A 144179-nucleotide genomic window follows, 5' to 3' on the forward strand; every position below is an offset into this window, starting at 1 on the left:
AAGCTGTTTCTCGAACTTATGGTTGCCAGGGGGAAGGGATAGTTAGGGAGTTTGGGATGGTCGTGTACACACTACTATCTTTAAAACAGATAACCAATTGAATAGTATATGGAATTCTACTCAATGTTAAGTGCCAGCCAGGATGGGAGGGGAATTTGGGGGAAGATGGATACATGTATATCTATGGCTGAGTCTCTTCCCTGATCCCCTAAAGGAGATCAGTCCTGGGTGTTCATTGGAGGGACTGATGTTGAAGCTGAAAATCCAATACTTTGGCCACCTGATGCAGAGAACTGACTCATTTGAAAAGACCATGATGCTGGGAAAGATTGAGGGCAGGAGAAGGGGACGACAGAGGGTGAGATGGTTGGATGGCATCACTGACACAATGGACATGGGTTTGGGTAGATTCCGGGAGTTGGTGATGAACAGGGAGGCCTGGCATGCTGCGGTTCATGGGGTCACAAAGAGTTGGACACAACTGAGTGACTGAACTGAACTAAACTGAACTTCCCTGTTCACCTGAAACTATCACAACATTGTTAATTGGCTATACCCAATACAAAATTAAAAGTTTAAAGTTTGAAAAAAAAGGATTTAAAAATAAACTCCATAGGGTTGTGTAAGAATTAAATGAGATAAAACATGAAAAAATATTGTAGAAAATTAAATCATGTTTAGTGTCTTCTCAAAAGCAAAAAAAGTTAATTTCTGCTAGGGAGGTTAAAAAAAGCTGTTTCCACCTGGTCAGACTTTGTATTTGCCCTGCTGGAGCAAGTTTAAAATCATATTTTAGCTTTTTTCTCAACAGGGTTGCTACCAGAACACAGGTGTCATGAAAACCACTGCTAAATCTCAGCCACAATTGGAAAAAAGACTCATATCAATGTCATTCTGTTGTTTGGACCTGTGGATGTGGCAAGTCTACCACTACTGGCCATCTGATCTTCAAATGTAGTGGGATTGAACAAAGAACCACTGAAAACCACAAAGAACCTCCTTTGAGAAGGAGGCAGCTAAAATGGGAAAGGGCTCCTTCAAGTATGCCTGGCTCTTGGACACACTGAAAGCTGAGCATGAGTGTGGTGTCACCATTGATATCTCCCTGTAAAGAAAGGGACCAGCAAGTACTATATGACCATAATTGACACCCCAGGACACAGAGACTTTACCAAAAACACAATTATAGGCATATATCAAGCTGGTTATGCTGTTCTGATTGTTGTCACTGGTGTTGGTGAATTTGAAACAGGTATCTCCAAGAAAGGGTGATCAAAGAGTAAGCTAACTAGCGACTAACGGTTAGCATTAACAGAATGGATTCCACTGAGCCACTCTACAGCCAGAAAATCTATGAAGGGATTAAGGAAGTCAACACTTATGTTAAGAAAGTTGAATCCAACCCTGACATAGTAGCATTGGTGCCAATTTCTGGATGGAATGGTGGCAACATGCTGCAGCCAAGCTCTAACCTGCCTTGGTTCAAGGGATGGAAAGTCACCCATAAAGATGGCAATGCCAGTGGAACCATGCTGCTTGAAGCTCTGAATTACATCCTGGCCACCAGTTATCCAACTGACAAGCCCTTGCATCCATCGCTCCAGGAAGTTCATTTCAGTTCAGTTGCTCAGTCGTGTCCGATTCTTTGCAACCCCATGGACTGCAGCACGCCAAGCCTCCCTGTCCATCACCAACTCCCAGAGTTTACTCAAATTCATGTCCACTGAGTCAGTAATGTTATCCAACCATCTCATTCTCTATTGTCCCCTTCTCCTCCTGCCTTCAATCTTTCCCAGCATCAGGGTCTTTTCAAATGAGTCAGCTCTTCACATCAGGTGGCCAAAGTATTGGAGTTTCAGCTTCAGCATCAGTCCTTCCAATGAACACCCAGAACTGATCTCCTTTAGGATGAACTGGTTGGATCTCCTTGCAGTCCAAGGGACTCTCAAGAGTCTTCTCCAACACCATGGTTCAAAAGCATCAATTCTTCAGCGTTCAGCTTTCTTTATAGTCCAACTCTCACATCCATACATGACTACTGGAAAAACTACAGCTTTGACTAGATGGATCTTTGTTGGCAAAGTAATGTCTCTGCTTTTTAGTATGCTATCTAGGTTGGTCATAGCTTTTCTTCCAAGGAGCAAGCATCTTTTAATTTCATGACTGCAGTCACCATCTGCAGTGATTTTGGAGCCCAAAAATATAAAGTCTCTCTCTGTTTCCACTTTTTCCCCATATAATTGCCATGAAGTGGTGGGACTAGATGCCATGATCTTAATGTTATGAATGTTGAGTTTTAAGCCAACTTTTTCACTCTCCCCTTTCACTTTCATCAAGAGGCTCTTTAGTTCCTCTTCACTTTCTGACATAAGGGTGGTGTCATGTGCATATCTGAGGTTATTGATATTTTTCCCGGCAATCTTGATTCCAGCTTGTGCTTCATCCAGCCCTGGGTTTCTCATGATGTACTCTATATATAAGTTAAATAAGCAGGGTGACAATATACAGCCTTGACGTACTCCTTTTCTTATTTGGAACCAGTCTATTGTTCCATGCCCAGTTCTAACTGTTGCTTCCTGACCGGCATACAGATTTCTCAAGAGGCAGGTCAGGTGGTCTGGTATTCCCATCTCTTTCAGAATTTCCCACAGTTTATTATGATCCACAGAGTCAAAGGCTTTGGCATAGTCAATAAAGCAGAAATAGATGTTTTTCTGGAACTCTTTTGCTTTTCTGATGATCCAGCAGATGTTGGCAATTTGATTTCTGATTCCTCTGCCTTTTCTAAAACCAGCTTGAACATCTGGAAGTTCACAGTTCATGTACTGTTGAAGCCTGGCTTGGAGAAATTTGAGCCTCCAGAAAGGATGTCTACAAAATCGGTGATGTTGGTACCACCTCTGTGGGTCGAGTGGAGACTGGTGTCAAGCCTGGTATGGTGGTCACCTTTGCTCCAGAGTTACAACTGAAGTGAAATCTGTTGAAATGCACCATGAGGTTTTGAGTAAAGCCCTCCTTGGGATCAATATGAGTTTCCTTATCAAGAACTTGCCTCCCTGGAGAAGGAAATGGCGACCCACTCCAGTACTCTTGCCTTGAAAATCCCATGGACGGAGGAGCTTGGTGCAAGCTACTATTCATGGGGTCGCAAAGAGTCGGGCACGACTGAGAAACTTCACTTTCTCACTTTTACAGTTCTCTATATGTCATTTTTTAGTAGCAAAACCAGATCTGAACTGACATGAAATTTAAAGTCTTTATCCCACTTAGTAGTAGTATGAATATTCTCCTGCAGATATATTAATATATTTGACTACAGAATGCTGACCCAGGGCTATACTTAGATAATATTACTTTCTAAATTCTAAAAAACTAGAAACACGTTTGGCTCCAAAGATGTCAGATAAAGGACTGGGTTTTTGTTCATTCACAGTTGAAGTACTAGGCAGCCATAAAAAAGAATGAATATACATGTGCTGCTACAGGATATTCTCTAAGACACATTGTTAAGTAAAAAGAAAAATCCAGAGCAATGTATTACATGCTATCATCATGTTAAAAGGCAGGGGGTGGAGGTAAGGGCAGAGAGGATAGATAGAATATTTCTGGAAGGACAGAAATTGATTACAATGGTTGTCTCTTGGGAGGGCAACTGGGGGGCTAATGTCAAGAGCATTGTACCCCTCAATGTATTTAGTGGTTTTTTAAAAAAATTTCACTTATTTATTTTATTTTTGCCTGTTCTGGGTCTTCATTGCTATGCTATGGTTTTCTCTAATTGTGGCGATCGGGTGCTAGACCCTAATTGAGGTGCATGGGCTTCTGATTGCTGTGGCTATTCCTGCTGTGAAGCTGGGGCTCTAGGGCACACAGGTGTCAGTAGCTGGGGCACGTTGGGGCTCAGTTGCCCTGTGGCATGTGAGATCTTCCCAACCAGGGATCGAACCCTGGTCCACTGCATTGACGGGCAGATTCTTAACCACCGGACCACCAGGGGAGTCCCTGCTGCTTAGTAGTGATTAGGCAGGTTGATCAGACTCTCTCTGGCCTCTGAGCCAGGAGAAGAAATAACTGGAAGAGAGGAGTATGAAGACAGCACCAGGTCCAGGGCCCAGAGGGGAGTGAAGGCGTGTTCATGATGGCACACAGAGAAGCTGTCCAGAGAGCCTGGTCCCTGGAGGCACCCTGAATCCTCACCTCCCTGCTTTGCTGGGTCCCCCTGAGATCCCAGTCTCCTCCTCTGCTTGGCGAACATGAAAGGCGTCTCTAGTCCTTGTACCACAAGGCTCTGTTAACAGCAGGAAGTGCTTGTGTGTGCGCATGTGTGCGTGTGCACACTTACATGTGCATGCAAAGGGAAGGCTTAACATTTTCTAGGCGCTTGAGTTAAATGACTTCTGCAGTCCTTTACAAAGTGAGCTCAGCAGAGGAGTGTGCTGTCAGGGGCATTTTGCAGAATCTCCCATCAGCTCCAGAGGAGGCAGTCCATTATCACAGAAGGTTCTCAGAGTGGTTTACAGTGGGGGCCCCAGAGCTGCCTGCCTGGGGCACACAGCCAGGAACCCGGAAACCTGGAATCAGCCTACAGTCTGCCTGGAGCAAGGAAGACCCCTTCAGACCTGAGAGCAATTGTGCTGTCTTTTCCATCCAAGGCCGTGGCTGTCTCTGTTAAATTCTAGACACGCTAAGGAATGATCACAATTATGTAGCAACTAACATTTACAGAATATTTACTATGCACAGTGCTAGGCACTTTATCACTGCCTTGACTCTGTATACCAAGTCTCCAAGGTGGGAATTATCAAATGAGGTGAGAAGGATCAAGAGACTAGGCTAAAGGTCACATGACAAGCATTTGAGCAGAAGCACATTGCGGGCTCTGTTCACAGAGTGGCCTGGGGCCTCCGTGGCTCTGTGTAAGAGCAGGGCGTGTCCTCAACACTGTGCTCTCAAGCCCCACAGTGTTTCTGTTGCCATCAGTGTGGGCCCTGGTCAGTAAGGGATTGATGAATAAATATGTCTTCCTCCTCAAAAAAAAACCAAAAAACTTGCCTGTCAAAGATGTTTGCTGTGGTCATGTGACTGATGACAGCAAAAAGACCCATGGATGGAAGCAGCTGGCTTCACAGCTCAGGTGATTATCTCAAACCAGCCAGGCCAAATCAATGCTGGATATGCCCCTGTGCTGGACTGTCAGCTCACATTCTTGCAGGTTTGCTAAGCTGAAAGAGGTAATTGATCATCATTCTGAGAAAAATCTGGCAAGTGGCCCCGAATTCTGGAAATCTGGTGATACTGCTGTCACTGATATAGTTCCTTGCAAAACCCATGTGTATTGAGAGCTTCTCTGACTATCCTCTTCTGGGTCATGTTGCTGTTTGTGACATGAGACAGACAGTTCCTGTGGCTGTCACCAGAGTAGCAGACAAGAAGGTAGCTAGAGCTGGCAAGGTTACCAAGTCTGCCCAGAAAGTTCAGAATATTACCCCCAATACCTGCCACCCTCATCTTAATCAATAGTGGAAGATAAGTCTCAGAACTCTTTGTCTCAATTGGCCATTTAATAGCAAAAGACTGGTTAATGGTAACAATATAAAGTATAGCCATCTCTGCTCTCTTTTGGTTTTCAGTTGGGTGGAATATCTTTTCCCATCCCTTCACTTTGAGCCCATATCTGTCCTTAAAGCTGGGTTTCCCAGGTTCTTCAGTGGTAAGGAATCTGCCTGGTGATGCAGGAGATGCAGGAGAAGCAAGTTTGATCCCTGGGTTGGGAATATCCCCTGGAGTAGGAAATGGCCACCCCCTGAAGTATTCTTGCCTAGGAAAATCCCACAAACAGAGGAGACTGGTGGGCTGCAGTCCATGGGGTTGCAAAGAGTCAGACATGACTGAGCACGCACACACATCCTTTAGGTGGTATGAGTCTCTTGTAGGCAGCATATGTGTGGGTCTTGGATTGTTTTCATCTATCCAGCCACTCTATGCATTTTGATGGAGAATTTAATCCATTTTATTGATAGATGAGGACTTACTCATCTTATTAATTGACATCTAATTAAATGTCATCTTGGGACTCCCTGGTGAGTGGCTGAGATTCTGCACTCCTAAAGCAAGCGGCCCCAGTTTGATCCCTAGTCAGGGGACTAGATCCCACATGCTGAAACTAAGAGTTCGCATGTAGCAGCAAAGATGGAAGGTCCCAGGTGCCACTATATATATATATATATATATATATATATATATATTCTCTCTTCCCCCAGTGTTTCACACTGGCAGTCTTTGCTGGCAGGGTCAACTTTTTTAAAACATCAGTTTCATCACATTTTGTCCTATGCTTAAAAAGCACAAAATAAAATCCAAATTCCTTGATTTATTGTGAATAACTCTTTACAGTTGAAAAATTACATTTTTGGCCTCACCTTCTGCCACTTTCTAGAATATAAGTATGCTCTGCTATGAAAGCTTCAAATGCTTTTCAAACTTTCATTGCCTAGCGTGTAATGTTCCTTCTGCCTCAGATACTCTTTCCCCCCTCCTTTACACAGACAAAAAGTCTTATTAGTCACTTAAAATCCAGCTTGGAAATCTGGTTTTCTGTGAAAGCGTCTCTGACCTCCCTGGATAAATTAATTGCCTCTGTGTTCCTTAACACTGTGTATATGCCTCTACTTTTGTCCTTACAGATGGTACTGCATCAGTTTATCCCATTTTCTCTCACTAAACTAGGAATCCTTCAAAAGCAGGTCTTACCCATCTTTTTAAAAAAATGTTTATGTTTTTATTTGGCTAGGCCTGGTCTTAGTTGTGACATGTGAAATCTTTAGATGTGGCGTCTGGAATCTAGTTCCCTGATCAGGGGTCAATCCAGGTCCCCTGCATTGGGAGCACCAGAGTCTTAGCCACTGGACCACCAGGGAAGTCCTTTATCCATCTTTTTAAGCCCAATGTCTGCCTGCATATAGAAAGTCCCCAGTAAAAGTTTATTGAGTTGAATTTATCTGGGTGCATCTAAACAAAACCAATTTGAAAAGAAATGGGAAGAAGTTTTCTAGCAGGAGATGGACACTGTAAACAAAGCAGCCTGTGAGAATGCACTATTGGAACCTAGCAAAGAAATCGATTTTATCTTGTTTATTATTTATGAATTGCTTCAAAAAACTTTGAGGCAGCTATTTTTAAGTGTTCGACACTGTTGCCTCCAAAGGCAGTACAATGGATTTATTTGAGCAGAACATATTTTGCTAGCACATTATACACGTGTGCTAAGTCACTTCAGTCATGTCTGACTCTGCGACCCTGTGGACTATAGCCCTCCGGCTCCTCTTTCCATGGGATTCTCCAGGCAAGAATATGGGAGTGGGTTGCCATGCTCTCCTCCAGAGGATGTTCCCAACCCAGGGGAAGCTGCATCTCTTATATCTCCTGCACTGGCAGATGAGTTCTTTACCACTAGCAACCCACTCCAGTGTTCTTGCCTGGAGAATCCCAGGGACTGGGGAGCCTGGTGGGCTGCCGTCTATGGGGTCGCACAGAGTCGAACACGACTGAAGCGACTTAGCAGCAGCACCACCACCACCTTTGTAGCCCCTGAAAATGAAAGTGAAGTCGCTCAGTTGTGTGCGACTCTTTTCGACCCCAGGGACTATACTCTATCAGGCTCCTCGGTCCGTGGGATTTTCTATGCAATAGTACTGGAGTGGGTTGCCATTTCCTTCTCCAGGGGATCTTCCTGACCCAGGGATCGAACCCAGGTCTCCCTCATTGTAGACAGACGCTTTACTGTCTGAGTAGCCTCTAGCACATTATAAATAAACCATTTCACATAAAAAAGGTCCGTGGATTGTAACTTTCCTAGAGGCAGAAGCCATGTGTATAAAATTTACTTTTTATGTAGCACCTAGCTACACAAACTCTTAAATGATTTTTGGCACAACAGTGATTTTGATCATCTGTGACTGAATCTGTAGTCATTTGCAATGAAGAAGGTGAGGTGGCAATTATCCATTTTTATTGCTTAGTATGAATAAATAAACCAGATAAATCATATTCCTCTCAGAACTCCCCCCTCCAAAAATACATTTTAGCAAGGTTATTATTCTAATGTCTGTCTTTTTCACACAAATTAGGTTGCCAAAAGAGTTTCACTTCATTTCACTTTGTAATTTCAAAAATTAATGAGGATGATGATAATGTTTTAAAAATTCAATTGCATTATTACTGCTGGTTTGTTTGTTTGTTTCTAACCCTAGTGATGATGACTACTGTGGTATTCTCCTGTTTCCCTTAACACTGCTGCTGCTACTGCTAAGTCACTTCAGTTGTGTCTGACTCTGTGCAACCCCATAGACGGCAGCCCACCAGGCTCCCCTGGGATTCCCCCTTAACACTAGCCTAGTACTAATCTAGCTTTGGTCAGTAACAACAGTAATAACGGTAACACAGTTTGAGAAGTTTACTGGTTGAGAACTTATAACCATTCAATAGAATGGTGGGATGAGGTGGGGGTGGGGGCAGATTTTGATCTTTCAGAGCATTTTTGGTTGTTTGTTAATGTTTTCTTTCCCTCTTTTTGAAATTAATACTAGTCTGGTAATACTTTTTCTTACCATTTCATGATACCTTTTTGTGCTCCAGATGAGTGAGTCAGCACCTCAAGAGGAACCTGCTCAGGTATCTGGTCTGCATAGTTTCTAACCATTTAACCATGAGAGGATTTGAGATTCAATTTGGGAAGTTGAGATGAAATGTCGTATACTGTCATTGAATTATTTCTCTTTTTAATTGAAGTGTTCTCTGTTAAGTTTTGACAAAAATGGGGTCAACTAATAGTTGAGTCACAGTGGCCTGCTTCCAGTTGCTTGGTATTCTTGATATATAACAGGACTGTTACTGTTTGAATTTTTTAATACAGCTACTCTATGTGATTTTATTTGGTATGATGTTTACTCATGTGAATTTTTTACATAAAAAAGCTTGCTATGCTAAGCTAGGTCACTTCAGTCATGTCTGACTCTGTGTGACCCCATAGACAGCAGCCCACGAGGCTTCCCCGTCCCTGGGATTCTCCAGCCAAGAAGACTGGAGTGGGTTGCCATTTCCTTCTCCAATGCAGGAAAGTGAAAGTGAAGATGCTCAGTAGTGTCCAACTCTTCGTGACCCCATGGACTGCAGCCTACCAGGCTCATCCGTCTATGGGATTTTCCAGGCAAGAGTACTGGAGTGGGTTGCCATTACCATCTCCAAAAGCTTGCTATGCTAGAGTATAAAACATTAGTTTTATTTCCAGCCCCTACTGGATACCATTTACTAAAACTATGTCCATTTCAGGGAAATGAAAAAGAAGACAAAGAAAGGAACCAGGGAGGAAGTGAAGCAGAAGAGCTCATTCAGGTAGAGTTTTCATGATGTTAATGCTGGAGAGTAACTGGAGAATTTAATTTTCCTAGGTGAAAAAAAAAAGGTGTGGGTATTCAAAAAGATAAAATGGCAAATGGGAAAAACCAAACCCATGTTGATCATTAAGCTGACTCATCTGAGTCAGTTTCAGGAAACTTCCACAGAGAGGTAAATTATTTGTGAAGAGCTATTATGACTTTATAGAAATAGTATGGACCTAACAGAAGCCAAAGATATTAAGAAGAGGTGGCAAGAATACACAGAAAAACTGTACAAAAAAGATCTTCACAACCTAGATAATCACGATGGTGTGATCACTCACCTAGAGCCAGACATCCTGGAATGTGAAGTCAAGTGGGCCTTAGAAAGCATCACTACGAACAAAGCTAGTGGAGGTGATGGAATTCCAGTTGAGCTATTTCAAATCCTGAAAGATGATGCTGTGAAAGTGCTGCACTCAATATGCCAGCAAATATGGAAAACTCAGCAGTGGCCACAGGACTGGAAAATGTCCGTTTTCATTCCAGTTCCAAAGAAAGGCAATGCCAAAGAATGCTCAAACTACTACACAATTGTACTCATCTCACACACTAGTAAAGTAATGCTCAAAATTCTCCAAGCCAAGCTTCAACAGTACGTGAACTGTGAACTTCCTGATGTTCAAACTGGTTTTAGAAAAGGCAGAGGAATCAGAGATCAAATTGCCAATATCCACTGGATATTGCAAGACAGTTGCAGAAAAACATCTATTTCTGCTTTATTGACTATGCCAAAGCCTTTGACTGTGTGGATCACAATAAACTGTGGAAAATTCTTCAAGAGATGGGAGTACCAGACCACCTGACCTGCCTCTTGAGAAATCTGTATGCCAGTCAGGAAGCAACAGTTAGAACTGGACATGGAACAACAGACTGGTTCCAAATAAGAAAAGGAGTATGTCAAGGCTGTATATTGTCACCCTGCTTATTTTACTTCTATGCAGAGTACATCATGAGAAACGCTGGGCTGGAAGAAGCACAAGCTGGAATCAAGATTGCCGGGAGAAATATCAATAACCTCAGATATACAGATGACACCACCCTTATCGCAGAAGTGAAGAACTAAAGAGCCTCTTGATGAAAGTGAAAGAGGAGAGTGAAAAAGTTGGCTTAAAACTCAACATTCATAACACTAAGATCATGGCATCCGGTCCCATGACTTTATGGCAAGTAGATGGGGAAACAGTGGAAACAGAGAGAGACTTTATCTTTTTGGACTCCAAAATCACTGCAGATGATGACTGCAGCCATGAAATTAAAAGCTTGCTCCTTGGAAGAAAAGCTATGACCAACCTAGATAGCATACTAAAAAGCAGAGACATTACTTTGCCAACAAAGGTCCGTCTAGTCAAGGCTACGGTTTTTCCAGTAGTCATGTATGCGTGTGAGAGTTGGACTATAAAGAAAGCTGAGTGGCGAAGAATTGATGCTTTTGAACTGTGGTGTTGGAGAAGACTCTTGAGAGTCCCTTGGACTGCCAGGAGATCCAACCAGTCCATCCTAAAAGAGATCTATCGTGAGTGTTCATTGGAAGGATTGATGTTGAAGCTGAAACTCCAATATTTTGGCCACCTGATGTGAAGAGCTGACTCATTTGAAAAGACCCTGATGCTGGGAAAGATTGAAGGAGGAAGGAAAAGGGGATGACAGAGGATGAGATGGTTGGATGCCATCACCGACTCAATGGAGATGAACTTGGGTAAACTCCGAGAGTTGGTGATGGACAGGAAGGCCTGGCGTGCTGCAGTCCATGGGGTTGCAAAGAGTTGGAGATGACTGAGTGACTGAACTGAACTGATTATGACTTTGTAAATAAAGTTTGCTTTCTATAATCAGCACTGTTATCCTGCATATGACAGTCACCAGTTAATAGGGGAACTTCACTATCATTCTGAAAATGTAATTTCCAAGTTAATCATTTAAGTAACTTTGTGTTTAAATAGATAGAAGGATTCTATGAGGAAAAATATTTTAGAGAAAAGGGGAGGCAAGTGAAAATAGTTATATGGATTCAGCATGAAGTTGACTAATTTGAGTCTTAAGATATTCTATTACCACCCTTTTAAAAGTATATCAGGGAGTTCCCTGGTGGTCCAGTGATTAAGAATCTGCATTGCAATGCAGGGGACTCGGGTTTGATCCCTGTTTGGAAATCTAAGATCCTTGGTTGCCTCGGAGCAACCAAGCCCAAGTGCCATAACTAGAGCACCCACATGCTGCAACTACTGAGCCCATGTGCCACAACTGCAGGGTCCATGTGCCCATAAAGCAAGATTGCATATGACACAATAAAGATTCCACGTGCTTTGACTAAGACCAGCATAAATAAATATTCTAAATTAACTTTTACAAAAGTATATCAGCATGAGTACAAAAAGCTATTTTACCACCATTTATTCATAAAGCTAAAGTTTACTTTCCTTAATGAAGATGAAAATGTTTTTCTCTCCACCACAAACTTGGAAAGTGATTCTAATAGTCAAAGAAAACAGCAGCATTTTCAAAGGTTCAGTGGTTCGATTTCACTCCGTTGTGGTCTCAAATTATGTTTTTAGAAACATAATTTCTAATTAACCCTTGTATAATTCAAGGATTAATGTACATCTGGAATAATATTCTTAGCCTATTTCTTTGTTAGCCATAGGAAGATATGATGGCGTGGTGACCCAATGTATGAAGCCAATAGACTGTGATTACTGCTTTGCTTCTAATACACAGCATTAAATCCTAGAAAAATCAAGGAGGAATGTTTGGTAATTTTTACAAAGAATTTATCTGCATTCTTTCACTGGGAGAGCTGATGCAACTTTGATGAAAAGCAATTTATTTTTTAACTGGTGTTTCTTTTCTCCTTTCAGTCTTCACAGAGTATATCAGACAGTTCGGCGTTAGGCACCTGCAACAATGTGACGGGAGCAGCAGTAAACAAAAAATCCCCAGGTAGAGAACTAGCTTTTCTCCTACACACCAGAATGTAAAACCATTACGAAGTTTTCATTGGGGATGGATTCTTCAAGATTTTGCCTTTCAAAAATATAACACCAGGAACGAATATACACACACATGCTTTTGTTATTGTTCAGTTGCTCAGTTGTGCCCGACTCTTTGCAACCCCATGGACTGCAGCACGCCAGGGTTCTCTGTCCTTTACCATCTACCAGAGCTGGCTCAAACTCATATCCATTGAGTCAGTGATGCTGTCCAACTATGTCATCCTCTGTTGTCCCCTTCTCCTCCTGCCTTCAATCTTTCCCAGCATCAGGGTCTTTATTCTAAAGAGTCAGCTCTTCACATCAGGTGGCCAAAAGTACTGGAGCTTCAGTTTCAGGTCAGTCCTTCTAATGAATATTCAGGGTTGATTTCCTTTAGGATTGACTGGTTTGATCTCCTTGCAGTCCAAGGGACTCTCAAGAGTCTTCTCCAACACCACAGTTCAAAAGCATCAATTCTTCAGCATTTTGCCTTCTTTATGGTCCAACTCTCACATCCATACATGACTACTGGAAAAATTGTAGCTTTGACTATATGGACCTTTGTCAGCAAAGTAATGTCTCTGCATTTTAATATGCTGTCTAGATTTGTCATAGCTTTTCTTCCAAGGCGCAAGTGTCTTTTACATACATACATATATATGTGTATTTTTTTTTTTTTAACTATGGCATGCGACATATGGAATCTTAGTTCCCTGACCAAGGGTAAAACCCAAGCCCCCTGCAGTGGAAACACCGAGTCTTAACCACTGGATCACCAGGGAAGTTCACCCAGGGATATTTTAAACGCAATTTGGGAAATAGTCAATGCGGGAGACCTGGGTTCAATCCCTGGGTTGGGAAGATACCTTGGCAAAGGGAACAGCTACCCACTCCAGTATTTTGGCCTGGATACTGTATGTCCATGGGGTCGCAAAGAGTCAGACACAGCTGAGTGACTTTCACTTTCGCTTTGAAATATATTCCCTTCAGACCTACTGTACAGCACGTGGCACTTACAGCACATGGAACTCTACTCAATGTTATGTGGCAGTCTGGACGGGAAGGCAGTTTGGGGGAGGATGGATACATGTATATATTTGGCTGAGTCTCATTACTGCCCACCTGAAACTATCACAAGGTTGTTAATTGGCTATACCCCAATACAAAATAAAAAGTTTAAAGAAAAAAATATATTCCCTTTACTTTCTATTGATACTTTTGAAGCAACTTTATTAATCTTGTACTTAAAGAGAAAATTTACCTAAGAGTGGACTGACACATAGCAGACAACCCATAAATACAAAAATCTAGTGATTCAACCTGCCTGTTGTTTTTCTTTCTTCTTTGTACCTTTGTACTTGACAACACATTTGTTCTGCTTGACTTTTAGCCCAATCCTTAATCCAAATGCTACATGATTATGCAGGTTGAAAATTTATGTGATCGAAAGGTAACAACTAAATAGGCAAGATAGTCATCCCTTTTACTACTGTTCTTCTAATTTTAGATACTTAGTGAAATCCTATACTACATAAATTTTTCACAATATTTAAAATTTAACAATTTATATTTTAGTTACTTGAAATTCTTTCGAATTTAGTTTACAGCTGTCAAGTGTTTAATATGTGCTAGCACAGAGTCGGACACGACTGAAGTGACTTAGCAGCAGCAGCAGCAGGCTGAACTATATATAATAATAATTTTAAAGCATTTTCTAAACTATAATTTGCTATGTAGATGCTAGCTATAACTTCTAGATGCTTACTCTTCTCAAAGTATTTTTCTGTGTTTTAAACCAATTAAAAGAATTATTTACATTTCTTCTTATTAGTTCATATTATAGTACATACATATGAAAAATCAAACTATTCAGCATTTATTTTGCCTTTATTATAAACTTTCACAGTTCACTAACTTTTAAAAAGTTTCTTGGCAAGTCCTTCCCTTCCTGCCCCCTACCACCAGTTTCCTGATTTTGCTTCCTCCTCACTCCCTCCCTCCACCACCACTACCCCATAAATCCCTTTGCCTTTACCATACTCACATGGACCAGGTTTATAAATAAACTCTTTCATTTTAAACTTGCTAAACAAAATTGTGATCTAGGTAATTTCCTATAAATTTAATTAGGTGTTCACTTTAATTAGTTTATAGCCAAGTCTGTACCTGCAAATCACATGTGTATTCCATTCTTTAATTTATTGCCTCTCTAGAAAACATATCAAGAGTTTATGGTCTTTCTTGTTCTCATACTTTGAATTTGTTACTGCTTTATAATGTACGATAGAGGGAAATGTATTGTTTGAGTAAGTCTGTTCATCCCAGTATATGATATACATTGAAAATACTGCAGTTGCTTGTTGCAGTATCAAATGCAATGCAATGTATTTATTTATTCAGTGATCAGTCACTATCAATTTTAATATTCTAATTCTCCCTTTGTAAATATGTATGTGTTTGTGTATGTGTATGTGTGTGTGTAATAAGTGGGAAGAGGAACTGTTATTCCAATTTCAACACATCAAAAGAAGTGTCTTTATCTTTGTTATATGCTGTGTTGTGCTTAGCTGCTTCAGTCGTGTCTGACTCTTTGTGACCCTGTGGACTGTAGCCCTCCAGGCTCCTCTGTCCATGGCATTCTCCAGGCAAGAATACTGGAGTGGGTTGCCATGCTCTCCTCCAGGGGATCTTCCCAACCCAGGGATCAAACCTGTGTTTCCTGCGTCTTTGCATTGCAGGCATATTCTTTACCCCTGAGCCACCAGGGAAACCCATCCTTGTTATATACTTGTCAAAATTAAAATGATGTTATTTTGCCAGGAAGCTCCCAGAATACACTCAAATACTTATCTTTGCATAGAAAATATTGTGTCTAAATGTATCATGTGAATTCCTCATTTCTTTCCCTGGTTATTACATTTTTCAGGCTATGAGCTCAACTTGTATTTTGAGAAATTTTGTTTCTTTTTTTATTTATTTCCTCAGCTTTCTTATTACACAGCCCTAAGTTTTAAAAAATTCTGCAGGAAAATACCTTTTCCTATAGCTATTGAATTTTCATGCCCATAGTTTTAATAGTGCTTCTTTTCCTCCTCTCACAGTAGTTTTTCTATATTATGTACAAATGTTAAGAAATCCTGACAAGATCAAGCCTGCTGAGCTTCAGACAGGACCTGTGTTTTAAGAGAACATAGCACATATGTTGAGTAGCCCTGCTGGGTCAGTTTTCACCAGTTCAATCAGCAGCCAGTCCCTCTAATGTTGTATGCCTTCTGTGAAGAAAGAGTCTGCTAGAGCTTATTATAATGCGAATTATAATTAATTCCTATTTGTGTCCTTAAATAGAGTTGTGCTGAGGCCATGCCCAGCAGTGGTCCAGGTACTGAGTGCAGAAAATGATGAAAGTCATTTATAAATGTCATTGGACCTTTCAGAATATGAATAAGGAATTTTTTTGTGTTTCTACTTCTTTAATTGAAAGCATTTGTGCCCATAGTACCTGAATAGGATTTTGTATGTTAGAAGGTGGGTGAATACAGAGTGAAGATGTGCATGTTGGGTAAGTATTTGAAAAGCTCTTAATTCCATAGAAGTTTAGAAAGTCCTGAAAAAGAATTTCAGTGGTTAGCATAGTGCCTGGCACTATGACATCAATAATTACTTATTGAGTGAATATGTAACTGAATCAATCTATCTGTAAAAGATTTAGGACTATATAAGCATAGGCTAAAAAACCCAGTATTTGCTTGAAACTGTATTCAATTAAACTCTTTAATTAATTTTCCACTGGAGCAGTGCTGTAATTTATGAATTCAGAGATCACCCAATCAAAGGACTGCTACTGATAGGCTTATTCAGAATCCTGATTTACTGACCCTGCTAATGATGTGGTTTTTTGTGTGACCCTTTTATTTTGTTGGTTTTGTGGCTCTAAGAGAGTAGTGTTTGACCAGAGTTGTAACCAAACATACGTCTACTTCCATTCTGCATGTTGGTGGGGAGAGAGCAAGCACTAGGATTATTGCTTAGCAACCTGTAATACCAAGCACCCTAGAGGAGCACTAGCAGTCTGCAGCAAAGATAAGAGAATGCCCTAGTTCATTTGTAAGTTTACTAATGAGCCATGCTGATGCCTAGATATTAAGTTGCTATACGTCTGGAGGAGGGATATCTGTCTTGGGTTATGCTGAAGAGGTTAAAAAGAAAGAGAGACTGCATTTTTAAAATTTAAGTTATGTGAGATAGATTTCTACTGTTCAAATTGAAATTTTAATAATACATCCTTCTTTAAACTTTTCTTCTTGTAGTTTCTGTGATTCTAATGTATCCTGTTTTCCTCCCACCTCCCTAGTCACTCTCAGACTCCCATGTAAATGTACTTTATCTGCCTATTCTAACATGTTGCACAAAATTCCTTTATGGTCCTCTTCTCACTCTAGACACTCTGAGTGAGCTCATCCAATAATAATAATAGTAATAATGACTATAAATGCTTCAGGATATATGTGTTATATATATAATTTCATATATGTCTATGTATAATTTTCTCATCATGATTATCCTACAAAGTATAATTATATTCCCATCTGATAGAAGTAGAGTCTAAGTTTATTAGCTTATTCTATAAGAAACTACTATATGTTAGAGCTGAAATTTGAACCCTGATACTTCTTATTCCAATGCCTATAATTTTTTTTAACACAGTGTTTATTCATTCATCAAATACTTGAGTGCTTACTATGTTTCTGACACTGTTCTAACCACTGCTAACTAAGAATTCAGTAGTAACCAACATGGACAACATATCTTCATTAATGAGTCTTAATTTCAAAAGATGGGTTAAAAAAAGATTATTCTTCCTAAAAGATCTATGGGTTTAGCCAGTGTCATAAGGCAAATAAGGAATATAAAAATTATAAAAGTTATCAAGGAAAAAATAGAAATATCTTTTCTTTTTAACAGATGAACAAAACAATCAGTGTAAGTTTATCAAGGTTTCTGGATACAAAGTCAATATACAAAAACAATTGTATTTCTATTATATATTAGCCACAAATAGACAATGAAAATTTTAAGATCCAATTTTAATGTCTTACAACCCCCTAAATATCTCAAAGTAAGTCTAACCAAAAATGAACAAAACCTCTACACTGAAACTATAAAGCATAATTAAAAGAAATTAAAGATGACATAAATAAATGAAAATATATACCTTATTCATGAATTAGAAGGCTTAATGTTGTTAAGATAGTGGTGCTTTCTCAACTGACCTCTAGCTTCACTGTATTTCTAATAAAAATTTATGCAGGGTTCTATATGTGTGTCTGTGTGTTTATAAAATGACAATTTGATTCTAAAATTTATGTAGAGGTACAAAAGACCCAGAAAAGCCAAGGAAATCTTGAAAAACACAGCTAGAAGATTTATATTTCTAAATATCAAGATTTATAGTTAAGTAACAAAAATTAGGACAGTGTGACATTGGCATAAAAATAGATAAGCCAATGGAACAGAGTCCAGTTGAAAATCTTGTATTGAAAACAAGAATGATGCCAAAATGGAAAATATGTATTTTTGAGTCCTACCTCACCCCACATATGAAGACAAATTCTGCATGTATTATAGATGTAAATGTGAATGATAAAACAGTAAATAATTTTAGAAGAACACAGGAGAATATTACCGCAGTTTGGGGGTAGACAAAGATTGCTTAAACAAAACACAAAAGATGCTGACTATAAAATAAATAAATGAGGAATGGACACATTAAAATTAAGAATTTTATTTTTGTTCATTAGAAAACACCATTAAGAGAGTGAAAAGCCAAGCAAAATATGAGAAAAGATACTTACAATACCTGTGTTCACAAAGTTGATTCACAAATCATCACCATCCCTACTCAAGACTCTTTCATCATCCCTAACGAAAACTCTGTACCCATTAAACAGTATTTCCCCCTTCCCCTATTCCCTCACCCCATTGTGATTTCTATTCTACCTTCTGTCTATGAATTTAGCTACCTCATATAAGTGGAACCATATAATATTTGTCCTTCTGTGTCTGGCATATTTCACTAAACATAATGTTTTCAAAGTCCATCCATGTTGTTCAGTTCAGTTCAGTTCCTCACTTGTGTCCAACTATTTGATACCCCATGAATTGCAGCACGCCAGGCCTCCCTGTCCATCACCAACTCCCGGAGTCAACCCAAACCCATGTCCATTGAGTTGGTGATGCCATCCAACCATCTCATCCTCTGTCATCCCCTTCTCCTCCTGCCCTCAATCATTCCCAGCATCAGGGTCTTTTCTAATGACTCAGCTCTTCGCATGAGGTGGCCACGTTACATATATCAAAATTTCATTTTTCTATGGATGAATTTCTGTTTTTAAAATAACCATCAATCCTCCATTCTGTTATTTACTTTGTTCTTTTTATCCACCTTGACTTTATCTTGCAGCTAGCTGATTGATTGTTTTCTGATGTTCAAGCCAATATATTGAAGATTTATTGGCAACAACAATCCTTTTTCATTTTCAAGTAATCTCTCTTGCTTTATTGGTTTGTTTAATTTATCTTTTTTAAATAAGCTTTTATTTTTAGACTACTTGTTAAGTTTACCAAAACAAAAATTATGAAGGTAATACAGAGAATTCCTCTCTACTCCATAGCCAGTGTTACCTATTATTAATATCTTATGTTAGCATGGCATATTTGTCACTATCAAGGAGCCAGTATTGATACATTATAACTAACTAAGATCCATACGTTATTCAGATTTCCTTAGTTTTACCTAGTGTTCTTTTGCTGCTCCAGGAAACCTCTCTTGGATACCAAATTTAGTTGTCATGCCCTTTTAGACTTTTCTTTGCTCTAACAGTTTATCAGATGTCCTTGTTTTTTATGACCTTGACAGTGTTAGAGAGTACTATCAGGTATTTTTGCAGAGTGGCCCTAATTGGGATTTGTCTGATTTTTTAAAAAATTCATAATGTGACTGAGATTATTGGTTTTTAGAGAGAGGTTACAGAGAAAAATTGCTACTGCCATTTCATCCTATCAAGCGTATCATATATGCCACCAGCACAGCTCATTTGTCACAATTAATGAGCCAGTGTTGACTTTTCATTGTTGATATTAGCCTTGATCATCTACTGAGATAGTAGTTGTCATGTTTCTCCACTGTAAAGTTATTCTTTTTCCTCTGTTTCTTTATTTCCCCTATTTCTAATTGTACTCTGAGAAGTCACTATGCACACCCCACACTTAAAGAGAAGAGAATTACACTCTAGTGCCTTGAGGGCAGAGTACATAAGTTATTTGGAATACTTCTGTACAGGAGATTTTTCTATTTCCCCCATTTATTTATTTATTGAAGTATTTGTTTATATCAGTATCAGTTCAGTTCAGCTCAGTTCAGTCGCTCAGTTGTGTCCAACTCTTTGCGACCCCATGAATTGCAGCACGCCAGGCCTCTGTGTCCATCACCAAACTCCCAGAGTTTACTCAAACTCATGACCATCGAGTCAGTGATGCCATCCAGCCATCTCATCCTCTGTCGTCCCCTTCTCCAATCCCTCATCCCAGCATCAGTCTTTTCCAGTGAGTCAACTCTTTGCATCAGGTGGCCAAAGTACTGGAGCTTCAGCTTTAGCATCGGTCCTTCCAAAGAACACCCAGGACTGATCTCCTTTAGAATGGACTGTTTGGATCTCCTTGCAGTCCAAGGGACTCTCAAGAGTCTTCTCCAACACCACAGTTCAAAAGCATCAATTCTTCAGCGCTCAGCTTTCTTCACAGTCCAACTCTTGCATCCATACATGACCATTGGAAAGACCATAGCCTTGACTAGATGGGCCTTTGTTGGCAAAGTAATGTCTCTGCTTTTGAATATGCTATCTAGGTTGATCATAGCTTTCCTTCCAAGGAGTAAGGGTCTTTTAATTTCATGGCTCCAGTCACCATCTGCAGTGATTTTGGAGCCCCCCAAAATAAAGTCTGACACTGTTTCCACTGTTTCCCCATCTATTTCCCATGAAGTGATGGGACCAGATGCCATGATCTTAGTTTTCTGAATAGACATGGATATTTATTTTATACTGGGGTTATAATCCAATATTACTTCGTTGCTCAAATTGTTCCATTTTTGGCCTTTGAGAGAGCTTTCAGTTGGCTACTGATTCTCTACAGCATGTCCTAATCAATGCAGAGGTTGTTTTTAGCTCTTTACTTTCTGGCACTAGAAGATACTCCAGGCTCTTCTTAAATATTTCTTGCCCCAGTCCTAGAATCAGCCATTTCTTCAATAAGTCATGATTTATTTATTTTCTTTTCCTTTTTTCACTGTGGACCACATGACATGTGGGATCTTAGTTCCCCATCAGGGATGAAACCTGTGCCCCCTGCAGTGGAACCTCAGAGTTTTAACCACTGGACTGTCAGGAAAGTCCCATTTTTTAGTTGGAGAATGATAATAGAAACAAAAGTCTGACCACTAGGTTTCTAAGTTCTCTTAATTTTCAAAAATGATAAAAAGTATTTTTATTTCCTCTATATCTCTGTTCTGAGGATATCCATTTAATTACAATTCTTTTAGAACTCCTTAGGGCTTCCCTGGTGGCTCAGAGGTTAAACGTCTGCCTGCAATGCAGGAGACCTGGGTTTGATCCCTGGGTTGGGAAGATCCCTGGAGAAAGAAATGGCAACCCACTCCAGTATTCTTGCCTGGAGAATCCCATGGAGAGACGAGCCTGGTAGGCTACAGTCCATGGGGTCACAAAGAGATGGACACAACTGAGTGACTTCACTTTCATATTTGTTTTATTAATGGTGCTTCCTGGGATAGTATTAACCATTGCATTTGTTCAGTCATGGAGATAGTTTTCTTTAAATATTTAGTGATTCTTATGTGTGTGCTTATATTTGCATTTGGGAATCCCTGTTTGCTTTTCTGTGGATGACATTTCTGTTTTCGGTAGCCTGCTGCCTGAAATTTTGGAGGAGGGGTGAGATATGCAGAGAGTGAAATCTGTTGGAAATTCATTTTCTATGGGTATGGAGGCATTGTCCTGCCTCTCTCACCCAGACCCACGTGTCTCAGCTCAAGGGTGAATGCCTCTGGTGCCTAATGATTAGCTTCAATGGGGATGAAGATACACAAAAAGATCAATCACTCCCCTGTTACCCATACATACATTCTTTAAGCTTAGGGTGCCTCATCAGTTCAGTTCATTTCTGTCACTCAGTCGTGTCCGACTCTTCACAACCCCATGAATTGCAGCACGCCAAGCCTCCCTGTCCATCACCAACTCCCGGAGTTCACCCAAACTCATGTGCGTCGAGTTAGTGATGCCATCCAGCCATCTCATTCTCTGTTGTCCCCTTCTCCTCCTGCCCCCAATCCCTTCCAGCATCAGTGTCTTTTCCAATGAGTCAACTCTTTGCATGGAAGGAAAGTTATGACCAACCTAGATAGCATATTAAAAAGCAGAGATATTACTTTGCTAACAAAAGTCCGTCTAGTCAAAGCAATTGCTTTTCCAGTAGTCGTGTATGTATGTGAGAGTTGGACCATAAAGAAAACTGAGCACTAAAGGATTGATGCTTTTGAACTGTAGTGTTGGAGAAGACTCTTGAGAGTCCCTTGGACTGCAAGGAGATCAAACCGGTCAATCCTAAAGAAAATCAACCCTGAATATTCATTGGAAGGATTGATGCTGAAACTCCAATACTTTGGCCACCTGATGTGAACAACTGACTCCTTGGAAAAGGCCCTGATGCTGGGAAAGATTGAAGGCAGGAGGAGAAGGCGACGACAGAGGATGAGATGGTTGGATGGCATCACCGGCTTAATGGACATGAGTTTGAGCAAACTCCGGGAGTTGGTGAACCCTGCTGTGCTGCAGTCACAAAGAGTCAAACACGACTGAGCAACTGGACTGAACTGAATGCCATTTACCTTACATTTTTCAGAGACCTTCAAAATTTCTGACTACTGAAGGCCCTCTTTATTATTCTTAGCATTCTTATGTTCATATTAAAACACATGCACACAGGGACTTCTCTGGTGGTCCAGTGATTAAGAATTCACCTTGCAGTTCAGGGGAGAGGGGTTTGACCCCTGGTTGGGGAACTAAGATCCGACACGCCCCCGAGGGGCAACTAAGCCCACGGGCCACAACTAGGGAGTCCATGTGCTGCAAGGAAAGATCCCCCATGCTGCAACTAAGACCCCACGCAGCCAAACAAATGAATATTTAAACCTCCCCACCACCACACACACACCCTATCATTTCTATCATTTCTAGAGATTTTGGTAGGAAGGGAATGCCTCTTCTTAGTGAACTATCTTGGTGTAAAATCTCCAACCTGAAAGAAGTTGTAAGCATGAGAGTGGGAAGAAATGTATTTACATATACAAGTGTGGCAGACTCTCTCCATCGCTAACTCAGCAGACATTTTCCCACCTTTCTGTCTGCCAACTGAACCTTAATTTTGTAGCAGATAGAAATCACTTGCTATCAGAGAATTATATCTAAATCCTGAAACAAAGGAATAAATTATGGTTGATCAAAACTATTCCCAATTAACCCCTTTTCCCTTTACCAGCTGTTGGCTTAGGGTGGGCATGTAACCTAATTAGGGCCAATGAAATGTAAAGGAAAGTCTTGGAGTGAAGAGTTTGGGATCTTCCCTTCTTGGGTAACAAAACAGAACCTCCAGAGGAGAAAGCCCTTTGTTCTCAGTCCTTTTCTACTATAACAAAGTGATGCACTGGGGACCTCCCTGGCGATCCAGTGGTTAAGATTTTACCTCCCAGTACAGGGAGTGCAGGCTCAATCCCTAGTCAGGGAGCTAAAATCCCACATGCCTTGTGGCCAAAAAGCCAAAACATGAAACAGAAGTAATCCTGTGACAAATTCAATAAAGACAAAAAAAGAAGAGATGCCTGGAGCTGCAATAGCTATCTTGTGATCTTGAGGTATAAGCACAAAAAATAAAGAGCAATAAAAACAGGATAGGTACTTAATGAATGCACTGAGCTGTTGAATGACTGTTGATTAAGAAAATAATAAATGTCCTGATGGTTAAAGTCACTGCTGTCTGATTTTCTGTTACTTTTCCTTCTGTTTGAATACACCATGTAAATTTTTTCTGATAATATTCTAGAGTAACATAGATTAAAATTTACTTCTAATGTTTCTTACATTTCACTTTTGTTCCCTCAGATTTAAGCCTGGAGAACCAGCCAAAAATCTCAGCTTGTTCAATAAAGGAGTCTAAAACTAGAGTCTCAAAGAATATCATCTTTAGAAAACCTGCAAAAGTGATTTTCAATTTAGATCAAACTCCACAGGATTCAAACTGGGAACAACCATGGAAGAAAAATCTTTTAGAAAGAGTGCAGGCAAGAGCCCAAGCAATGCATCAGAAAATCATAGATAAGGAAAATCTGAAGAAGGAACTAGAGAAAAAGGCTGAAGAGAAACTCCCCAGGGATAATTTGGCCAAAGAGTGGTTTAATACTGAAAACATGACACTGAGCACTCGTGCGTATTTGCTCGACAAACTTTTACCCACCTTAGTCCCTGGAATGGAAAGAATGTTAATGCAAGTGGAAAAGAAGAAGCTTTTGGCAGATGTTGATATTCCCACCAAGTTTGACCCAATTAACCATTTGGGAGAATACTTAATGAGAAACAACCCTAATTATATCAAAGATCCAGGACTGTCTGGTTATCAGAGGGTGATGAGAGATATTTCGGAAGACCTGAAGATACATGTTCCGAACACTACTTACAACAGGTACAGTTTGTTGGTGTTTTCAGTTGATGATCTAGTTCTCCTTATGTTAAAAAGCAAGTAGAAAAAGAATATAGTAATACAAACAGGATTTTAAGTAATTTTATAGTTCTTCAGAAAGGACTTATGAGCTACTACTATGTGTTTCACTATTTATGAGACACTATAAAGACTAAGAGAAGGCAATGGAACCCCACTCCAGTACTCTTGCCTGGAAAATCCCAAGGACGGAGGAGCCTGGGAGGCTACAGTCCATGGGGTCGCTAAGAGTTGGACACGACTGAGCGAATTCACTTTCACTTTTCACTTCCATGCATTGGAGAAGGAAATGGCAACCCACTCCAGTGTTCTTGCCTGGAGAATCCCAGGGATGGGGAGCCTGGTGGGCTGCCATCTATGGGGTCGCACAGAGTCGGACACGACTGAAGCGACTTAGCAGCATGAAGACTAATGAGGTTTGTTAAGCTCCATGTATTCATGAATTTAGTTATCTCACTAGGATCCCAAGTGTATATTTATCTGTTTCTTCTCTGTCTCCTTGTACTGAAAAGTAAGCTATATGAGAGGAAACACTTTCTGGAATTTAACTTTCCAGATAGGTAATATGTTTATCTGGTTCAAAAGCTGAAATGTATAAAGTGGAAAATATTTTTAACTCATTCACATACTTTGGATAAAAGAAGAAAATTAAGAATGCATATTTGCATTCGCTTATGTGTTTCACTAGGGCTTCCCAGGGTGGCGCAAGTGGTAAAGAACCCGCCTGCCAATGCAGAGACATAGAGATGCGGGTTCAATCCCTGGGTTGGGAAGACCCCCTGGTGGAGAAAATGGGAACTCACTCCAGTATTCTTGCCTGGAGAATCCCATGGACAGAGGAGCCTGGTGGGCTACAGTTCGTGGGATCGCAAAGAGTTGAACATGACTGAAGCGGCTTAGCACACATGCATGAGTACACTAAGAAACTTCCCAGGTGGCGCAGTGGTAAAGAATCTGCCTACCAATACAGGAGATGCAGGAGGGTTCCATCCCTAGGTCAGGGATATTCCCCTGAAGAAGGAAATGGCAACCCACTCCAGTATTCTTACCTGGAAAATTCCATGGACAGAGGAGCCTGGTGGGCCATAGTCCATGGGGTCCTAAAGAGTCAGACATGACTGAGCAACTGAGCACACATAAAATGTTAGACACCAGAAACTTTCTTTCCCATTCTTTTTTTAAAATTATTTATTTATTTGCTGCATTGGGTCTTGGTTGCATCATATGAGCTCTTTCATTGTGGTGCATGGACTCTCTCTAGATGCCCACTGGCTCAGTAGCTCCCCAACATTTGGGATCTTAGTTTCCCAGACCAGGGATCAAACTCGCATCCACTGCATTGGAAGGCAGATTCTTAACCACTGGACCACCAGGGAAGTCCCTCTCTCCCATTCTTATACTCCATCTACCCAGTGCTCCCCCTCAGCTATAAATAACTATTGTTCTTAATTTTCAGTACATCTTTCCAAGTTTCTTAGTGTACTCATCATGCATGTGTGCTAAGTCGCTTCAGTTGTGTTTGACTCTTTGCGACCCCATGGACTGTACCCTGCCAGGCTCCTCTGTCCATGGGGATTCTCCAGGCAAGAATACTGGAGTGGGTTCCCATTCCCTCCACCAGGGGGTCTTCCCAACCCAGGGATTGAACCCGCATCTCTCATGTCTCTGCATTGGCAGGTGGGGGTTCTTTACCACTTGCGCCACCTGGGAAGCCCTAGTGCAACACATAAGCGAACGCAAAATATGCATTCTTAATTCTTTTCCTTTTATCCAAAGCATGTGAATGAGTTAAAAATATTTTCCTCAGTTTTTCACCTGCCATTTTTTTGTGTCATGCAGAGGATCTTTTGTTTCTATGTGGTCAATTTACTTTTACTTTTATTTTACAGCTTCTGGGCTTTGAGTCATTGTTACATTTCATTTCAAGAAGTTAAAAGAATTATCCTTTGTTTTCTTCTGGAATGACCATCGTTTTGATTTTCTTTTTAAATATTGATCCATTTAGAATGTATCCTAGTGTAAGATTTAAGATATGAATCTAGCTTTCTCCTTTTCCAAATGGCTACATAGTGAACCCAATAACATAACATAGAATAGTCTATATTTGTTCTTCTTTTCTAATCACTGCATTCTGTTACTGTGTGGTTAGTTTTCAATATGAATTTTAGGATTGATTCATCTACCTGAAAAAAGCGGGGAAAGAGAACACCAAAACAAATATTATAGGAATTTTTATTGAAGTCAGATTAAATTTATTAACTTAGGGAAAATCAACATCTTTAATAAATGACATGTGTATCTATCTGGGAATGTGCATCTTTCCATTTGCTTGTCTTATTCTGTATCAGTCTGAGTGTTGTCTTCAATTTTTAGGAATATCATGAAAGCGTTAAAGTATTTAAAGATGCTTTCTTTGCCTGGATTATCAGAATTAGGGTTTTATTTTCCCTGGACAAAACCCCAAAATCCATATGTCAACATATGACAGTGTCAGGCATTTGTAGAATATTCAGAAATCCTAGGGATGTTTAACAACAGCACAACATCTATTGACTTAAAGTTTGAATACCCAGAAATCTTAGCAAAACCAGTCCTGCTTTTAAATCCTCTGAACTGTATCATTGTTTGCATTGTTCTCAAGCCATTAGAGAGCTTTGGAGAAGCCCATTAATTTCAGGAATGAGAGTTCTCCTTATTTATGCTCAAGAAAGAGGACAAATAAGATTTTTGTTTGGTTTGTCAAGACTTAATCTAATGATAATGTTAAAGTGTTGATTTGACTCAACCTGATGCAAAAAATTTTCATCTGCCTACTTCTCTTGAACAAAAAGGGATTCATCTTTTTCAGGGTCTAACTACAACAGATAGAGAAGACACTCCTTACTGATTTGGAGTGGTTTATATAGTGATAACCACTTATCTAAAAAATAAAATATCACTGCTATTTGTAAGTTTTATATATGCAGTATATTTTATTGCTTTTCCTCAGGGTTCCTGAAAGACAAGTATAGAATTGGAGTGGACTATAATTCTTACATGTAAATTTGCAAACCTGATCAGGAGGTTAGGTTTGTGTCATTTTGCGTTTCTTTTCACATCTTTTAGTATCTTTTCCTTATGATTCTGGATCCCTGCAACTCTTGGGAATGCATATTCTATGTCACTACTGCCTTATTGTGAATTAATAATGAAAAATATTTGCTCTAAAAGCAAGATTGCAAACTTTCAATAGCCTGATTATGATGATGGTTACACATATTTATGGGGCTTCCCAGGTGGTGCTAGCAGTAAAGAACCTGCCTGCCAGTGCAGGAGACCCAGCTTCAATCCCTGGGTTGGGAAGATCCCAAGATCCCCTGGAACAACCCCATGGCAACCCACTCCTGTGTTCTTGCATGGAGAATTCCATGGACAGAGGAGCCTGATGGGCTACAGTTCGTGCGGTCACAAAGAGTCAGACACGACTGAGCGACTAACACTTTCATTTTCACACATATTTATACATGTGTTGAAATTTGTATAACTATGCACCAAAAAGGGTTAATTTTACAGTATGATTTTTTAAAAATAAAAAATAAGCATTAAAAAAAGAATTACAGAGACATTATTAATGTTAGAATTTCACAGTCTTGCAGAGAAGCAGGACCTATAATACTATAGATGTCCTCGTCTTCTCCACCAGTCCTGATCCTAATTCTTAATGTTAAAAGAACAGAGGTAGAGTTCCTGAGTCCAGTTCACTCCAGCTAGGGCTGGATATCTGGCACAATACCTGACAAGATGTGGTAGTTATGGAATATTAATACCTAAGACTATTCAAGATGTCCAGTTCTAACTCGACATGGAACAACAGACTGGTTGAGAAATAGAAAAAGGAGCACATCAAGGCTGTATATTGTCACCCTGCTTATTTAACTTCTATGCAAAGTACATCATGAGAAATGCTGGGCTGGATGAAGCACAAGCTGGAATCAAGATTGCTGGGAGAAATATCAATAACCTCAGATATGCAGATGACACCACCCTTATGGCAGAAAGTGAAGAAGAACTAAAGAGTCTCTTGATGAAAGTGAAAGGGGAGAGTGAAAAAGTTGGCTCAAAGGTCAACATTAAGAAAAGTAAGATCACGGCATCCAGTCCCATCACTTCATGGCAAATAGATGGGGAAACAATGGAAACAGTGGCAGACTTTATCTTTTGGGGCTCCAAAATCACTGCAGATGGTGACTGCAGCCATGAAATAAAAAGACGCTTACTCCTTGGAAGAAAAGTTATGGCCAACCAACCTAGACAGCATGTTGAAAAGCAGAGACATTACTTTGCCAACAAAAGTCTGTCTAGTCAAGGCTATGGTTTTTCCAGTAGTCATGTATGGATGTGAGAGTTGGACTATAAAGAAAGCTGAGCGGTGAAAAATTGATGCTTTTGAACTGTGGTGTTGAAGAAGATTCTTAGAGTCCCTGGGACTGCAAGGAGATCCAACCAATCCATCCTAAAGGAAATTAGTCCTAAATGTTCATTGGAAGGACTGATGTTGAAGCTGTAACTCCAATACTTTGGCTATCTGATGCAAAGAACTGACTCACTGGAAAAGACCCTGATGCTGGGAAAGATTGAAGGCAGGAGAAGAAGAGGACGACAGGATGAGATGGTTGGATGACATCACCAACTCAATGGACATAAGTTTGAGTAAACTCCGGGAGTTGGTGATGGACGAGGAGGCCTGGTGTGCTGCAGTCCCTGGGGTTGCAAAGAGTCAGACACGACTGAGCGACTAAACTGATTCAAGATGTTCAGAAATTCCTAGGATTTGCCAGATATTCTGCTGATTCATTTTAAACTACTCAGCAACTGATATCCTTAGGAGAACCTGTCATTGCACCTTGAGTAAGGAACCTCATTTCATAATAAGATATATGTTGAATAGACAGAAGAAAATAAGAATTAAGTATAATAATTAAGTAGATATATGTGTATTTTTATAGGAATACTCTTCACAGGAATAATATGAACATGCTTCAAGAAGTCCAGCTTAGCTTTGTGAAACTAAGACCATCAGAGCTTAAAAACAAACAAACAAAAACTGAGCTTATTAACTTGCCATGCAAAGGAATCTATACCAGTGAAGAAATCACTGACTAGTTTGCAGAGAGGGAAGATTCTAGAGTTTTTAAGTGTTAGGAAGGGAGCTTTATAATGGTTATGCTTTTAACAATTAAAGACAATCACACTGTATATAGGATAGAACAAGTCCATAGGTTTGTACACGATTGATGAAAACAAGTACTATTGTTTAGCAGCTGAAAAAGAGGCTTCAGTTAGGTCTAGCAATGGTCTTGTGTACTGGGGTCGCTCAAAGTTCATGGTCTATTATCCAGTTAAGCTGGCTAGAACCAGTTTTTATGAAACACAACATTCAGTTTTGATATAATCTAGGCAAATTCTCTAAGTGGAAGATTTTGCTAACACAGCTTGAATGGATGGATAGAATTTGGATTGCGACAGTTAGGGCAAGAAAGCATTTTTACTTCTATTCTTTAAGTAGTTAGATTTATATTGTACTCTTAAAAATCTCAAAACATTTAAGATGGGGAGACAGTTTTTTCAGCTGTGCTCGGTCTTTGTTGCAGCGTGCCAGAGCTTCTCTAGTTGTGGCACACGGGCCTCATTGCCCCACCGCATGTGGGATTTTAATTCCCTGACCAGGGATCAAACCCACATCACCTGCATTGGAAAGCAGATTCTTAACCACTGGACCACCAGGGAAGTAGACTTCCCTGGTGGCTCAGATGGTAAAGCCTCTGTCTACAATGCGGGAGACCCGAGTTCGAGCCCTGGGTTGGGAAGATCCCCTGGAGAAGGAAATGGCAATCCATTCCAGTACTATTGCCTAGAAAATCCCATGGACAGAGGAGCCTGGCAGGCTGCAGTCTATGGGGTCGCAAAGAGTCGGACACGACTGAGTGACTTCACTTCACTTCTTCACCAGGGAAGTACTGTGGAGACTGTTTTATTAACTAGCTTTGGTTACATAACAAAATACCTCAAAACTGAGTGGTTTAAATAAACAATCATTTATTTGCTCATGATTTTATGGGTTGGTAACTTTGGACTGGGCTCATGGCTCATCTCTGCTCCACATGGTATCACTCATACATTACAGTAAAATGGCAGTAGATAGTCATCTGGCTATTAGCTGGCTGACTGTTGGTAAAGCCGTGGAGCAGGTTAGCCTAGGCTTATTCCAAGGTGGTGGTGCAAAGTCTCTCAAGTTTAATGAAACAGAGCAAACCCCAATGTTTAAGCACATTGATTCCTTTTTTTCCCCGTTTTATTGTGATACAATTTTTGTTATATAAGTTTTATTGTGATACAATTTATAGCACTTTTCAACTTTCTGCTTCCTGTGTTTGCTGATGGCCCATTGGCCAAAGGAAGTTATATGGCCACAGCCAGACGAGATGCAGAAATAGACTTAATTCTTAATGGGTGGAGCTGCAAAACTACATTGCATACACACAGACCTGCTTACAGGAATGGAAAGAATTTGTGACAATTTTTGCATTTTACCACATTGTACTTTTGGTATTTTTTTTCCAATCTCCTTAAAAGTGGATTGTGGATTTACACTTAGAATCTGCTTACAGGTTATATCTACCCTATACTACAATACCCTAAGTTAAGAGTTTTGGAGGCTTTGAAATTCTGTTGATTAGATATCCTCTTGAGATAATGCAGACCACAAAAGAGAAATTTTATTCAGTCCCTGAATAAGTTACATCATAAATTAAATATCCATCTGGATTGTATTTAGAGCCTCCTGTGCAGGGGCCCTGAAGCACAAAACCAGGTTCTGTTTCTAAATGTGGACATTAATAAGAGGGAGGAAATGATGTCTGAACTGAGACCTAAAGGATGTGGAGGATCTAGCCAAACAAAGAGAGGGAGGAAGGCCTTTCAGGCAGATGGAACTGTGACAGAAACTCAATTTTGTTAATCCATTTTGATTGATATACATGAGAATCTGGAGACACCCAGTACTTATTACACAACATCACTTACTTACCTGTTCTGCACTGGACCCTAAGCTTTACAATGGCAGAATCCATAGTAGGTCCTCAGTATATGTTTGTGTAAAGAGTGAATAAGAAACTCAGTGAGTATAAATGAATGAATAATGAGAAAAAGCTCTAAGAAATACACAGAATAGAGAATCAGGAAGGAAAGACAGGAATTGAAGAGAGAGCTGTATAGAGGCTCCCCAGGTGGCACAGTGGTAAAGAATCCACCTGCCAATGCCAGAGACTCAGGAGACCTTAATTCAAATCGGAATCAAGACTGCCGGGAGAAATATCAATAACCTCAAATGGCAACCCACTCCAGTATTCTTGCCTGGAGAATCCCATGGACGGAGGAGCCTGGTGGGCTACAGTCCATGGGGTTGCAAAGAGTTGGACACGACTGAGCGACTTAACTTAACAGATATGCAGATGACACCACCCTTATGGCAGAAAGTGAAGAACTAGAGCCTCTTAATTAAAGTGAAAAAGGAGAGTGAAAAAACTGTCTTAAAACTCAATATTCAAAAAACTAAGATCATGGCATCTGGTCCCATCACTTCCTGGCAAATAGATGGGGAAACAATGGAAACAGTGACAGACTTCATTTTCTTGGGCTCCAAAATCTCTGCAGATGGTGACTGCAGCCATGAAATTAAAAGACACTTGCTCCTTGGAAGAAAAGCTACGACAAACCTAGACAGCATATTAAAAAGCAGAGACATTACTTTGCTGACAAAGGTCCATACAGTCAAAGTTATGGTTTTTCCAGGAGTCATGTATGGATGTGAGAGCTGGACCATAAAGAAAGCTGAGCGCCAAAGAATTGATATTTTTGATCTGCGGTGTTAGAGAAGACTCGAGCATACCTTGGACTGCAAGGAGATCAAACTAGTTAATTTTAAAGGAAATCAATCTTGTATATTCACTGGAAGGACCGATGCCGAAGCTGAAGTTCCAGTACTTTGGCCACCTGATGAGAAGAGCCAACTCTTTGGAAAAGACCCTGATGCTGGGAAAGATTGAAGGCTGGAAGAGAAGGGTGGTTGGATGGCATCACTGACTTGATGGAGATGAGTTTGAGCAAACTCCAGGAGATGGTGACAGACAGGGAAGCCTGGCATGCTGCAGTCCATGCGGCAGCAAAAGAGTCTGATACAGCTGAGCAACTGAACAAGAACAGGAGACCAGGGTTCAATCCTTGGGCTGCGAAGACATCCTGGAGCCGAAAATGGCAACCCACTACAGTATTCTTGCCTGGAAAATCCCATGGACAGAGGAGCCTGGCAGGCTCCATGGGGTCTCAAAGAGTCGGACAGCACTGACCTCCTGAACACACATGCATGCTGTATAAAGAGAGGGAGAGAGTGGGAAAGGGAGAGGTAGACAGATAAGGCAGCAGACGGAGAAAGATAGTGGAAGAGAAGGAGAGCCAGCTGAGAAGAGACTGAGGGTTCGGAGACAAGTGATGAGGTTTGGCTGGTTAGTAGTCACGTCAGAGGAATTTAGCACTTCCTTTAAAATGCTAATTATCTTCCAGCAGTTCAGACACCAGGCTTTCTGCACTATTAAACAACTTGCCTTCGGGTATTCCCTGGCTATCCTGTTCTCTGGTTGGGGAGCTAAAGTCCAAGATCCCGCATGCTAGATAGAGGCCAAAAAACCAAAACAAAACAGAAGCAATATTGTAGCAAATTCAATACAGACTTGAAAAAAAAAAAAAATAACCTGCCTGTTTTTATTTTCAAACTTGAAATTTTATTTTTGAAATCTTACAGAAGTTTGAAGTCCTTATATGGGCATAAAGTAATGATTTAGGTTTATATTGTTTCTCTTGGATTATTGTTTGTTGTTGTTTTTTAGTCACTAAATTGTGTCAAATTCTTGTGACCCCTACCACGCTCCTCTGTCCTTGAATTTCTCAGGCAAGAGTACTGGAGTAGGTTGCCATTTCCTTCTCCAGGGGATCTCCCCAACCCAAGGATTGAACCTGCATCTCCTGCATTGGCAGGCAGACTCTTTACCACTGAGCCACCTGGGAAGCCCCCCTTGGATTATTAGTAGTGTTGGTTGCTTAGTCATGTCTAACTCTTTGGGACCCCATGGACTGTAGCCTGCCAGGCCCCTCTGTTCATGGGATTCTCCTGGCAAGAATCCTGGAGTGGGTTGCCATTCCCTTCTCCAAATGATCTTCCCAACCCAGGGATTGAACCTGGATCTCCTGAATTGCAGGCAGACTCTTTACCATCTGAGCTACAGAGAAGTCTCTGTATTAATTCCTCTTGGATTATTAGAGTTCTCCAATTTACCAGTTCCTCCTGAGAAGTCTTTTGCATTTCAAAATCTGTTAGATTGCCTTAGTCTTTTCTTTGAAAAATGAAAGAAAGTGAAAGTTGCTCAGCTGTGTCTGACTCTTTGCAACCCCATGGACTGTACAGTTCTTGGAATTCTCCAGACCAGAATACTGAAGTGGATAGCCTTCCCTCCTCCAGGAGATCTTCCCAACCCAGGGATCGAACTCAGGTCTCCCTCATTGCAGGCAGATTCTTTATCAGCTGAACCATGAGAAGACCTGACTCAAACATTATTTGACAATTATGTTTGAAATCAGAAGCTACTTTTATTTTTATTTTATTCTGCACCATTTTGGTGTTTCAATCAAAACCCATCTGGTGGTTTTGAAGTCCTAATGTGGATGATAAATATAGGGCTGCCTAAAACCACAGTTCTTCCCCCATTTTCAACCTGAGTGATACAACTCTGTCTGAGTAGAATGTAACTATTCTGCTTAAGGGCTGTCAAAAGTATTTGACTCTGGCCAGATAAAAGAAATTGGTGATAAATATTCCTGGACAGAAATCAAAAGTTGGATCCAAGGGATCAGAACTACCTGAGATGCTTGTTATAAATGCAGTCTCCCTACCTAGACTTGGAATCAAAGTCTTTCCAAGATGATTTCTATGTCCAGGGAAAAAAGAGGCCCACCACCCTAAGGCCTTAGTGTGTTCAATCTTGCTTTTATACATGGCAGCTTCTAGAGCTATTCTTAGTACTTCTTAAGTATAGTATTTCGTTGAGTAAAATAAGGCCGACCTCTATAAAAAGTCAAGTAATAGTAGCAGGCAGCTTATGAGAAATGCCAAATTGAATATGTGCTAGGGGAAGGAGGGAATCACTGCAGGCTTAAATGAAGCTCTCATGGAAAAAGAGAGGTCGAAAATTTAAATGAGGCTCTGAACTCTGAATTCTGCCTTTTGAGCAATCTGAATCAAATCCAATAATCTTAACACAACATGTCTTCTATTTCTACATCCTTCAGAGTATCCAAGATAAAGGAGAATATTAAACAGAAACGAGAACAAAAAGAATACATAAACGACATCAAAGCCAAGGTGGCCAACGCACGGAAACAGGCTCTGCAGGAGCAGTTCAATGAGTGGATTCTAGACCCCAAAGGAATGATTCCCATGGTAGTGGTAAGGAGGAGGGTAGCTGTGAAGGGTAAGGTGGAAGGGGTGGTAAGAGCGATTGCTAGATCCTGAGCAATCTAGAGTGCTTCTAGAGTGCTAGAAGCTTCCCTCTAAATTTTCGATCTTGCTGAGGTAAATCTAGCCCACGAAAGTAAATTTCTTCAATTTTCTCTTGAACATTAAAAAGAAAATTCTAGGTAGATTTCCAAAATATTAATTCTGGCTGAATTTCACAAACTTCATTATAGACAGACATAGCTTCTGTTTGTTTTTCGTATGTGTGTGACTAATTACTTCTGCGGGCTAAACGACCATGTCCTTTTTGTAGTGTGGAGTGGGGGTATGGGCGGCACCATGCAGCTTGTGGGATTTTAATTCCCTGACGAGGGATTGAACCTGGGCCTTCAGCAGTGAAAGTGTGGAGTCCTAACTGCTGGACCGCCAGGGAATTCCCTAAAAGACCATGTCATTAGCTCCAGAAAATAACTGTGCTCTAAGAGATAAATATGTTCTCTTAGGTATATGTAGGTGCTTCCCAGGTGGCACCAGTGGTAAAGAATCTGCCTGCCAGTGCAGAAGTCGTAGGAGACTTGGGTGTGATCCTTGGGTCGGGAAGATCCCCTGGAGTAGGAAATGGCTACCCACTCCAGTATTCTGCCTGGGAAATTCTATGGACAGAGGAGCCTGGTGGCTACAGTCCATGGGTTCACAGAGCCAGACATGACTGAGCACACATATACACACAGGTATATGTAGATGTGAGAATAATTGTTGGTTATATACAATACCCACCCCACTCCAGTACTCTTGCCTGGAAAATCCCATGGACGGAGGAGCCTGGTAGGCTGCAGTCCATGGGGTCACTAAGAGTCGGACACGCCTAAGCGACTTCACTTTCACTTTCATGCACTGGAGAAGGAAATGGCAACCCACTCCAGTGTTCTTGCCTGAAGAATCCCAGGGACGGGGGAGCCTGGTGGGCTGCCGTCTGTGGGGTCGCACAGAGTCAGACACACTGAAGTGACTTAGCAGCAGCAGCAGCAGCATATACAATACCAAGTATATTTCCAGTTCAAAGTGAATTGCTAAAAATACACCAAGGAGGACAAGCCTCAGACTGGAAGAAAATATTTACAAAAGACATGGCTGATAAAGGACAATTATCCAAAATATACAAAGAGCTCTTGAAATCAACAATAAGAAAACAAATAACAGATTTTAAAAGGGGCAAAAGACCTGAACAGACACTTCACCAAAGATATACAGATGGCAAAAAAGGATATGAAAAGATGTTCCACACATGTCATTGAGGAAATGCAATTGAAAACAGCCATGAGATACCACTACACACCTATCAGAATCCAGAACACTGACAACACCAAATACTGGCAAAGATGTGCAGCAGCAGAAACTCTCATTCATTATTGGTAGAAATACAAAATGGTTATGGCCACTTTGGAACACAGCTTGGCAGTCTCTTATGAAACTAAACATACTCTTATCATATGATTGAGCCCTGGTAGAGGAGCCTTTGTATTTACCCAAAGAAGCTGGAAATTCATGTCCACACAAAAGCTGACACATGGATGTTTACTGCATAATTCAGTTCAGTTCAGTTCAATTAGCAAAACTTGGAAGCAACCAAGATGTCCTTCAGTGCATAAGTCGCCTCAGTCATGTACAACTCTTTCTGACCCCATGGACTGTAGCTTGCCAGACTCCTCTGTGCATGGGATTCTCCAGGCAAGGATACTGGAGCAAGTTGCCATGCCCTCCTCCAGGGGATCTTCCTGACCCAGGGATTGAATCTGCATCTCTTCTGTTTCCTGCATTGCAGGTGGATTCCTTACCACTAACACCACCTGGGAAGCCATCCCTCAGTAGGTGAATAATAAATAAATGTGGTACATCCAGATAGTGGAATATTATTCTGTGCTAAAAAGAAATGAGCTATCAAGCCATGAAAAGATGTGGGAGAACCTTACATGCATATTACTAAGTGAAAGAAGCCAATCTGAAAAGGCTATATACCGTATGAGTCTAATTCTATAACATTCCAGAAAAAGTAAAATTATGAAGACAGGAAAGGTGGGGTGTGGACAGAGATGAATAGACAGAGCATAGAAGAGTTTAAGGTGGTGAAACAATTCTGTATTACATAATGATGGATACATGTCATTATATAATTTTCAAAACCCATAGTTATACATAAACTATGGACTTTGGGTTTTGAGGTTACAGTGTAGGTTCATTGGTTGTAACAAATGTACCGCTGTGATGGGGGATGTTGATAGTGGAGTTAAGCCATGTATGTGGTGGGGTGGGGGCAGGGAGTATACGGAAACTCTGTATCTTCTGGTTAATTTTGTTGTGAACCTAAAACTGATTTGAACAATAGTAGTATTTTAAAATAAAATAGATCAAGAGGAGCTCTGAAATTTTATTTTGTCATTGACAAATGAGGAATTACAGAGAATTCTTTGGATTGCCAAGCTTGTTGCCAAAGGTGCTTTAGCTTCATCATGCCCAGTGTCCAAGGATTGTTAGAAATTTCCTTGGAGCTGGCAAATGGAATCCTATCAGCATCCTAATTCTCACACAAAAGGGTTGAAAATCACTGAGGAAATACATGCAAAAGTATTTTATATACTTTGAAATATGCTATAAACTAAATATTAACTTTTACTATTTCTGTGCCTGGGTCAGAAGAATTACTCAGGACTTAAACTGAAAGACTACAGATGGCTTTTATTCTGAAATACTAAATATATGGTAATTGAAAAGTAATATATGGTCTCTTTGATTTGCAGATTCAGAACGTCCTTTATGAATTTTTTCAAAATCCAGATTTGCAGCTTGGTAAGCCTGCCTCTTACTACAGTGTTTATATTTCTCTCTCTTTCTATCTCTTTTTTTGGAGGGGGAGAATGCTGCTTTAAGATGAAGAGCCAGTATTGAGGCAGACGTTATCAAAGCTCTTACAGATGTTCTCAAGCTCCTTTGCTCTTCTCAGATGGAGAATGTAGAACAGCAGAGATGCAGTCTGTGAATTTTAATTCTTTTAGTCGAGTGGCCCATTTTATTAAAATTATTTTGTAATAACCCTTACTATTGAGGGGCTTCCCTGGTGGCTTAGACGGTAAAGTGTCTGCAATGCTGGAGACCGGGGTTCGATCCCTGGGTCGGGAAGATCCCCTGGAGAAGGAAATGGCAACCCACTCCGGTATTCTTGCCTGGAAAATCCCATGGACAGAGGAGCCTGGTAGGCTGAAGTCCATGGGGTCATAAAGAGTTGGACATGACTGAGCGACTTTACCTACTTACTTACTTACTATTGAAAGAGTCAGTTCCTAGGCATGGTTGATAAGAAGTCTGGGGTCCCTGAGGCGGAGAAAGGGGTCTGGAATTCTCAAGGAGGAGGAAAGGACAAACATCTTTTTTTTCCTCTCTACATTCCTTAGTCTTAACACATAAAACTTTTTTTTTTTCTTTAAACCCGGAACTGATGATTGCACAACAAACTCAATTTAAACTCTGTCCTAGAGATTATATAACAACAATGTATCCTGCTTGAGGACAGTTTCTCCTTCCTGAAAACCTTCTGACTAATCCTGATATCTTAGAATGTATATTATGGGAGTGGGTTTGGTAGGCTCTTTCTACTGTTAAATTCTAATCCTGTTATCCTAAAATGTAAATTGTGGGTGTGGGTCTGGTAAAATTTTTACAACCTTGAGACATTCTTTTGATTTATTGTAATAACTAATTAAAAAAGGATATAATTCCCTTCAGTTCAGTTCAGTTCAGTCGCTCAGTGGTGTCCAACTCTTTGTGACCCCATGAATCGCAGCACGCCAGGCCTCCCTGTCCATCACCATCTCCCGCAGTTCACTCAGACTCACGTCCATCGAGTCCGTGACACCATCCAGCCATCTCATCCTCTGTCGTCCCCTTCTCCTCCTGCCCCCAATCCCTCCCAGCATCAGAGTCTTTTCCAATGAGTCAACTCTTCACATGAGGTGGCCAAAATACTGGAGCTTCAGCTTTAGCATCATTCCTTCCAAAGAAATCCCAGGGCTGAGCTCCTGCAGAATGGACTGGTTGGATCTCCTTGCAGTCCAAGGGACTCTCAAGAGTCTTCTCCAACACCACAGTTTAAATGCATCAATTCTTCGGCACTCAGCCTTCTTCACAGTCCAACTCTCACATCCATACATGACCACAGGAAAAACCATAGCCTTGACTAGACGGACCTTAGTCGGCAAAGTAATGTCTCTGCTTTTGAATATACTATCTAGGTTGGTCATAACTTTTCTTCCAAGGAGCAGGCGTCTTTTAATTTCATGGCTTCGATCACCATCTGCAGTGATTTTGGAGCCCCCCAAAATAAAGTCTGACACTGTTTCCACTGTTTCCCCATCTATTTCCCATGAAGTGATGGGACCGGATGCCATGATCTTCGATTTCTGAATGTTGAGCTTGAAGCCAACTTTTTCACTCTCCTCTTTCACTTTCATCAAGAGGCTTTTTAGCTCCTCTTCACTTTCTGCCATAAGGGTGGTGTCATCTGCATATCTGAGGTTATTGATATTTCTCCCGGCCATCTTGAGTCCAGCTTGTGTTTCTTCCAGCCCAGTGTTTCTCATGATGTACTCTGCATATAAGTTAAATAAGTAGGGTGACAATATACAGCCTTGACATACTCCTTTTCCTATTTGGAACCAGTCTGTTGTTCATGTCCAGTTCTAACTGTTGCTTCCTGACCTGCATACAGATTTCTCAAGAGGCAGTTTAGGTGGTCTGGTATTTCCATCTCTTTCAGAATTTTCCACAGTTTATTGTGATCCACACAGTCAAAGGCTTTGGCATAGTCAATAAAGCAGAAATAGATGTTTTTCTGGAACTCTCTTGCTTTTTCCATGATCCAGCAGATGTTGGCAATTTGATTTCTGGTTCCTCTGCCTTTTCTAAAACCAGCTTGAACATCAGGGAGTTCACGGTTCATGTATTGCTGAAGTCTGGCTTGGAGAATTTTGAGCATTACTTTACTAGCATGTGAGATGAGTGCAATTGTGCAGTAGTTTGAGCATTCTTTGGCATTGCCTTTCTTTGGAATTGGAATGAAAACGGACCTTTTCCAGTCCTGTGGCCACTGCTGAGTTTTCCAAACTTGCTGGCATATTGAGTGCAGCACTTTCACAGCATCGTCTTTCAGGATTTGAAACAGCTCAACTGGAATTCCATCACCTGCACTAGCTTTGTTTGTAGTGATGATTTCTAAGGCCCACTTGACTTCACATTCCAAGATGTCTGGCTCTAGATTAGTGATCACATTATCATGATTATCTGGGTCGTGAAGATCTTTTTTGTACAGTTCTTCCATGTATTCTTGCCACCTCTCCTTAATATCTTCTGCTTCTGTTAGGTCCAGACAATTTCTGTCCTTTATCGAGCCCATCTTTGCATGAAATGTTCCCTTGGTATCTCTAATTTTCTTGAAGAGATCTCTAGTCTTTCCCATTCTGTTGTTTTCCTCTATTTCTTTGCATTGATTGCTGAAGAAGGCTTTCTTATCTCTTCTTGCTATTCTTTGGAACTCTGCATTCAGATGCTTATATCTTTCCTTTTCTCCTTTGTTTTTCGCCTCTCTTCTTTTCACAGCTATTTGTAAGGCCTCCCCAGACAGCTATTTTGCTTTTTCACATTTCTTTGTCTTGGGGATGGTCTTGATCCCTGTCTCCTGTACAATGTCACGAACCTCATTCCATAGTTTATCAGGCACTCTATCTATCAGATCTAGGCCCTTAAATCTACTTCTCACTTCCACTGTATAAGGGATTTGACTTAGGTCATACCTGAATGGTCTAGCGGTTTTCCCTACTTTCTTCAATTTGAGTCTGAATTTTGTAATAAGGAGTTCATGATCTGAGCCACAGTCAGCTCCTGGTCTTGTTTTTTTTTGACTGTATAGAGCTTCTCCATCTTTGGCTGGAAAGAATATAATAAATCTGATTTCAGTGTTGACCATCTGGTGATGTCCATGTGTAGAGTCTTCTCTTGTGTTGTTGGAAGAGGGTGTTTGCTATGACCAGTGCATTTTCTTGGCAAAACTCTATTAGTCTTTGCCCTGCTTCATTCCGCATTCCAAGGCCAAATTTGCCTGTTACTCCAGGTGTTTCCTAACTTCCTACTTTTGCATTCCAGTCGTAAAGACTATTGAGTGGGGCACTCTCCTCCCCACTTCTGATGTCTATGTCAGAAGCTTTCTCTGCCCCTTTTCACTGTAATAAAACTTCTGCCACACAAGAGCCCTGAGTGGGCAAGCCTGGTCTCTGGTTCCAAAGCTAAATATTCAGAGATCACGAATCCAACATCGTTCACTGTAAGTGCTTGTATCCTATCAAATTCCTAGAAAATATTACTTACTTTCACAGAATTTTAAAAGAAAGATACAATATCATAGCTGTGATATGGAGAAATACAAGGAAAGATATAAGAAAATTAAATGTGCCATATTTCAATATATAATTGCTTGGCTACAACTTCACTGAAAGACATATGGAATAGTCAGACATTTGTTCCCAGTGGCTCAGATGATAAAAAAAATCCACCTGCAATGCAGGAGACCTGGGTTCAATCCCTAGGTTGGGAAGATCCCCTGGAGAAGGAAATAGTAACCCACTCCTATATTCTTGCCTAGAGAATCCCATGAACAGAGGAGCTGGGCGGGCTACAGTCCACGGGGTCACAAAGTATCGGACACAACTAAGTGACTAACATTTTTACTTCTTCATTTTCATAATGAATGTTTAGATATAAGAAAAGTAAAATTATGTACAATCAGTTATATTCCTTGTATTTGACATTTTGAAATAAGAGCAAAATAAATGGATTTGTATATACATGTAGAATCCCCATGCACAGAAAAACTACAAATGTAGACTAACACGGGAATATTATATTGGAGCTCAGGTATAATTTATAATATTATTTTCCATTATATAATTTTCTAAAATGCTGACCAACTCTTGGCAAAGTTCCAAATGAAGCAAAAGACAATTCTCAAATTTTGATAGTAGTTACATTCTTGGAAAATTCAACAGCAAAAAATATACTGTGTGTTTATATGTAAAATAGAATAGATTTCACATTTAAAATTATTCTAAGCAATTTTTTTTAATCTACTTGAATGTCTGGCAGGAGGAGTAAAGTCTTTACTGTGCAGGAATTGCACTCACTCCTCGGGTTTTCTTATTTAAACCAATGACTTCATTGACTCTCAATCATATTTCCATCCCAAATCTGCCACCTGAGTTCTACATACTATTTGAAAAGATCTGCAAGATGAGTGGTGAAGCAAAAAAAAAAAAAAAACAACTTGCAAGTTGCAGATCAATATGATAATATTTATGCATAGAGAATCAAAAGATATATGTGTATATATACATTTTGTTGCTGCTGCTGTTTAGTCGCTAAGTCCTGTCTGACTTTTTGCAACCCCATGGACTGTAGCCCACTGGGCTCCTCTGTTCAAGGGATTCTCCAGGCAAGAATACTGGAGTGGGTAGCCATTCCCTTCTCCAGGGGATCTTCCCAGCCCAGGGATTGAACTAAAGCAGATTCTTTACTGTCTGAGCCATCAGGGAAACCCCATGTATTTTCATATGTGTGTGTGTGTGTGTGTGTGTATTTGTGTGTGTGTGTATATATGTTTACTGACCAAGTTCTGTACAAAGCTATGGTTTTTCCAGTAGTCATGTATGGATGGGAGAAGGAGATGGCACCCCACTCCAGTGCTCTTGCCTGAAAAATCCCATGGATGGAGGAGCCTGGTACGCTGCAGTCCATGGGGTCGCTAAGAGTCAGACAGGACTGAGCAACTTCACTTTCACTTTTCACTTTCATGCACTGGAGAAGGAAATGGCAACCCACTCCAGTGTTCTTGCCTGGAGGATCCCTGGTGGGCTGCCGTCTATGGGGTTGCACAGAGTCAGACACAACTGAAGCGACTTAGCAGCAGCAGCGGCAGCATGTATGGATGTGAGAGTTGGACTGTAAAAAAGGCTGAATACTGAATAATTGATGCTTTTAAATTGTGGTGTTAGAGAAGACTCTTGAGAGTCCCTTGGACAGCAAGGAGATCAAACCAGTCAATCCTCAGGGAAATCAGTCCTGAATTAAAAGGACTGATGCTGAAGCTGAAGTTCCAATACTGTGGCCACCCAATGCTAAGAGCTGACTAGTTAGAAAAGACCCTGATGCTGGGATAGATTGAAGGCAGGAGAAGAAGGGGTTGATAGAGGATGAGATGGTTGGATGGCATCACTGACTCAATGGACATGAATTTGAGCAGGCTCCAGGAGATGATGAAGGACAGGGAACCCTGGCGTACTGCAGTCCATAGGGTCGCAGAGTCAGACACAACTGAGCGACCAAGTACACACACACATATATGAAAATACATAGAAAAGTTGCTGAAAGGGTGACAACAAACCATTGACAGTGGTTTCTAGTAGAGCAGAGGGGAGGGAGAGTGCTGGGGTGGCGGGGGAGGGAAAATGGCCCATTTTCAGGTTTTCCTGCTTATATTTCCTACTTGTATTATTTGAATCTCTTACCAAAAGAACATATTCATATATTATTTATTTAATTAAAAAAACATTAAATACAAAATAAAGTCTTTAAAAAGCATTTACGTTTTAGGACCTTCTAGCATAAACCAACACAGATATTTTTGTAGTCTTTTATACTGTTGATGTGCCTGTTTATTTCTGCTTTATCTTGACACGATCATTAAAAATGTAGGCATGCTCTTAAATGTTTGAGTTCCTTGGCTAAATAGAAGCCAGGAAAAATTATAATCTTGTAGTAATTGGAATGTCACCCAACTATATATCATTCAATTATAAATATTGATTGGCATCAATAATTTTATGTTCTTTTGGAGTACTATAATATGAATATAAAATGTGAATGTGTTACAACCAAACTAACTATCAAATAACTTCTGTTCAATAATTAGAAACATGCTGTCTACCAGCAGATATTGCTGACTCAATGAAACCAAGATTGAACAAAACAGAATTTATACAAGTAAGCAGTTACATTATTCATTATTTGAATCAAATTATTTTGCAGGTCTCAATCATCTTTTGGTGGATGTCATACATACAGTAACTTAGAATTAAATAAATGAAAGCATAATAGCTAATTTGGGGCTTCCGAGGTGGTACTAGTGGTAAAGAACCACCTGCCAATGCAGGAGATGTAGGAGATGCAGGTTCGATCCCTGGGTCAGGAAGGTCCCCTGGAGGAGAGCATGGCAATCCACTCCGGTATTCTTGTCTGGAGAGTCCCATGGAGAGAGGAGCCCGGCAGGCTGCAGTCCATAGGGTTGCACAGAGTCAGACACAACTGAAGCAACTTCGCGGGCAGGCAAGCAATAGCTTATTTTATCAATTCTCAGATGTATACTTTAAAATATTTCACTTCAGTTCAGTTGCTCAGTCACGTCCAACTCTTTGCGACCCCATGGACTGTAGCCCACCAGGCTGCTCTGTCTATCACCAACACCCAGAGCTTGCTTAAACTCATGTTCATTGAGCCGGTGATGCCATCCAACCACCTCATCCTCTGTTGTCCCCTTCCCCTCCTGCCCTCAATCTTTCCCAGCATCAGTGTCTTTTCCGATGAGTCAGTTCTTTGCATCATGTGGCCAAAATATTGGAGTTTCAGCTTCAGCATCAGTCCTTCCAATGAATATTCAGGACTGATTTCCTTTTGGATTCAATGGTTTTATCTCCCTGCATTCCAGAGGACTCTCATGAGTCTTCTCCAACACCACAGTTCAAAAGCATCAATTCTTTGGCCCTCAGCTTTCTTTATGGTCCAACTCTCACATCCATACATGACTATTGGAAAAACCATAGCTTTGACTAGACAGACCTTTGTTGGCAAAGTAATGTCTCTGCTTTTTAGGTTGCTGTCTAGGTTTATCATAGCTTTCCCTCCAAGGAGCAAGTGTCTTAATTTCATGGCTGCAGTCACCATCTGCAGAGATTTTGGAGCCCAAGAGAATAAAGTCTGTCACTGTTTCCATTGTTTCCCCATCTATTTGCCATTAAGTGATTGCTGGGGCTCCTGCTAAGTTGCTTCAGTCATGTCTGACTCTGTGCGACCCCATAAACGGCAGCCCACCAGGCTCCCCCATCTCTGCGATTCTCCAGGCAAGAACACTGGAGTGGGTTGCCATCTAATAAGTGATTAAATTAAATTAAATCAGCAACTCCTGGAAACTTCAGCAATTCTTATTCCTAATTTTATAGATGAAGATACTGAGGTTCAGAAAGGTTAAGTAACTTGTACAAGGTCTCACAGTGAGTGGAGCTGGAGAAATTAGTATTCAGGCCGTTTGCTTCAAAGTCAACACAAAATTACACTTGATAAATTATGATTTTATTGTAGTGGAATAAGCAAAAGAAGTGGTTTAATGGTACCAGGGTCCTATTTCTTCAGCCTGCTTTTATATTTTTTCATGACTTCCCTCTAATTCCCCTTGTTTTTCTGAGTACCAGAGTCAAGGTAACTTTCTCCTCCACTCCTTCACCCTTGCTTCATGGACAGTGATGACTGTGCACTAAATAATTTCAAGATTCTGTATGAAGGATTTCTGGAACCCTTGAAATGATTATCATGTAGACAAGAACTTGGCCATCCTGTCTCTATTATGTTCTGATTTCTTAGATTCTGTATTTGAGTATTTGGTGTCCATTAGTCACAGGCCAAACTAATGGCCAAAATTGTTTATATATTCTCTGTGATCCAAAGCACATACTCTGAACCACCTACTGGTTTAAACCTCACTCACCAAACCAGTATTTCCCCTGCCTCAAATCAACCCAGGACCAGATGCCAGATAACTGGGGACAGCTCCTGTGCCCCAAAGTCTACTGGGATTATTCAAATTGCCAGTCCTAAACTGTTTACCCTGCCCTGCCTTATCTTTCCTCAGCAAACTCCAATAAAGACTCTGTTCTGGACCAAGGGGGATGGTGGAATTAATAGAGAGGTTGGGATTGACATATATACACTATTGATATTATGTATAAATAGATAACTAATGAGAATCTATGGACTTCTCTGGTGGCTCAGGGGTAAAAAAATCTGCCTGCCTATGCAGGAGACGTGGGTTTGATCCCTCGGTTGGAAAAATCCCCTGGAGAGGGAAATGGGAAACCAATGCAGTCTTCTTGCCTGGGAAATTCCACAGACAGAGGAGCCTGGTGGACTACAATCCATAGAGTCGCAAAAGAGTTAGACATGACTTAGCAACTAAAAACAAAACAAAATATTCCTTCGTATGGACAGAGCGCACTTTATCCATTCATCAGTTGGGCTGTTTTTACTTTTTTTACTATTGTAAATAATGCTGCTATAAACATTTGTGAATATATTTTCCTGTGAGCATATGTCTCAGTTCCCTTAGGTATATACCTAGGAGTGGAATTGCTGGTTCATATACCAACTCTATGATTAACCTTTTAAGGAACTGCCAGACTGCTTTCCACAGTGGCTGCCTGCCCTGTTTTACATTCCCATAGTGAACTCCACATCCTTGGCAACACCTGTTATTCTCTGTTTTGTTTTTTTTGTTTGCTTTGTTTCATCGTTTTGTTTTTTAACTATAGCCACCCTGTGAGGGTAAAGTGGTAGCTCACGGTGCTTTTGAAATCCTAAATGGCTCTGATGGCTAAAATGACACCAAGCATCTTTTCAAGTATTGGAGACTTGCATATCTTCTTTGGAGAAATGTCTACTTATACCCTTTGACCGTTTTAAAATTGGGTTATTTGTCTTTATTATCGGGTTATTACGGAGAAGGCAATGGCACCCCCACTCCAGTACTCTTGCCTGGAAAATCCCATGGACGGAGGAGCCTGGTAGGCTGCAGTCCATGGGGTCGTTACTAGTCGGACACGACTGAGCGACTTCACTTTCACTTTTCACTTTCATACATTGGAGAAGGAAATGGCAACCCACTCCAGTGTTCTTGCCTGGAGAATCCCAGGGACGGGGGAGCCTGGTGGGCCGCCATCTATGGGGTCGCACAGAGTTGGGCACGACTGAAGCGACTTAGCAGCAGCAGCAGCAGCAGCATTGGGTTATTAAAGCTTTAATATTGTCTATATATTTTATATAATCCAGATATATTTGACAATCCCTTGTCAAGTATATTTTAGAAATATTTTCTTCTATTCTGCTGGTTATCTTTTCATTTTCTCTTCTTTTTTAAAAAGTTAGTCTCGTGTCCTCACTGTTGCATGTAGGAATTTAGTTCCCAGACCAGGGATCAAACCTGCGCCCTGCAGTAGAAGCACAGAAAGTTCTAACCTCTGGCTTGCCAGGGATGTCCCTCCTTTCATTTTCTTGATGATGTCCTTCAAAGCACAAAATTTTTAGTTTTGATGAAGTCCAATTTGTCTATTTTTTTCTTTTGTTGCTTTTGCTTTTGATGTTATATCCAAGAAACTATTGCCTAATTAAAGATCATAAAGATAGGCTCATATATTTTAGAGTTTTAACTAATATATACGTCTATTTAAATGTCTGATCCTTTGAGTTCGTTTTTGTGTATGGTGTGAAGTAACAAAACTTTTTAAGTATTTGATAACTTAAAAAGGCAAAAAATAAATTAAGGTATGAAGAAGCTGTTATACTGTTCTATATATAATAAGATATTATTTAATATAATGTCTGTTATGTAATAAGACATTTTACAACCATATACAGAACTTCAGTCCCTACAGTTACCCTGATTTAGTTTTCAAAGAATATTGATCAGACTTTATCAGAAATAGGCCACCAAGAAAACTTTGTAAGTTTCAAAAACTAGAAATCTGATGTTATATTTTCTTGAAAGTGAAAGCCTTTCAGTCATGTCCGATTCTTTGGGACCCCATGGACTATACAGTCTATGGAATTCTCCAGCCAGAACGCTGGAGTGGTTAGCCATTCCCTTCTCCAGGGGATCTTCCCAACTCAGGGATCTAACCCAGGTCTCCCACATTGCGAGCGATTCTTTATCAGCCGAGCCACCAGGGAAGACCAAGAATACTGGAATGGGTAGCCTGTCCCTTCTCCAGCAGATCTTCCTGACCCAGGAATCAACCCAGGGTCTCTTGCATTGCAGGCAGATTCTTTACCAGCTGAGCTACCAGGGAAGCCCATTTGTTATGTAATAAAACTGGGAAATAAACAGTTTTAAAATTATGTAAGCCCAACCATTTTGAAATTTAAAAATACTTTATTTAGTAATTATTGGGTCAAGATCTTACATCTAATTGTATGGAATGCTACTAAATATTTACTCAGTTGAGAAATTATAGTCTTAAAACTTTTAAAAAATATAGTAGGGTGAAGAATTTTAAAAGCACAGATAAATATAAAAATAGAATAACAATGTATATATTCCCATAACCTATTAATAGGATTAATTCTTAATAACACCATGGAATACTTTTTTAAGGAAAAATTACTTGATTTTGTAAAAATTATCATGACTAAACAAAAAGTATTCAAACAACTCGTAAAACTGAAAAGATGAGGATTTGAAATTTTTCATAAATTTCTTTTTAAAAATATTTATGTATTTATTTGGCTGCACTGGGTCTTGATTGCAGCATGTGAGCTCTTAGTTGTAGCATGCAGGATCTAGTTCCTCAAGCAGGGATCAAACCTGAGCCCCCTGCATTAGGAACACAGAGTCTTAGCCACTGGACCACCAGGGAAGTCCCTATAATTAATTTCTTACCCAGAAATAACCATTGTTAGTCTTAGATGAACATCATTTAAAACAGCTTTATATTTTTTGTCTCAGTAAATAGAGGTGTATATAATGTCTCAGTAAATAGAGGGACATATAATGTGGATGTCATAAATTTTGTTATAAAATTTTAATTACTTTAAATAAAAAGTATTTAATTATACTTGATTCCAACAGAGGAAAGAGAAACTAAAGTATAAATAAGAGAATTATTGAAATTGGACATATCATCAGAAAAATTATTCTAAAATCACTCTAAGAAAAGGCAATATGATGAAGATCAGGAAAGGTTACAGTCATTTTTTAAATCACATATTTCAATTACATACAATAACAGTTGACACACTACTATAAAAGGTGAAGGGTTTAATATTTCCTCATGTCTTCCTATCTTTTTTTCTTTTTATGTTCCCCAAGTTTAGTTTAGTTTTTTCTCTTGGCTGTGCCCCTCAGCTTGTAGGATCTTTAGTTCCCTGATCTGATGTTGAACCCAGGCCCCAGCAGTGAAAGCACCAAGTCCTAACTGCTGAACTCTCAGGGAATTCCCCCAAGTTATTTTATCCAGATTTACATTATTTACTTTTTTTTCCTGTAATTATAGTTCCGATAGTTGATTAATCTTAGTCTAATATTTAAATGGATTTAAGGTTCACCTCCTGTCTTTTTACAATGGTTTTTCTATTCCTGAGTTATTTATTTTTATTTATCTCTTAATTGGCTAAATTTCTTGCAAAGTTGTTTTCAGGAAGGTCACAAGGGTGCTGTATTTTCTGACTTCTTTTACGTTGAAAATGCCTGCATATTGCCTCTGAAACTGTATTTTGAATGAATATACTGTATTTGGATCACCTTTTCCTTCCACCTCAAAACAATATAGACATTGCTTAATTATTTTGTGGTATTGGATGTTGTGAAGTCTGATGTCAGTTTTATTTCCTCCCTTCATTCATTTAAATTAATTCAACAATATGTACATATACACATACATACATATCATACATGAATACATATATGTATATAACCATATATGATATTTGTCTGTTTGTGTGTATATGTATATATGTATGTAAGTCCACACAATTAAAGGAGAAAATGGGTAAGGGTGGAATATATATATATATGTGCTGTGCTTAGTTGCTCAGTCGTGTCCGACTCTGCAATCCCATGGATTGTAGCCCACCAGGCTCCTCTGTCCATAGGGATTCTCCAGTCAAGAGTACTGGAGTGGGTTGCTATGCCGTTTTCCAGGGGATCTTCCCAACCAGGGATTGAACCCAGGTCTCCTGCATTGCAGGAGGATTCCTTACCCTCTGAGCCACCAGGGAAGTCATTATATATATGTATGTATATACACACACACTTAATAGTAACTTTCAGCATTCTATGTAATACCTTTGTAGATGTATATATCTATATATATGTGTGTGCATATGTATATGTGTGTTTATATAAATAAAATATTTTTTAATGAGTGGTTTGGGCTAATAATAACAGTTTTTCTGACATTTCCCACCTTCTCCTAAAATGCAAGTAGCACATCTTAAGGTGCTTTATTTAGAGTGAAGAGCTATTACATCAACAGAAACCAAGGAAGTGTTTCTTATATAAAATATTGGATATATTTAATTATATGATCAATAAATCACTAAGACATGACATCAGACAAAGAAGTAGTGTTTAGAACACCTAAATTTTAAAAAATTTATCTAAATTTTTTAAAATTTATTTTTTATTGAGGTAACTTTAGTTTATAAGGTTCATGTATAACATGGATGGAATATATGCTTTTAAAGAGGTGTGTTTTAAACTTATTCTGCCAGCATTCAATGAAACTAAAACAAAATGGAATTATACATGTCGGCTATTACACACAGCGCCACCCAGTGGCGATACTATGCCATGCAGTTGCCCCTCTAATTGTTTTAATGAGCAGCGTAATTTGCCTTCAGGTTGCAGCATGTTTGGAAAAAATAAGAGTCACTGAGTAATAATTACTGATAATATAGAGAAAAAGACAAATGGAGAGAATGAATGGCCACATATACTTCCATATTCACATCATTTTTCTAGCATTTCTGTTTTCTGGTGGGTAAATGAACAGATGATAATCTTTTTGTTGACTATAACCTCTCTTTTCATCTATTTCATTTTATTCATCATTTCATCATTTTCATTTTATTCCAGTAAGTGAAGACCAAAAATAGCTATTTTAGAATATTTACTTCTAGTTTCTTACTTCTTAAGTATATACTATTTACTCTCTGTGCTAGAACAGAGCTCAAAGTTCGAGTTGTATTTCTTACACTTAAGGATCAAATAATGCATTGTTGTATGGGAGTGTGCCTGTGGGTATAGGCAGGCATTTATGTCCATGTGTGTATGTGTGCGCGCATGTGCATACATACACTGGATGAAGCCAGAGTAGGGTACAGGGAATGAAAGAATCAAAATAGAAGCAAGTTAAGGATGTGCATGCGTGCTCAGTTGTGTCTGACTCTGCGGCCCATGGACTGTAGCCCACCAGGCTCCTCTGCCCATGGCATTTCCCAGACAGGAATGGGTTGCCATTTCCTCCTCCAGGGGATCTTTCTGACCCAGGGATCAAACCTGAGTCTCCTGCATGGCAGGTGGATTCTTTACCTGCTGAGCCCTTGGGGAAGTCTCCAAGTTAAGAACACATGCCACAAAAAGACAATTACAAAGCAATGAACAGGTGCAAAACATTGTGAGTTATACTACTATGTTTTTATTATGGTGCTGAGGCATGCACAGTAGAATAAAAATGAGACTTCAGTGGACCAGGATTCGTGTAGGAAAGTTTTCTAGTGTCCATGAGTTTTAAATTTCTTCTACTTAAGTATCTCCACCTTGTAGCTCCTTACTTTAGAAAGAACACTAAGAACAATGCTTTAAATGTTTATTTATTGACAAGAATGATTTCTTTTGAATTTTTATTTTCTATTGGAGTATAGTTGATTAACAATGCTGTGTTAGTTTCAGGTGTGCAGCAAAGTGATTGGGTTTTACATATACATGTGTCTATTCTTTTTCAAGTTCTTTTCCCATTTACGTTGCTACATATACATAATATTGAACAGAGTTCCCTGTGGCATACAGTAGGTCCTTGTTGGGTTACCCATTTTAAATATAGCAGTGTGTACATTGACAGGAACAATTTTAAATGTAAAATGTGCTAGTTTATTTGAGATTGTTTTGATTATAAATAGAATATTTAGACTCATAAGAAATATATTTTGGGAGAGTGTCAAGTTCATTTTAAATTCTCAGAGCACTCTGGCTCCATGAGACAACTCTTCCTAGGAGGCAAAAGTTAACATTTGCATCATTTTTACAGTGAGTTGTTCAAGTAGGTATTTTGCTCCCTATACAAATTTTAAAAGGAACAGTCGTGTTTTTTTTTTAATTTATTGGAGTATAAAGTTATTTCACAGCACTGTGCTAGTTTCTGCCATACAGCAAAGTGAATCAGCCATATATATACACATGTCCCCTCCCTCCTGGATGTCCCTCTCATCTAGGTCACCAGGGAGCATCAAATAGAGCTGCCCATGCTATAGAGCAGGCTCTCACTAGTGATTTATTGCATTCATAGCAGTGTACACGTGTCAATCCCAGTCTCCCAGTTCATCCCACCCTCCTCCTCCGCTGGGTATCCCTACACTTGTTCTCTATGTCTGAGTCTCTGTTTCTGCTATGCAAATAGGTTCATCAGTACCATTTTTCTAGATTCCACATGCTGTATGAACCCACCACTTCTTCAATGATAGACAGCATATATACTGTGTATTTCAATATTCTCTGGTTCTTGTTTGCAGACATTTCTGAAGTGTTATTTACTACCAAAGCTTACAAATACAGTTTGGAAGTTAATACCTAACATAGTTTCCAAACACAGTTTCTTACTGTTGCTCTCAGGTCACCCACTTCATGAACTCCCCTGTATGTCTATAATTAAATGTGTGAATCCCAAGGCTGTAGAATGTAACGATAACTGCTGCTGCTGCTGCTAAGTCGCTTCAGTTGTGTCCGACTTTGTGCGACCCCAGAGACGGCAGCCCACCAGGCTCCGCCGTCCCTGGGATTCTCCAGGCAAGAACACTGGAGTGAGTTCCCATTTCCTTCTCCAAGGCATGAAAGTGAAAAGTGAAAGTGAAGTCACTCAATTGTGTCCGACTCTTGGTGACTCCATGGACCACAGCCTACCAGACTCCTCCCAAACGTGACATTTACCTCATCCTCAACGTTGTGATTTTCCTGTCAGAAATGAAAAGCCTAGAATTCATTATGTTGGGATCCAGTACATGCAGATAACGTGACTGAGCACAGGTCAAATGTCTGACAGCTCACAAAGTGATTAAACAAAGGGTATTAGTAGTTAATCATATTCTTAAGTTCATCTAAGCAATTATGTAAGGATTTATGGATATTAATTGATTCATTCCTTGGGAGGATGTAAAAACACAGAGGCTACGATATGTTTTCACTTTTTTGTTTTTACAAGAGACCCTGGCAGAATGCTGTAATTGTTCTATTTGGAATTTGGTATGTAGTTCAGTTGGCCTCTGGTAGTCTTTCATGTCATATAGCCCAGGCTTACAGAACATGCTCATTCAGAAAACCCATAGGCTATAAATCTAGAATGTTTAAATGTGTCTTGGAGGAACAGTTAAACTAATTCTTGACTTGATAGCATTCCCACAGCCAGAAAACGCATATGGCTTTGAGGTCAGTTCCCAAAAGCTTAATCCAAAACAAGATGAATCTTTTTTTTTTCTCTCTATTTTTGGCCATGCATAGCATGATGGATGGAGAAGGCAATGGCACCCCACTCCAGTACTTTTGCCTGGAAAATCCCATGGACGGAGGAGCCTGGTAGGCTGCAGTCCATGGGGTCGCTAGAGTCGGACACGACTGAGCGACTTTACTTTCACTTTTCACTTTCATGCATTGGAGAAGGAAATGGCAACCCACTCCAGTGTTCTTGCCTGGAGAATCCCAGGGACGGGCAAGCCTAGTGGGCTGCTGTCTATGGGGTCATACAGCGTCGGACACGACTGAAGTGACTCAGCAGCAGCAGCAGCATGATGGATCTTAGTCCCTGACCAGGGATCAAACCTGTATCCCCCCATGGACCACCAGCAAAGTCCCAGCAAGAGGAATATTTTCATGAATCAGTAATTTTTATTTCAGCTTTAGAAGAGAGAGCCACAATATTGCCAGAAAATATCAATTATTCAGTAATTCTACCTTACCAATAATTTAGAAAAGTGTCTACTATTCAAGAAAAATTGACTGAGGACTGAACAATAGGATCTTAGAATACTGGTATAATTAGAACCAGTTTCCCCAGACCATCTAGTTCAAACTTCAGTGAGTTTGAGCAAAAGAATCACTGAGAAAACTTCTAAAAACATAGATTTTAGGTCTCACCCCAGAGTTTCTGATTCAGTAGGTTTGGAGTAGGGCCCCCAAATTTTCAATTCTAATAAGTTCTCAAGGGACCACACTTTGAGAACCACTGATCTCATTGGATTTTTCTTTTTAAAATGTGAATGTCAGCTGAGAGGACTTTTATTTTATAAAGAAAACCTTCTCCATCAATTTCTTTACCTAGTTCAAAATGAAACGAGACTTCAGGGAACTTAATGCATGAAATACCTATGCTTCATTTATATAAAGGAGCCTCTCCATGACCCAGTGAAACAGCTCCTATGGTAGCTATTAAGGAACAAATTAGGGAACTGTAAAGTCCAGTGACTCCTTCAAGGTGATGGTTGTTGTTTAGTCACTAAGTCGTGTCGGACTCTTTTGCGACCCCATGGACTGTAGCCTACCAGTCTCCTCTGTCCATGGGATTTTCTAGGCAAGAATACTAGAATGGGTTGCCATTTCCTTCTCTAGGGTATCTTCCCTCATCCTAGGTTACTCAGCCAGTAAATATAGGAACTGAGCTTTGAACCCAGACAAAATGTGAAGTCTTAACCTGTACACTACTCTGCTTCCCAAGGCAACCAATGAGAACTTAATTGTGCTCATTAACCCATCAAGAAGCTGTTAAGGAAATGAAATATTTAGAAAAGCTCCTTTGCTCTGCTTTAAGTTTTCCTCTTTTGATCTCAAAGCCAGTTGAAGGATGGTTTATGGTTCACTAATATGGATTCAAGTCATATTTCTTACATAATCCATCCTAACTTTGCCTAGATGATATTAAAGAGGAAATGAAATGTGGAAATCTAGCTATGGAAGCAGGGTCATTCTGTACAAATTTGGCTACCTCTTTGCTTGGGGCAGAGAAAGAAGTGGGTTAACACTTAAAGAGGATCCCACTGAGAAACTCACTGAGATACTTATAGTCACGGATAGAACAAGATTGTAATGCTCCTGATCTATCAAATTATCAGAAATCTGTAAAGTAATACACATTGATGTTGAGGCTGAGGAGAAACGACCACTCATAAATTAGTTGTGGGAGTGTAAAAGGTGAGAGTGAAAAAGGATATACAAGCCTGATGTCAAAACCCACCAAAAAATACAGAAGCTTTTACCTTCTTTTTATTAATAAATAGTTATTTGTTTGACTGCTCTGGGTCTTGGTTGTAGCACACAGGATCTTTAGCTGCGGCATGTGAGCTCTTATTTGCTGCCTGTGGGATCTGTTTCCTTGATCACAGACTGAACCCAGGCTCCCTGCATTGGGAACTTGGAGTCTTAGCCACTGGACTACCAGGGAAGACCCCAGATGCATTTACCTTCTAAGCGAAAAATCTCTCGTCTGGGATTATATTCACCAGGCCTCAAGAGGTATAACCTAAGAGCAAAGGAAAAAACAAATCATAGACAAAGGATTTGTTATCATCATTTAGTTTCTAAGTTGTGCTTGATTCTTTGCGACCCCATGGACTGTACCCCACCAGTCCTATGTCCATGAGATTTTCCAGGCAAGAATGCCAGAGTGGGTTGCCATGCCCTCCTCTGGGGGATCTTCCCAGCCCAGGGATTGAACCCATGTCTCCTTCATCTTCTGCATTGACAGGTGGATTCTTTACCTCCGAGCCACCTGGGAAGCCGTCCCCGTCCCTTGCACGCCAGTAATTAAATGTAGCCAGCCTTGGAAAACGAAAACACATGCTCTTATATCCCCCACATCAAAAGAAAAACTGCATTCCATTTGAAGAACTATTCATTTACTGGCCACATTTTATGACTGCTGCTGTTTCATACCGTGAGGTTAACAGCTGCTCCCATATAAGACTGATGTGACCTAGAGGGAAATTGTTCCAACTGTGTGTACCGGTCTATGGTGTATGTAACTGCTCTATGGTGTTGGGGACTGTATTCATCCCCTCTCTCTGCAACACAGCCAAAGAACAGCATTAAGTTGAAAACGCTTTATCTAAGTGACAGCAGATGATATGGAAAAAATTGCAGCCAATAATTGCACGCACATCAATGGAATCCTTGGGGGAAAAAATCCAAGTGAAGAACATGGTTTTTAATCAATCACTTATCCTCTTTTTCTCCACAGCTCATCTCTTTCCACATTGCAGGCTTTAAAAGTGAAACATTTGAGAAGCTCCTTAAGCACCTTTGCCATTGTGCGGATGAATTCAGGGAGGTCATAAAAACTGACATGCGGAGACAGATGTTTGCTGAGCTCTTCCTGCATTGTGACCGTGGGAAGGTAGGAGAAGCCTCTTAAAGTAGTGCTTCTCACACTATCTGTTGTGAAGGACCAGTCTTTAGGTTGTTGATGTTGATATTTTTAATATGTAGACTGATAATGAAAATGGATTACTAACAGGGAAAAAGGAAATAAAAATACAATCCAAACATATTCTAATCTAAGAGCTATTAACAAACACAGGGAAGTAAATTACTGATTTATGTTTAATTTTTTTTGTTTTACCAGTTCCTACAATTTCTCTTGGTTTTCCCTTTGACTTTTTTTAAAAAGATTTTTTTGATGTGAACCATTTTTTTGTAAGTCTTTATTGAATTTATTGCAACATGGCTTCTGTTTTATGTTTTGCTTTTTGGCTGCAAGACATGTGAGATCTTTAGTTCCCCAACCAGGGATCAAACCTGCACCCCCTGCATTGGAAGGCAAAGTCCTAACCACTGGGCAATCAGGGAAGTCCCTTCTTTTCAACTTTAATAAATAGCTACTGATTAAAAAAAAAATACAGTCCACATTGTGTTACTACCAGATTCAAATCTGATTTATTATCAGTTACTTTCTCAAGTTGCTATAGCATTTTCTAGATGCTATTCTCAATTCCTACCTTTCTTATCACACACAGACTGGTACCAGCTTGCAGACTACATCTTGAGTGGCACTTCATATGATTTATAACTTGTCTCTAAGTTTCTTTCCCATTTTTAAGAGTGGGTTGCTTAGGATTTTTTTTTTTTTTGCTTAGGATTGTCTATGCTAGTGTCTTCCTAGAGCTGCTTTTCTCTTTGGGGAATAGAAAGCCTACCACATTTTATTCTGCTTCTTAAAAACAAGAAAGGTTTATATCAAAAAGTATTTCTAGGAATAAGATTTGAAAGTGAAAGTCACTCAGTCATGTCTGACTCTTTGTGACCCCATGGACTGTAGTCCATGGAATTCTCCAGGCCAGAATACTGGGGTGAGTAGCCTTTTCCTTCTCCAGGGAATCTTCCCAACTCAGGGATTGAATCCAGGTCTCCTACATTGCAGGTGCATTCTTTACCAGCTGAGCCACAAGGGAAGCCCAAGAGTATTGGTGTGGGTAGCCTATCCCTTCTCCAGGGGATTTTCCTGACTTAGGAACTGAACTGGGGTCTCCTGCCTTGTAGGCAGATTCTTTACCAACTGAGCCATCAGGGAATTTAGGAATGCACTATTGTGCCAGGACACCAAATGAATTTCCAAAAATAGATTCCAACTTTACTGAAATATATTTGTTTATGAACATTATGCTTATTTGTTTGTATCCCCATATTCCTGAAAAGATTTTACAAAGCTTATGTTATTCAGTCACTTAGTCATGTCTGACTCTTTGTGACCCCATGGACTGCAGCCCGCAAGGCTTCCCTGTCCTTCACCATCTCCTGGAGCTTGCTTAAACTCATGTCCATTGAGTCAGTGATGCCATCCAACCATCTTGTCCTCTGTCATCCACTTTTCCTCCTGCCTTCCATCTTTCCCAGCATCAGGGTCTTTTCTAATGAGTCAGCTCTTCGCATCAGGTGGTCAGAGTACTGGAGCTTCAGCTTCAGCATCAGTCCTTATAAGGAAGCTTAGATTTTTAAAAGTAGGATGAAAGAAGAAAAAGAGGATACTATATGAAGTTGGGAACAAAGCTGTAAATGCATACCCTAATGACCTAAATATTTGTTCTGGATTGTCTGAAGATCTGAATGTAACCTCCTAGTAGTGAAAGTGAAATATGACATATTATTGATTATATGACACAATAGTGTGTGAAACACACTATTGACAGTGTTTTAAGATAAGTATGACCTGGAGCTAAGAAGGTGCAGAAATTTGGGTATAAAAAGTATAGTTACGAGTTTCAATATTCCATCACATAAAAGTTTCAAATCTCATGTAACAGCTGATTGCCAACTTTCTGCTTAGGTAGGGTTTTTGGATCGTCAGAGGACATTGGCCTTGCTGGAAACATTCTATGACCGAAGTTCAAAAGTGCTCAAAGGTATACTCCGAAACCCAAGACAATGTAAGTGCCACCCAGAGGGAGTATGCTCAATCTGGAGTGAAGCAGTACATGGATGTGATAAAACAACATCATTCTATTACCATGGAATCCCTCCATATACCACCTCCCTTAGATCATGATGGCTATATCTAGTTGTTCATGCCCTACAATGGTAATTACCATTAGCATCTAGTTGAACTAGATGTGTTTTTTACTACTGTGCAATACTAAAAGTTGTTAAGTCAGAACTGAGCTAGAATTCCAGTGAAGGGATGCTTTAGTGACAACCTGAATGTTTTGGAAATTAAGTTAGTAATGGTAATTCCAGTTTTAATGTGCAATTAGAATTCTAAGATTTCTAAGAAAATTGTTTTTTTCTACCAAGCATTTTTTGATTGAAATAAAATTGATGTACAATATTATGTTAGTTTCAAATGTACACAATGATTTGGCATTTTTATATGATAGGAAATAATCACCATGATGAATCTGGTAGCATTCTGTCCCCCTACAAAGTTATTATGATTGACCATATTCCTTATGCTGTATATTATTTATTATTTAGTAATATGACTTATTTATTATATAACTAGAGGTTTGCATGTCTTAATTCCCTTCAACTGTTTCATGCATACCTCAAACCCCCTTCCTTCTGGCAACTACCCATTTGTTCTCTGTATCTATGAGTCAATTTTTGTCTTGTTTTATTTTTTTGTTTTAAAAATGTAAGTTAGATCATATGTTATTTGTCTTTCTCTGGCCACCTTATTTGACTTAGCATAATACCCTCCTGTGTTGTCAAAAATGGCAGGGTTTGAGGTAGAAGACATTTGCTCTTTCCTCAGCCCTATGCTATGCTTATTGTGGAGGACTAAGAGGAGAGGATAAATTCTATTTGCCTTGAAAGTCTAAGCTACTCTTCAAGCATCAAAAGAAGAAATCATGTTCATTTCCATACATTTTAGGAAGGGATTATTTCCAATTTCCAGTAGTGAGCATCTTTTATGTTCCTTTAGATACCTTTTTGTTTTTTATTGGGTTGCTGGGAAATGTAATTGATATTCATTTAAAGCAGTAGTTTTGTGGGCCCCATTACTGTGCCTACTGCTTTTTTTGCATTAATTTACTACCTCTGATTCTACATTATAAGATCAATTGTTTAGGTAAATGTTTTGTTTTCTGTGTTAGGGCCATTTGTTGAATTTGGAGAGATAGACTTACCTGAGTTCTGGGGAGACATGGATAATCAGAAACACATTTATGAAGACTTTGACAATGTTCTCTTAGAGATGAATACATTACCTTCTGAAAAACATTTTAGCAAAACCCAAAGTAAATTATTAGCAAGCCCAGAAGATCAACATGAACACTATAGAGAATCAACACTACCACAAAGCCCACCAGAACAGCAGAGAGGGGCAACTGTGGAACAAGGGCCAAATGGAATTTCAACCAGAGAACAAGAACAACCTGAAGAGTCAACTGGAGAACAAGAACTGAGCAAAGAATCAGTATCAAAAGAAGGAACCTACACAGGGTCAACTCGAGAACAAAGATCAAGTAGAGAGTTAATAACAGAACGAAGACCACATCATGAGCCAATAACAGAACAAGGAGTGCCACAAGGAACCCACATCAAATCAACAGCAAAACAAGGACTCTCTGAAGAATCAGTTACAACAGAAGGACAACATGAAGGGTCAACAACAGGACAAGGATCACATGGAAAGTCAACTGAGGAACAGGGATCACGCAGAGAGTCACAATCAGATCTTGAACAACCCAGAGAATCAACTGCAGAACAGGAAGCAGGGAGAGAGTCACAATCAGATCAAGGACAACCCAGAGAGACAATGGCAGGACAGGAAGCACACAGAGAATCACAGTCAGATCAAGGACCACACAGAGGGTCAACTGCAGAGCCACAGTCACCCAGAAAAACAATTCGGGAAGAACAACAGGACACAGACTTAACTTCCCGGTCGAGAAAAGGTAGTATCATAGGAGAAAGTAAAACATCTAGGGAATCTATTTCCTTTGAGCACACTGAAATCCCTCCACAGGAAGAAAGGACTCAAGTACAACCATATGAAGAGCTACTCTTCATAAGTCCTGAACTGCAAGAGAAAATTGGAGTATCAAGCCCAAAAGATCATCTTTCAGGTAGGTAATATCACTTTCCTACATCAGCTCCTTTTTTTCTAGAGTGGTTTTTAAAATCTGCAGAAAAATCTTCATTTCGGTTAGGACCTTTTCGTGACATATACGGTCATGCAAACTTCAGACATATTTTGCTATTCAACATGAGTCTACACTTTGAGCAATCAATTACATGCAAACTAGAAAGTCTCTACTGTCGATTTACCTAGAAATCCCTCTACACTAGAAGCCCATTTGTAAGGAAGAAATCTGGTAGTATTACTTGTAGAAATTTTCTCTGGACTTCTGAAAAGGCACAGAAGCTGTTTTATTTTAAATGGAGTATCTGATATTAGAAATCACTTTTTTCTTTTATTTCAAATTTTTAAAGTATCTCACTTTTTTAAGTTGCATATGAGATGTTCTAGAAGAGTTTCTGAAGGTCATATTTAAGACAGAAAACACCCTGGATTTCAAATATTTATTCTGCAGAAGACTTTTGTTGGGAATTGCCTATGCAAATTTATGCCCTTTTAGTTGAAGAATTATAATCTTTTCGAGAGCCAATCTCCATGTCACTTAAGGCCTCAGTTGTTGTTGCTGTTCAGTCGCTCAGTTGTGTCCGACTCTTTAAGACCCTATGGACTGCAGCATGCCAGGCTTCCCTGTCCTTCACCATCTCCCAGAGCTTGCTCAAACTCATGTGCATTGAATTGGTGATGCCATCCAACCATCTCATTCTCTGTCGTCCCCTTCTCCTCTTGCCTTCAATCTTTCTCAGCATCAGGGTCTTTTCTAATGAGTCAGCTCCTCGCATCAGGTGGCCAGAATATTGGAGCTTCAGCATCCTTGCTTCCAATGAATATTCAGGATTGATTTTGTTTAGGATTGACTAGCTTGATCTCCTTGCAGTCCAAGGGACTCTCAAGAGTCTTTTTTAACAAGACAGTTCAAAAACATTAATTCTTTAGTGCTTAGCCTTCTTTATGGTCCAACTCTTCTCATAACCATGCATGACTACTGGAAAAATCATAGCTTTAACTTTACGGACCTTTGTTGGCAAAATAATGCTCTCTTCTTTTTAATATGCTATCTAAGCATTAAAAAAAAAAATTCTAAAGTTCTACAGTCCCGAAGAAAGTTCTTAGTTAAAACCCATAAGAGATGGGCAACCTGTGTTAAGGATTTTACACTATCATTAACTAATTTGAAATCTTTCATTTTTTCAGTATTATATTTATTTCTTTCCAGAACAGGGCTACTAATTTATGGTTCTCCTTACATAGTGGGAATACAGCCTAAAAAATTAGTGAAGTTACTATTAATTTTGACTCTCTGTAACAGTGATCCAAGATAACAGTGTCTAAAAAAACAAACAAAACCAAAACAAAATAACAATGTCTAAACAAGGCAGGAGTTTCTTTGTTTCTCATATAAAAGTCAAAACTTATTTGATTGATGAGCCCCAAGAAATCAACAGTGGCTCAAGCTCTTTCTGCCTTGTGTCTCCTCCAGCCACACACTCCAAGATAGCTAACCACCATGTCTGCATCCTGACCAGTAGGCGAGGAGAAAGGAAAAAGGATAGACATTACATCATTTCCTTTCCTTTCTATCTTGTTCATTCATCAGAATTCAGGCACATAGTGACACCTGCTGTCTGGGAGGCTGGGAAATATAGCCCTCATTTTGCATGGCCAAATTTGGGTACAATACATAGCCTTTGTCACAGAGTTGCTCTCAAAAACTAAAGCTATTAAGTGATATCTTTGCGATTAAGTTATTAAATGATACCATTATGATATAACATATACAAGGACCCAAAATAAAGTTTTTGTGTTCTGTATGCATGATTTTCTTTTATACCTTTTAGAACCTGCTAAAAAGGAAGTTCAGAAAGACAAATCCTGCGAACCCAAGTCCCAAAAAATAGAAGGAAAATCATGGACAGGTGACTCCTCCTTTAATTCTCCTTTCATGCATACTCCAGAGCAAACACATTGTGAAAGTGAAGTTGACTATATTATGGCATATGTATCTTATAGGTGAACTTCTGACTTGTAACTGGAACATGAAGTATGCCAAACATGAAGACGAGGAACAGGCAAATTTAATCTATGATAACTCAAGGTTCGCAGGTACATGTTAACAAAGCCAGGAAGAACAGATGGCACTCTAATTTGATAACCTTTAATTTGCTGTGGTTCCCAATGGTAAGGACTAGACTTAGCCAAGGCACAATGGCCGGGTGACACTTGCACCGTTTTGTCCTTGAGCCAATGGACCAAAACATATTCAAGATGACTGTTCCAGGTGGTAGTGTACATGTAGTGCTATTGTAATGCTCTTTAGAGCATACGTGTTAGTACAGGTGTCCATTAGTGTCTGCAGGGGATTGTCCCATGACTATTACCCACCCAAAATTTCCCCCCACCACGAATACCAACATTCAAAATGCTCAAACCCCTTATATAAAATGGACGAGTATTTGCATATAACTCCCATATACTTTAAATCTAGATCACTTATAGTACCTAGGACAATGTAAATGCTTTGTAAATAGTTGAAAATGCAACGTGAATGCTATGTAAATAGTTGCCCATGTGTGGCAAATTCAAGTTTTGCTTTCTGGAACTTTCTGGATTTTTTTTTCCTGAATATTTTTGATCCACAGTTGAACCCACAGATGCAGAACCTGCAGCTACAAAGGGCCAACTGTATACAACTTTTTTTTTATGGTTATGTGGCCCTGAAACCACTCTAAAACTATGATCCAGGTGTACAAAGGGAATTAGATATTAGAACAATTGAAATCATTCCAGCAATTCCTCTCCCTTGTAGTTCTACATCTAACTATGTGAGGCAGGTGAGGCTCTGTCTTGTTTTTGAAGACTTACAAAGAAAGATCTACTCAACAGAGAGAGCAAAGAATAGCTTTTAGCTCTCAGTAAACCATGTATTTAACAATTATCCCAACAAGTATTCGTATTTTACTGCAATGCTATTTTATCATTTTACCTTTCACCAACAAGTAGTAGAACTTATAAGATCAAAAAATTTCCTTCTGTCTGCAGTTTCTTTTCTCATTTAAGAATGGATCAAATAGCAAACTTTATATCCTCCAAATATTTGGTGAAATTGTATAGCATTGATTAAGCTCTTTTTGCCTGCTACTTCATGTTCCTCTTCTCCTGATCTTACTTATTTATTTCAGTTTTGCTCTACCATTTTGACAATTGCATGGCTGATTCTTTTTAAGTTACATCAGATCTCATATGGAAGGCATCAGTGCATGAATGATTGAATTAGTTAATAAATCAATCATAAATCACCAGGCTCTTCTATGAAATATACTTCATGTTATAACATCAAGCTTCAAAATAAATATATGAGTCAAGCCTCCTGAGGGAGAGGTTATAGTGGTGGTATTTACAGACTTATTTAACTAGCGAGTCCAGACTGCAGCTGGCTTCAGGCACAACTGAACCCAAGGGCTCAATAATAGCAGCAGGACACTATCTCTTTGCCTCTCAGCCCTGTTCTTCTCTGTGTAACTTTCAGTTTTAGGTGATTTTCTCTGTATTGTGGCAAAGATTTCCATGAGAGCATCTCTAAGCCTACTTCCTACTAGTTCAGGAGTCAGAGTACAAGACCAGTGATTCTGCCCCAGTAGTTGCCCCAAAAGTCCTGGGGCTAATTCTCATTGGCCTATAGTGGATCCCATTGCTGTCATATGTGAATCACTAGCCGGACCTATATCACACGGCCATCCTGAAGCAAGGGTGGGTGAGGCTCAGTGCTACCTGATACATCAAAACTGACAATCAGGGAGAGATGTTTTCTCAAATTTAAAAAAAAAAAAGGAGGGGGACTTCCCTGGCAGTCCAGTGGTTAAGACTCCACACTGCCAATGCAAGGGGCATGGGTTCGATCCCTCTTCGGAGAACTAAGATCCCACATGCCACCAGGTGTGGAAAAAAGGATGAAGACCAATAAATAAATAAAAGATACGTTTAGGGACTTCCCTGGTGGTCCAGTGGTTAAGACTCTGTGCTGCCGATACAGGGGGCATGGGTTCAATCTCTGGTCAGAGAACTAAGATCCCACATGCAAAAAAAGAGAGAGAGAGAAAATGAGAACAACAACTAAAACCCAAACTTTATAAAGGATATTTTGAAAATAAAAAGGGGGTGCTGTCCTCATGAAGGCAGCATAGACTCCTGGTAGGAAAAAAGGTAGTAGATGTTCATTACAATATGTACTCATATATCTTCCCTGAACTTTGATAAAATTGTTCATGTCACTGTTTGATGTATGTTTCTTGCTTGATAGACCTCCACTCAATTATCAGAAACATTCAGTCTTACAAGGAAATAAAGGGTAGGAGTGCCTTCAACGGAGTTTCCTTCAATCTACTCCAGTTTGTGCAGCTCCTGGAGACATTTGTTGGTGAAGATTCCCCCTTGAGTGTCAGTGAAGCCCTCATCTCCTTTTTTAAGAAGGGCTTTGTTGAAACAAAAGAAGAGAAAATGAGTGGCTTAGAAAAGGTGAGTAATATTATTTACCAATAAAACAAGTGAAGTCACTATTATAAACAGATATGTATACCCATGACTGATTCATGTTGATGTATGTATACTTATGACTGATTCATGTTGATGTATGGGCTTCCCTGGTGGCTCAGGCAGTAAAGAATCTGCTTGCAATGTGGGAGACCTGGGTTTGCTCCCTGGGTTGGGAAGATCCCCTGGAGGTGGGCATGGGAACCCACTCCAGTATTCTTGTCTGGAGAATCCCCATGGACAGAGGAGTCTGGTGGGCTACCATGAGGTCACAGAGTCGGACAAGACTGACCGACTAAGCACCTGCATCTGGATGGCAGAAACCATCCCAGTATTGTAAATTAATTATCTTGTAATTAAAAATTAAAATTTAAAAAATCTATCAACCTCAGTTCCTCCTAGACTAGCTCTTCTTAAGTACTAATTATGGTTGTGAATGCTTATGCTAATTAGGTACTTAATTAGCATGGCAATTAAATACTTCATTTTATTGTCAAATGTTCTAAGATCACACTCCAGAGAATTCATTCCTCTAATAAGAACATGATTGCTGATGGCAGGAGATGGTTTCCTATATAGCTGTGTTTTTGCTCCTCCAAAGCTTGAAGAGCAGATTCCAAGGAGCAGATATTTGCATGTGCAAAGATGTGTGTGTATGTGTCCACTGTCTGATGTGTGAGTACATTTACAAAGGCACATACATAATGGTATGATTGTGGCTTGAATACATATTTTGGGGTACACCAAGGTAGTGGGCTTCATCTTTCTTAAGAAATTACTGCTTACTTGGATGAAATATGCAAACACATTTGCTGATAGGAACAATTTGTGTACTCTTATATGAAATATATAAATTAGGTTCATCAAGCATATTCAGTAACTTTATCAGTCTTATGAGTCTTCTCAATCTAATTTAGAGTTGATATTCCTTTTTCCTCCTTAATTGAAGTTCCTATCATTTAACCAAATGGTATGTGTTCACTTTCTTTTATCAATAAAATCTACCTTGATTAGATAAATTACTATCTAGTTAACATAATCTAGTAAAAAATCTAAATGGTAAATAAAATTAATGTCAGGCCAATGTTAAATATAAGAAAATTTTTGAACACGGTCATTTTTTGTTGTTTGAACACTATCATCCATCGCCCTTCATTACAAAACATATTTTATCAAGAAGCCAGGCAGGGACTTCCCTGGTGCTTCAGTGGCTAAGACTCTGAGCTCCCAATACAGGGAGCCCAAGTTCACTCCCTGGTCAGGAAAACTAGATCCCACATGCTGCAACTAAGACCCAGCACAGCCAAAGATAAACAGATAAATAAAATAAATTAAAAAAAAAAAGCCAGGCAGGGACTTCCCTGGCAGTTCAGTGGTTAAGACTCCATGTTCCCAATGCAGGAGGCATGGGTTTGATCCCTGGTTGGGGAGTCAGGTAACTTAGATCCCGCATGGTAGAGAAAAAAAGAAGCCAGGAAGATCACCCAATGTGTTTATCACATTGCTGAACAACTAGTAAGTGAATGGAGAGGAACGAGTCTCGAGGAGTGAGTCCCCTTCCTAAATGAATGTGTTTTAGTTCAATGCAGAAAATGCCTGCTTTCTAGCTTAGAGCTGAAACATACAAAATGTTTATTGAGAGATAAAAACTGATATTAAGAGAATTAAAATTAAATGTTTCATTTTACTATTCGTATCCTGCTTAGTCCCAAAGTAAAGCTGTTTCTATAAAAAGTGCTGCTCTTTGTGGGGAATAAGCATAAGATGCCAGCTAGCATATGTGTCTGTGTGTGTGTACGTGTGTGTGTGTGTTAGTTGCTCAGTCATCTCCGACTCTTTGTAGTCCACCAGGCTTCTCTGTCCATGGACTTCTCCAGGCAAGAATACTGGAGTGGGTGGCCATTCCTTTCTCCAGGGGAGCTTCCTGGCCTAGGGATTGAACCCTGGTCTCCTGCATTGCAGGCAGATTCTTTACCATCTGAGCCACCAGGGAAGCTCGCCAGCTAGCATAATAAACAGATATATCTTCTGTGCTTTGTTATCCTGTGTGTGCCCTAGGCTAGACAAAATGCTTCCCAAATCCGACGGGAACTTCTCCTAAAAGCCCTCTTTCAGAAGTGGGACAGTGATGGCTCAGGGTTTCTGGATCTGAAGGAAATTGATGAACTCTTGTATACATACAAGGAAGGAATGGAAAAAGAATCTATGAAGAAAGGTAAAAATGAAGAATTTTCTTAAGTTGTGGTAACAACTTGGCTTCGAGTTTCCCAGTATTATGATATGCATGTGTGCTCAGGCATGTCCAACTTTTTGTGACCCCGTGGACTTCAGCCCACCAGTCTTCTCTGTCCACAGAATTTTCCAGGCAAGAACACTGAAGTGGGTTGCCATTTCCTCATTATTATGATATATATATATACAGTTAAAATATTGGTTGTTCTAAAGCCATGAGATAGTATTTCACACTTCACATGTACTAGTGTGGCTATCTTTTTTTTTTTTCAGTTTTATTGAGATACCATTGACATGTAACATTGTGTAAATTTAAGCTGTACGATGTGTTGATTTGATACGCTTATATTGTGAAATGATTACCACAGCTTGGTTAATACCTCCATCATCTCACATAATTACCATTTCTTTTTTGTGGTAAGAACCTTTAAGATCTACTCTCTTAGAAACTTTCAAGTATATAATGTGGTATTGTTAACTATAATCATCACCCTGTATATTAGAATCCTAGAACTTCTCTTGTAATGAAAGTTGGTACACTCATTAATAATGTTTGAGCATCTTTTCATGCGCCTCTGGTCATTTGCATGTCTTCTTTGGAGAAGTGTCTATTCAGTTCCTCTGCCCATTTTCCAGTCCGATTTTTTTTCTTGCTATTGAGTTCTATGAGTTTGCTGTATATTTTGGATATTAACTCCTTATCAGATATATGATTTGCAAATATTTTCTCCCGTACTGTAGGTGGCCTTTTCATTTTGTTGTTACTTTTGCTGTGCGGAAGGTTTTTAGTTTGATATACCCCCATTAATTTATTTTTGCCTTTTTTGCTTATATAGTTTGACTGTAATTTTTTAAATGGAAAATAACAGTGTTGGCAAGGATATGAAGAAATCTGAACCCTTGTGCATTGCTGATGGGAATGTAGAAAATGTCAGAGCAATCAAGAGTTAAACTGTTGTAGAGGGCTTTGTCCAATATCTTAACTCTACATAGTTAGATTCCTTCTGTATACCTAGCTACACATACCCATAAAACAATCCAAACCCACTTCACAGTCCTGCCTACTTTCCCTTCTCATTTTATCTTTCTGCCTCTGCAAGGTCTGATTCACCTCTCAAGTCTGAATGACTTGTAAGTTTCCCCTAAATTTATTTAACTTTGTATTCTCCTTAATGACTTTCTCTTCTTCTATATTTTTCCTCTTCTGATCAATTCTTCTCAATCAAAAGCTACTAAAATTCTCATATAATAAGTTCTCTCCTTCATTTGCTTAGATCCCAGGATAAATGATTTTGCTTTTCACTGGGTTTAAGGATTTATCTGACGACTTTGGCATAACAGATTTCAAATTCTTAAAGTATATGGTGCGTGAGAGAAAAAATGATAAGGGTTAGTAAAGTTCTTCAGCCCTTTCAAAAGTCATTGTATTGGTTGATCTTTAAAGTTACCTAAGTTGATCAACTGTCAGGTGTTCTTCATTAATTGGGTCTAATGAGGTGGTTTCCACTTACAAGATGGGAAATCCTCATAACACAAAACCATGGTCCATGAAAGAAAAAATTAATTACACGATGGCCAGGAGAGCTGGGTTCTGATATTTTATATTTTACTAAGTAAGATTGCCAGGAGAAATATCAATAACCTCAGATGACACCACCCTCATGGCAGAAAGTGAAGAAGAACTAAAGGGCATCTTGATGAAAGTGAAAGAGGAGAATGAAAATGTTGGTAAATCTCAACATTCAGAAACTAAGATCAGGGCATCTGGTCCCATCACTTCATGGCAGATAGGTGGGGAAACAGGGTAAACAGTGGCTGACTTTATTTTTCTGGGCTCCAAAATCACTGCAGAGGGTAATTGCAGCAATGAAATTAAAAGACACTTACTCCTTGGAAGGAAAGTTATGACCAACCTAGACGGCATATTAAAAAGCAGAGACATTACTTTACCAACAAAGGTCCGTCTAGTCAAGGCTATGGTTTTTCCAGTGGTCATGAATGGATATGAGAATTGGACTATAAAGAAAGCTGCTGCTGCTGCTGCTAAGTCGCATCAGTCGTGTCCGACTCTGTGCAACCCCATAGACGGCAGCCCACCAGGCTCCTCCGTCCCTGGGATTCTCTAGGTAAGAACACTGGAGTGGGTTGCCATTTCCTTCTCCAATGCATGAAAGTGAAAAGTGAAAGTGAAGTTGCTCAGTCATGTCCGACTCTTCACGACCCCATGGACTGTAGCCTACCAGACTCCTCCATCCATGGGATTTTCCAGGCAAGACTACTGGAGTGGGATCCCATTGCTTTCTCTGAAAGAAAGCTGAGCACCGAAGAATTGATGCTTTTGAACTGTGGTGTTGGAGAAGACTCTTGAGAGTCCCTTGGACTGCAAGGAGATCCAACCAGTCCACTCTAAAGGAGATCAGTCCTGGGTGTTCATTGGAAGGACTGATGTTGAAGCTGAAACATCAGTCAAAGCTCCAATACTTTGGCCACCTGATGCGAAGAACTGACTTATGTGAAAAGACCCTGATGCTGGGAAAGATTGAGGGCAGGAGGAGAAGGGGACGACAGAGGATGAGATGGTTGGATGGCATCACCAACGGAATGGACATGGGTTTGGATAAACTCCGGGAGTTGGTGATAGACAGGGAGGCCTGGCGTGCTGTGCTTCATGGGGTCGCAAAGAGTTGGACACGACTGAGCAACTGATCTAAACTGAACTGAAGTGATCACATGACCGTGAGCAAGTTACTGAACTTCTATAGAGCCAGGTGTCCTCATGGGTAAAACAAAGGAGTTGGACACGATGAATTCTAGAATTTAAGGGACCTGAGGATGATGTTATAAGGTTTCACCTGCTGAGAGGCAGAATTAAAATGAAACAATATATATTACCATATGTAAAATAGATAGCCAGTGGGAATTTGCTGTATGACTCAGGGAGCTCAGATCCACTGCTCTGTGACAACCCAGAGGGATGTGATGGGGTGGAGGTGGGAGAGAGGTTCAAAGGGGTGGTGACATATGTATACCTATGGCTAATTCATGTTGCTGTATGGCAGAAACCAACACAGTACTGTAAAGCAACTATCCTCCAATTAAAAATAAATAAATTGACTTAAAAAATAGATGATATAGGAATCATCTTGAGTTCAGCATAGGCAGTCACTGTAAGATGTTCCATTGGACATCCATTGGAGATGCCTTTGATATACCTGGTTTTCCATGAGAATCAGTTGTTAGAGGCTTCGATTTGCTCTAAGAATGCAAATTTCCCCCACAGGTGAATGAACTTTTGATTAGTTTTTGGTTTTATGTTTCTGTCTTTTAGCTAAACTACATGTCCAATTTCCAAAGCTGCACCCTGGGCACGAAGTGAGATTGTCTTCCAAACAGTTTCAGAAATACATAGAATTGGTTGTCTCTGAACTCAGGGGCAATGAAGAAGAAGTTCTGGAAAGCCTTGTGGAGTTTCTGATGAACTCTTTAGAAAGGAGCCATGTTGAGAGTCTGAGGAATTGTGCCAGACAAAAGTGGCTGCACCAAATCCAGCGTGCTGCAGAGACAAGTGGTGTGTCCTTGGAGCCAGTGTACACGGAGACCTTTAAAGCCCTCACCCAGGTGTGCTCTCTAAAGTGCCATATAAGAGAAAAACATTTCCTCCCAAGTGATGATGTTCAATGGTTGCAAAGGAGGAACACACAAAATTCTCTTGAGAAATCTCTACTATAGATATTTTACTCATTCCAATGTTTTACAATGACCCCAAACCTAGTAAAGATGCAACTGGAATGATTGCAGATTGGCAAGGTAGAAGCAGAGAGGAAAGGTATAAGAAACAGAATTATGTCTGGGAATTCCTAATTTCATTTGTGCCAAGAGTCAAAGAAACCTATAACAGACAATAAACTGACATTAAAAAAAAAAAAAACAGTAAAGAGATGTTCAAGCAGTTTAAGCTATATTTCCCTTGCATGCTGTTTTGGGAGTCAGTTTTAGAAGGAACTATTTGGGGGGTGGTGGGAGGGAGGCTTCAGACAGAGGGGATGTATGTGTATACTTATGGCTGATTTACATTGTTGTACAGCAGAAACCAATGCAACATTGTAAAGCAATTACCCTCCAATTAAAAATAAAAATAAAAGGAACTATTTAAATTGTAAAGTCATTATAAAGTAGAATCCAACTTGACACAATAGTTCATAGCACTGCCTAGAAATAAACTGAGACTATTGCAGAATCCTGTCCCTTAAAAGACATGACCTGGATGAACCACCATCCACAGCTCTGCTGCCTTCCTCGGACACTTCCAGCTTACTGCTTTTCCCAGGCAGGAACAGCATGGCTGTCTTCTACAAGTATCACAGCTTCCATTGATCCAGGGAAACTATGTCATTCATCTCAGCTAAATAGCAACACATGATTATGGGAATCATCTCCTGAATGACTTAATTTTCCACTATATCAATAATTGGAAATGATGGGACCAGGAACAGTAGACCAATCAGAAAAAGAGATATTGGAATTTCCCTGGCAGTGCAGTGATTAAGACACTGCATTTCCACTGCAGGGGACTCAGCCAAAAAGCAAAAGAGTTATTGTTCCAACTTGCTTCAGAAATCTGCCATGCCCTTAGAGACATCTTACTACTACATTTTTGTTAGTCTATTGATTTTCTATGTAGAAAAGGAGGAATCAAGAAGGGAAAAGAAAAGCACAAAGAACAAACTCAAGTTTATAGGAAGAGGAGACAAATATCAGAGAAAGTGTCTCTTATATTCCCAATTTATACCCATACTTGGCATATGTGTTAACAGAGAATATTGTTATAATATTTTAGGTACATAGAATTTTCAGTTATTTTAATTAGGCATAGTAGTTGTGGGACTTCCCTGGAGGTCGACTGGTTAGTACTCTGTGCTTCTACTCCAAGGGGCATGGGTTTAATCCCTGATCAGGGAACTAGGATCCCACATGCTGTACAGTACAGGCGAAAAGAAAAAGAAATACTAGTTGCATATAGTTTGCAATCTGGAGCCCCAAGTAATCCTTTCCTGAAATGATGTAAGTCAAATGTCACAGCCAAACTATGTTAAGAATTTCTTGAGAGCATTTTCCCATATTCACATCATAGTGGATGGTCAAGAAATATGAATCATCTTTCTTGCCTGAGCTCTCTAAAATAAGCACTTTCAACTGAAGCCCATACAACATGAGTATGGTTCAAAGGGATCCAAGTTTTAAACCTCTAAATATAAGTAGACTTGACAGATTTTTCTTTTTTTTTTTTAGTAGAACTGGTCTGGTTGGCATAAAGTAAATCTGTTCTACTCACTGAAACTCAGGTTTCAGGAACAGCTGTGGCGTCAGCCTTTCCCCCACTGTCTATTTATGGTAATATCTGCATCATTTACTCAGGAAAATGAAATTATTGGGGTCAGATGCACAGATTGGCTAATGAAGGGAGACATGATTAAGAGAATAGCTCTTTGGCAATTGGCAAATAAATGGTCAGAAACATTTTGCCACAGGATGCTGAAGCCCATGGAAATAAGAAGATCAGTGCTCACATTTCCCTCTTGGAAGAAAACCTACTTCTGCCTGATAGAGGGAACGTTCTATTGAGGAATGTAGCTTGTACGTTAGACGATGCTCCGTTTGTTCTGAAAAGAGTGCTCTACAGGGACATGAAGGGGATCAGGTAAGAATTTCTAAAGACGGTTTCACCTTTCTTTTGAAAAAAATTCCTTTTGTGAAGTAAAGTAGCACTGAAATCCTTCCTAGTTAGCTGTCCAAGAGAGAAATGCCTCAGATCACCAAAGTTATTCAAGCAGGAGGTGAGAAGTTTCCAGTCTTGGGTGATTTCACCTAATTTTTTCTAGAGCTTGCTCTTGGGCATTGGTTTTCATGTAGGGACTTTGCTTCACAGTATCAGTTCAATTATTTGTACCTGCTCTGTAAATTATGTCTCCAGTTCAGTTCCGTTCAGTTGCTCAGTCATGTCCAACTCTTTGGGACCCCATGGACTGCAGTACACCAGGCCTCCCTGTCCATCACCATCTCCCAGAGTTGACTCAAACTCATGTCCATTGGGTTGGTGTTGCAATCCAACCATCTCATCCTCTGTTGTCCTCTTCTCCTCTCACCTTCAATCTTTCCCAGCATCAGGGTCTTTTCAAATGAGTCAGCTCTTCGCATCAGGTGGCCAAAGTATTGGAGTTTCAGCCTCAACATCAGTCCTTCCAATGAACATTCAGGACTGATTTCCTTTAGTATAGACTGGTTGGATCTCCTTGCAGTCCAAGGGACTCAAGAGTCTTCTCCAACACCACAGTTCAAAAGCATCAATTCTTCAGCACTCATCTTTCTTTATAGTGCAACTTTCACATCCATACATGACTACTGGAAAAACCATAGCCTTGACTAGACGGACCTTTGTTGGCAAAGTAATGTCTCTGCTTTTTAATATGCTGTCTAGGTTGGTCATAACTTTTCTTCCAAGGGAAATAGATGGGGAAACAGTGGAAACAATGTCAGACTTTATTTTGGGGGGCTCCAAAATCACTGCAGATGGTGATTGCAGCCATGAAATTAAAAGACGCTTACTCCTTGGAAGAAAAGTTATGACCAACCTAGATAGCATATTCAAAAGCAGAGATATTACTTTGCCGACTAAGGTCGTCTAGTCAAGACTATGGTTTCTCCTGTGGTCATGTATGGATGTGAGAGTTGGACTGTGAAGAAGGCTGAGTGCCGAAGAATTGATGCTTTTGAACTGCGGTGTTGGAGAAGACTCTTGAGAGTCCCTTGGACTGCAAGGAGATCCAACCAGTCCATTCTGAAGGAGCTCAGCCCTGGGATTTCTTTGGAAGGAATGATGCTAAAGCTGAAACTCCAGTACTTTGGCCACCTCATGCGAAGAGTTGACTCATTGGAAAAGACTCTGATGCTGGGAGGGATTGGGGGCAGGAGGAGAAGGGGATGATAGAGGATGAGATGGCTGGATGGCATCATGGACTCAATGGACATGAGTATGAGTGAACTCCGGGAGTTGGTGATGGACAGGGAGGCCTGGTGTGCTGCGATTCATGGGGTCGCAAAGAGTCAGACACAACTGAGCGACTGAACTGAACTGAACTGAACTGAAGCATCTTTTTATTTCATGGCTGCAGTCACCATCTGAAGTGATTTTGGAGCCCCAGAAAATAAAGGCAAATTATGTCTCCACATCCTGTTTAAATGGGCTTCCCTGGTAGCCCAGTGGTAAAGAATCTGCCTGCCAATGCAAGAGACTCGGGTTCCATTCTTGGGTCAGGAGGATCCCCTGGAGAAGGAAATGGCAACCCACTCCAGCATTCTTGCCTGGGAAATCCCATGGATGGAGGAGCCTAGTAGGCTACCCGCCATGGGGTAGCAAAAGAGTAGGATATGACTTAGCGACTAAACAACAACATCTTGTTTATGTATGTTTTCTCTGTTATGATCTAAGCTTTTTCTTTTTTTTTGTCTGTCATAGTGTAAGAACTCTATGTCAACTTTTATTGACATTATATCTCTTTGTAGCAAGTGTTTTTGCCAATAACACTTATAGTCCCCAATCAAAAGCAGCTGGATTCGTATTACAGCCATTATAACAACATAATCACTCTTAATTCTAGCCCTTTCCATTGTGTCTCCCTAATCTGACTGTATCTGGCTCATCTATCCTCATTTTTTTTCTGTACAGTCTTTCGTTTTGTTCAATATACACACTATTAAGCTTATTTTAAAAAAATCTTTCTCTCAAGTCAGACTCTCCAAACTGGTAATTTTATCTGAGTCCACTTCTCTGACATATAACACTAATGATTATGGGTGGATTGATCTAGTGTCCTGCATGGCTTAGTCTAAAGCCCTCTTCTGTGCCTTTCTCCTTTTCTCATATTCCTGTTCCTCAGCTTTACAGTAGTGGATGAAGGGAAGCCAATACACGTCCCCCAAGTTCAGCACCATGGGAACATCTACTTCTGGAACCATTCCCGCAAGAAGAGCGATCACAATGGTTCATTACTGGCTCTGCCCCTTCAGGACGCATACATGAGGATATTTGGGGTCTTGGCTGTTGACACTCTAAGAGATCCCCAGAAAATTAACATCTTCCTACCCCACGAGATCAGATTCTATCAGGTACGACATAGAAAAGTTCTTCAAGATCAATGGTAAGATAGCCTCTCCTATACTTTTTGAAAAAGTAAAGCCTGAAACCAGAGGAGAGTAAAGCTATGTATATAAATGGTGTCATCATACATACAGTAAAGCTATGTATATAAATGTCATCATACATGTTTCAGTCTTTGGAGAGGTTCCCTATTACACACGGAGGGACTCAGACTCAGTTGCATATCTATGCCTCAGATTGTCTGGGAAGCTTGTTAATATGTGTCCCATGGTATTAATTGTAGGAACAACATTTTCTGCTATAGAACTGAAATCCAACTATTAGACTACTAACTAAAACCCAAAAAGTAGGAATGAACTTATAGAAGAGACATATTTATGTTTTATTTATAGTGGTACCTAGAAATCCTTTGCTTTTTACACGAATGGTGCTAAATATGATATGCCTTACCATAGTTCTTGATTTTAGTGTTATAATTTTTGAGGATGAAGAATGAAGGAAAAGCCTAAATGTTTCTCAAATATTCATGGTTTCAAATTAGATCTCAAAAAGGGAGTGGCACTTTTTAATGACCTGTAATGCTATGGCTTCTTTGGTAAAATTGTTGATTATCCAGTGTTTCTTCTTTAAAATATTATAATAGCTTAAACTTAATAGAAAATAAAGTCCATGATGCTTACTGTTGAACAACAGCAAAAATAAATAAAAATAAAAATCTTTATATCAAGGTTGATGTGTGGGTTTTATTCTGGGTTATCAGTGGAGTTTTATTTAAAGACTGTGCCCAGTCGCTCAGTCATGTTCGACTCTTTGCAACCCCATGGAATGTAGCCCACCAGGCTCCTCTGTCCATGGGATTTCCAGGCAAGAATAATACCAGAATGGGTTGCCATTTCTTCCTCGAGAGGATCTTCCTGACCCAGGGATTGAACGTGTCTCCTGCTTTGGCAGGAGGATTTTTTTTTTACCACTGAGCCACCCAGGAATCCCCAAATATTAAAATAGGTTTGAGGGGACTTCCCTGGCGGTCCAGTGGTTAAGAATCTGCCTGCCAATGCAGGAGTCATGGGTTTGCTATCTGGTTGGGGAACTAAGATCCCACTTGCTGAGGAACAACTAAGCCTGGGAGCCGCAGGCCACAACCAGAGATCCTGCATGACATCAATGAAGATCCAACGAGCAGCAACTCGTCGGACCCGAGGCAGTCAAATAAATGCATAAGTATTAAGATAACTAACTAAATAAATAAAATAGGTTTTTGAAATTAGGTCACTTGTTTGAAAATGGTGTTTAAGTATCTTATACTCTCTGCTAAATGAAAATAAATTAAACAAAAGAAACTAAAAAAAGGAAAGGCACTTTTTAAAAATTATGTATTTATTTATTTTATTATTTATTTGGCTGTGCCGGGTCTTAGTTGCAGCATGTAGGATCTTTAGTTGTGGCACCTGGAGAATCCCATGGATGGAGGAGCCTGGTGGGCTACAGTCCATGGGGTTGCTAAAAGTCGGACACGACTGAGCAACTTCGTCTTCACTTTTCACTTTCCTGCATTGGAGAAGGAAATGGCAACCCACTCCAGTGTTCTTGCCTGGAGGATCCCAGGGACGGGGGAGCCTGGTGGGCTGCCGTCTATGGGGGTCGCACAGAGTCGGACACGACTGAAGCAACTTAGCAGCAGCAGCAGCAGCAGCAGCATGGGATCTAGTTCCCTGACCAAAGATCAAACCCAGGCCCCATGCATGGGGAATGCAGAGTCTTAGCCCCTGGACCATTAGGGAAGCCCCTGGAAAGCACTTTTAAGATTATAAAACAACTAAACCATTTCTACAAGCATTTAAATTTAATTTTAGGACTTTCCTGGTGGTCCAGTGGTTAAGACTCCACACTTCCATAGCAGGGAGCATGGGTTTAATCCCTGGTTGGGGAACTAAAATCCCACATGCTGCACAGTGCAGCCAAAAAGAAAAAAAAAATTTATTTAATTTTATGAATAAAAATTTCAGTGAAGGAAGATTGAAAATCCTGTGGAGGCATTGGACTGGGATGTAGCAGCAATCAGGAAGTTGCTATCATCTGTTCCCTTGGATGCTCTTGATGTTTATTTACCATTATTTAAATTTTTCCCCTCTCATTTACTGGATGTACAATTGAGGAAGTGGTAGAATCTTTTCCCTTGGACATCTTTTTAATAATAAGTTTCATTCTCTTCTGACATTAGAATGATGTGAAGATATTAAGATGCAAAGTGGAAGAGTATGGTGAACTATACTCCAAATTATCATTCAGTTCAGTTCAGTTCAGTCACTCATTCGTGTCCAACTCTTTGTAAACCCATGAATCGCAGCACGCCAGGCCTCCTTGTCCATCACCAACTCCCAGAGTTTACCCAAACTCATGTCCATCGAGTCAGTGATGCCATCCAGCCATCTCATCCTCTGTCGTTCCCTTCTTCTCCTGCCCCCAATCCTTCCCAGCATCAGGGTCTTTTCCAATGAGCCAACTCTTCACATGAGGTGGCCAAAGTATTGGAGTTTCAGCTTCAACATCAGTCCTTCCAATGAACACCCAGGACTGATCTCTTTTAGGATGAACTGTTTGGATCTCCTTGCAGTCCAAGGCACTCTCAAGAGTCTTCTCCAACACCACAGTTCAAAAGCATCAATTCTTTGGCGCTCAGCTTTCTTCACAGTCCAACTCTCACATCCATACATGACTACTGGAAAAAACAGCCTGGACTGCTGCTAAGTCACTTCAGTCGTGTCCGACTCTGTATGACCCCATAGACGGCAGCCCACGAGGCTCCCCCGTCCCTGGGATTCTCCAGGCAAGAACACTGGAGTAGGTTGCCATTTCCTTCTCCAATGCATGAAAGTGAAAAGTGAAAGCGAGTAGTTCAGTTGTGTCCGACTCTTAGTGACCCCATGGACTCTAGCCCACCAGGCTCCTCCGTCCATGGGATTTTCCAGGCAAGAGTACTGGAGTGGGGTGCCATTGCCTTCTCCAACTAGATGGACCTTTGTTGGCAAACAAATGTCTTTGCTTTTTAATATGTTATCTACGTTGGTCATAACTTTCCTTCCAAGGAGTATGTGTCTTTTAATTTCATGGCTGCAATCACCATGATCTTATTAGAGAACATGTCAAAGTGAATTCTAAATTGACCTCCTAGCCCTTGGAGGTAAAGGCTCTTGAGTTACCCTTTAGATGCCTTGGGTCATAATATAAAATACAGATATTTTTGAAGAATTTGTGGTTCCTCCTAGAGTCTTCTTTGATGTGACCATTTTTTAAAGTCTTTATTGAGTGTGGTATAACATTGTTTCTATGCTTTGGTTCCTTGGCCAAGAGGCATGTGAAATCTTTGCTTCTCAACCAGGATTGAACCCATACCCTCTGCATTGGAAGGTGAAGTCTCAACCACTGGACCACTGGACCACCAGGGAAGTCCCATCCTAGGGTTTCTTGACAACAAGACCACAGATCTGTTCTAAGGGTTTCTGATCCTTTCTCTGTGGAACAGGCTCTCTTTATGTGTCGAAGAAAACCGTGTAATCTAGGATACTGCAGGCCTGGGAACCCAGCATACCTGCACAGCTGATCTGATGACAGTAGCCATGTAAAAACACAGATAGTAATCTTGCATCAGATTGGGGCAGCTCTTACCCATCTGTCCAAGGCTGGCATTAGTTGTTGGCTTTTAAACATTTTTTTTTCTTTCTTATGTCACTGCTTTCTGATAGTATATACCACTGATTTCACTGGATAATTATCAGGAAACATAATAAGTTAGATGGATTTTCCGGTAGATCTCTGTTTACTCTTTTGGTTTCATTTTTTCATAGTGGAACCTGAAACACTTTTTAGAACACTTTTGAAATGCCTTTTGAGAACCAATGAATAATTTTTAGGAAGTAGATGATTATCGGGCTTCTCTGGTGGCTCAGTGATAAAGAATCTGCCTGCCAATACAGGAGTTGTAGGTTTGATCAATGGGTCTGGAAGATCTCCTGGAGGAGGAAATGGCATCCCACTCCAGTATTCTTGCCTGGAAAATCCCATGGACAGAGGAGTCTGGTGGGCTACAGCCCATGGGGTTACAGAGTCTAACACAACTGAGCGACTAAACAACAAGAACAATAGTAACAACAGATGATCATTAATTAAAAAGATAATTCAGGGGACTCTCCCGGATGGTCCAGTGGCTAAGAATCTGCCTTCCAAGGCAGGGATGCAGGTTTGATCCCTGGTCAGGGAATTAAGATCCCACATGCCAGAGAGCAAATAAGCCCACACACCACAATGAAGAGCCCATATGTGCAACTATTAAGATCCGATGCCACCAAATAAGCAAAAATAAAATTTAAAAAAAGATAATCCAATTGATGCATTACTAATTATTTCACCATTTTTAAAAGAGAAGGCAATTTAAATTTCTGTCTCTACAGGGTGTTGCCAGTGTCTTTAGTACTGCCTATCACTACGTCCACAGCCGGGAGCACATCCTCCATATTGTGATCACTGGCATCGGCTGGCTCTACAGCATCACACCCAGCATCACTGCCATCTCTACATACTTTGTTGAGCCCAACTCAGAGAAGGTAGCTCCTGCTTCGGTTTGTCCAATGAAAGGCACCAGTAGGAGACTGGCAGGCAGAAGGAGAGTGAGGTTGGGGTATTCATGCTTTTGGCTCTCCCTCTCTAGGTTGCTTTGGGTTAGCTTTGTTCTTCAACAAAAGGCCACTATACGCGAGTAGAATGAAGAGCCATCCCGGGGGCTCGGTGTGGCAAGAAGAGTTCCCAGCCCCCAGGTCTCCGTTCAAGAGACAAGAAGTCAAGTGATCTCTGTGGGTTATGAAAACTGCTAATACAGTCTCTTTTTCAACATTTTTGAACAATAGTCCTGCTCAGAATGTCTGCTTGAAGAGGGCTCCATGCCCTCAATGTATGAAATCTTATGTTAATCTTATGTTAATGGGAAATAAGAGATCATAATCTGTTCTTTTTCTTTATCCTTTGGACCACACACATTGCAAATTTACTGTTAAAAATATTTCCCTGTTAGAGAAAGACAGCACTCAGCTGTGTTTTAAACGTATTCTGTATCCAATCTTTGATTCAAGAAGAAAGTGATTTGATACTTAGAGAATGGGGAGGCCAAAAATAAAAGTTGGGAATTAAAAAAAAAAAGACCACTGTACCTTTAGTCACACGGTCCTCTCTGCTTGGCTGTCTTCTCCAGGTTCTGGTAATTGCTTCCTCTCCTTACCTCTTTGGGCTTCCCAGGTGGCTCAGTGGTAAAGAATCTGCCTGTCAAGCAGGAGAAGCTGGTTTGATCCCTGGGTCAGGAAGATTCCCTGGAGAAGGAAATAGCAACCCACTAGTATTCTTGCCTGGATAATCCCATGGACAGAGGAGGCTGGTGGGCTATAGTCCATGGGGTCGCAAAGAGTCGGACATGACTGAGCGACTGACTACCATCACCACCTTCAGGCTAAAAGTGATAGCAGCTCCCCATAAATATAACTTTTTAAAAAATCTAATATTTTACCAAAGTTATTTTTTAAGTTTAACAAAAATGCAAGAAAAATTCTAGCATAATTTTTTTAATTGGCTAAATGATTCAATCTTCATATGGAGGAAGAATAAATGCATGAGAATAGCTAAGAAAATGAAGAATGGGGGGAATTTACAACCGTAGTCTGGGGAAGGATGGCTGAGTCTCAAAGGTTTAAGTGATTAAAGTGAGATTGATACATTGATGACATAAAAATGTAAAACTTTCTTGCACCAAAGTTATAAGCACAATTAATTGCCATATATCTGGCAGAGAATAACAGTGTTATATAAAAATCAGTGGGATTTTGAAAATCCAAAAGAAAAATAAGCAAAAGACAATTTTATTTTTTAAAAAACCTCGTGCAAATGGTCAACAAACATAGGAAAAATGTTCATTTGTTCTCATAATGAAACACAAATTTAAGTAAAAGATAATTTCTCACATACTGTATTGAAAAGCATTTTTTCAACTGTAATTTGAAATGTCTGTTAGATATCTAAGTGGAGATATTGAACAGGCAGTTGGATATATGAGCTTAGCGTTTGGGGGAAATCCAGGCTGGTAAGTAAATTATATTTAAAACCGTTCGACTGGTTACGCAACACTGTGAATGTCTCTAATCCCACTGAATAGCACATTTATGAATGGCAAAAATAATAATATTATGCTGCATATATTTTACCAAAACAACCCAAAACAAAACATAAACCATGAGACTGGTTGGGATGACCAGTAGAATGAATCAGTCTAGGGACAAAAATTTCTGAGGCCCAAACCTAGAAGCCTGCCAAGTGTTTGGCATCACTGTGGCTCAAAATTATATTGACCTTGACCTATAACTTGAAAAACATTTTATATTGCCTAAGTTTTTTTAATTTTTTTCTATTTATTTGTCCCCAAAGTCTCAATGAGAGCATGAAGTTTAAGCACTCCTCTCTGTAATGAAATTTCTACCTCTTTTCAAGGATTCAGACTATGTTTTACGAAATATGATGGTCACAGGGCAGCAGGGTCTAACAGAAATCCACAAGAATCCCTCTGTCGTCTTTAGGAAGACATGCATCTTCAGGTATGGGACGTACCTCACCACCTGTTTTGTTTGACTGCCAGCTTCTGCTTCTTATGAATATAATGGCTCTCATTCTGATTGGACTTTAAAGGAAAATTACTGTAGACCTTTGTCTGCCTGGATCCTTTCCCCCTTAAGTTCTTTTTAAAACACATTTCAATTTAGTGTTTTATTTTTTATAATTTTCTTATTAACACAGAATTAACAAAAACCCACCATGGTTATGAAAAATACACCCACATCACTAATCAGAGCTCATCCTCTTAATGTTAGCTAGCCTGTGGACATTTTCTTTTCTTTTTTTTTTTTAACTTAAAGAAGACAGGCTGGTGCAAAGATGGGGAGGAGACAGAGAATGTTGCCTTTAATAAGTACCCAGTTCTAGATTACCTTGAATGCCTCTCATGTGTGAAATGCAAAGAATGTTATTAAACTACTGCAAAAACAGATCTTAACTAGAATACACCTGCTTAACTAGAATACACTGCTTCTTAGAGGATCAGAATAGTTGAATAGGCAGTAACCTATCTCAGGCTAGTAGGCAATTTGACATTTAAGTACCTATGTTAATTCAATTTCAGTTTGGCCTCATACCAGAATGTTCATTCAGTTTTAAGCTCCTTTCCATATAGTTATTCCTTGTCCTGGTTAAGAGTTTTACAAGAGTCCTTCTAACACCAGACGTACAACCCTGGATTCCTGTGTATAACTTAGACCAGGTGCCTTTTGAGGAACTCTGTTGACCAAGGAAGCTTAGCATGATGCCTCACTACTATGGCTATCATGAAGACATGGCCCAGCTGCAGCAAGGGGTAGGTACAGCCAAACAAGGGCATAACCTTTCTATCATGACAGGATTGGTGTTATGAACTATAAACGTGCTTTTTTGGCCATACCCACAGCATGAAGGATCTTAGTTTCCCAACCAGAGATTGAACCCATGCCCCCATGCCCCTTGCAGTGGAAGCACAGAGTCCTAGTCACTGGACCACTAGGGAATTCCCTAAATGTTTTTAGCACCAGCGTTTTTACAGATACCTAAAAGGAATGACATCTCAATATCATGTAGATGGGGAAAGGGGGAAAGAGATAAAAGGAGGTGTTTATACTTCCCAAGGGAAAGAAGGAGCTGCTACATTTCTATGAAAACCTCAGGTCCCTCACTGACACAGGTGCTGTCAGTGCCCTGCCCAAGTATCTTCTGCCAGGGGCTGCAGATCCTGTTGCTAATAACTCACCCTGTAATCGTCCCTGGAGGAGCAAGGGGAGCCCCTCTCCAGGAGGGGCCTATGAGCTCTATAAATGCCTCCCCAACACACACCCAGAGCAGCTTAGAGCTTTGTTGTTAATTGCTAAGTCGTGTCTGACTCTTTGCGACCCTATGGACTCCAGCCTACCCGGCTACTCTGTCCATGGGATTCTGCAGGCAAGAGTATTGGAGTGGGTCCCCATTCCCTTCTCCAGGGGATCTTTCCAGTCCAGGGTTGGAAAGCTTGTCTGCGTCTCCTGTATTGGCAGTCAGATTCTTTACCATTGAGCCTCCTGGGCAGCCTCTTAATGAGTAATATTTATAGAAGACATGAACTATGTTATGGTCCATGGGGAACTCTGCTTGACTCGTTTCTACATCCATGAGTCTGTATTTTTAGCTACTAATGGTGGGAGACAGCTGGCTATTCTTAGCATTCTGTAGTGACTCACAGATAGTGGAAACTCAACTGTTAAGATGTATCTGTTTCTGCTTAGAGCTCTAATGAATGACAAAAGACCTCTCCCCTGCTTCAAGGTGGGGCAGAGTGTGGGTGCAATTTGCCTTCCAAAGCTCCTTTTAGGATCAGGCTGAGGATAAACTTCACCTGAAATCACAGTTTTAAAAATATTTATTTATTTGGCTGCACCTGGTCTTAGTTGCACCATGCAAACTCTTAGTCACTGTCATGCAAGATCTAGTTCTGTGACCGGGGATTGAACCAGGCCGCCTGCATTGGGAGTGCAGTCTTAGCCACTGGACCACCAAGGAAGTCCCTTAGCATCTTCTGTGAACGGGGTTTGAACCAGGCCACCTGCATTGGGAGTGCAGTCTTAGCTACTGGACCACCAAGAAAGTCCCTTAGCATCTTCCGATTCCCCATCCTGTTTGCCTCAGACCTTCAAAGGTTTCTCCCAAAAGCACTCCCTCAGTGAATAACTCAGAGCATCCCTTTCTCAGGCTCCACTTCTAGAAAACCTGACCTAACACATTCATCCTTCTTTGAGCATTCAACCAAGACTTGTTGGACACTACATAAACAAAAAGTGAATACCCTCAGTTAAGGACAAGTCTATAGAAAAGACAGTAAGGCAGAATTGGACTTCCCTGGAGGTCCAGTGGCTGACTCAGCACTCTCAATGCAGGGGGCCTAGGTTCTTTCCTTAGGTAGGGAACTAGATCCTGCATGCTGCAACTAAAACCTGGCACAGCCAAATAAATAAAATTTTAAAAATAAGGCAAAGTGGATGGACATGGAACAACAGACTTGTTCCAAATAGGAAAAGGGGTACGTCAAGGCTGTATATTGGCACCCTGCTTATTTAACTTATATGCAGAGTACATCATGAGAAATGCTGGGCTGGAAGAAGCACAAGCTGGAATCAAGATTGCCGGGAGAAATATCAATAACCTTAGATGTGCAGATGATACTACCCTTATGGCAGAAAGTGAAGAAGAACTAAAGAGCCTCTTGATGAAAGTGAAAGAGGAAAGTGAAAAAGTTGGCTTAAAGCTCAACATTCAGAAAACGAAGATCATGGGATCTGGTCCCATCACTTCATGGCAAATATATGGGGAAACAGTGGAAACAGTGGTAGACTATTTTGGGGGGCTCCAAAATCACTGCAGATGGTGACTGCAGCCATGAAATTAAAAGATGCTTCCTCCTTGGAAGAAAAGCTATGACCAACCTAGACAGTATATTAAAAAGCAGAGACATTACTTTGCCAACAAAGGTCCGTCTAGTCAAGGCTATGGTTTTTCCAGTAGTCATGTATGGATGTGAGAGTTGGACTATAAAGAAAGCTGAGCACTGAAGAATTGATGCTTTTGAATGGTGGTGTTGGAAGACTCTTGAGAGTTCCTTGGACTGCAAGGAGATCCCACCAGTCCATCCTAAAGGAAATCAGTCCTTAGTGTTCACTGGAAAGACTGATGTTGAAACTGAAACTCCAATACTTTGGCCACTTGTTGCGAAGAGCTGACTCATTTGAAAAGACCCTGATGCTGGGAAAGATTGAAGTCAGGAAGAGAAGGGGATGACAGAGGATGAGATGGTTTGATGGCATCACCAACTCAATGGACATGAGTTTGAGTCAACTCTGGGAATCAGTGATGGACAGGGAAGCCTTTGGGTCCATGGTGTCGCAAAGAGTCGGACACGAATGAGCAACTGAACTGAACTGAGCTGGATGGAGTCTGACTCTGGTGCAGCTACTTTAGATCACAGGGGTCAGGGAGGGTTTCTCTGTGGGGAGCTGAGGGAGCTGAGTCCTGAGAATTTAAGGGGTGGAATGTGTCAGGCAGATGAAATAGCAACAAGGGCTGGTGTGACTCGAGTATAGTAGGCACAAGAGGTATTCTAGTGTGTTTGGGTGGAATGTTGTGAACAGGCTTTTATTTTATACCCTCCTTACGTTTATTTGGTTTTGGTTTCAGAGATTTCCTCTTCAAGTGCACAGACAGTTCAGAAGTTGTTTTGGCCTCTGTGTGTGGAGAAAACCACATCGTAGTTCCACTTCGTGAGAGAACAGGAGAAGCTTTGGGAGTTCTCGATGTTAACATTGGCAAGAGTAAGATGTTGTTGTATCGAGAGTTTAAAGATCTACAGAAAATGCTGAAGGTGATCCAGCTTGCCTGCAGTGAAATACTGGGTGAATTATCTGGAGAAATAAAGAAAAACTGTATCCTAGGTATTGTGAATGCGGCACCTGTCTGAATTCATAGATTTAATAAGTTTAGGGGAAATCAGACAATACAATGAAGGATGCATTTTCTAAAATGAATTGTTGCAAAATAAAGATCTTTCCACATGGAAGGATTTCCTTCATGCAGTTTTGGACTGATTAGTCTGGCCTATACATTAGAGCAAAGGGTAAGGAATCACATTTTCTTGCCTAGAGTCATGGTTTTAGAGCTGAAGGACTCATAATGGCAATATAGAAATTGCATTTATTAAATGCCACATCATGTGTCAAGCACTTTAAATATGGTATTTCAATTAGTCCTTACCATGACTCTAGGAGGTGAATGGTGATTATTTCATTTTACAGACAAGGGAAATAGAGTTCAGAGAAGCAAAACCACTTGTACCAAATCACACAGTTAACAAGTGGTAAAGGCTGGATTTGCACCCCAGCTTGGGTGCTCTTTCCACCACAATGTGCTTGCGTGCTCAGTTGTGTCTGACTCTTTTGTGATCCCAACCTGCTCTGTCCATGGGATTATGCTGGCAAGAACGCTGAAGTGGGTTGGCATTTCCTCCTCCAGGAGATCTTCCTGACCCAGGGATCAAACCTGTGGCTCTTGAAGGGCAAGTGGATTCTTTAGCACTGGGCCACTTGGGAAGCCCTCACAGCATTAACTCACAGGAACATCTCATTTTACAGAGAGAGGAGCTAAGGCCTGTCAAAGTAAAGGTCCAAGAGCAAGCTACTGCAGAGCCAAGAACAGACCCCAGTCCTTGCAATTCCACCTCCACCAGGCTACTCTTACCACAAAATCAGTGTAGGCAGAAGGGAGGGAAGAAGAAGGCATGGAAACCTTTCACTACCAAGATTGGAATAAATAGGATTAGTAGAGTAACACTGTTGGATAAAGCTGAAACACTTCTAGCCATTACACAGTGTGGGATAAAAGGGAAAAATAAAGGAAAATTCATATCTTGAGCATCCACTAGGTATAAGACCTGGGACTAAGCACTTTTCCATATACCATCTCCTGTTAATTTCCACAGCTCAACGGGAAATTAGGGATCAACTCTTCTCATAGAAAATGAAAAGGGGGCTCAGAGAGACAACTGAACTAATAAGGGTGAAAGTGGGTTTCAAACCAAGGTCCAGCTCCAAATAAAGGTTTCAGCTTTTCTCAAAGCCTCTGCCTGTAAACCCCACAGGCGTGATTCCATTTTTGCCTTTTGATTTCTTGACTAGAGAAACTAAGATTGTTTAACGCTGTAGGATATAGTCTTTTTTCCCTAAAAAGAAAACAAAGGTTTGCTATATTACGTTCAGAATCCCGTGAAAAAGTAATACATGTTCTGACCAGCCGTGTGGGATGTCTTTCTGTTATTTTAGAGATTGAAAGTGTGGGAGAAGTCCAGCGGGCCGGCGTTCTCTTCTTCAGAGTCATGCTACAGGAGCTACAGGAGTGCCTCGGGCTACTTACATCCTCGGACTTTGTGTCACTATTGCTGTATGATTATGACTCCCTGGCAGTGGGCAAAGCAGACAGCCAGTCCCCGGATGTGAAAGCCAACATAAAATTAGTACAAGACATCCTGAAAGGGATTATCATGTTCTTTCATCCAGAGTTGAAATCAAGTGACTTAGAAAGTTGGGATCACTGTAAACTGGTGAGTTTCATAAAAAAAAAAAAAAAAAACTTTTTATTGAAGAATAACCTACACGAGTTTAGATATACAAATCTTAATTGCACAAATCCTTGATGCACAAATCCTTGATACACAAAGGCAAGAATTTTTACACAATGAGGCACCTAGAACAAGAAACAGAACATGCGTGGCATCCCCAAAGCCTTCCTTTTTACCCTCCCCCATCACCAGCCTCATACACATACACACTCTCTCACACCCCGAGGGTAACCAGAATCCTGATGTCTAACACCATAGGCTGATTTTGCCTGTTTCAAAGTGTGCATAAACGGAATTGTGTAAACTTAGGAATCAGGCACTCTCCTTCCACTTGATAATTCCATGATTTTTGTTCTTTGTTTACAGTACGTAAACCAACAGTTAGTCGAAAATATTTGTGACTTTGATCCAACTGCTATGGAACTGAAAGTTAATTTAAAGCTCATTGTTGAATACTTTGAAGGTAAATTTCCACTTAATTATAGTCTAAATCTATACCAACAGCAACAAAATACAGTTGCAATCCAGAGATGTTTATTAGAATAGAACAGAATAGAATTTTAATAGAATAAAGTGGCTCAGGGTGCAGTGCATGTGTGCTCAGTCGTGTCAGGTTATTTGGAACCTCATGGCCTGTAGCCCAGCAGGTTCCTCTGTCCATGGAATTTTCCAGGCAAGAATAGTGGAGTGGATTGCCATTTCCTACTCCAGGGGATCTTTCCAACTCAGGGCTCAAACCCACATCTCCTGCATTGGCATGCAGATTCTTTACCACTGAGCCACCTGGAAGCCCCAAAGCCCCCAAAATTCAATTTTTAGAGGAAAATAGTTCTGATTATAGTCTTCTAAAAGGAAGGGCATTGTCTATAATCGATTGCAATCCCCATAGTGACTGTCTGTGCCACGCACATGAGAATTCAGAAGCACCTCTATCTCCCACTTACTGACTCCATATTCAAAATTCTTTTAAAAACAAAAACAAAAGCAAATGGGGGCTGCAGTAAGGCTAGAAGCCGAGTTTGTTAAGCGAAAAGGCAACTATGATCTTTAGTTTCCATGAAGAACTAAATAAAACAATAGAGCATGAGTCTTTACAGACTAGTAATTGGAAGGAGGAGCATCAGCAGGTGGTTAAGACTCTGCTCTCCCAATGCAGGGGGCATGGGTTCCATCACTGGTCAGGGGAACGAAGATCTCACATGCTATAAATATACATGCACAAGCACACATTCCTCCGTGTGGGTGTGTTATCCCACCAGAGACCTGAGGCTGTTTACGTGAATGGAACAGTAAACGATGAACTTATTCTTTCTTAAAAAAAAAAAAAAAAGATTTAAAACTGATCATTGATTGGGGAAATGGCTCTGTAAAAATCTCTCACTAAGCCTTGTCTCCCTCTCCCCCATTCTCTTTGGACCCTCCAGACAAAGGGTTTCTGGACTTCTGGAACACATATAGTAGACAGAGAGGCTTGGAACCAGATTCCCAGGACAAGAGATAGGAAAAGGCCACCCAGAGGAAGACAGCCCACACTCCTCAGGTGGTCTGTGGCAGCGGCAGCATGTAGCACAGTGGAAGCAGGAAGCAGTGGGTGGATGAGAGAGAGAGATGTTCTGGCTTAGGAAGGAGAGGTACTCCCAGAAGTCTGGGAATGCTACACACGAGGTTCACATAGCAGTTAACATGAGTTAATGTGGACCAAGATTGGTGTGACTGAAGACTAGAATTCCTGTCTGGAATGGCTGGTGGCTGATTCACAGGCACCTCTGCATTCCCAGGTGTTACAGTTCTCGCTGCTTTTAAGGGGTCGTTTAAGGAAAACAGGGGCCTTCCTTGATGGCTCAGAGGTAAAGAATCTGCCTGCAATTCAGGGCACCTGGGTTCGATCCCTGGATCAGGATGTTCCCCAGGAGAAGGGAGTGGCAGCCCACTCCAGTATTCTTGCCTTAAGAATTCCATGGACAGAGGAGCCGTGTGTAGTCCCTGGGGTTGCAAAGAGCTGGGCATGACTGAGCAGCTAACACTTTCACAGATGGGAACTCTGGCTAACTTCTTGAGGAAATGGCCCCATTGTCAGTAGAAATTTGGAAATTTCCAGGCTTGCTGTTAAAGTCTGAAGCCTTTTTGATTCTGCGCATGTGACTTGTTTTGTTTCTCTCCAGAAGCTATAGAATCACTGCTTTATCCCCACAACTGTGAAACTTCAAAATGATATATCTTTTTTAAAATTATTATATTTGTTTTAATTGGAGGATACTTTCTTTACAGTATTGTGGTGGCTTTTGCCGTGCACCGACATGAATCACCCATGGGTGCGCATGTGTCTCCCCATCCTGAACCCTCCTCCCACCTGCCTCCCCATCCCATCCCTCTGGGTTGTTCCAGAGCACTGGCTTTGAATGCCCTGCTTCATGCATCGAGCTTGCACTGGTCATCTACTTTACATATGGTAATACACACGTTTCAATGCTCCTCTCAAGTCATCCCACCCTCGCTTTCTCCTACATAGTCCAAAAGCCTGTTCTTTACATCTGTGTTTCTTTTACTGCCTGGCATACAGGATCATCGTTACTGTCTTTCCAAATTCCATATATATACGTTAATACACTGTATTGGTGTTTCTCTTTCTGACTTATTCACTCTGTGTAATAGGCTCCAGTTTCATCCACCTCATTAGAACTGACTCAAATGAGTTATTATAGCTCAGTAATATTCCATTGTGTATATATACCACACTTTCTTATCCATGCAGGTCTATTTTCGTCCATTGATCTGAACACTCCCTGGGCCTTTTCAATTGTGAAACGCAGGTCCTTACATCCTAATGATTTTCTCCCTGACATTAAGGTTGCTGCACATGGCTGTGCAGTTTGTGTACTGCACAAATGTACCCTGCTGAGGGGGTGGGGAGCTGAGATCTAACTAGGGTTCCATTCATGAAACTGTGTGCTTCAGCTTACAGTTATGTCTGCTTGGAAGAGGGGCATCTCATTCTTCACACACTTTTTTCTGTTCACCAAGCTGTGTACATTCATCCATTCACACAAAAATGACCTAGGGGTTAGAGGAGGCCCTGCCCTCCCTTTTCTGTGTTCCTTCTTTGGAACTCCTATTATTCAGACACGGGAAATCCTAGATTCAGCCTCCAAAATCCCTATAGTTTCTCTCCTATTTTCCATCTTCTTTGTTTCACTTTCTAGAGGTACATAGGCAAAGAGTTTGGAAGCCACCGCACAGAAGTATGAATTTTTGTAAAGATAAATTGCATTTTTAATTCAGTTCATCCATAATTTGATTTATAACTACATCATGAAAAAAAGTCAGTACAATGGGATACTGTATAGAAATTATGCTTCAACTGGAATAAGACTAATATGTTTGCAAGAACTCAGTTTGGCCTGGAACAAACTTCCACCCAAGGTTTGATAACTCAGGAAAAATTTTGGTTTTAACCTCCTCATTTAACATGAACTCTTGCCTAACAAACTGGAAGCAGCACTCTGCAGTACCTTCAGGACCACAGTAAATTACTGACATATTAAGTTCCTGACTGTCACGGAAAATAAGAATTCTCCTACCTACACAAAAACTGATTGAAACTGATACACATATACCCTTTTAAGTACGATGTTGCATGGACCTTCAGCTCATCGTATGTGGCAGTAATAAGAGGTGGTAGAGGGTATGTGAAACAGTAGAAATAAAAGAACCAAAATTAAGAGAACTAATGATGAAGAGAAGAGCATTCAATAAATACTGCTTAGAGCTTCCCTGGTGGCTCAGTGGTATAGAGTCCGCCTGCCAGTGTAGAAGACATGGGTTCAATCCCTGGTCTGGGAAAATTACACATGCCAGGGAGTAGCTAAGCCCATGCACCACAGCTATTGAGACTGTGCTCTGCAACAAGAGAAGCCACTGCAATGAGAAGCCTGGGTGCCCAACTAGAGAGCAGCCTCAGCTCCCTGCAACTAGAGAAAGACCAAGCAGCAGCAAAGACCCAGCACCGCCAAAAAGCAAGAAAATAAATGAAAAATTTTAAAAAAAGAAATACTGCTCACTGATCTTGGGTTAGTTGTTAGTTGAAAGGAGCAGCTACACATTAACTTTGAACTTGAAGCTTAAGAACTTCATTCTTTTTTGCTTCACACATCTTTCTAATTGTCTATCATTACCAAAGCTTTTAACTTAATCTAATGTTAAAGCAGAGATTCATAAAATGGAATTTTAATTAGAAATATCTTAAAATGACCCAATGTTTTCAGCAGAATGATTTCCTATATAATTAAAAGTTTGATTAAGCTAGAATCTACAAAAAAAAACATAAAATGTTTTTAATTAATCGGCTCATAAACAGATTCAAAGGTTGAGCCAGCAATTTTTTTAAACTCAGATATATGCAAATAATTTACTATAACCTTTACCAAGGAAGAATTACTCTATGTGCACACTGGCTCTCTGCCGAAATGCAAAGAGCTGGCATTTATCCACCACAAGAGGGCAGTAACACTCAACCGTTGTTAATGGGAAACCCGCGGACCGATGGAGGCTTCCTTCAATAGAGGAATCATTAGAGCCAGCTGTTAAGCCATAAATCTCTCAGTGGAACAGGGCAGGGAAACAGGAACCTTCGCCCAGACAGGTTCGGAGCTTCTGTCCCTGGTAACAATAAGACAGGAATTAAGCAACAGGGGCTTGTGAAATGGAGCGACTTCGCCCCCCATCCTCACGTCCTTAAATCACCATGGAGATGGCCTACTGGCTTAATAATGGCTGCAGATAGAGGTCTGTTCATTTGGGTGTCAGATAAGAACACTGCCAGGCGTCAGTGCAACAGAGCTCTTAATGGGGATTTGGAAAAGGCAGAATAAAGGCTGTGAGGAGCAGCAGAGCTGTTATATCTCAGAAAATTAGTCAGGACTGGTTTTAGAAGTGTTCTAGGGTGTACTTAATTCAGATTTGTAACACTGGAACATAATGATAAAGTAATTTTTTTCAGCCTATAGCACTAACTTTTAAAGCTTCCAGGAAGTTAATTAATACAAAAAGGGATCAAGTATGACCAATGCATCTCAATATTTTACGTATGTGTGTTAATTGGTCTAGTGTTACTCATATGATATGAATCAGGTATTTTTTAGGTGCTCTCCTGTCTGACATCTGCTTTCATTTTTATTCATAATTGTCACTGTTACTGAGCTATAATCTGAAAAGACTTCAATATTTGAAAAGCCTAACTTAATTATTCCACAATTTAATGTTGTTTCAATCAACATTTATTAAACACTTACAACTGAGAAAAAAGACAGTGCTTCTGTGTGTGTGTTAAAAGAGGAAACTTTAGAAAATTGTACTCACATGTTTTACACAGTGAGCGTCAAATAAAAATTGAGATTTGAGTATGTTTTCCATATTTTATGTGCCTTTCCTGTTCCACATTGTACCTTTTGGGGTAGTGATACCTTGAGAACCATAAAAAATCTTAACCTAATTCAGGGAAACTTGTCCCTTCACGTTGATAGAAGACAAGGAAATATATTCTGTTTTGTCATCCTAATGGACAACCATGAGTGACATAATTGTCATTGTTATTAATGAGCTATTGGATAGAAGACAATATTTAAAATCTCCTAATCAATTATGTGTATACATGTGTGCTCAGTCGTGTCTGACCCTTTGCGACCCCATGGACTGTAGCACACCAGGCTCCTCTGTCCATGGAATTTTCCACACAAGAATACTGGAGGGGTTACCATTTCCTACTCCAGAGGATCTTCCCTACCCGGGGATCAAACCCATGTCTCTTGCATCTCCGAAACTGGCAGGTGGATTCTTTACCACTACATCACCTGGGAAGCCTCCTTATTTGACTATAAATATCATGTAATGGTTTGATTCAAGTCAAATCAATAAACATTTATTGGGTTAGGAACTGTATTAGGCACTAGAAGTAACAAAAAAGTTAAACATAGACCTGAGGGTAGAAGGGACCTGAAAGAATGAAGATATTTTTTTGAGCAACTACTCTTTGACAGGTTTTTGCATGTCTTTCCTCTTTAATCCCCATAACAATTCTGAGGTATCTGTTTTGTGGAAGAAGAAACAGGCTCAAGGCAATTAAGTGACTTTTCCAGGTCACAAAACTAGTTGGAGTAGAGCCAAGATTAGAACCCAGATCTGTTTCACTTTAAGTATGTTTTCTTTCCATTGGACCATTCTATTTGAATAGACATTGACTGACTGACTCCTGAGAAAAAGTAATTTAAAAAAATTTTATTTATCCTTTGTTGTCCTGGTCTTCCTTGCTGTGCGTGCGCATTCTCTACTTGTGGTGAGTGGGGAATACTCTTTGTTGAGGTGCACAGACCTCTCACCGCAGTGATTTCTTTTGTTGCGGAGCAGATGGGCTGCAGTAGTTGTTGCTCCTGGACTTTAGTTGCTCCATGGCACGTGGGATCTCCCTGGACCAGGGATGGAAGCCATGTCCCCTGCATGGTAGGTGGACTTCTCCACTGTACCACTAGGGACGTTCCAAAAGTAATTTTTTAAAAATAGTTTGCAGTTTAACAAATGAAATATTTTGGTGTGCAGTGATTATAGCTTTAAAAATAATTTTTAATTAGGAAATATTTCAAACATGGAGGTTAGAGACTAATACCTGTGTAGTCATTACAGAGCCATAGTCTTAATATGTTTTTGAGCCAGACTTTTTTTAAAGAAAGAAAACATTACAGGAACAGTTGAGAATTTCTATGTTCCTCCCATATCTCATTCTCTTCTTCTCCTCCCTAGAGCTAATACTATTATGAATTTGGTAGTTTCATGCATGATTTCTACTTTTACTACATGCCCATGAATCCATAAACAATATATTATTATTTTGCAGGTTTTAAAATTGTTTTTAACTGTATCCAAAAGAACATATTATTATACAGCTTACTTTTTGTTCTCAACAGTATGTTTTTAAAAACAGAGTTACTGCTGAGTCTTAGTTGTGGCATGTGGGATCTAGTTCCTTGACCAGGGATGGAATTCAAGCCCCTGGCATTGGGAGCTAGGAGTCTTAGCCACTGGACCACCAGGGAAGTTCCCTCAACAATATGTTTTTGAAATATCCACAATGACATATGTAGCTCAGCTTCAGTTCTTTGTTAAATGCTGCATGCTGCTGCTGCTGCTGCTAAGTTGCTTCAGTCGTGTCTGACTCTGTGCGACTCCACAGAGGGCAGCCCACCAGGCTTCCCCTGCCCCTGGGATTCTCCAGGCAAGAACACTGGAGTGGGTTGCCATTTCCTTCTCCAAGGCATGAAAGTGAAAAGTGAAAGTGAAGTCACTCAGTCATGTCCGACTCTTAGCAACCCCATGGACCCATTTAGGAGCATCTAAATACATAAAGCAAATATTAACAGACCTAAAAAATATATAGCAGCATGATAATAGTAGAAAAATTTAATACCCTATTTTCATCAATGGATAGATCATCCAGATAATCAATAGGGAAACATCAGCCTTAAATAAAACATTAGACTAAATTTACTTAGCAGACATATACTAAATATTCTAACCAAATGCAGCAGAATTCACATTCTACTAAAGAGCACATAAAACATTCTCCAGGATAAGTCATTAAACAGGTCTTAAATTTGGTCATATTGAATATGTTAAATGCTGCATAGGGTTCCATTATAGAGCTTTCCTGGTGGCTCAGATGGTAAAGAACTCACTTGGAATGCAGGAGACCCAGGTTTGAGCCCTGGGTTGAGACCCATTATAATGAATATACCAAAATTAATTTATCCATTTTCCTATAATGACATAAACAAGATTCTGCTATGGTTTTGACTCAAAATGTATCTAATGAACTTTTGTCATAATTTTTCTTATATCTTAGTATTAAAATATATTTTAGTAATAAAAGTACAAAACACTTTTTTTTTTTTTGGTACAGATCATTCTCGAATTGAAGTATGGAAATTTGGTAATTCTACCATCGAGTGCTTATACCACTGGGCACACATCTGTTTAGCTCTCATAAAGCTAAACAAAAAAATAAGTAGTGCTATTTCACCCCCATTGCCATCCAAGACTGACTCCTACGTGTATGCGAAAATGCCAGGGGGAAGCTTGCCAGGGAAATGATAATGGAATTGCTACTGTATTTAGGGTATTTTTGTCATGTTCAGTTTTGCTTGTTAACTATAAAAATATTTTCAATTGGAAAGGAGTGCCACGCAGACATATTTTTCTCCTAGACCTTTACCTCAGCACTTTCTAAAACCAAAAGTGCCTCCGAGGGAGAAATTTGATCTAAGAAAATTTCCAGTTAAGGTAGCCATAACCAAATGTATGTTATAGAATATATTTTAAAGTTTCTTTTTAGTTTTAGCATTTTATCTGCTGTGGACCTATTGTGGTTGGTTGAGTGAGTTATTGTAATTCTTTTCAGGTACAAAGTAAAGAACAGACAAGTATTTAGGGGGGAAATGGCGGTTTTTACATCAAAAGAGCACAGTTTTTACATCAAAAAAATATAATAAAGATTTTAAGAAATGGACTGGGAATTGTTTTTCTAATTTTTCAAAGGCTTTTATGAGCACCACATCCTCTCTGCTCCCATCTCCACTCCCTCACCCCCACTTACCCTAACAACTTTAAAAGTTATTTCAATAAATAGAAATTATGGGGAAATGTTTGCCCATGACTCATGGGAAAAAAAACTTTTTTTTTTTTCATAACAAAATCTTCAAGAGTTCAAGAACTGCAGAATTTATATTTATTTAAATCTGTTATTACAGCAAACTTTACTGCCCTGTTGTGAGATTTCATCTTTGCAGTAAGATATCTGATGACAGAGTCCATTTTTAATAAAATTTTGGGAAATTAAACTTCATTTTCTTTATTTGGTTGACAAAATGTAATGCGTTCCAAACATCTTATAATTTGAGACTGGAGGTCCCTTTTTAACCTTCGGTGATAAGACGGCAGTGTTATTTACCAGCCCTCATCTCTTGTCTGGTCCCATGCCCAGTTTTAACCTGTAAGCCTGTTTCATATTTGGAAGTGAGCTTTTCAGGGCATTTGCTGCAACATTTCTAGGAACAATGTTCTTGAAGATATTAAACTGATAGCCACACACTCTGATGGCTTCAGAACAAGCTTTTAAGGGGTCCACTGTGAATACAAATAGCATTTTAGGCAGCAAGGAGGGAAAATTTTTGCAGACTGTGACCTGTTGATCCATCGTGATAGGTATTAGGTTATTAATAACTAAATGGCATGCAGCTTAATGATAACAAATATCACACATCTGCATGACATTTTAACTTGAAGTATTTTCACATCCTAGCTCATCTGATCCTCCCCAACCTGCAGGGTTGGCAGACTCAATATGATTATCCCCATTTCATAAAGGAGGAAATAAGCTCAAAGAGTGAGTTAGCTAGGTTACAATGAGTAAGGGGCACCCACGTGTCCTGTTGGGCTTCCCTGGTGGCTCAGAGGGTGAAGCATTTGCCCTCAATGCAGGAGAGCTGGGTTCGATCCCTGGGTCGGGAAGATCCCCTGGAGAAGGAAATGGCAACCCACTCCAGTACTCTTGCCTGGAAAATGCCATGGACAGAGGAGTCTGGTAGGCTACAGCCCATGGAATCGAAAAGAGTCACATAGGACTGAGCAACTTCACGTGTCGATTTCTGTTTTATTGCTCTTGGCAGTACACTAGATATTTCATCAACACTTTCCAAACTTCACTAGGCTAACAATTGTGCTATCATTCTTTTGGGAATGACTTTATTTATTTATTTATTTATTTTTTTTTTTTAGCATTTTTTTTTTTTTATTAAATTTTAAAATCTAGGGAATGACTTTATTTATTTTTAATCTATTTATTTGTTTGCTTGCCCCAGGCCTTAGTTTTGGCATGTGGGATCTTGAGTTGCGACATGTGAACTTTTACTTGTAGCACATGAGATCTAGTTCCCTGACCAAGGATTGAACCTGGGCCCCCTGTACTGGGAGTGTGGAGTCTTAGCCACTGGACCACCAGGCAAGTTCCTGGAAACTACTTTAACATTAAGCAACCAACAAGGTGGATTGCTTAAATTTATTTAACTATCATTCAAGTAAAATCCTATCCCTTGACACCAGATACTTATTTTTTTAGGGAAGAGGATGTTATTTGTACTTGACTAAAATTTAGATATTGATTTATGGTTAAATCTATTTATTTGACTCAATAGATTTATTAATTTACTTGTATTTACATATACTTCAGAAGCTCAGACGTGATTAACTGGTTATTTTTTTAGATTTCTCTACAGCTTATAGGTAACAATGACACTGCATACTGAAGACCTTCCATATCACTTTCTTTTATATTAATAATTACAGCTTTTCATGGTCCAGGAACAAAATAAATGTTTCAAGACAATGATATTGGAATTCAACTGGAAGCTCCTATTGGCTCTTTTAACAGCTTTATTGAAATATAACACATATACTATACAATTCACATACTTAAAGTGTATAGCTAAATGGTTTTCAGTATATTCACATAATTGTGGAACTATTCACAACAATTTCAGATTTTCATCACCCCCATAAAAAACTCCATACCTTTAGCAATACTCCCCATTTTTCTCACTCCAGTCTTAGCAAACTACAAACCTTGTTTTTTCTATGGGTTTGTCTATTCTGGATATTTTATATAAAAAGAATTATATGTGGTCTCTTGAGACTGACTTCCCATTCCTTCCTAATCTAAATGTGATCAAGCAACCAGTAGCCCTTAACTTCTACAGACATTCTCAATTACTGACTCAGAAGACCCTTTGCAGGTAATTTAGGGACTTTTCATTCCTCTTCTGTAAGGTTTTTATGCAATGCCACTCCACCTAACCCCACCCTGCGTGCGTGCTAAGTCGCTTTAATCGTGTCTGACTGTGTTACCCTATGAACCACAGCCTTCCGGGCTCCTCTGTCCATGGAATTCTCCAGGCAAGAATACTGGAGTGCGTTGCCCGCCTCTAGACCTTCCTGACCCAGGGATCGAACCCATGTCTGTTATGTCTCCTGCATTAGGCAGGCAGGATCTTCACCACTAGCGGCACCTGGGAAGCCCTAACCCCACCCTACATCATCCTTAACTCTGTGTTCCTGCTCTCCCCCACATGATCTTATTATAAAGACCTCAACAGACAAGCTCAATTAATTAAATATTGCCTATTTCTCTCTCCTGTAGGTACTGTAATTCCCCTTGGTGGGTGCTCCATCTCCTAGTCATTGCCCTATTTTACCTTTGCTCAGTCTACTGCCTGAGCTTAAACTGTCCTGCCCACAAATCATAACTGGTGAAACACTCGAGGTGGCCAAGTTTCGTTCCATATGACCCTGGTTCTGTAGCCACAGCTGTTTGAATTGGGGTTGACCACTTGCCAAAGGGAGACCAATTTGTGAAATAGTCTAATAGAAAAAGCACCCAAACCATTGACAAACAAAACTGGGAAATAGCAATAGGGTCTAGAAGGGTATTTTTTAGAGAAGTCAAAAATGTCACGATAGGCCTTAAACAAATTGAAGCATGCTGCCATCCAGACACCACAAGTTAGCCGAACATGTAGGTTGACTCTTGAGCAACACAGGAGTTAGGGGTGAACCACCCAATGTACAGTCAAAAATGCACGTACAACTTTGGTCAGCCTTCTGCCTCTGGGGATTCAACTAACCATGGATCTGTAGTTATCTAGCATGTATTTATTGAAAAAAAAAAATCCATATGTGAGTAGAGCCAAGAAGTTCAAACCTGTTGTTCTAGAGTCAACTGTAGTCAGTTAGGGAAGAGTGGGTACAAAAGGAAGCAGAGAATGAAAGAGTAGGGATAAGTAATACTATTGTCAATGGCACCCCACTCCAGTACTCTTGCCTGGAAAATCCCATGGACGGAGGAGCCTGGTAGGCTGCAGTCCATGGGGTCGCTCAGAGTCGGACACGACTGAGCGACTTTACTTTCACTTTTCACTTTCATGCATTGGAGAAGGAAATGGCAACCCACTCCAGTGTTCTTGCCTGGAGAATCCCAGGGGCAGGGGGAGCCGTCTATGGGGTCGCACAGAGTCGGACACGACTGAAGCAGCTTAGCAGCAGCAGCAGCAGTGTCAAAAAGTTAAATCAAGATCCTTAAGTTTGGGTGCTGAGGGTCCTACAGTGGTCTCGCATCCAAGCCTAGTTGACTGTTATGTGCTTGAAATCTTATCTCTGCAAGTCTAAGACAGAATTCTCTGTTGTGTAACAGAAGTATGGGAGTGATGATGCTGCCTTTTACTGGCTTACTCTGCTTCTGTCATTACAACTTCTCCCATTAAAGATCCCAAATACAGGTTCAAAATATTAGAAGACTTCTTCAAGTCTCAGATCCACTGTAGCAACTACCAGCCTTGCTGCAAACCAGGCCAAGTAATTGAAGAACTCCAACTGTCTGCAACACTGAGAAATCAGCCCTCTAGCTTTGGGAAAATCTCACAACTGCTTCATTACAACAGCCTGTAGGCAATAGGAGAATACAGAATCCAACATTCCAATTTAGAAGTTTGAATTATATAGGATATTGAGCCTATAATTTTGTGTAACTTAATCTCCACTCATTCTCTTTAAGAAGCAGATAGCCCAGGCGGGGGGTGGGGGGAGGCTTTATTATTTACCCTTTACTGATTCTTTTTATTTTAAGCAAAGTAACACATGCTCATAGTTTAAAGAATCCTCTGTCATACAAGGTCTGTCAAAACCAGAGCATTTCCCAACTCCACCTTACCCCTATTTTCCTTGCTTCTGAGTCAACTATTTTCAATTCTTTTAGCTCAAGAGTTAATAAACAGTACAAGCTAAATCTAGCCAGTTTCCTGTCATGATACAGTTTTATTGGAAAAGTCATGCCCAAATTGTGACTTCTCTCATACCCCTGGGCAGAGTTGAGTAGCTGTCAGAGACCTCTGAGCCATAAAATCTAAAGATTTACTATTTGACCTTTTGCACAAAAAGTTTGCCAACCTGTTTTGGCTGTAGTTTTGACATGCACCTCCATGTTGCGATATAACATGCCATGTGGCATGTTTTTTTTTCTCTGAATTAGGCAGTATTTATTAACCTCCCAGAATGCAATACAGATTTAGCTCCTTCCTCAGCGTGTGCATCCCCCCACATACACACTTCCTACTCCTTCGTTCTTCCCAACTACCTTGTAATTTAATCAGAATAGCTGCTTATTCAGTGTTTGCATTATCATGATCATGTATGCTTATTTAGGATGTAGCCATGTAGTAAGTTATTATTTTTCATGTTGACACATTTATTATATAAAGGATATGATATAAAGTATACATGTAAACAACCAGATGGAGATATATAGGTGAGGTCAGGAAGGGTATTTCTGTCCTCAAGTTGGGATGCACCATCCTCATGGCAGGCAGCTATCTTCACCAACCCAGCAGCTCTCAGAATTCCATATATTGGGTTTTCTTAATGGAAACTTCATTATGTAGGCAAGAACAAACATTAATTTGGTTTAAAAGCCCTCTCCCCTTCCCTGAGGATAGGATGGGAAAGAAAATTCCAAGCTTCTAATTATGGTGTGGTCTCTCTGGTGATAAGCTCCCATCTGATGCTATCCAGGGCTACCTCATTGAAACAAAAACCCTATCACCCAGAGAACCAGGGACCAGGGTCAAAGATCAAATATCAAAACAGAAGTTGCTCTTCGTGCTTTTATTACTCAGGAAATCACAAGGGTGTTAGGAGATCTGTACCAGGAATCAGGGGCAGAAAGCAATATATGTTTCTTTTTTTTTTTTTCATTTTTATTTTTGGCTGCACTGGGTCTTCATTGCTGTACATGGGCTTTCTCTAGTTGCATGGTGAGTGGGGGCTACTCTTTAGTTACAGTGCATGGGTTTCTCATCACAGTGGCTTCTCTTGCTATGGAGCAAGGCTCTAGGGCCCTGGGGCTTCAGCAATTGCAGTGTGTATGCTCAGTAGTTGTGGCATTTGCTTAGCTGCCCCGTGGCATGTGGGATCTTCCCAGACCAGGAGTTGAACCTGTGTACCCTACACTGACAGGTGGATTCTCAACCACTGGACCACCAGAGAAGTCCATATATGTGTGTGTATATATATCCTTTTATTACACTGTGCCCCAAGATTTCATATCTGGCTTCTGTCTGGCCTTACCCTAATAACTTTGAGGGGGAAAAAAAGACATTCAGCACATTCCTATAGGCAAAGTTATATAATTCCTATAATAGTATGTTTCAGCATTAATTCATTTAAAAGAGTGGATCTTAAAGGGTGGTTTGTGGACTCCTGCAGGTCCCTAAAACACTTTTGGGATTTTCCAGGTCAAAACTATATTTCTAACAATGCTAGGAAATTATTTGCCTTTTTTCACTCTCATCCTCAAAACAGTGTGCAAGAGAACTTTGCAGAGGCTTCTTGATATGTGATGATGTCATTGTTCTGACAGTTAATAGAACATGTGTGGATTCTTTTAACTTTTTTCTTCCGGTTTTATTGGTACAATTAATATACAGCACTGTGTAAGTTTATAGTGTTTAGCATATTGACATATACATTATGAAAAGATTACAGTAAATTTAGTGAACATCCATCATCTCATAAATACAAAATAAAAACTATTTTTCCTTATGACGAGAACTCTTAGGATTTACTCTGTTAACAACTTTCATATACAGCAAGTCAATTATATTAATCATATTATATATTACATCCAAATACTTATTATCTGGAACTCTGTACCCTTTGACCATCTTCTAAAAAAATAATTATACTACACAAAGATACAAAGACACAAGAAATGGTAAGCGTGTGTAATAATATATTTTTCTTATTTAAAAAATATTTTTAAAGGGTAATTGTTTAAAGAAAAATAATAATTTATTGTGCATTTACAACATTGTTAGAAGTAAAACTCATGATAAAATACAGCACAAAGTTTCAGAGAGGGAAATTGGAAGTATACTTTTTTAAAGTTTTTGAGTGGTACATTGTTACTTGAAGATAGATTGTGATAAAGATGTATACTAGAAACCTTAAAGCAAAACCTTGCCAAAAAAAAGAAAATCTTAAGCTAGGTCGTAAAAATTTATTGATTAATCCAAAGTCAAGGGGAAGGTGGCAGAGGAGGGTACAAAGAACAGACAGGAAAAAGAAAAAACAAACTGCAACTACACTAATACTTACGTTAATGAAAACGTTCTAAATACCAACTTAAAAGGAAGAAATTGCCATACTAGATAAAAAGCAACACCCAACAATATGCTAGCAATAAGAGATCCACTTTATATTAAAAGTTATGTATTATATAAAAAGACAAATTGATTAAAATAGGTTAAAAGGATGGGAAAACATATACTATGCTAAAAACCAATGCTGGTTATAAATACTAAGATTAAGTAGATAAAAAAGAAATAAAGAGGATCATTTCTTAATGGTATAGGGGTCAACATAAAAGGACACAACTCTAAATGTTTAAATATGTAGTAGGGAAAGTTAGTCGCTCAGTCACGTTCGACTCTGCTACCTCGAGGATGTAGGCCGCCAGGCTCCTCTGTCCATGGAATTCTCCAAGCAAGAATACTGGAGTGGGTAGCCATTCCCTTCTCCAAGGGATATTCCCCACCCAGAGATTGAAACTGAGTCTCCAGCATTGCAGGCAGATTCTTTACCATTTGAGCCACCAGGGAAGCCCAAGTATCTAATAACAAAACTTCAAAATGCACAACTACACTTGGAGGTTTAAACGTCCTTCTGTCGGCAGTTTACAAGATCTCTTCAACTGCTGTACAACTAGTTTGGCATGGGCCGAGAAAGAGTGCGTTCACACGTGAAATGTGACTAAAGTTTTTTTAATATCATGTATGATTTTACTTTCTATAGCCAGTGGCACTATAGTATTGTTATTCATCACTACTGTCCAACAGTAATATATTTAGCGTATGGATTTTCATCTTCTGTCAAGTTACCCTAAGCCAGGAATGGGTGAGTGCTTAGTCATGTTCGACCCTTTGCGATCCCCTGGACTGTAGCCCACCAGGCTGCTCTGTCCACGGAATTTTCCAGGCCAAGAATACCGGAGTGGGTTGCCATTTCCTCCTCCAGGGTATCTTTCCCACCCAGGGATACTTACACTGAACACCTCAGGGGTTTAAAAAAAAAAAACAGCACTGCCTAGGGCAGTGGTTTTCAAACTTGAGTATAAGGATTATCTGGTGGACTTGTTAAAATTCAGATTTCTGGGCCCATCCCAGCGTTTCTGATTCCGTAGGTACGGAACAGGGCCAAGATTTTCAGTTTCTAACAAATTGCCGGGGGATGCCAATTCCCGGGACCACACTCTTGGCCTAAAATTTTGTTATTCCTTTCTTACCACTGATTTCGAGGCAATCCGTCGGTTTTCAAACAATTCCCAAGGCTAAGGACTCCACTGCCAGCAATGAGGAAGTAACCCAAAGTCAAACCCAGCGGCTAGGTGAGTTCTAGGCCGCCTAAAGCCCCGCGAGAATTCGCGTGATGACGCCAGCGTCTGCATCAGCGTTACGTCGGCGTCGGCCACGTTCAGCGGAGACGGGAGCAAGATGGCGATTCCGGGCAGGCAGTGAGTGATCCGGGAGTTAGGGTCAGACTGGGGAGTGAGATACCACGGCGACTGTGTCTTTGACCGAGGAGTAGAAGTGCTCTGGAATTGAAGGGGCTGTGTCGTCAGGGATAGAGGCGGGGAAAGCGAGAAATCCCGAGGAACATATATTCCCATCCCCCCACACGTTTTGCAGGATGGAAGCCCGAAGTTTGAGGGAGAAACTTGTGAGGAAATAAAGGAAGTTAGGCTGAGGGGCAGAGAGCGAGACTTTTCTATTTTCCAAAAGCTCGGTCTGAGGCCCCTCAGTCTTGCTTCCTACCCCGCGCTTGAGTTTCTCCCCGGTTGGATGCTTTCAGGGGAAATGAGAAGAGAGACATTTCCTGGCTTTCTTAGAGGGCCTTGTTCTCCTTGGCAGCTCAAGTTCTGATTCCCGCCCTCCCTTCTCGGTTTAGGAATGTTGTGCTGAGAAGCCACAAAAAAGGGTAGGCACATAGGGAATTGGGGTATACCTTGCCGTAAAAGAGAAATGTTACATGTTTTTGGAAGCTTTACCTTAGATGTATAATCCTCAGTTGTGATGCGGCTTCCCGTTATATCTGCATCTTAAAGGCCCAAACGTGAGAAGAAACCAATTGAGTTGGGTCTGATGGGATGGTTCTTTCAGGTGCTCCAAGACAAAGCACGTGAGCTTTATAAAGTGTAATGGTAATTTGCCCCATAGCTACTTGGGTTTCTCAGTTAATGTAATCTTTAAAAAATTTTAATGGATGACATTAATCTTTATTTAATAACTTATTTAAAATGATATATACCCAGTAAGGGGAGGGGGGATGTTTTCTTGACTCTTGTTAGGCCGCAAGGATAATTTAGTCTTTTTCTTTTTAGTGGACCTCAACTGAGCTTTCCACTAACATTTTTTTTTTAACTTTCCTATCGTTTCACTATCTAAAACTTCCAAGCTCTTCATTCACTTCTCTTCTTTAACCTAGAATAATAGTTTAAAAATCTTAAGTGCATTTTGAAGCTTTTAGATCGTTGAAAATCAGAACCAGGGTTGTGTGAAGATCATAAGCTCTGTGACATGTTTTGACTTGGTAGCTTCATCCGGAAGAGGTAGTGGATGTATTACTGTTTTAACATTTAGGTATAATGGTGTAATTTCTATTTCAAAACAAAAAATATGCAGGTATGGGCTTATTTTGCCAAAGAAGGCACAGCAGTTGCACCCTGTTTTGCAAAAACCTTCAGTGTTTGGGAATGATTCTGATGATGATGATGATGAGGTAAGGGAAACTTTTTCTACTGCATTGTTGGAATTGTTTTTGTTTTTAAATTGAACTTGTGAATTTGATATCTTTGCTTGCTTCAAATGTTTTGTTGGTACAGTGTATCTGTAGCATAATTTACAGAAGTAACAAAGGAATACTTAAAGAAAACTCCATTGGTGGTTTATTTTTTTTGCTAAGTGATACATGGATAATCCAAGAGATTTTCGTTTAACAGCTATGAACTTCAGCTATTTTTAAGCAGTTAGACAAAAGTAATTTCATACAACTAATACTGATACAACAAAATTGTTAGTGTAAAGATCCTAGGAAATCAGCTATTGAGATGTCACCAATTTCCTAGAAATTTTTATCAGCAAAAATAGTTTCTTGTGAGATGACTTTTGTAGTTATTCAGTATCTGCTAAATGTAATTACACAGTGTAGTTATGGTAGTGTATAAAGTTAGCATTGATAATACTACAATAATGACATCTAATATGAAAATTCTATGTTTTAGCAGCCAAAACAGTGTTTTTCTATGAAGCCCACAGTTCTTAACAAGCATATCAAAATAAGTGCACCCTTCCAAATGTCAAATTTGAAATTAATAGATTTTAAGTGTGTAAAATATGAAATTCATGGATTTTAAGTGTATAGGTTGATAACTTTCAACAAATACATATGCCTCAAAGTGAGTGTTAGTTGCTCAGTCATGTCCAACTCTTTACAACCTCATGGACTGTAGCCTACCAGCCTCCTCTGTCCATGGAATTCTCCAGACAAGATTACTGGAGTGAGTTGCCATTCCTTTCTCCAGGGAATCTTCCTGCCTCAGGGGTTGAACCCAGATTTCCTTCATTGCAGGCGGATTCTTTACCATCTGAGCCACCAGTCAAGACGTAAAACATTTCACTCTTCCCTGAAAGTTCTTTCATACCTCTTTGCAGTTAATTTACTTTCCCATATTCTGCCCCAGACAACTATTTCATTGTGGTTTTGATTTGCATTTTGATGATGACCTATGATTTTGGCCATTTATGTATCATCTTTAGAAAAAAGTCTGTTGGCATAATTTGCCTAGTTTTTTTTTTTTTGCCTAGTTTTTAATTGGGTTATTTGTCATTTTGCTATGAGTTGTAAGATTCCTTTGTATGTTCTAGGTACAGATCACTTGGTGGTGATGGTGGTTTAGTTGCTAAGTCATGTCCGACTCTTGTGACCCCATGGACTGTAGCCTGCCAGGCCCCTCTGTCCATAGGATTCTCCAGGCAAGAATAAGTTATTAGATGTAATTTGTAAATATTTTCTCCCATTCTGTGGATTGTCCTTTTACTTTCTTGACAATGTCCTTTGAAGTACAAAAGTTCAATTTTAAGGAAGTCTGGTATATTTTTTTCCTTCAGTTGTTACTGCTTTGGTGTCATTACCTAAGAAACCATTGCTTAATCCAAGGTCAAGGTTTATGCCGTGGTTCATTTTGAGTTAAATTTTGTATTTGATATGAGATAGGAGGTTTTGTTTCATTCTTTGCATGTGGAAGGATATCCAGTTGTCTCAACACCATTTGTTGAAGGCTCTTCCCCATTGAATTGACAGTACCCTTGTGGTTTGTTTTAATGTACGTTCAGTCAGTTCATTAACTCAGTGGTGTCTGACTCTTTGTGACCGCATGGACTGCAGCATGCCATGCTTCCCTGTCCATCACCAACTCCCAGAGCTTGCTCAAACTCATGTCCACCGAGTTGGTGATGCCATCCAACCATCTCACCCTCTGTCGTCCACTTTTCCTCCTGCTTTCAGTCTTTGCCAGCATCAGGGTCTTTTCCAGTGAGTCAGTTCTTAACATCAGGTGGCCAGAGTACTGGAGCTTCAGCATTATTGCTTCCAATGAATATTCAGGACTGATTTCCTTTAGCACTGGCTAGTTTGATCTCCTTGCAGTCCAAGGTACTCTAAAGAGTCTTTTCCAACACCACATTTCAAAAGCATCAATTCTTTGGTGCTCAGCTTTCTTTATGGTCCAACTCTCGCATCCCTACGTGACTACTGGACAAACCATAGCTTTGTCTAGAGGGACCTTTGTTGGTAAAGTAATGTCTCTCCTTTTTAGTATGTTGTCTAGGCATTAAAAAAAAATATTTTAAAGTTCTCCTCTTTCACTTTCATCAAGAGGCTCTTCAGTTCTTCACTTTCTGCCATAAGGGTGGTGTCATCTGCATATCTGAGGTTATTGATATTTCTCCTGGCAATCTTGATTCCAGCTTGTGCTTCATCCAGCCCAGCATTTCTCATGATGTACTCTGCATATAAGTCAAATAAGCAGTGTGACAATATACAGCCTTGACATACTCCTTTCCCAATTTGGAAGCAGTCCATTGTTCCATGTCTGGTTCTAACTGTTGCTTCTTGACCTGCATGTAGATTTCTCAGGAGGCAGATAAGGTGGTCTGATATTTACATCTCTTTAAGAATTTCCCTCAGTTTGTTGTGATCCACACAGTCAAAGGCTTTGGCGTAGTCAATAATGTCAAAAAAAATTTAATGTACAAGTAATTTTTAAAATCACTATGGACACAACAGAAAAATATGACAGTTTATCTTGAGGTTTCACATAAATTATCCTGGCATACCCATGTAATACAAAGCAGCATTGCTTCAGTTTGAGAAGGATGGGTTTGTACAACTGATATAGAAAGTTTACTCATATGATTACTGTTTCTTTTCCATTGTGAGATGAGCCTAATGGTGGTAGCTGGACAGTGGGTACTGTTTAGTCAACAGAAAGGCTTAGAGCCATTTTTCTCTTCCTTTTTGTCCCCCTTCCTTTTACATAGAGGGACTTTAATGCAGAGAATTGGTTACATGGCTAATTGACTTGAGAAGCTACAAAAGATGGTGAAGCAACGCAGAGTTTGTTGTTGTTGAGTCGCTAAGCTGTGGCTGACTCTTTTGCACCCCCCTGGACTGTAGCCCGCCAGGCTCCTCTGGCCATGAGATTTCCCAGGCAAGATCTTGGAGTGAGTTGCCATTTCCTTCTACAAGGGATCTTTCCCCACCCAGGGATTAAATCTGTGTCTCCTGCATTGGTAGGTGGATTCTTGACCACTGAGCCACCTGGGAAGCCCAACCCAAAGATTAGCGGTAGAAAAAAGCAAGAAGTGATAAATGGAGAGATTCAAGTAGGAGTTGGGTTCTGGAGGCCAGGGGCTAGGATTACTTGGTGGGAACTGAACTTTTCTAAAAGGAGTTGAAGCCACAGGGAAGATTCAGTCTTAGAGAGAAAAGCAGGGAAAAATACTAGTTGTATCCCATTCTTCTACCCTCCAATAGACTATCTTGGTATCTCTTTGGTAGAGCCCAGTCAGAAGCCTATTGATGAAGGAGCTGCAGTTTACTTCTTAATGAGCAGAGAATATAAAATTGTTCCTTAGCATAATTTCTTTACCTATAGAAAATCAGTCTAGGGGAATTCTTCAGTGGTTCACTGGTTAGGACTTTTCTGTTTCACTGCTGAGGGCCCAGGTTCAACCCCTGCTCAGGGAACTAAGATCCCCCAAGCTGTGCCATGCATCTAAAAAAATGTGATGATTCCAGTTTATCCTCACATATTATTTGAATGTTAGTAAGCTTTGAATATTAACTCTTTTTTAAAAATTTATTTTATTGACGTGTAGTTGATTGAGGATGTGTGAATTTCTGCTGTCCAGCAGAGTGATTCAGTTTTACATATATATCTATATACACATGCTTTTTCATATTCCATTATGGTTTATCATAGGATATTGAATCCAGTTCTCTGTGCTGTACAGTAGGACCTTGTTTATTTATTGTCTGTATAATAGTTTGCATCTGGTAGTCCCAAACTCCGTGTCCATTTCTCCCCACTCCCTCTCCCTCTTGGCAACCACAAATCTGTTCTCTATGGCCGTGAGTCTAAAACTCTTTTCTTTAAAAATTAATCCGTTTAAGCAACAGTAAGGTTATTCCTATTTTGGAAAAGACAGAGAAAGATATTTTATGGTTCCCCTCCTGAAGAGGGCATTTGATACACCTGATGAGCTTCCAAAGCAAATCCAGCTATTCTTATTTTCACCAATTCCACAGAAGCAATTAAGAACCCAAATTTAAGATCAGACTTTTCTCTCAGTGGTCCAGCAGAGGGGGCCCTACCAAATGAAATCTGTGTTTTAATATGTGCTGGTATCCAGAATTAGTTTAAAAATGGGAGAAAGTAGTAGTCTAGCACTTCAAATTATTACTTAACTAGTCCCTCTTTTTTAAATTAGCAGAACTAAATAGACAGTTATCGTTTTGTTCAAATGCAGAGGAGATGAAGAGTTTTTACCCTATATAAGTAAGGTTTATGTATGTGTGCTCAGGTGCTCAGTCACATCCGACTCTTTGCAACCCCATGAACTGTAGCCCACCAGGCTCCTCTCCATGGGATGTCCCAGGCAAGAATACTGGAGTTGGTTGGCTTTTCCTTCTCCAGGGAATCTTGCCGACTCAGGGATCGAACCCAGGTCTCTTGTGTCTCTGGCATTAGCAGGCAGGTTCTTTACCACTGAGCCACCTGGGAAGCCCCTGTAAGTAAGGTTTATAGTGTATCCAAATGCTGTTATCTGGTCATAAGTATTCGAGTAGTTTTGCTATGGTGCTAATGTGTTTATTTTCTGTTTTTCCAATTCTTTATTCTAGTCCCATTGCTACCACCTTTATCACGTCTGTCATGAATTATTTTAATAGCTTTATAATTAGTTTCCTTATCACCTCTCTCTCATCAAATTCATTTCAAATACTGTTGATAGATTGATCTGCCTCAGTTCAGTTCAGTCACTCAGTCATGTCCAGCTCTTTGCGACCCCATGAATTGCAGCATGCCAGGCCTCCCTGTCCATCACCAACTCCTGGAGTTCACCCAAACCCACGTCCCTCGAGTCAGTGATGCCATCCACCCATCTCATCCTCTGTCGTCCCCTTCTCCTGCCCCCAATCCCTCCCAGCATCAGAGTCTTTTCCAATGAGTCAACTGTTCGCATGAGGTGGCCAAAGTACTGGAGTTTCAGCTTTAGCATCATTCCTTCCAAAGAACACCCAAGACTGATCTCCTTTAGAATGGACTGTTGGATCTCCTTGCAGTCCAAGGGACTCTCAAGAGTCTTCTCCAGCACCACAGTTCAAAAGCATCAATTCTTCGGCACTCAGCCTTCTTCACAGTCCAACTCTCACATCCATACATGACCCCTGGAAAAACCATAGCCTTGACTAGACGGACCTTTGTTGACAAAGTAATGTATCTACTTTTGAATATGCTATCTAGGTTGGTCATAACTTTCCTTCCAAGGAGTAAGCGTCTTTTAATTTCATGGCTGCAGTCACCATCTGCAGTGATTTTGGAGCCCCCAAAAATAAAGTCTGACACTGTTTCCACTGATCTGCCTAAAACAGTTGTAATCACTGTTACTTCCTTGCTTTTGAACCTAAATGTATTTAAAATCTAAACTTATCTTGACATAGCCTTCCCTGTGCTTTGGCTTCAAAATGCTCATTAGCGTTTTCTCCTATGTTTTTCCGTGCAGAGTACACTGTCACGTTTGTATTTTTTTACAACTCTACTTTTCTTCACACTGGAAGTGTCTCTATCATATATGTCAGATTATAGCCATCTTTTCAAACCCAGTGCAAAAGCTGCCTTCTTCAAGATTTTCCCCACTGAAAACACTCTTCCTTTTTTCTGACACTCTTTATCATTTTTAGAGCACTTTGTTATACCTTATATTGTAAGTTATTTGCATACAAGTTTTACACTGTGCAAGAGTATGAGCTCCAGGAGTTAAGATCTGTCTGTGCTGACTTCAAAGAATGAGTAAAGTTATTTACTCAGATGTTTTAGCTGTGTTGTAAAGAGCCAGATAGTAGACACTTTAGGTTTTGCAAGCTAAGTGCTCAAATTTGCTTTCACAGTGTGAGAGTAGCCATTAGATAACATGTAAATGAATGAGCATGACTAATGTGTTCTAATAAAACTTTATTTACAAAGTGGGGGGCGCGTAGCTGAAATTTAGCTGTGCTTGCTGTCCACTAATGTATACAATTATCCAGAGTACTTCTGACAAGTATTTCACAAGTGTTTTAAAGTGGTCAGTGACTAAAATAGATGTTGCATGACAAGTTAAAACATGAAACTTTCTTTTAGATATTTCTGTGATAAATGCTTGCTCATTTCGCAGAATATAATGAATTTTCCTTTTAGTCTTGGCAATTGAAATACTTATTTCTAGATAATGATATTCTCGTGAGATCCAGTTTTGCAATATAACTCATATGCCATGACGAGGTATGATTCGTACCACCTGAGAATTGTTGCTGTTGGATAAAGATAAAAACTTCTGCATCTCTTTAAAGAAAGTATTAATTTAAAACAGATAACTAAAGTTTATTTAGTTTTTTTTAATATTTACCAAACATGTCAGATAAATGGTGGATGATAATAATTGCACTTTGAATACTCAGAAGCCAGGTAGTCCTTTTATAGGTTAAGCTTTCATTTTCATAAGATATAAAGCAGTTATAAAAACTGTAAGAAAAACACCAAAACCCTCAGAGAAAACTGGAAAACATAAGGTATAGAAGAAATAGAAATATCTAATAAGCAATAAAAATACTTAATCTTGCTATATATCTAAGAAGGGTAAATAAGGGCAGCAGTAAGATGCCTTTTAAAGAAACTAATATAGATAATACTTTTGAAAATGATATGGCAAAGTTTTGATGAAATGGGAAATTTTAAAATTCAAAATTTTGTTGATGTAAATCAGTGCCCCTTTCAGAAAACAATTTGGCAATTTGTATCAATCCTTTAAGGGTCAGGTATGTTTAACCCACTGTATCAGTCAGAAGGTGGAAGCTGTGCCAGTATTTTCCTTTCTAAAATTCTCTCCTGAGGACATGGTCAGAAATTTGTATTAAAGATTTATAGATACACAGAAGTCTTTATTTCAGAGTTGTTTATGATAGTAGAAACTTAGAACCAGTCCAGCTTTCAACAGTGAAAGCATGGCTAAGTAAAGTGAGGTACAATGTCTGTACAAAATTATTATAAATAAAATAAAAGGAAAAAAGAGTAAATAAATCATTTCAGAATTAATAGTAGTCTTTAGTGCATTTATGAGTAATTTATGCTTTTCTGTATTTTCCTGTTGAAAAATATTTTTTGAGAAAAATTTATGCTGGACTTTAAGAATTTTCTGTAAGATACTTAGCTTCCAAATCATATTAAAATATGAAAGGAAATAGCATTTAATCTGAGAAAGCATAATAAGAGAGAGTACTGGAACCATTTAAAAGCATGAAATAAGTAGAATATAAAATTGAATATGTATATGTGGTTGTAGAAAACTGTATGCATAGAGAAGTAGAAAATAAGTGAAAATTGATCTGAGGGGATTTTTTAGTGATAGTATGAGCTTTTTTCTTTTTTTCAAAATTGTGTTCATTCCACTGTTAAAATTTTTGAGAACAGAAGGAAATCAGTGCTTTAAAAAAAAAATGTGACTATGGTTGTATGGGCTTCCTTGGTAGCTCAGATGGTAGAGAATCTGTCTGCAATACAGGAGACCCAGGTTCAATCCCTGGCTCAGAAAGATCCCCAGAGAAGGGAATAGTAGCCCATTCCAATATTCTTGCCTGGAGAAGACCATGGGGTTGCAAAGAGTCAGACATGACTAAATGACTAATACTTTCACTTTCATAGTTGTATATTCCCAAAGTTAGAAATATTTGCAATTTACTGGATTACATGACATGTTTTCATTGCTTTCACTACTTCCTTTTTTAAAAATTGCATTGAAGTATCGTTGATTTACAATGTTGTGTTCATTTCTTCTGTCCAACAAAGTGGCTCAATTATATGGCAATCCACTCCAGTATTCTTGCTGGGAGAATCCCATGGATGGAGGAGCCTGGTGGGTTACAGTCCACGGGTCGCAAAGAGTCGGACACGACTGAGCAACTTCACTTTCACTTTTCACTTTCTATAGTTGATTTACATTGTTGTGTTAATTTCTTCTGTCCAACAAAGTGGCTCAATTATACACACACACACACATATATTCTTTTTCATATTCTTTTCCATTATGCTTTGTCACAGGATACTGTGCTATACATTGTTGTTTATCCATTCTATATGTTTGTCTCTACTAATTCCAAACTCATATTCTTTTCCTCCCCTCCTCCTTCCTCTAGGCAACCACTTTTTATATCTGTGAGCCCATTTTTGTCTTGTAGATATGTTGATTTGTATTGTATTTTAGATTCCCATATAAGTGATGTTACATGGTATTTATCTTTCTGACTTTGCCTAGTATGATAAGCTCTAGGTCCATTCATGTTGCTGCAAATGGCATTATTTCATTTTCTTCCATGGATGAGTAGTGTTCCTGTGTGTGTGTGTATGTGTATGTGTGTGTGTGGTGTGGTGTTTGTGTGTGTATTCCACATCTTCCATGGGTGAGTAGTGTTTGAGTGTGTGTGTGTTCCATATCTATCCATTCATCATTTTCTTCCATGGGTGAGTAGTATTCCTGTGTGTGTGTGTGCATGTGGGTGTATTCCACATCTTCTTTATCCATCCATCTGTTGGTGAACATTGTGGTTGTTTCCATGTCTTGCCTGTTGTAAATAGTGCTGCTATGAACGTAGAGGTGCTTGTATCTTTTTGAATTGTTATTTTGTCTGAATATGTGCAAAGGGGTGGGATTGCTGGATCATATGGCAACTCTGCTTTTAGTTTTTTGAGGCATCTCCATACTGTTTTCCCACCAAAGGTGTGAGAAAGGTTTCCTTTTCCCTCTACAACACTTGTTACTTACAGACTTTGTAATGATGGGCATTCTCATTGGTGTGAGGTGGTACCTCGTTGTAGTTCTGATTTGCATTTCTCTAATAATTAGCACCATTGAGCATCTTTCTGTGTGCCTACCAGCCATCTGAATGTCTTCTTTGGAGAAATATCTAAATAGATGTGGAATATATATATATATACATTCTGAAGTCTGGGAGTTATGCCTATTTGTCTTTCATCACTTTAATTCCAATATTTTAAAAACACTTTCTTGAATAAGTAGTCTTCATAGGTCTGTTTTTCTTAATGAAAAATGAATTTATTTTAGTTGGAAGCCTGTTTGGCTTGCTGATGCTAAAAAAAAGTTAAAAATTTAATCTCTGAACATTATAATTGCATTTTTCACTGTTTATCAATCTTGAAATTTACTATTTCTCTGGAGGTAGTCTAGTATAGTTCAAATAAAATGAGTTGTATAGACATGACAAAGCATATTATTTGTGAAAATGGCAGGAAATTGGGGTTATTTTAATGATGGCTAAGAATTTTTTTCATTTTTATCATTTGCTACTAAACTGAATTCTGAGAAATTCATGATACTGAATATATTAATACATAATAACAGTATAAACAAAGATTTTTAAGTAAATGTGTAATTTTGCCAAGAATTCATTTTTTAACCTGTTATCCATGAGTGAAATAGAAACATAAGGAAATGCAAGAAGAGAGCAAAGGGCAACTTTAAATGATATAATTTTGTTAGGAGTGGGAGCCGCAGCAAGAGAACTCTGTTCTCCTTATTTTATCCTCCAGTAGGATAAGAGCATTACAGAAGTGGCTAAACTAATCCAGGTTAAGATGAGTGAAGTAGGAATTTTTGTCATTTTCTAGGAAAGAAATGGTAGTATTAATCATGAATCCTCTTAGATGTAAAGTTATTTTGTGAATCTCTGGTTAAATCTATTGAGTTTTTTGCCAAATTATGTTGACACATGGCTGAGGGTTTTTTTTTTCCCTATCTTCTTTGGTCTGAAATATAATTCAGAAGCACTGTTGTATTTTTCAACTCCTGAGGTTGGTTTGGTTTGTTTCTCTGCTTTAAAATAATTTTTGTAAAAATTGGTATTCTCTATTTGGTGAGACATTCTGGCCTGGAGAATTCCATGGACTGTATAGTCCATGGGGTCGCAAAGAGTTGGACACGACTGAGCGACTTTCACTTTCACTTCTTCATACTTTAGTTCTTTAGACATAGTTTCCTTTAGTTCATTGAAGGCTTTTATTCTGTGCGTGAATCGTGCTCTCTTATTTATGTATATGTCTCATAATTTGGGGTTGAAAATTGAAAATTTAGAATAATAGAAAATGGCAGCTCTGCAATCAGAGCTGCCCCTGTTCCCAAGGTTTGTTGTTTGTTTGTTGATTGTTTTGCTTTTTTTGTTTAGTGATTATCTGAACTAATTCTTTGAGTCTATGTTTGTCGTGTGTGGCCACCAGAGTCTGCTTGGTTACTTTAGTGGTCAACTAATGACCTGACAGACTTCCTTAAACACCTGTAACTAATAGGTCTCCAGTCTGCCAAGAGGCTTTGTGTACATGTTGGCATATGTCTTCGGTACATAACCAGGCATTTTACAACTTTGCCTTAGCCTTCACTTCTGCTTGTACAGAGCCTCATGTCAGTCCTCAAGATCAGTCTTGAGAGTTTAGGACCTTCTCAGGTTTTTCCTGATCTTGCACAAAGGTCTGTGTGTGCATGTGGTTTTCATGATCCCCAGAAACATTTTGGAGATTTCAAAGTCCCAGTGGACTTTCTGTTCTGCTTTAAGCTTTTTGCTTAACCATAACCTATTGTTTTCCCCAACTATTAAAACTGTTACCCACTGTCTCAGGCTACCCTGATCTTCAACAGTTGTCTTTTGATTGTTTTTGACAGATACCTCCAGGGAAAAGGCTGTTTTACAAAGCAACTCTTGTCAAGTCAAATAAAAACAGCCTTCTGAGTGGCGTCTTCCAGGGACCATCAGACAGTTCCAATAATTCTCTTGGATAGGGTTTTGAAAGAACCTCATTTGCCCTCTGTAGTGGCTGCCAGACTGCTGATTTTTCTGCTATGATTGTGGTCTCTTGTTTTTAGGCCACCATGGTACTAGGACGGGGGTGATGGAAATAGGGTAAGTTAAAACACCATAGAGTTCTTACCAAGATTCAGCTGTTCTTGGATAGATGTTCCCTGGACTGCTGTTAAGCTATTGGTTAATTTCAGAGTTCTAAAAAAGCTGATCCTAACTTTTTTTGGCCAATGTTTTTATGCTCTTTTGGAGAAGAGAATGTTTGTCAGGTCTATACTCTGCCATTTTCAGTGACATTCCAGGTTGTCTGTTAAGCCTCTCCGATGCATTTTTTGCACACTTTAGACAGTCATCTTACTTGTTTAAAAATCACTATTCATTTCCCATTGCTCTTAGAGACCAAAATGTTCATTTTTGTCCTACAAACTCATGCATTGTCTTGCATTCTCTTTTCCTCAGTTGTTCTTCACTCTATTGCTCTTTCCTTATTTGAAATTGCCTTCAGTCATTTAAGTGGATTTTTGTGTCACCTTCCATTTTATAGCAGGCTTCCCAGATGGCTTAGATGGTAAAGTATCTGCCTGCAATGTTGGAGACTTGGGTTCGATTCCTGGGTTGGTAAGATCCCCTGGAGAAGGGAATGGCAACTCAAGTATTCTTGTGTGGAGAATCCCATGGGCAGAGGAACCTGGTGGGCTACACAGTCCATGGGATCGCAAAGAGTCAAACGCCACTGAGCGACTAACACCACAGTTTCATAATAAAAAAAAATTATAGAGATTTTGATTGGAATTGCATTGAATATATAGTTTAGTTTAGAAGAGAATTGATATTTTAGTATTTTACTTTTTTCATATATGAAAATGGCATTTCTTTATTCAGGTGTTCTGTATATCCTTTAGTACAATTTTATCATTTTTTTCTGTAAAGGTGACATCCATCTTTTGTTAGATTTATTTGTAGGTACCTTATAGCCCTGTTATTGTATAAGGAAACTTTTTCTAATTTATTATAAAAGCTTCTGTTTTTTGTTATTGTTGATTTAATTTTAGTAAATATAGTTCTAATAGTTTGATGATTCGTATTTCCTTTGTAGACAATCATATTGTCTGTAAACAAGGATAATTTTGTCTCTTTGAATTTTTAGTTCTTTTACCTCATATTTCTTGTTTTGCTATGTGATTATGAGTGTTTTATTATATTGACTGAAAACTACAATATAGAGATAAATAGAAGCAGTGATAGAAACTTTGTTACATTCCTGACTTTAATGGAAATTGCTTAGGAAATTTCTCAAGTGTGATTTTTGCTTTAAGTTTTGGATACTATTTTTAGTTCACTAATAATTTTTATCCTAAGATTATTAAACTTTAATTTTTTAGCATCAATATGAATTTATATTAATGTTTTAAAGTTAAATCATTTCTTGTATTTCTGTATTTTGAAATTCCTTGGTTTTTTAATTTAATTCCGTGCACTCTAGTAGTTCTTTAACCAGTGATTTCCATTTCTGAGGTCTTTTGCATAATTTCCTTATGGAGTAGTTTTTCAACATATTCTCATGGGGCATTATTTCCTAAATTCTTAATTGTTAAGGAATGATTGATTGTTGTTTTTATCACCTAAATAACCTGAATGGTGTACTATCTCTCTAATAACAATTTATTTCAAAACTTTGTAGACTTTAGTCATTTTCTCTGGGACTGAATGTTTTTATTAGAAAGTACAGTAGTATAGTTATTTTATCGCACTTCCAATGAATTACTTTCTTATTGGCCTGGACAGCTGGTGACTATTTTCTTTATATACTTTAAGTTCTGTGTGTTTTGGTACAAATAATTTTGAATTACTTTCCCTGGAATACATTGTTACTTTTTACCTGAAATATTTAACTATTTCTTGTCATAGAATTTTATTTTCATCACGTCAATACTTTTTCTGATCCATTTGCTTTTTGTCTCTTTGAAGGATCACCTCTGTTTGCCATATCATCATGCATTCATTAGTTCATTCAAATATTTAGTGATTCCTGCTCTGTCCCAATGAAACACAGCAAAGCCACTGCCCTTTTGGAGTTTACATTCTACTGGGAAGAGAAGAGGTGATAAATGGTTAACAGATTAGTAAATTACTTGTTAGTTTAAGAAGATAATGAGGACCAAGAGAAAGTGGAGTCGGGTAAGATGAGAGAGTTAAACAGATATTAAAGAGAGTTAAACAGGTATCGATCTTTGTCTTTTTTTTGCATCAAGTATTTTAGTTACCTTTTTTCTGTCTTGTTTCTAATTTGTTAGTTTTAGTGGTTGTTAATGGTCTGTTTTAGTCTTCATATTTTTTCTTAGTTCATTCTTCAGTCTCCTTTTCCATCCTTTCTTTCCTGTTACGTGATCATTAACTTTTTAAATTAATGGTCTTATTTTGAAAGAGTTTGATTGGGAAAAGCAAGAAGGAAATGGAGATGATAGAAGGGATAATGGTAGAGTTGGTGGAAATTTCCTTTTTGTTGTTGTCTTAGATGGAGATGATTTGTGCATGTTTAAAAGGAAAGAAGCTAAAGGAAAAGGGAGATTTTATGCTAAAGAATCTAAGGTGTCAAGAAGTTAAGTAAATTGACCTGTGTCACACACACAGTAGTTAGGTAATAGAGCTAGATTTTGACCTCAGAAGATCTGCCGGATGTGAAATGCTGGGCTGCATGATGCAGAAGCTGGAATCAAAATTGCCAGGAGAAACATCAGTAACCTCAGATATGCAGATGACACTACCCTTATGGCAGAAAGTGAAGAACAACTGAAGAGCCTCTTGATGGAAGTGAAAGAGGAGAGTGAAAAAGTTGACTTAAAACTCAACAGTCTTAAAACTTAAGATCATGGCACCCGGTTCCAACACTTCATGGCAAATAGATGGGGAAACAATGGAAACAGTGAGAGACTTTGTTTTGGGGGGCTTCAGAATCACTGCAGATGGTGAGTGCAGCCATGAAATTAAAAGACGCTTGCTTCTTGGAAGAAAAGCTATGACCAATCTAGACAGCATATTAAAAAGCAGAGACATTACTTGGCTGACAAAGGTCCATCTAGTCAAATCTATGGTTTTTCTAGTAGTCATGTGTGGATGTGAGAGTTGGGACTATAAAGCTGAGCACCAAAGAATCAATGCTTTTGAACTGTGGTGTTGGAGAAGACTCTTGGGAGTCCCTTGGACAGCAAGGAGATCAAGCCATTCGATCCTAAAGAAAATCAGTCCTGAATATTCATTGGAAGGACTAATGCTGAAGCTCCAATACTTTGGCCGCCTGATGGGAAGAACTGACTGATTGGAAAAGACCCTGATGCTGGGAAAGATTGAAGGCAGGAGGAGAAGGAGACAACAGAGGATGAGATGGTTGGATCGCATCACCGACGTGATGGACATGAATTTGAGCAAACTCCGGGAGTTGGTGATGGACAGGGAAGCATGCTGCAGTCTGTGGGGTCACAAAGAGTCAGACATAACTGAGTAACTGAACTGAGGTGATCTGCCTTATCCAAAGTCTGTGTTTTTAAAAATGATAATTACTCCTTCTGAGAGGAAGTTTGTTTGTAATGGAATTTTAAAAGTTTGAGAGACGCAACAGAAAAGGGGTTAGTTGGAAAATTGGCAGAGCTCAGAGACTTCAAGAGTTGATTTATTTACTGGTTGGAACAGGAACACAAGTGGCTTACAGTTGAGTTGCAGTTTTTATCATGTGAAATTATACAGCTTTGCTTTCTTGTGGTTTAGGAATATATTGGGGAGATGAGTCTATTAATTTTCAACAAGATGGATATCTATTTGTCCAATTTTTTTGAACAGTCTTATTCCAAGGGTTTTCAACACTTCAAGAGAGGCATTAAGAAACTTATAAAGTGACTTTTATAACTTTTACTTACCACAGTTATTGAGTGTATTATTGACACCAAGTTTTGATGTCGCCCAGGGATTGTAAATATTCTGTATTTTGTTACCCCCATCCATATAGATGAAATCCCTCTGAAGATGTATACAGATGAAAAACTATAATTTTGTGAGCCTTGGACTTGTTCTTTTTACACATAAACACAAAATGTGTTTTGTGCATTTTGTTTTTATTAATAAAAGTTTTTAATAGAATGAAAATTTCAACAGTTTTTAAAAAGTATTATTTATATGTGGCAAAATGTAGGCTAAAATTTTTTTTTTTTGGGTGATTTTATTTATTTATTTATTTTTGGCTGTGATGGGTCGTCTTTGCATTGTGTGGGATTTCTTCTAGTTGCAAGGAAGCAGGGTCTACTCTGGGAGTAGGGTCTATTCTGTGTTGCTGTGCAAGGGCTTCTCTTTGCACTGACTTGCTTCTCTTGTTGCATCACACTCTAGGCACATGGCCTTCATTAGTTGCAGCACATGGGCTCTGTAGTTGCAGCTCACAGGCTCTCTAGGGTGTGGGCTCAGTAGTCGTAGCACACGGGCGTAGTTTGCCACAGCATGTGAGGTCTTCCTGGACCAGGGATCGAACCCATGTCGTCTGTATTGGTGCTGCGCCACCGGGGAAGTCCTTCCTCTGCTTTTAACTGTTTTGTAGAGTGAAGATTGTACACTTGTCTGTTTAGAACTTCACCAAGAGTCTACCATGTAAGAAACTCATGTCCCCATCCACAGTGTCACTTGTAGTGTTTCAGTCACCAATTCAAGTTAGCATTTGTGTCCATAGCATTAATGGTGATTACATTGATTCCACCTGGTAGAAGCATTTGACAAATTACTGTTTTCTAATGTGGTTACATGTTTACATATTATTATTTTATAAATTAATTTCTCTTTATTCTTTATAGTTCTGTAAGGATGTACCTGTTTGTGTATCCAAAACTGAGTTAGAAAGAAGTGTGTGTGTGTATAGCTTTTAAAAATTGTGTGTAGAGTTTAGATTATCCATTTTCAGAATGATTAAGGGCATTTGCTTCCCTGGTGGCTCAGACTGTAAAGAGTCCACCTGCAATTCAGGAGACGTGGGTTCAATCCCTGGGTCAGGAAGCTCCCCTGAAGAAGGGCATGGCTACCCACTCCAGTATTCTTGCCTGGAGAATTCCATGGACAGAGGAGCCTGGCAGACTACAGTACATGGGATTGCAAAGAGTTGGACAGGACTGAGCGACTAAAACACACAAGGGACATTTACAAATACTTCCTATAAAAGGAGGGTATTGAGTATGATACGATGAGAACTACCATTATGTGCTATACTCTCTCATACATAATGATTTGTTTATTATATATTAAATTTCTATAAATTTGTGGGTCTGTATCCCTGACTATTCTGTTCCATTTTATTTCTTTCTCTAATCCTGCTTCATTGCCTTTTTATTTCAGTTGCTCTAGCATTATAATCTGTTTTGATTATATATAATCAAAATATATACTGGAGTGGATAAATATATATTTGATTAAATATAGTAGGACAAAGAATAAGAAAATTAATATTTATTGAGAGCTTGCTGTATATTAAGTAGTGCTGTTTTATATGAATTAGTTCATGTGATCATCACAGTAACACTAAATATTACCATATTTTATCAAGTGTAAGATACTTTAATGCTTTCTTGATGTTATCAGAAAGTGTCAATGAAAAATTTTCATATACTACATTATTGCTTCCTGGGAAACAGCTGTTCTTTCAAGAAGTCATCAGTTTCTGAGAGGTTAAAGTGTGAAAAAATCTGTTTTTAGAATCAATGAAATAGATTTTCATTATGTTCACAGTGGAAGAAACAAGCAGTTTGTCTAAGAAGATAACATAGTTAATTGGCTTCATAGCTCATATGTTTGATTGAGATCTTCTAAATTTATTATTACATTTATTAATTTTCTAAGCATTTATTGTTGATATATAGCAATAGTTATTTTTGCTCTAGGTTCATGGTAAATACCGTTTTTTCAGGGAGTTGCCCTTTGCTGCAGATTGGTCATCCCCAAGTTACGTTTACAATTATTGGGTAGCCCTCTCTAACTGGGTCCATCTCTATAGAGTCCTCCCATCAGATGACCCTCCCTGCAGGAGAGTATCCTTCCTGACCCTTGGCTTATTCATGAGACTTGTTTTGACCAGTGTAGAATGTGAATGGAATTGATAAGCTATATCTGAGCAGAAGCTTTTGAGAGTCATCTGATTCAGTCATTCCTTTTTTTCCTGTCTGCCATCTGAGCAGCATGTTGCAGATAGGGACTGTACTTTCAGTCTCAGTCCTGGAATGAAGACAGTGTGGACCTATAGCCATTCATAGTGGGCAATGTAGTATGAGCAAGAAATAAACCTTTGTGTTGTAAGCCATGATCTTCATGTTCTTTGTTGATGCAGAATAAATTAGTGAAAGTTGGTCAGTAACTCTCTGAACCATGAACGTCCAGATGTTCAAGCTGGTTTTAGAAAAGGCAGAGGAACCAGAGATCAAGTTGCCAAAATCACTGGATCATGGAAAAAGCAAGAGAGTTCCAGAAAAACATCTATTTCTGCTTTATTGACTATGCCAAAGCCTTTGACTCTGTGGATCACAATGAACTGTGGAAAGTTCTGAAAGAGATGGGAATACCAGACTACCTGACCTGCCTCTTGAGAAACCTATATGCAGGTCAGGAAGCAACAGTTAGAACTGGACATGGAACAACAGACTGGTTCGAAATAGGAAAAGGAGTACATCAAGACTGTATATTGTCACCCTGCTTATTTAACTTCTATGCAGAGTACATCATGAGAAACGCTGGGCTGGAAGAAGCACAAGCTGGAATCAAAATTGCCGGGAGAAATACCAGTCACCTTAGATACGCAGATGACACCACCCTTATGGCAGAAAGTGAAGAGGAGCTAAAAAGCCTCTTGATGAAAGTGAAAGAGGAGAGTGAAAAAGTTGGCTTAAAGCTCAACATTCCAAAAACGAAGATCATGGCATCTGGTCCCATCACTTCATGGGAAATAGATGGGGAAACAGTGGAAACAGTGTCAGACTTTATTTTTTTGGGCTCCAAAATCACTGCAGATGGTGATTGCAGCCATGAAATTAAAAGACACTTACTCCTTGGAAGGAAAGTTATGACCAACCTAGATAGCATATTAAAAAGCAGAGACATTACTTTGCCAGCAAAGGTCCGTCTAGTCAAGGCTATGGCTTTTCCAGTGTTCATGTATGGATGTGATAGTTGGACTGTGAGGAAAGCTGAGCACTGAAGAATTAATGCTTTTGAACTGTGGTGTTGGAGGAGACTCATACGGTATTTGTCTTTTTATGACCGACTTTACTTAGCATGGGCTTCCCTGATAGCTCAGTTGGTAAAGAATCTGCCTGCAATGCAGGAGACCCCAGTTCGATTCCTGGGTCAGGAAGATCCCCTGAAGAAGGGATAGGCTACCTGCTCCAGTATTCTTGGGCTTCCTTTGTAGCTGAACTGGTAAAGAATCAGCTTGCAATGTGGGAGACCTGGGTCCATTCCCTAAGTTAGGAAGATTCCCTGGAGAAGGGAATGGCTGCCCACTCCAGTATTCTGGCCTGGAGAATTCCATGGCCTGTATGACCCATGGGATCGCAAAGAGTCAGACATGACTGAGCAACTTTCACTTCACTTTTCACTTAGCATAATGTCCTCAAGTTTCATCCATGTCAGAATTTCCTTTCTTTTTAAGGCTGCATAGCATTCCGTTTTGTGTCTGTATCACATTTTGTTTATCCATTCATCTGTCGTGGACACTTGGGTTTTTTCCAGCTTTTGAGTGTTGTGAGTAATGCTACTATGATGTTTGTGTCCAAGTGTCTTTTGAGTCCTGCTGTTAGTTCTTTTGTGTATATACCCAAATGGCATTGTTGGATCATATGGTAATTATATTTTTGAGGTACCACATTGTTTTCCACAGTGGCTGCACCATTTTACATTTCTGCCAGCAGTGAACAGTGGTTCCAGTTTCTCCACATCCTTTCCAAAACTTTCAATAGTTACTATTGACTTTTCTTTTTTTTAATAATAGCTATTCTCAGGGATTGGGCTTCCCTGGTGGCTCATATGGTAAAGAATCTACTTGCAATGCAGGAGACCCAGGTGTGATCCCTGGGTCAGGAAGGTCCCCTGGAGAAGGGAATGGCAACCCATTCCAGTATTCTTGCCTGGAAAATTGCATGGACTGAGGAGCCTGCTGGGCTACAGTCCATGGGGTCGGAAAGAGTCAGACAGACTGAGTGACTAACACTTCATTTCACTCTCATGGTAGTGAGGTGATACCTAATTGTGCTTTTGATTTGCATTTCCCTAATAATTGTGCTTTTAATTTGCATTTCCCTAATAATTGATGATGTGGAGCATCTTTCATGTGCTTATTGCTCATGTGTAGATCTGTTTTGGAGAAGTCTCTGTTGAGGTCCTTCTGCCCATTATTAAGTTGTAGGAATGTATTCTGGTTATTAGATAAATTACTTTTTCTTCTGTTCATTGGGTTACCTTCTCACTCTGTTGATTTTTGTCTGATGCACAGAATTTTGAACTTTGATGAAGCCCAGTTTATCACATTTTCTTTTATTGTGCTTTTGGTGTCACACCCAGTAAATCATTGCCAGATCCAATGTATGAAGCCTTTCCCCTGTTTTTTCCCCAAGAGTCTTAACTCTTTGGTTTAGGTCTTTGATCAGTTTTGAGCTAATTTTTGTGTATGTTATAAGGTAAGTATTTGCTGTTAAAGTCACACTGGCTTACAGTTTTCTTATTCTGTTCTTATCTGATATTTGTGTAGCTCTCCATCTTTTTTTTTTTCTTTTCTATAACAGTGCTCTCCAGTTGTAATATGGAGACCCCTGGGTGTTCTCAGGATCCTTTCATGAGGTCTGCAAAGTCAAAACTACTTTCATAGCGATACTAAGACATTAATTTGCCTTTTTTCACTCTCATTTTCTTTTTAATGTGCAGTGGAGTTTCCCAGATATTGCAGTACATGTGGATTGCAACAAATTGAAGACAGCAGTATGAGAAAACCCAACAGTCTTCAGTTAAATAGACTTGCAAAGATAATAAAGCATTGCCACTCTTCTTACTAAATTCTTTTGTAGTTATTTTTCATAAGACTGTTTTGAGTATGAAATGGGTTTATTGTTATTTTTCGATGAATTAATAAATATTTAAAATTCTCTGTTTTACTTTCTAATATGGTAAATATTAATAGGTATAACTCACATAAACAGAAGTTATTTGGGTCTTTAATAATTTTGAGTGTAAAATTGTCCTGAGACTAAAACATCTGATAGCCTCTGCTTTAGAACAGTTAACAGAAAATATGTTCCTTTAAAATATTTTAAAATACACAGTAATATTTTGCATTTGGTCCTTAACTATTTATTTCAGTTTCTTCCTTTTTTAATCTATTTCAATTTCTACATTTTCAGCCAATTTTGGTTATTTGTGTTTTCCTAAATTAATCATTCATTTTTTTAGGAATTCAAATTATATTTGTAGAAGATTTTAATAATAAAATACTTACCAAAAATCTCTTCTGAACTTGTAATTATGTCTCCCCAACCCCCCACCATGTTGTTTATTTTCTGTTTTTCTCTCTTTTTCCTTGATGAGACCTGGCAAAAGTTTGCCTATTATACTACCTTTTACAAGAATTAACTTTCTGATTATTGGTCATTCAGTTATCTTTTAGTTTTCTATTTTGTTTATTTTGTTCTCTGTTATTTCCATACAATCTTTGTTCTTGTCTATTCTTTCTTACATTCATTAGTTGAACATCTTTTTTGTTTCCTAAAACATTTATTAATAGCTATAAATTTTTCCATAGTCCTGCTTTGCTTGCCATAGGCTTTGTTATTTGCTGACCCTCGTTGTATACTTTTTAACAGGGAACTTATAATTTTTATTTTGATTCTCCTTTTCTAACGCAAGAATCATTTAGAATTGTAATTTCCAGGTATCTGGTTTTTTCCTTTCCGTTTGCTGTTATTGATGCTAATGCATTTTGCCTGTGAACACGGTCCATGTGAGACTTCTGCTTTTTGTAATGTCTTGACATTTCCTTCATGGCTTAATACAGGTTTTGTGACTGATCCAGGTATATTTCAAATTTTCTTTAAAGTATGGCACACGCCTGTACTGTAATAAACACTTATAAACATATATATGAATATATATTCATATTCATGTGTATAGTCATACATTCAATTATTTAATAGACACAAGCAAGTTGCCATCTGTCATGACAATCTTTTTTAATTTTTTTGAAGTGTGACTACCTTTAGGTGGGGCTTGTACTCTGGTTAGCTATAGTTTCTGCCAGTCCCTACTGATTACTTACTATAGGCTGCATCTCTCAGGCTCCAGAATGAGTTTCCATTCCCTATCCGAACTTACATTGTTCAAGTCTGTACCCTTTCTCACTTGTTATCTATTTGATATTTTTCTGAGGATGGTATGGTAGCTTACCACGATGGTTACAGTTTGCTGGTTTCTCTTTTTAAATAAATTTTATACATTTAAAACTATGTTAATTTTGTAAAGATTCATTAGTATCTTCTTGGGTTGTTCCATTTTTGCCTTGACTTAAGATTTGTTTAAATTAATATTGCTCTGTTCTTCCTTTTTTTAGCCTATTTGTGCTGTGTCTCTTATCATCTCTTTATTTTCAGCTTTTCTGAATTCATCCATTCATTTACTTGTTAACTTTTTTTTGTATCTCTTGGGTATAGCAGTGTTTTGTCCTTGTCTTTTAAATAAGTGATTGTGATGTTTGGACTTACTCTTGTCATTTTGTATTTCTTGTTTACCATGCTTTCTTATTAGTCTTGCTGCTGCTAAGTCGCTTCAGTCGTGTCCGACTCTGTGCGACCCCATAGACGGCAGCCCGCCAGGCTCCCCCGTCCCTGGGATTCTCCAGGCAAGAACACTGGAGTGGGTTGCCATTTCCTTCTCCAACGCGTGAAAGTGAAGTTGCTCAGTCATGTCCGACTTAGCGACCCCATGGACTGCAGCCTATCAGGCTCCTCCATCCATGGGATTTTCCAGGCAAGAGTACTGGAGTGGGGTGCCATTGCCTTCTCTGCTTATTAGTCTTACTTATTTCTTATTTTTCCTTCTGGTTGTTGGATTAAGGTTTTGCTGCTCTGGCGATGGTGGCTGTTCCATTTTACCTCCAAGAGTTTCACATTCTGTTGTTTTAATGTTTACCCTTAAAATTTCAGCACAGTAATTAAACTTATATTACTCTAATGGTGATTAGAATATTCACATTCTCTCTTAATCAAACACCTTAGCAAGTTTTTCCCTCCTATTTTCTCTTTTTCTGCTAGGTTGATTGCATCTGAGATTTTAGTAGTTTTTTTTTTTTTAGCCATTCATTCATTGTTGATTTCTGCATCCTACTTCTTTGTACTTCCAGTGGTATTTTCTCGAGTAATTCTTTTAGAGAGTATCTGTGGGTGATAATCTTTAAATCCTTGAAGATCTACAGATGTCTTTATTTTACCTTTACTCTTGAAAGATAGTTTGGCTACATATAGAATTTCAAGTTCAAAATTATTTTCCTTCCAAACTTTAATACTTTGTTTTCCTTTTATCTCATTATTTCCAAGTGGAGGGCCCTGGTATCAGTCCAGTTCTTTGTAAGTAATCATCATGCTCAGCTTCTTTCCCAGGTGGTGGTAGGATTTTTCTCTTTATCCTTGGTGTTGTAAACTTTGAGCAGTCATGTGTTCACTTTTCTTAATTTAAGGCAGAAATGAAATCTTTTAATAGGCCTTTTCCAAAAAAGGTAGACTGTAACATGGGTCACCTGCACTGCTGATTCTAATTCAGAAACGCCAATTAATTCGTCTTTGTCTTGTGCTCTTTGTATCCTTTACATCAGAACGTGTAGTACCCTGGGAACCATACCCATCTTTTCTGGCATTCAGCCTCTGGGCAGTTTTGGTTTCTAGTCTTCTGTCTTCCTCAAGTTTCCAGTCTGTTGACAGTATGCTTTCTTATTTTCTAGCATGATTATGGATTTCTTTACTGTCATTCCACGGGTTTGGAGGAAGAGGAGGCTGCAGCATATATTAATCTGCCACTTTAAACCGGAAACTTTGGATTGCTTTCCTAGCTCTGAGATCTTGAGCAAATTGTTTAATCTCTTAGTTTTAGTTCCATATTAAAGAAAAAAACCTCTATAATATCTAAATATTTTAAGAACCAAAAATACCTTAAGTGCCTAGTACATTGCATGCACAGAATAGAAGTATCATAAATAGTAGCTGTGAGTGTGTGCTCAGTCGCTTGTTGTTACTGACACTGAACTGTAGCCCTCTAGGCTTCTCTGTCTGTTGGATCCTCCAGGCAAAAATATTGGAGTGGATTGCCATGCCTTGCTCCAGGGGATCTGCCCAATATTCTGGGATTGAACCCATGTCTCTTGAGTCTCTTGTGTTGGCAGGCGGGTTCTTTACCATTAGCACCACCTGGAAAGCCCAAATGGTAGCTGTATTGCTACAATAAAAATAATTTCTTTGTGTGCAATAGCTGTCATCATTAATCACTAGCCATCTGAAAGTTTCTTGTGCTGTCTCCATCCCACTTTGTGGTAGACTGTTGAATTTGGTAGCTTTTAAGACTTTAATGGAATCTTGATCTTCATTTGGGTTGTGGCCTTTAACTCAGAATCATTATATTAGAAAAAATTTTTATTAAAAAGGCAGTAATAACCATAATTATATTTTTGCATTGTTTTATTTTTCTATACAATCTCATTGCACCCTTTTTAGTCATCATTTTTAACTGACAATTTCTGATTAGAAAATGGTAAAAGCTTTACTTCTACATTTGCTATTAAATAACAGAATTAGCTTTCTGTTTTTCTAAAACCGTATGCATCTTTCTCATTCACTGACAAACTTTGATATTGCTTATTCTAGCTTCACCATAAAACCATTAAAAAAAAGTTTTTTCTTTATTTTCCTGTTATGTTTCAGTGTGTGTAGTCAGACAAAAAGCAATAATCCCCCATCTCATTCTTGGATTTATCAAAAACTGAAAATAAAATAGATCAGATCACTTTCTGAAACAAAATTACTTTATTAGTTTAGTAATAATTTGAGGCTACTTTTAAGATAAGAAGCAGCATTTGGGAGGAGATTCATTTCCTGCCTTTGGGTTTTATCTGTAAGAACTACATCTTCAATGTCAAGAGATTGTGTATGTATAACTGGAACTCTAATAAAGTCTGTACTGGGAATACTGCACACCTGACTCAGTCATTATGATTATATATTAGGTGCCAAACTGTTGCTTGTCTTTTGAAAAAAATACATTACCAAGTGTATTTCATTAAAATTTGGCCTGTGTGAGAAGGATGATTACAAGACCTTCAACTATTGTTTATGAATGTGCTGGTTATTACCAACAGGGTTAATGATGTTCCTTTGGGAAATAAGTGGAATAGTAGTTTTCCTTTTATTGGTAAATTAAGCAGTAATTGGAAGAGATGTTATTATAATAAATGTTTTTATTAGTACTAAATCTTACAAAATGTTTTTCTATAACTTTTTGACTGATGCAACACAGGATATTGAGAATCATGTTTGAGTTTCTTTTTTCCACTTAATCCTTGCTTCTTTACACTAAAGTACTTTACATTAAAGAGCTATTCTTTTCCTTATGAGGAGTCCAAAATTACGCTTTTATTTATATTCCTTTTATGCTTCTCCCACTTTTTGCTTTTCATCACAGAGAAATTGTCATATGAAATAATATTTTTACTTCAGAACAGCATACTTTATGACATTTCTTCTCTATCCCTGTATGCTTGTGTACATGTGTGTTTGTCTTTTGGGAACTGTGACATCTCTGACAAGGAAAGAACTATTATGCATGTAGTAAGATTCATTTTTGAAATAGAATTGTTAGCCATACTTCTCATTTCAAGGCACATTCACATTATCAGCCTGCAAAGACTCTTACTTTATCAGTTTTCCTCTTCATTCCCTCTCCCGTTCCTTTTTAAATATACTCTGATATTTGATATATATATGCTTGAATATGTATGTATCCTTTTGTATTGTTGGGCAGGGGGACCGGGGGTGCTGGTCATTGGCTTTGTTGCCATGCTCCGTGGCTTGTAGAATCCCAGTTTTCCTCAACCAAGGATTGAAGTGATCACGGCAACAAAAGCCCAGCATCCTAACTACTAGGTCACCAGGGAACTCCCTGGACAGAGTTTAAAGCAAGGCCAGGATCAACTATGTCAGAAATAAGGTCAGATAAGATAAATGCCTGAAGTATTGTTTAGACTTAACAGCAGAGGTTTTATAGAGAACAGTTTCACTGGAGTGGTAGGGATAGAGGCCAGGTTATGCTGGGGTTGAGGAATGAATGTGGATAGAGGCAACAAGGGTAGACCACTTTGGCTCTAAAGGGATGCCAGGATTCTTAAGGTGGCTGTTTGGGTCAGGGGGAGAGGGATCTTTGTTTTCTTACAGGAGAGAGTTGAGCTTGGGTTCTGGCCCACTTAAGGTTTTTAGGTTTTGTGAGAGAGTTTTAGGAGTTCTTTTTTTGATGTTTCTCTTCAAAGATGCCAACATCATAGATATCACTCAAAAAGGGAAAAGATAAAGCCATAGAGGAAAGATGTTTGTAACCATATAAACAAAAGATTGTTGTCCAAACTTTACAAGAACTCCAGCAAATCATTAAGGAAAAACAAAAGAACCCAAACAGAAAAATGTACAAAAGATATAAATAGGTTTTTCACAGCAAAGGAAACTTTAGCTAACTAATAAATACATGAAAAGATGTTCAGCCTCATTAATGATAAGGTAAATGCAAAATAAAATCATTTTATGTCCATAAAATTGCTTAAAGAATAAGATGTTCCATAATATAAAATGTTCCCAAGGATAGAATAGGAGGAATTTATGTACTGTAAATGGGAGTGTGAATTGTTTAGACTACTTGAGAGAATAATTTATCACTATTTATTGAAGATAATCCTACAGTGTAGCAGTTCTGCTCCTGAATGGTTGCACATGTATATCAGGACACACACACAATGAGGTTCATAGCTTTTTTGTTTGCAGAAAGGGGAAACCCAGATGATCATCAGCAGAGGAGTGGATGCTAGTTCATAATCTGTAAAATAAAGCAACATCATTTAGAGAAGTAAACTGTGGAGGAGGTAAACTATTCCTCTACCCTACTAGAGACTCCAGCTGGGATTGACGTAAGATAGATAAGCAGGAGGAAAGAATAGGAAATTCTTCTACATGTATATTGGAGCCTTCACAAGAAAAAATAAAACCCAAAGAAGTGAATAGACTAAGCGCTTATATAGTTGGTTAACCAAGGGAGCAGTTGTGGAGAAGTAAAATTTGGAGCAGACTAAAGAAAGAGGTATGCAAACAAGATCTGTTTGTGTAGCTTTCTCCTGACTTTGACTCCCCCATCTCTGGTGATAAGAATGCTTCTGACTCCTTGTACAGGGAAGGCACTTTTCCCGTGTGAATTTTATTTCCTACTTTAGGGAGAAGGAAGATCAGAGTGTCCTTGTGCCTGCTGTTTCTCAAGTGTCTTTAACTCAGAATATCAGAATGTCAAAGCAGCATATTTTCAGGTAGCATGTCCTGAGCACCTTCAGTATATAGCAAAACTAAGGAGACTAGAAACAAAATTCAGAGTAGAAAGACTAGGAGATGAGATCAGGGAAGGATATATAGGGATTTCTTAGGCTGGATAATGAATTCACAGATGTTATTTTTTGTACGTAACAATTTTTCATAGTAGTTTTTAAAGGTGGCAGTAATCTGTAATGTGTGTACAGGGCCTTGACAAAAGACTAAGAGGTTTAAAAAGAGAGGAGCCTGGATATAGTTGGTAGAGAAAGAAGATAGTCTTGACTAGTGAAAAAGAATTTGTAGGTAGTATTAGGGCCCAATTACAATTAGAAAATAATAAATTATATTTTCCAGAAGTGCTCAGCAGGCCTAATATAGACAATACATGGTTGGATTGATTCAGGACTGGGTTTGTTAGATGAGTGCAGAAGATAGGCAGTATAGCAAAGGAGTTAAGATTATTGGCAAGAATAGTTGACGATTTATTATAAAGATTCTAATAGAAAAATCCATAAAATCAAAGAAAAGGTACAGTGGAAATAAATGATCAAGAGAACTCTTGTATTTCTTCAAATCTAAAACATGTATGTTGCACTGTTATTTTATGTGAAAGTGTTAGTCGCTCAGTTGTGGCCAACTCTTTACGACTCCATGGACTGTAGCCAGAGAGACTCCTCTGCCCTGGGATTTCCCAGCAAGAATACTGGAGTGGGCAGCCATTCCTTTCTCCAGGGGATCTTCCTGGCCCAGGGATCAAACCCAAGTCTCCTGCATTGCAGACAGATTGTTTACCTAAAAGAACAGTATCAAATATGAGTCTTTGTTGTCACTTAGAATTCTAATTGTGTATTTAGTACATGATACAGTATTGAGTTCTTTTAGTCTTAATTAGATACAGATTTTTAAATTTAGGTTAATCTTAAACATACATAAAAAGCAAAGCATAAGTGAAGTTAGTTGGTTAAGGAATTTATAAAGCTTTTTCAAATCTAGAGTCTCTTTTGGACTCGCTTTTTCATTCAGATTATGTATTTCCACACTATATCATTCTCTGACATCAAACCCGATGGTTTTAAGGAGGGTATTTGGAGGTGGTGAAGTAATAACCCCAAGTGGCAATCAAAAGTAAATTATCTCTACAAAATTGCATAATTTTAAGAATCACAGCATGAACACTCAGTGATGGTCATTCTACAAGTTTTGACGCTGGTAACTTAATATTTACACACGCAGGCAGTATTATCGACTAAAGTATTAAGAATACCTTTGGTTCAACAATAATTAGATGATGCCACTGATCGTAAGCTGTATCCAACGTCAGCAGTGTTAAAACGTGAAATAATGCACATCTCATGTTCAATGAAATTTGGTAGAAGGGTAGTGGTGGTTATCAGGTGGGTTGCCCAAGTTTATAGTTTCAGAGCTGAATCAGTGGAAGATAATGACAAGAGTGACCATGAGAGAGGGTGGCTGAAGTAGAGAAGAAATCATCAGTAAATTGCACTCAGATATGATACAACTAAAAGGGAAACGTAAAAACCTTTTAAAACATAACTGGAGATGAGGAAAACAATGTCAGTATTTGTGGCATGGGTTATCTGGGATGGTGATGGCATGCCAGAGAGATGGCATGGTGTTCCTCAGTAGGGAGGAAGACTGAGCTCAAGTAATATAGGGTTCATAAACTGAGAGAAGAGGGGGCTAAGTGTGGCACAGTCGTATATTATGAGCTTCATAGAAACAGGGATTTTTACCTGCAGTAGATGAAACTAGAATCAGGAGGACACACAGTTTCGTAATCTGAAGTACAGGGTGTGTGAGCCGTGAGCAGCTTCAAAAGAAAGATGTCTTTAGAGAAAAGCCAGTTTTTAGTCAAGGAAGTAAAAGAAAAATTCATCATAGAGGATGAGGATGTGGGGTTCCTAAAGGACTTAGTGGGAAGGTTTGAGTCAAGGTAAAATACACAAGAAGCAGTGTGGCCATCGGATGAGGGGAGGTGGTTATGGGGTGGCTTCTTGAACCAGCCCATTCTGAAGGAGCTCAGCCCTGGGATTTCTTTGGAGGGAATGATGCTAAAGGTGAAACTCCAGTACTTTGGCCACCTCATGCGAAGAGTTGATTCACTGGAAAAGACTCTGATGCTGGGAGGGATTGGGGGCAGGAGGAGAAGGGGACGACAGAGGAGGAGATGGCTGGATGGCATCACTGACTCAATGGACGTGAGTCTGAGTGAACTCCGGGAGTTGGTGATGGACAGCGAGGCCTGGTGTGCTGCGATTCACGGAGTCACAAAGAGTCGGACACGACTGAGCGACTGAACTGAACTTGAATAGTGAACAAGGACTAACATGGGTGTAGCCTTAAAGTTTCCCCATACCATTAAATATTGTTGAAAGCAGGTTTTTAATGGGCTAGCTAGAGAACTTCCTGTTCAGTTACTTAACCAATATTCTTTTGTTGAAGGTGCAAAGAAGTCCATTCATTCAGTCGTTCCTTGCTGTCATCTCCCATCATCCAGTGTTGACTATAGCATCACAGCAGAGGACTCCCTCAAAAAGAGAAGAGTTCTTTCTAATCTCATGCTTTGGGGCAATGTATTTTCATTTATAGTTGCTAGTAAACTCACTTTCAGTTCTAGAATGCCCATTTCTAACTATGCCACAGCTGCCATTGCTTGTGAAGGATTCAAACGTATGCATCCTCCATTTTCCTGTGTTTTGGTGTCCTGAATATGAAACCTAAGGAATCTTAACACACAAAAGAAAATATTTGCGCCTTTTAAATATTCAGCAGACTATATTTTTCTATTTCAGTTGTTGCAAATTGAATCATACTGTACTACGACTTCATGTAAATTCCAATTTCATATTTATTAAACACACTGATAAAGTGGAACATAGTGTACATGCTTTTTTGGTGAATGCCTTGGTTTAATTGTAATACTCCAAGGGAAGAAAACCTATAGCTACTGTTTTCACATAACTTAATTTTCATTTGTTTAAATATAAGCATTTCTTTTGCCTACTGTTCTTAAATATGAGCATAGTAATGATAATGGTAGTAATGATAGCTAATGTTTATTGAGCTCTTCTTTAAGCCAGATACTTGCAAAGTAGTGTTTACATATTATCTCATTTAATCCTCAAAACCACCTTGTGAGGTGGATACCATTGTGTAGATGAGTAACATACCTGAAATAACACAGCTAGTAAGAGAGAACAGTTTGAAAGTCAGATTCCTGAGCTTACACTTGTGACCATTATTCTGCACTTCCCCCTTTAGGATCTCTTAAATTTAGAGGCTGACATGTTGACAGTTATTATATATCTTAGTTTTATTTTATGCATAGGGCATATGTATGAAATCAGTTTCTTTTTTTTTGCTGAATTCAGTAAAATGAAACCTTCCCTGACTTATGCAGGAGAACCTTTTTCATTTTTATCTTCTCTTGCATATCCTTTCTCATGGAAACCAGACTAAATTTGTCTTAACATTTGTATTAGTATTGTAATTTAAGAATATCTCTTAAAACCTAGAAAGACTTGACCTTTAAAATATAAAGTCTCACTGATCCTGCATTTAATTTTACCATCTCTAATATGAATCTGAACCAGAGTTTCTTATGTTTGTTATGTAGGAGATTTTAAAATGTTATTTAAGACATGTACTGATTTTTATATAGAATCACTATTACTGAAACAGAAGTTTTGTTGCTGTTTTCAGTTTTTTAAGTTATCTGTGTTTAAACAAGTTGTTGGCATTTTAGCCATCACCATTAATAATCATTTTAAGTTCTTTTAGCTAGAAAACAGAAATGAACTTCCAAAGAAGATTGTCTTCCCTGAGTTTTTCAGCTTAGTTTCAGTTACTTCTTTATCCACTGATGCTCTTGGAATCTGGGGAACAAGTTGGTGGATAGGATATGTAAAATCACTCTCTCCATATGTTATCACTCCTGTAAGTAATAGCAACTGATTTTTTCAAAGGTCAGATTCCATCTTTCCAAACAGCTATAAACATGAGAACAAAGTCTCTTGAGATGCTTCAAAATGTGCTTACCTTTTTAGATTGGAGAGGCCTTTCCTTTCTGCTTATTCTACATTATATAAACATCTAAAAAATAGCCTTGTGTTTTGTTTTTTTTTCAAGTTCAGTAGTTCAGGTTGAAGCAACCAGTTTGAAAGTAATAGCAGGTGAATGGTGACTGGAAGAGAGGTAGGAAAACATAATAAAAATAATAGCAAAAGTCCAGCATCTGGGGATTTACTCTTCTAGTCAGTCCTGAGGACACTGTTGACTCAATGATTAAGAAAAATAAATTTAGTATACACTAATTAGACTGAGACATTGGTCCAATGATTAGGACTTGGCACTTTCACAGCCAGGCCTAGGCTCCGTCCCTGGTTTGGGAACGAAGGTCCTGCAAGCTGTGAAAAACAACAAACAAAATGCACTGGAAAGAATTTCATGAGATATGCTTACTAGAATATTTAATATTTTCATGTTTACAAGTTATATTCTAATGAGTGAAAAATGTGTCTTATCACATAACAGGAACTTTGATTTAAATGAGTAATACTTACAATACACAAGTAATATACTTAGCATACTAGCACCTGACTCTTACTGATGTTAGGGCTTCCCTGGTGGCTCAGATGGTGAAGAATCTGCTTGCAGTGCAGGAGACCCAGCTTCAATCCCTGGGTCGGGAGGACCCCCTACCCGGGGAAGGGAATGCCAATCCACTCTGATAATCTTGCCTGGAGAATTCCATGGACAGAGGAGCCTGGTGGGCTGCAGTCTATGGTGTTACAAAGAGTAGCTTTCACTTTCACTATAGATTTTAGTTACTATTAATATTTTTGTTAACAATCTCTCTTCCTCTAGTTGGAGTCAGTTTACTGTCACCTAAAATAAACTTGGTCTGTGCCTGTACACTTATTTTATTAGTGTTCTGTTATTACTGTCTGGCTTTTGTGTATTAGTTTTACTCATCTGCATGGTCATAGAAAACTAGAAATAAGTTCATTCATTCTGTTTGTTGCCATGGAAAACAAGCATGCATCAATTGATACTCTACAGCTGAAAACAGCAAATGTCAGTAGGCTGGAGAACTGTAGTTCTAGAGCTGAGGATTATATTTTCAGTTAAAAATTAAGTTCATGAGTATTTTTTAAGATATAATTTGCACAACATAAAATGCACCCCTTTCCTGTGTTACATTTCCATGTTGGTTAGGATATTTACAAAACTTTAAACTTTTAGGCGAACAGTTTTTCCCAAGTATTCTAATTATATTTCTTTTCTTAGCTGCAAGTCTTTACTTTTGCCCTGTGGTTACTACTTTCTGTACTTTTCTTGCCTTCTCTGAAATTCCTTTTGATTGAGGTCTAATGTCATATCTCTTTTGGGAAGTCTTTCTAGATTCCTCAGACATTTAGTCTCACATCCCCCTTTTTTAATCCCTTTATTATATTGCTTATCATATTTATAATTATCTCTTCAGTTTTCTTTCCTTTCAGACCATTTATCTCTCAAGCATAGAGACTGTTCTTGTTTTTCTGCTATCTTCAGAAATTCAAACAATGTCATGGTAGGCTTTTTGGTACATATTTATTGAATGATTATAACGGCAAGTAGTTCTGGCAGTCCCTAATCTGTCAGCGTGTACTAGGAGTGTGATATACTATATTCAGTGTTGAATATTAAAATAATGTGCATTTTGTTTTGGGGAATTATACCATTTTAGTATTGGAAGGCACCAATCCTCCCCAACTCAGCACATACACATTAATTTATGCACACAAAGCAAATTGAAATCCATAGAAGTTGAACAATGTTGAAGCTGGGACTAAAAAATCCATGTTACCTCATGTCCCATACTAATTTATTTTCTCTTATATCCTGATGACTTAAAAATTCATTTGTCTCCTAAGGGAGAAGACCTTGAAAATGTTAATTCATAATACTGTATTTTTAACCATAAGTGAGGAACTAGTTGCCAACCAGAATACTGGAAAAGAACTTTTAAATTGGTTTAAACTATGACATCATTTTCCTGTTTTATAGACCTCCGTGAGTGAAAGCCTTCAGAGGGAAGCTGCCAAGAAGCAAGCAATGAAACAGGTAAGGTAGAAAGGGTGAATTAAATGTATTTGGTGAAGTAATTATTTCAGCTCACATTTAAAGCATCAGTTTTGGGATCTGTGCAACTGAGACTACACAGTAGGTGTGTATTAAATAATTTTATCTTGATGCTTGTTTTCTGAAAATGGGTAAGATGTTTCTTGATTTGCATAGATTTCAGGTTTCTTGTATAAATTTTAAGGGAGAAAAACACACTGAAGAATTAGTCCCTTATTGCTGTATTCTAGATTAAACCCATTTCTGCTTTCAGATGACTTAGTCTGACAGTGGGTTGCATGGTTTAATAATTCCTGCTAGTGTGAGCTGCCAGGATGCAGCAATTCCACTTCTGTGTATGTATCCAAAGAAAGTGAAAATACTAATTTGAAAAGATACATACACCCCTGTGTTCATTACAGTGTTATTTGTAATGGCCAGAATATGAAAATTACCTAAATGTCCATTGATGGGTGAATGGATAATGAAGATGTGAAGTGTACACACACACTCACACTCACACACGAATACTACTCAGCCATAAAAAACAAAATATTGCCATTTGCAATAACATAGATGGACCTTGAGGGTGTCATGCTAAATGAAATAAGTCAGAGAAAGACAAATATCATATGATTTCACTTATACATGGAATTTAAAAAACAAAACATTTGAACAAAACAAAACTCATAGAGAAGAAATTGATAGTTGCTCGAGGGGAAGTGTATTGGGGAGCTTGGTGAAATGGATGAAGGGGATCAAGAGGTACAAAATTCAAGTTATTTTTTTAAAAAGTCATGGTGACGTAATATACAGCATAGTGACTATAGTCTGTAGTGACTATAGACATTGTATGCAAATTTGGAAATTGTTAAAGTAAATCCTAAAAAGCTTTTGTCACTTGAGGAAGTTTTTTTTTTTTTTTTTCTGGTAGCTTTGTATGGTGACGGATGGTAACTAGACTTACTGTGGTGATCATTTCACAAATGTCAAATCATAGTCTATGTCAGTTATACTTCAGTGAAAATAAATAAAAAGTTCCTTACAATTATTAAACTATTTTTAATGAAAAATATATCAGACAAAAAATTCTTAAAACTACTTGTATTGCAAAGTAATTTCTTTAGTGAATATACTACTTAAATTCTAGAGGTGACATCTCTAAAAATAAAGCAATTTTCAATTATTAAAAGTATTTCATACCATTTGAAACCTGAACATTTTATTTGATAACACAACTAAAAATGATATGAAAGTTTAATATGTAGTATAATATAGGCATCTCAAAATTAAGGTTTGATGTTCCTAAGTCATACCCTAGTCCTTTTGACTTTTTGATGCGGATAACTATTTATTTGGGGGCTTCCCTGATGGCTCATCGGGTAAAGAATCCGCCTGCAATGCAGGAGGCACAGGAGTCTCGGGTTCGATCCCTGGGTCAGGAAGACCCCTTAGAGGAGGAAATGGCAATCCACTCCAGTATTCTTGCTTGGAAAACCTCATGGACAGAGGAGCCTGGCTATAGTCCATGGGCTCACAAAGAGTTGGACACAACTGAGGGACTAAACACACATTCATCTTTAAGTGAATAGATAATAATAAATAATGTTTAATATCCTGGAGGAGGGCATAGCAACCCACTCTGGTATTCTTGCCTGGAGAATCCCATGGACAGAGGAGCCTGCGGGTCTGTAATCCACGGGGTCACAGAGGGTCAGACACGACTGAGCTACTAAGCACAGCACAATGTTTTATTAACACTTACTCTGTGTAAGGCTCTATTCTAAGTATTTTAAGTTTAAAATGTGATTGGTACAATTTTTATGATATATTTCTGATTTATGATCCTGTCCCCAAAAAACTACTTAAGACTTTTTCTGGTATCTGTTAGTTGGCCCATATTTTTGAAATATGTTCGATTTTTTTTTTAAGACCAAACTTGAAATTCAGAAGGCTCTTGCAGAAGATTCTACTGTTTATGAATATGACAGTATTTATGATGAAATGCAGAAAAAGAAGGAAGAAAGTAACCCCAAGTTGCTTTTGGGAAAAGACCGAAAGGTTTGTAGCTGAAAATACACTTTCTTTGACTTTCACCTGCATTTTGTATCTTACTCTTATTTCACCATGAGAATGATCTGACAAAAAATTTTAGGTATATAAAATATAAAGAACCCCTAGTTCCAGATAGTGTAGATTTTTTAGAATCTAGGAAGCTGTATATAAAGTATCATAACCAGGAGCAAGAGAATTATCTAACAATTTTATAAATTTTGTTTTTTGCTTTAAAACTTTTTCAAATTATTTTTTGAAAGTCTTTGTATTGCTTCTCCTGTTCATGTTTTTGTTTTATAATTTTTTATTGCTTCCTAGCTGATAACTGAATCATCCATCTGTATCACGATCAGATTTTTAGTTTGATGAAAATGTAAAGGTGTGGAGATCGAATGAAATAAGTTCAAATTTTCTACCACTCTTACTCTTTCACAAAGCACAGATTGGTTTTTAAGGATCTTTACATCTTACAGTATCTAAAATAAAGTAGTGGTGTAAAATTATATTAAAGCTACTATTTTCAATAATTGTATTTCAACTAATGTGAAAAACTAGTTGGAAAGCTTTCCTGTTCACATATCTGAAGAAGTAAAAAAATACCATTTTGTAAAAAGGATGAGAAAAACAGTGGGAAAATTACCTATTTAGTTTGAGATTTTTTTTTTAATGGTGTTTTGAATAATTCTGTCTGTACTTAAATTTCTATTGAAATGAATTTTATTTTCAATCTTGCTAGTAAATTTAGATTGAATTTTGAGAAGTTGATCCTGTTAATTTGACTTTTTATCTTAATTCATGGTAACAATAGAATATTAACAATTCATTATCTTTGACTCTCTCCTAAATAATCTTATTTTTTCCCCAGCCCAAGTACATCCACAACTTACTGAAAGCAGTTGAAATTAGAAAAAAGGAACAAGAAAAAAGAATGGAAAAGAAAATACAGAGAGAACGAGAAATGGAAAAGGGAGAATTTGATGATAAAGAGGCATTCGTAACATCTGCTTATAAGAAAAAACTGCAAGAGAGAGCTGAAGAGGAAGAAAGGGAAAGAAGAGCTGCTGCACTTGAAGGTGAAATGAAAGAGGGAGAAGGGTAGAAGGAGATAGAAATAAGAGAGTTCTGCCCTGTGGTAGCCATTTGTTCTGTCACTGAACTTTTTGATTATAATGTTGTCATAATTTATGCATGTGAATACAGAGTACAAGGTATATGATGTTATATAGTATTATAAAATAGAAGATTTTAGGTAAAAACACAGTTGAACTCTTAGTAGCTGTTATTTCTGTTCAACTTTCTAATTATATCTCATTCTGTTGCTTAAAACTGTAATCTTCACAAGTCATTGCCTTAGAAAATGAATTCAAATGTAAAAACATCGATTACAAGGCATAACAGCACAGCATTTGTCAAAGGGAATATAAACTGAGATTTAATCCTAGTTATATTTTCCTGGGATGAGAAAACTAACATCACGCAAAGAACATTAACTAGGCATTTACAAAAAGAATAACATTAATTCAAGAAAGAACAAAGATGTGCAGAGGCCAAAAAATATCTTAATGCTTTACTGCTGTACTTTCTACTCATGGTCGTTTCTTATGGTCAAAGTAAAATATGTAATTATAAACAGCTTATTTGTCAAGTGCTTACCAGTTTTAAATGGATGAAAACCACATGTGTAAGACTTGGTCTCAGGATGTACTATGTGTTCATCTAGAGCACCACTCAGGATGAGATAGTAAATAAACAGGGCTACATTCCAGTAAAAATCTATTGATAAAAAAGGCAACAGGCCAGATTTGGCCTGCAGACTATATAGATCTTAAGACCAGTTTATACACTATGTTATATTCTCTGTGCCTGTAAAACTGAACTACGTTTTGCCTTGTTGAATATAAATATTCTCACTTTTGCTTTCATTCTCTTAGCACGTTTGGATGTAACGAAGCAGAGAGATCTCAGTGGATTTTATAGGCACCTATTAAATCAAGCAGTTGGTGAAGAGGAAGTACCTATATGCAGCTTTCGTGAAGCCAGGTGAGATGTGGCATATAGACTATTTAGAAGAAGGATACTGTCCTTAAGTTCTGATATGATCCCATGATCATTTAAACTTCCTGGAAGTAGAGGACTGTAGTATTGCATATTTTGTTGTTAGCCAAACCTGACCTAATTGAATGAATAACTAGAGATTTACAGCTTTTTAGTTCAAGATATTTTTATTATAGTAATTCTGTATGCATGTTCAGATAGTATATAAAAAGAGAAGTGTATCTTTTCATAAATAGGACCTAGCCTCTGTAAAACATAAAGATTCACATAATCGGGCTTAGAAATGCATTATCCAGTATGTAGCCACTAGTTTCATGTGGCTGTTTAAATTAAATCTAAAATTTTGGTTTCATCAGTCAACATTTCAAGTACTCCATTCTCACATTTGGCTAGTGGCTACAGTATTAGAAAGCACAGATATGGACATTACCATTTCTGTAGACTCTTTTTTTTCTGGCTATGCTATGCTGCTGGTGGAATCTTAATTCCGCACCAGGGTTGGAACCTGGGTCTCGGCAATGAAAGCACTGAGTCATAACCACTGGACTACCAGGGAATTCCTCATTTCTTTTGGCATTTCTATTAGTACTGGTCTAGAAAGTAAGAGAAGAATTTTTAATAAAATTATAAGATATTATGCATACTAAGTCGCTTCAGTCATGTCTGACTCTTTGCGACCCTTTGGACTGTAGCCCATTAGGCTCCTCTGTCCTGGGAGCCTGGCAGTGGGATTCTGTAGGCAAGAATACTGGAATGGGTTGCCATTCCCTTCTCCAGGGGATCTTCCTGACCCAGGAATTGAACCTGCATCTCTTATATCTCCTGTATTGGCAGGTGGGTTCTTTACCACTAGTGCCACCTGGGAAGCCCATAAGATACAGGAATAGTGAAATTATCATGCTATAAATATATGTATACCCACTTTGAAGGTAAAGTTTGTCCTAAATTTGTATCTAAGGAAAGCAGTTCCTTGAGAACCATAGTTGTTGCTTTGTTTGTGTGATGAATAAGTGATTACTGAGAATGAATGTGTGAGTAATGTAAATAAATTAACCATGCTGATCAGCTGGGAAAATGTAGGTGGTGTAAACAGTGTTAATGTAACTGATCATAATAGCTGGATGGATTTACATATTTCCATTTTGTTGTAATAGATGCTGAGGTGTATAGCAGGAGGCTGATGCCTTTTCAGTCATGAGAAGGATTATTTAGTGATATTTAGAATTAGATTTTGTCACCATTTTGTGGTGAAAAAAATTTATCTTTTTGCAGGACTATTTTAAGTATTTTTTAGAAAGAAAGAAAAATAAAAATCCAACAAAAAGCCACAACTTGAACTTCTTGTTGAAAACTAGTACTTATTCCAGGATATGCCTTTTCCTAACAATTTGTTGTCTGCTGCTGCTGCTAAGTTGGTTCAGTCGTGTCCGACTCTGACCGCATAGATGGCAGCCCACCAGGCTCCTCCATCCATGGGATTTTCCAGGCGAGAGTATTGGAGTGGGTTGCCATTGCTTTCTCCAATTTGTTATCTATGTTTGGCAAAAAGGAAGACCTTCCACAGACCCCCATCTGAAGGTTCTAGAAAACCTTCCACAGACCCCTACCTGAAGGTTCTAGTGGTCTATACAGAAGGGCTGATTTTTACTTTTTCATTTCTACCAATATTGAAAATAATCTGAATGATTAGAATATACTAATGATAGATGTTTACCAGGTAAATAGACATCAGTACCTTTTTGAATTTGGGATAATCAGAAAGTATATACAGTTGTAAGTGTATTGACTTAAGTACTGATAAAAAGTCTATGAATTTATTTATAGAATTTATTTACTATAATTAATAATGTGGCATTTTGTGTTACATTATTTTTCTTA

General features: G+C 39.1%; 2 protein-coding genes across 3 annotated transcripts in view; both read left to right on the forward strand.

Moving 5' to 3' along the window:
* The first annotated feature begins 1316 nt into the window (after positions 1-1316).
* EFCAB5 (EF-hand calcium binding domain 5) lies at positions 1317-95778 on the forward strand. Its single transcript, XM_068977428.1, has 21 exons — positions 1317-1566; positions 23635-24211; positions 34625-34781; positions 37586-37634; positions 43798-43868; positions 56144-56299; positions 58226-58325; positions 59493-60467; positions 62317-62394; positions 62489-62581; positions 64776-64990; positions 67064-67220; positions 70566-70855; positions 72766-72935; positions 75172-75400; positions 79841-79993; positions 81918-82021; positions 85710-85963; positions 87347-87624; positions 88009-88105; positions 95588-95778. Exons 1-21 carry the CDS (start codon positions 1317-1319, stop codon positions 95776-95778), a joined length of 4644 nt encoding a protein of 1547 aa, XP_068833529.1.
* An 8489-nt stretch (positions 95779-104267) lies between these two features.
* The window catches only part of NSRP1 (nuclear speckle splicing regulatory protein 1), a 41513-nt gene continuing 1601 nt past the window's right edge, over positions 104268-144179 (forward strand). Inside the window, exons 1-6 of one of the 2 annotated variants that reach the window (XM_068977743.1) lie at positions 104268-104299; positions 105468-105564; positions 138138-138194; positions 140124-140252; positions 141112-141319; positions 142178-142286. In XM_068977743.1, coding sequence (XP_068833844.1) covers positions 104280-104299; positions 105468-105564; positions 138138-138194; positions 140124-140252; positions 141112-141319; positions 142178-142286 — 620 coding nt within the window. In that variant the 5' untranslated portion in view covers positions 104268-104279. The remainder of the gene's footprint in view (positions 104300-105467; positions 105565-138137; positions 138195-140123; positions 140253-141111; positions 141320-142177; positions 142287-144179) is intronic. The other variant, XM_068977744.1, reaches the window with a different exon arrangement.

The sequence above is a fragment of the Capricornis sumatraensis genome, chromosome 8, assembly GCF_032405125.1.
Source record: "Capricornis sumatraensis isolate serow.1 chromosome 8, serow.2, whole genome shotgun sequence".
NCBI classification, from domain to species: Eukaryota; Metazoa; Chordata; class Mammalia; order Artiodactyla; family Bovidae; genus Capricornis; species Capricornis sumatraensis.

Excerpts from the sequence above, each read along its gene's own strand:
- EFCAB5 (XM_068977428.1), top strand. The coding sequence starts at position 1,317 with ATGGATTCCACTGAGCCACTCTACAGCCAGAAAATCTATGAAGGGATT. Across the intron at positions 1,567-23,634 it reads GAATTACATCCTGGCCACCA|ATTTAAGCCTGGAGAACCAG; the intron begins GTTATCCAACTG and ends TTGTTCCCTCAG. Across the intron at positions 88,106-95,587 it reads CATTGTTGAATACTTTGAAG|ATCATTCTCGAATTGAAGTA; the intron begins GTAAATTTCCAC and ends TTTTTGGTACAG.